The sequence below is a fragment of the Rattus norvegicus genome, chromosome 18, assembly GCF_021556685.1.
Source record: "Rattus norvegicus strain SHRSP/BbbUtx chromosome 18, alternate assembly SHRSP_T2T, whole genome shotgun sequence".
Lineage (NCBI taxonomy): Eukaryota > Metazoa > Chordata > Mammalia > Rodentia > Muridae > Rattus > Rattus norvegicus.
In genome coordinates this window covers 69867731-69989626 of record NC_141551.1, presented here as the reverse complement: position 1 = coordinate 69989626, position 121896 = coordinate 69867731, and the positions used below count along the sequence as shown (strand labels likewise).

General features: G+C 44.8%; 2 protein-coding genes and 1 pseudogene across 23 annotated transcripts; 1 reads left to right on the top strand and 2 right to left on the bottom strand.

Annotated features, from left to right (window-relative positions):
* Positions 1-14947: 14947 nt before the first annotated feature.
* Cfap53 (cilia and flagella associated protein 53) lies at positions 14948-82305 on the bottom strand. Of its 2 annotated transcripts, NM_001432462.1 has the most exon segments (8): positions 14948-15402; positions 38442-38544; positions 65409-65625; positions 66622-66840; positions 67323-67626; positions 71306-71479; positions 72061-72290; positions 82158-82305. In NM_001432462.1, coding segments are annotated over 8 exon segments (1545 nt in total). In that variant the 5' UTR covers positions 82227-82305; the 3' UTR covers positions 14948-15173.
* A 357-nt stretch (positions 82306-82662) lies between these two features.
* Mbd1 (methyl-CpG binding domain protein 1) lies at positions 82663-97212 on the bottom strand. Of its 21 annotated transcripts, none has more exons than XR_015642136.1 (17): positions 97050-97212; positions 95847-95971; positions 92089-92203; positions 91779-91999; positions 91618-91700; positions 91395-91435; positions 90914-91060; positions 90691-90819; positions 90210-90320; positions 90060-90128; positions 89393-89560; positions 88762-89061; positions 88538-88675; positions 88075-88206; positions 87926-87987; positions 84823-86667; positions 82663-83492 (listed from the first exon to the last, which is right to left on the bottom strand). XR_015642136.1 is itself a non-coding variant. In NM_001437371.1 (16 exon segments), coding segments are annotated over 15 exon segments (1899 nt in total). In that variant the 5' UTR covers positions 95957-95971; positions 97050-97195; the 3' UTR covers positions 82663-83419.
* A 16669-nt stretch (positions 97213-113881) lies between these two features.
* LOC147999871 (small ribosomal subunit protein eS17 pseudogene) lies at positions 113882-114281 on the top strand (annotated as a pseudogene).
* The last annotated feature ends 7615 nt before the right edge of the window (positions 114282-121896 follow it).

Genomic DNA, 121896 nt, shown 5'->3' with positions numbered 1-121896 from the left:
GTGAGCCTCGTGTGTTTGTGGGGTGTCGTCGTCCTCAGGATTGGAGCGATAGCCTCCTCCCTCTGAGGGTCTTTCAAAACCTTCTTGATGCAACAGGTTAGGAAAGTGTCACCTGAGTCGAGGGGCTAAGGGTTTATATAGGGAAAAAAATTGCAAGCAGGGGCTTCCAAGCCTTAGTGTTCCATGATTGGGTATGTGGGTGAAGGAATGTTGACCTTTTACACTGGTGCATAGCATCTGTTCATACCACAAGAAGAGACCACACATCTAAAAGAGCATCTTGACCTGGGAACAACTCATGTTTTCTTAACACATCCTGCTATTGTGACCAACTTTTCCTGTTATTGAGAGCTGGCCACAACTGATCTATTTTCGATGGCTGGGAACACTTTGTGGTCTTTTCCTCAGAGTCCAAGGGTGGGGGCCCTGTCACTCCTAGGACAAGTAACTCAAAATGGAGTTTGAAAGGCAAAATGGTGTTTATCCTGCTACTTTGATCCTTCCCATTCATATGCTGATTTCTGTACCCAGAGATCTGGTTGCAGTCCAGACCTCTGTATGAATCCGTATTTTGTAAAGCATCATACTCTATCAGCTATTGAATAGGCTATAGCTTGGCAGGAGAAGAAAAGGTGAGACTTCTGTGCCCCGAGAAGGAAGGTCTCAGGTGGAAGGACAGGAGTTGCCATCAACCCACAAAGGAAGGAGGCCAGAACAAGTCTAAGATGGCAGGTAATGGGCCACGTGGCTGGAAAGGAGAATGTTGGGTTAGAATAGCTTAGAATCTGTCCAGGTATAGTGCTGGGAGGTATTAATATATATAAGGGTCTCCATTGATTATTCAGAGTTAAGCCTGGCATAAGAATGTCCTAGACTTTTACAGTTCCTACAAAGGTTAGGCCGATTCCACGACAATCTCTGTTTCCAAGAACTGGGCAATTCCAGGCAAGTCCAAGCCTCAGAAGCTGCGCTTCTCAGAGAGCTAGTATTTTTCCACCAGCCTCGGACAGCCCCTCCCATTCAGGAGGGAGTGCACCAATCTTGTCTGGCAGGGTTCCTGGAATGCCCAGACACCAGGGAGTCTGGTCCTCACAGCAGGACTATCTCAACCTTATCTAAAAGAATGCATTTCAAGGACCATCATGCTGCCCTGGTTTGTAGCAACCTAAAAAAAGGTCGATTGAGCTCACCAATGACCCACCCCACCCCGTATGCCCAATCTCCACCGCTGTAACCCACCCACTACGGTATGTAAAGAGAGATGGCGTCTTAAGGCAGATAAGAAAATTAAAAATTCCAGGGCATCTGGTACTGACTCACTCACCCGCCTTCCGAACGTGAGTAAACGAGTAACGGGCCCTACCCCTGTGATGTTTATCCAAGTCCTTATTGTATACTGCTCTAGTCATTGTGTCCTACAGTTAGAGTTCCGGGGAGCCTGAGCAAAGCCTATCCAGATGTTTATCAGGTGCAGGAGCATCATTAACTCTAACAAACACTTACCCCAAAAGGACAAAGAAGAGGCCTGCTTTGGGAACAATGAGGATGACCTGACCTTCCTCCGGTTTTAGTAATAGCTCTGTTCCAGGAACCAGGGGGCCATAAAACCTTTTGGCATCCCCTTATCTCCTAGAGCCATAAAACAATCCTATAACTTGCGGTGCATTCCCCTTTGACATCCCCCCATCCCCTGGTGCTCACAGCTGCCTTTAAATACTCTTTCTCCCAGCCTCTCGGGGTCGAACTCTACTGCCCCTGTGTGGGATATGAGTCTCGACCCCAGTGCACTGGTTCCTATCAATAAACCTCATGTGATTACAGCAAGGATGGTCTTGTGTGAGTTCTTGGGGGGGGGGTCGCGTCATCCCGAGACTTGAGTGAGGGTCTCCCCGCTCGGGGGATCTTTCAGTATAAAACTGTACTTGTAAGACTCTCAGAGAGAATCTTCCCTCAGGAGGGAGATCCTCAAGCCCAATGACCAGTCCGAGTCCACAGGCTGCAATCTGCAAGAGGATTTTTATTGATCAGGAAGCACAGGTATCTGTGGGCGTCCCAGTCAATTCGGCAGAACCAGGGACGGGTTTTTATAGGGTATTGGGGAGCAGAAGCAGGCTTACAGAAGCAGATGCATGGTTACAGGGATGTGATTGGTGGAGTAAATGAGGCATACGTGTATGTTACCTATTTTGGCTATAATCATAACAGTGAGTTAGCAAAAAGTACATGGTGGTCAGGGCTTCCGGGGGGTCAGGGACTTTTTCTTTTTCCTGCCAGGTGGCTCATGGAGCAATGCCCATAATTTAGTCTGGTTTCTACATTTTGTTTTCTTTTCTGGGTTATTTTGTCTAAATGTTGGGTCAGCTTGTCCCACAAGTCTTGGGACACATTTGAACTTCTTGAACTTTCCCACAAGGCTTATTTTAGTTCTAAGCCTGTGTATTTAAAACTTATTTTTCATTTTTATGTTTGAGGGCCTGGGGCTTGTACAATTCCCTTTCTGGGAGGGGGTCTTTCATTCCCCCACTTTCTTTTTTTGTCCTTGAGTGGAATCTTTTGCTCATTTATTTATCTACTTGGTTAAAGTACCTCAGTCGGTTGTTGTTCTACTAGTTGATACTGCTGTCTTAGCACGAAAGTTTGAATGACTGAAAGCCTATCTTTTATGAATTGTACTAATCTATTTAGGATGCAGGGTCCAAATAGGAGAATCAGGAGAAGGATTATTAAGGGTCCCATCAAAGTTGATAACAGAGTAGCAAACCATGGGGATCGATTAAACCACCCTTCAAACCATCCCTGTTGGGACTCAAACAGCTTTTGTCTATGGGCCAAGCGCTCACGGAGCTTGGCCATGTTGTCTTTTACTATTCCAGTATGGTCTGCATAAAAGCAACATTCTACTTTTAGAGCAGCGCATACCCCCCCCCCTCTCGGAGAAACATCATATCAAGCCCCCTTCTGTTTTGGAGGACCACCTCTGATAGAGATGTCAAAGACTTTTCTAAAGCACTTATAGATTCTTCGATTGCTTTCAAATCTGCATTCATAGCTGCTTGTAATTGACGGAAGTGGCCTGTTTCCATGAGGGCGGTAGTTCCTGTCCCTATACCTGCAGATACTCCTCCAAAAGTAATTCCCCCTAACAAAGCTAGAGTCAGAGTGAGGGGCTCTCTCTTGATCCGTGGTTGTCCCTCAAAATAGGAATACACATACTCAGGCTCATGATAGATTACTTTGGGCCAAATCTCTGTCAATACACAGTAATCAGATGTTTGGTTTAAGATAATGGCCGAAATGCACGAGGTTAGACCAGTATTGCAGGCCCAATAAGTGCCTGGTGGGGCAGCTAAATAATATTTTCCAGTGGGAGCTTTTCTTGTGACATTGCAGAGTGCCTGACGAGTGGGTGGCACAGTTCCTATACAGAGCCCCTGTCCTGTGACCTCGGGAAGTGTCAATCTATGGTTAAGACTAGCAGAACAGCTCTCCGGGACTGTAGTTTGGTTGGTGTAATTTCCTAAAACCGCTACTCCTTCATAATAAGGCGGGCTGGAGACTAGACATAGCCAGCATTCTTGAGTTCTAAATGGGTCTGAATAATTGAGAGTTAGATATGCACCCTTCACTAGATTGAGTAGCCGATCTCCTGTGCCTGGTGTGTGAGTGGTCGGAGCGGCGGAATCCCTACTTGTGAAGGAATGGGTCACTAGAGAGGTTTGAGTGAATCTAGGCAAATGGGCTGGAGCAGGGAACAAGGGGGTCTTTGATCCTTTAGGACTAGGTTAGGTCCTACTGCCGGGGCAATCCGATCTCGAACCAATTGGAGAGAAAACAACAGGCCCGGATGGGTCTGCCCAGGGGTATTGAGGTGGAGACCCCACCGTACCCCAGATTTCCAATCATGTTTCTTTCCTGCCTCAGTAAACCTCATTTGGATGTTAGATTCCCCAGCTGAGCCAGTAAAAGTCACGAGATCTCCCCCCTTGGCTTTCCAGGGCCCATTAGTATGAGTCTCGAATCCCCATTTAGCACAGTAAAAGGTTTCTGGCCCCCCACATTGGGCGGTTCTCTTTCCTCCCGGACAGACATACCAGCTAGAATGCCGGCAAGGGGGATAGGAATTGTGGGGAGATTTCTCGGTACGCCCCCATGAATCTTTAGCCAGCTGACATAAATCAAAGGTTAGAGTAGGCCACCAGGTGCCTAGGGAGTGAGCACCGTTGGCTAACACCTGTGTCCACCCTGTCTCCAAGTTGCCTATAACCCAGGAGAGGTTGACAACTTGGTGAGAGCTTGGTTGTCCACCAACCCCCTCCTCCCAGCACATACTCAGAGTGATTAGTGTCAGGAGTGTACGCGTGTGTATCACAGCTTTAGGGGGTTCTGGGTGTGTTGGGCCCTCCATGTCTGCGGTGCGGTGGCTTCCTCTGGTTGGGCTGCCTTGATGTGAGAAGAGTGGATCCACGCAGCGATTCCGTCCACCTTCAGGGCGGTTGGTGTCGTCAGGAGGACAGTGTAGGGTCCTTTCCACCGGGGCTCAAGATTCTTAGTCTGGTGTCTGCGTACCCATACGAGGTCCCCCACCTGGAACGGGTGTGGCACAGTCGGCTGGTCGAGCCTGTCCCGGTAGGCAGCAGCCAGGGGTCTCCAGATGTCTCTCTGCACGAGTTGCAAAGCTTGTAGATGGGTTTCTAGGGAAGGGCTATTAGCAAAATTAGCAATATTGGAATTAAAGAAATCAATAAATGGGGGTGGTGCCCCATATACTATCTCAAAGGGAGTCAACCCATGAGGGCCCGGCGTGTTCCGGGCCCTGTAAAGAACCAAGGGGAGGAGGGAAACCCAATCCTTTGAGCCAGTTGCAAGCGTAAGTTTGGATAAAGTCTCCTTAATTGTTCTATTCATACACTCTACCTGTCCTGAACTCTGGGGTCTGTATGCACAATGTAGTTTCCAATCAATCCCCAGTAATTTGGCCACCAACTGATTTACCCGGGAAATGAAAGCGGGCCCGTTGTCCGACCCCAGCACTTGAGGCATACCATACCTGGGAAAAATTTCTTCAAGGAGTTTCTTGGTGACTATCTTTGCAGTTTCATGTTTGGTGGGAAAGGCCTCGACCCATCCTGAAAATGTATCCACAAACACCAGCAGATACCTGTATCCGTACATACCTGGTCTGATTTCAGTAAAATCAATCTCCCAGTGGATGCCAGGACGATGTCCCCTGGGACGAGTCCCGATACCATTTTTCACTTTTCCTGGGTTAACTTGGGCACAAGCTTTACAGTTTTCAGTCACTTCTCGTAGGGCCTGACCCTGTCCCAGAAGGTGGAGACCTATTTCTTCTCGTTCCAGGAGAGTTCTCATCTTTTTGATTCCCAGGTGGGTTAACTTATGTAAGTGAGATATTAATTCAAAAGTCATTTTTGCAGGCATGACAATCGTTTCATTATAGACCCATCGTTTCAGTTGAGGAGAGTATACGGCCCCCATTTTCTTTAGGAGGTCTATGTCCTCTAAATCATACGGCCATGGGGAGACTTGCTCATGGTTATCTGCGCTGACAAAGTCAGGATCTGTACTTTCTCTGTGGCCTTTCAAGTCGAGATATCTGCCAACCGGTTTCCCCGAGCTTCTGGGCTCTGTCCCTTCTGGTGTCCTGGACAATGTATGATACTCAGTCCTTTTGGTAGAAATAGTGCCCTTAAGAGAGCTAAGACCTCAGCCTTATTTTTGATTTCTTTTCCTTCTGATGTAAGTAATCCCCGTCTTCGATAGATTTCACCATGAACATGTGCAGTAGCAAATGCATAACGGCTGTCAGTATATACATTTAGTCTCTTACCTTCTGCCATCTTGAGAGCCTGTGTCAGGGCGATGAGCTCGGCTCGTTGTGCCTGCAGGTAGGGCACTTGCCCAGATTACCTCATCTTTGGTGGTGATCGCAGCTCCGGCCTTCCGCTCCCCATCTGCCACATAACTGCAGCCATCTGTATACCAAGTGTGGTCAGCATTCGGGAGAGGCTGATCTGTTAGGTCTGGTCTGGTTCCATGTGTTTCTGCTAAAATCTGGAGGCAGTCATGTGGTTCGGCTTCTTCTGGTAAGGGGAGTAGGGTGGCCGGATTCAGAGCCACCACTGGGCCAAACTGGACCTTCTCTGTGTTTAGCAACAAGGCTTGGTAATGAGTCATGCAAGAATTAGAGAGCCAGCGGTCAGGAGGTTGTTTTATCAGGGCCTCTACCGCATGAGGCGCCAAGATAGTCAGAGGCTGTCCTAGGGTCAGCTTATTAGCATCCCTAGTCAGGAGAGCAATTGCTGCTACCATTCTCAGGCAAGGTGGCCATCCTGAGGCAACGGGGTCTAACTTCTTTGATAAATAGGCCACTGGTCGTTTCCAGGGCCCCAGTTTTTGTGTAAGAACCCCCTTTGCATAACCTTGCTTTTCATCTACAAATAGCTCAAAGGGCTTGGTAACATCTGGGAGGCCAAGGGCAGGGGAGGACAACAAGGCATGCTTGATGTTGTCAAAGGCCTCTTGTTGTTTCGATCCCCACTGAAAAAGCGTCCCTTGTTTAGTGAGTGGGTATAGGGGAGCAGCCATTTTGGCGTAACCCGGGATCCAGAGGCAACAAAATCCTGCCGTGCCTAAAAACTCTCTCAATTGACGGGGGCTCTTTGGAACCGGAATGCCAGCCACAGTTTGTTTTCGAGCTGAGGTCAACCACCTTTGCCCATCTTTCAGCTGATACCCCAAATAAGTGACTTGAGTTTGACATATTTGGGCCTTTTTCGCTGAGGCCCGATAGCCTAGGCGCCCCAGAGTCTGTAGGAGAGATTCTGTCCCCAAACGGCAGGCCCTTTCAGTGGCACCTGCCAAAAGCAGGTCATCAATGTATTGCAGGAATATAAGAGAGGGGTACTGGACTCGAAAATCAGCCAAATCCCGATGTAAAGCTTCATCAAACAGAGTGGGACTATTCTTAAATCCCTGTGGCAATCTAGTCCAGGTTAATTGACCCGAAAGTCCCAAATCCGGATCTTTCCATTCAAAAGCGAATAAAGGTTGACTTTCCGGGCTGAGCCGGAGACAGAAGAAAGCATCTTTCAGGTCCAAAACCGTGTACCAAGTATGTGTGGGGGGCAGAGTACTGAGTAAGTTGTAAGGGTTTGGGACAGTCAGATGGATGTCTTCTACCCTTTTATTGACCTCTCTTAAATCTTGTACTGGCCTGTAATCTCCAGTTCCCGGCTTTTTAACAGGTAGCAGGGGCGTATTCCATGGCAACCGGCAAGGGACTAGAATGCCCTGGTCCAGAAGCCTCCTGAAATGTGGTCTTATGCCCTGGTAGGCTTCCTATGACATGGGATACTGCTTTATAGAAACTGAAACTGCAGTGGCCTTTAGTTGAATAATTAGAGGGGGCTGCTGAAGCACTAGTCCCATTCCACCAGTCTCTGCCCAGGCTAGTGGGAACTTCGTGACCCAAAAGTCTATTTCTGTAGTTTGTGGTTTGTCATGCCCCAGTTCATATAGTCTATATTCGTCCTCTAATTGAAGGGTCAGAATTTGGAGAGGGGTCCCATGAGGGCCAGTTATCCGGGCCCCTCCTTCTTCAAAATGAATTTGTGCTTTTAGTTTGGTAAGCAAGTCATGGCCCAGCAGAGGATATGGACAATCCGGAACATGTAGGAAGGAATGAGTCACCTTACCAGTAGCCAACTGAACCCGGCGATCTGTAGTCCATCAGTATGTCTTGCCACCAGTGGCTCCTTGCACCCAGGCCATCCGGTCACTGAGCTGTCCATGAGCCCGGGTGAGGACTGAATGTTGAGCTCCAGTGTCTACCAGAAAGGTAACAGGCTGCCCCCCAACTTCAAGAGTTATCCTGGGCTCGGGGGGGGGGGCTCCTGGCCCTGACCTCCCTAGTCTTCATCTAGGGTCAAAAGGGAGGTCTTTAACTTCTTCCGGGGTCCACGGGAGTTTTTAGGGTTCTTAGGGCAATCCCTGGCCCAATGTCCTTTTTCCTTGCAGTAGGCACACTGATCTTTGTCCAGCTTCAGCCCCTTTCGAATTCCCTTTCTATCTCCCTTCCTTCCCTGACTCTGAACTACGGCGGCCAAAATCCGATTCAGCTCCTTGCTCCTTTTCCTCTCCCTCTCATCTTTCTCTCTACGTACTCTTTCCTCCTTCTCTTCCTGTGTCTCTCTCTTATTAAAAATCCTTTCTGCTTCCTTAAGCAAGTCCTTCAGTGTGTAACCCTGTAGGTTCTCCAATCTCTGTAACTTAGCCCTAATATCTGGCGCAGCCTGCCAGATGAAGGACATAGAGACACTCGTCATCTGCCCTGGGTCATCTGGATCATAGGTGTATACATGTGGTAGGCCTCTTTTAGTCTCTCTAAAAAAGCTGAGGGGGTCTCATCGGCCCCCTGTAATACCTGCTTCACCTGAGCCAAATTGGTAGGGCGCCGGGCAGCCCCTCAGAGACCCACTAAGAGCAACTGGCGTAGGTGTCCCCTACTGTCAACCGTATTGAAGTCCCAGTTCGGCCTTGTAAGTGGGAACGCATCATCAATTGCATCAGGCAGCTGAGTAGGACGCCCATCATCCCCCAGGATGTGCTTCCTGGCTTCCAGAAACACCCTTTGTTTTTCTTCCGAAGTCAAGAGAGCCTGTAAGAGCTGCTGACAATCATCCCAAGTGGGCTGATGTGTGAGTAAAACAGATTCTATTAGTTCAGTAAGGGCCACTGGGTCCTTGGAAAAAGGGGGGTTGTGCTGCTTCCAGTTATAGATGTCGGCCGCGGAGAAGGGCCAATACTGGGTCTGCCCTCCCGCTCCCTGTCTAAGGGGAAAGGCCTGAGAGGTTGAATCCGGTGCTGCTTCCCACTTATGGCGCAGTCTCCCTGCTATTGGGGAAAATGCTGCCTCAGACTGTGATTCAGCCTCTGGGGGGGCAGGCGGTCTTGCTTCTGCCTCCTGAGCCGAACTTGTAGAAACAGGATATGGAGGAGGTGCCTCAGATAGGAGATCTATAAGGGGAGAGTTAGAATCTTCCGGAAGCACCAGCTTGGGTTTGGATGTAGTTTTGGGAGATTCCTTCTTGGTAAGGAAAGGATAGAGAGAGGAAGGGGTTGAAAGAGGAACAAGTGGGGTCTTTCATACTAACGAATTGTTCGGGGTCTCCTCTCCTTGAGAAGTAGGCAGACTCCAGCTTGCTGGAATAATAATAATCCTCTTGCTATTGTTTCGATCTCAGGTCTCACGTCTCATTTTCGAGATTGTCCTGGTAATTTCAGGTCAACTGTTACTCTGACACCTGGCCTGAGGCAAGGACAATGAGTCAGCAGCAATTTCCAGACATCCTCAGTAACAGTCTCCAGACCTCCCAAGGAAGTTTCCAGCCCCTACCCCAGTATTGGAATGTCTGTAGAGATGGATCCAACAGATTAACATAGAGGTCACCTACCCGGGAATTCCCTAATGGGCTTTAAATCAGGCCTGCAAGCTCACTTGGTTGTCTATCTTGGTAATGGGAGACCCCAGCATGCAGGACTTCTGCAGAATAAAACACCCTTTATGTTTAGATACTATTTGAGTCTGAGGTATCATTCTTTGGTGAACCATGGACTCTTAACATTCCCTTTGTACATTGCTTGAATAGCTTCCTGCGAATTTTGTCCCTGTGTTGCTTAACAAACTTGTGCAATCCATCAGCTCATGCAGACTTCTTGATCCCAACTTCCAGTCTTCTTTTTTTCAGCCTTCCTAGTCTCCAACCTCTGACAGCTTACTGTTTCCCGATCCCTTTTACTGTGGGTTTTAAGGGTCAAAAGAAGTAGATACAGTGGGTGAGTCAGAAAAACTGGGTACGCCACCAACTGAATCAGTGGTTTTGAAAGGTAGAAGTTTTAAGGTTGCCTCCCTCCCCTAGACAAAGGTTCAGAGTAGAAGAAAAAAAAAACGGTTAGGCCCTGGGATTGTATGTTCCAGGAAGCTTCTCCTAGGACCATAGAATGGGTAATTACATCGGCTGGTTCGACAACTCCCAGGAACTAGCTGACCATAAAGTTAGATTAAAATCTTAGAGAACAATCTTGAGAAGCAGGAAGCTTCTCCCAGGAACTAGCGGACCATGAAGTTAAACAATCTTGAGAAGCAGGAAGCTTCTCCTTGTGATTCACTGGTATTCTCGACATTTTCCAATGACGCCCTCGCTACCCCCTTGGGTTGTGGTTTCTTCCTTTAAATTCCCCTTCTCTTAGCTACTGGTTGTCGAACTCCACTGCCCCTTCGTGGGATACGAATCTCAACCCCAGTGCATTGGTACCTATCGATAAACCTCATGTGATTATACCAAGGACTGTCTTGTGTGAATTCTTGGGGGGGTCGCGTCATCCCAAGACTTGAGTGAGGGTCTCCCCACACTGGGGGTCTTTCAGTTTAACCTGTTGATCTGTTGTGCTGGGAAAAAGGGAGACTAAGAACATAGAAAACTTATTTAGGTGAATCTAGGCAGATCTTTGTCAAGCCTAGTCTACAAAGCTAGTTCCAGACACCCAGAGAGAGAGAGAGAGAAAACCTGCCTCAAAACAAAAAACAAAGTATCAGACAAAAATTGTTACAAACCCCTTTTATTTTTTACTTTGGTTTTATTTTGAGACAAGGTCTTATTATGTAGCCCTGGCTGGCCCTAAACTCTCAATGTAGACAAGGCTATCCTAGAACTCACAGAAATCTACTTTCTTTTTCCTTCTGAGTGCTGGGATTGCTCATGAAGCATATCAAAAGGGTTTTTCTGGCTGAAGGGCATCTTGGCGGTCGGGAGGCCAGGAATATCACGAAGTCATAGCATGCAACAAATCTCACCTCACGCAAAAGATTTTTTGGGAGAAAAACAGAATGGTATCTGCCTCTGACTGGAGACAGCAGAGAGCTAGGTTAAGGGGAAGCCTTTTTATAGGGTTTTTTTAGAACATGTACAGAGAGCTAGTGGAAAAGTACAGAAAAGCCTGAGAATTGCTGGCCATGAACTATCTTTGGTCATGAATCCTGAGTCATGGGGGTGGCGATTTCCAAATCTAGAAGATCAAAGTCAGGCCAGGAGCAGGGTATTCTTGGTCTTTTTGCCTACATACACCCTGCCTGCTTTACTTATTACTAGTGTATGTGGAATTGAAATAAACCGACAAAGAACAGCGCAGACAACCATACTGATTAAGCCAATTGAAAGCATGTGAGTCCTTCATTAGCTGGTGATGATGCTTCCATGTCTCTTGGTGCCAAAACTCAGGGGTTCAGCCTACAAGGCAAAAATTACAAAGGTCATACGGTAAGGCCCAGACCCCCTTGATCAGTGGTATTTATTTTGAGATACCCCCGAGTGAGACACCAAGACTCAGACTGATGCAAAAGCAAGAGGTTTATTTTCCATCACGACAAGATCCACCCTCAAGTAGTCCTTCAAGGTGAGTGACTAGAAGGAGATCCCAAATGACTATAACAAGCAGTTTTTATACTTTTTAGGGGTATAGGTTACATCAGCTGGGTTACAGTTTAAACTTATTGGCTAAGCATATTGATCTTTAAGTCTATTGGCTAGCAAGCATGTGTAGATTATGACATGCATTGGAATTCTACCTGGGACCAGAGGGTCAGGCAACTATCAGTCAATACATTCTGTGGTTTTTTTTTTTTAAAGAATGTTCTTGCTCCTCTGGAGAATTGTGGGTGGAGAACGGAACTTGGCCTAGCCTTGACCAGAGGCAGGTGGGTGTAAGGCTGGCGAAAACCCCTAGGGTCCTTCAATACCTCACAGCAAAGTTAGATGAGAGTCAGAATAGCCTTGAAATGTTTGTTTCTGGAAGAACAAAGTAATTGTTTCAGAAATAACGTGACAGTTACGTTTGACTCATACGTTTTCCAGTTATCTTCATTTATGTTAAGTTTGTGGAAACATTGATTATTCTGATTAGCACATCTGGACCATGGTCAAGGTCAGGAAAACCTCAAGTGTGTTGCAGCACATGTGACTGTTTGGGGAGAGGGTTGATTCTAGAGCACCGAGGGGTCAATGTAAACAAATGGACTCAGGAAATGATGGCATTCCTCAGTCACACCAGCCAGTGTTGGAGTGTGTTTGGATACATGAAGGCTTTTAAGTATCTGTAACCTCCTTCCATCTTGAACTACAGGGGTCAAACAGGTCAGCAGGCTTTCAAAACCATCTTTCTTGATCCTTTAAATCTTTTTCCCAAATAAGCATTCTAACAAATGATAATCATTGTAGGCAAATGTAGAACCATAGTGGCTGACAGCTATAAGTCATTACTCCTCATTTGATGTTATAAGCCCAACTCCTGGCCCTCAGGATCCTACAGCCACTGAGTATGTAGATGAAGTGTCTTCCAACACCCCGCCCTGGCCAATTGTACACAACCACAAGGACCTTTTCCCAGAGACCCTGGCCACCTTCCTATCTAATAAATAAGCCAGTTCTCTGTAGCTGCTCCTGGGTGTTTCTTTTTTGTTTACTGCCCATGAACTCACTGCCAAATGAGATCCTACTGTGCCCTCTGCCTGTACCTGGCTTCCACAGACAGAAATACAGTTATCATATTCTGAGAGAGAGGGATCGAGGGAAAGTTGAACCCCTGATGGAGAGTGGAATCTTTTTATAGTGAAGATAGATTACTTTAACTTTTTATTTTGAGACAATGTCTCACTATGTAACCCTGGCTAGCCAGGAACTCCCTATATAGGGTAGGCTAGACTTGTGTCCAAGGCCATTTGGAGTTGTTTGAATAGAAAATAGGTGTGAAGCTCCCTACTTTGTTATGCAGTAAATTTTATAACCCCATTTGCCCTTCCTCAGACGGGGAAATGAGGTGAGGGGCCGGAAGTCATCAAAGAGTTGGCTTTATTTTATCATGAGCCACTGGGTCAGGCTCCAAAAAGTTAGGAGTGCGATTGTTTAAAAGATTGGGGGGCAGAGTTGGAGAGATGGCTCAGTGGTTAAGAGCATTGACTGCTCTTCGAGAGGTCCTGAGTTCAAATCCCAGCAACCACCTTCTGTAATGAGATCTGATGCTCTTGTCTGCTGTGTATGAAGATAACTACAGTGTACTTATATATAATAAGCCAAAAAAAAAAAAGATTGGGGGAATTTGCTCTTATTTTTAGGACATTTGCTTTGAGACTTCATCTCTCTAAATTATGTGTTTAATATTTGCATCCACTATTGGGAGGTGGTACAACCACGGAAGGGAACATCTTGTCAGAGGAAGTGACTCATGGCGTTGGGGCAGCATTCCTTTAAAGTGCATGCCTTGTCCCTGGTCCCTTCCTATTACTTGTTTTCTGTCAGAAGCTTCCATTCGCATAACTGTCTTGTCATAGACACAGGGACAGTGCTGGAGACAGTACAACAGAGACCTTAAAGAATCAAGTTGTGATCTAGCCTAGTGGCCAAGACTTTAATTTTGTCTACTCTGGAGGCTGAGGTAAGATCACATGTTCATGGTCAGCCTGGATAACTAAGACAACAGCTCAATATTTATATTTATTTATTTATTTATTCATTTATTTATTTCTATGTTTATGTATTTATTTATAAGAGGACTGGGGACCTGGCCAAGTGGTAGAGCCTTTGCCCAGCATTTTCAAGGTCTTTAGGGGTCAAACAACAAGAAATTAAATTTTCCAAGGAAATTTCATCTGTGGGTAAGAGAATCCTGAAGCAAACTGCCAGAGAAGGGCAGAAAAGGATTCTGATAACTTATTTCAAAGCTAAGGCTACATACCTGCACGTCCTGTCTTTTTTGCTTTGTCTTGTCAATCTACTGTAATAATGACATAGGAGAATGAAAGATCTCAGGTGTGGGTTCAAGAAGGACACTGAGATGGACTGTTCACCATAAGATTATTAGAAAAATTATTAATGCTATGGACAAATAGACAACAGCATGGCAGGGGCTCTAAAGAGAGGACTTAGGCACACATGGTAGATTTCTGATATGCAAGTGGTCTTAGCCTGAACTTGTAGCTAGGCTCTCACAGTCTCAGGTAGGAAGACAGGGAAGAAGTGCGGAACAGAACTGTGCTCCACTCCCACCCAACGTTTCCTTTACTGTAAATACACTTTCCAAGATAAGAAATTTGGGCACCTGGTAGTCTGTTAGCTGAAGAGTCACAGACTCCTGTCAGAGCTACTACAGGGGCTCTAGCTGGAATAGAAATCTGGTCTGGATTGTAGCCTTTCATTCCTAAAGATAGAAACTGATGGGATTGGGGATTTAGCTCAGTGGTAGAGCGCTTGCCTAGGAAGCGCAAGGTCCTGGGTTCAGTCCCCAGCTCCGAAAAAAAGAACCAAAAAAAAAAAAAAAAGATAGAAACTGACAAAAACAAAACAGAAACAGCAGCAGCAGCAGCAGAAACAACAACAGCAGCATCCAATTCTGGTCTGTCCTGGTTGGCCTCGTTACCTAGAAACAGCTTAGAGAAGAAACCTCTACCCAGAGATTGCCTAGATCAGATTGACCTGTGGCCATGTCTGTGGGGGATTGTCTGGATAACAAGTTGATGCAGGAGTGCCCACTGTGGGCAGCACTTTCCTAGGCTGTATGAGAAGCTAAGGCTAATCATAAGCTTGTGATTGAGCAAGAAAGTGCTCCAGCAAAGTGTTCCTCGAAGGTTTCTTCTTCAAGTTCCTGCTTGTCTTGAGCCTGATTGATGTGAATGATGTGGTTTGAAAATGTAAGAAAAACACATTCTTCCCCTGGTTACGTTTAGTCAGTGGTTTATCACAGCAGGGGAACCAGAACATGGCCCAAATTATAGACAACCCCCTTTTTCTTTACTAATTCCTGTCTCCAGGGTTTTGGTAAAGCACCAGACAAGTTTCACAGCCTGTAAAACCACACAAACTGCGCAGCAACCCCTCTGTTACTGGAAGCTAAAATAAATCTTTATTCTTTTTAAGCTGACAATGTTGGGTAGTTTGCTATAGCAATATAGAGTTAACTAGTATCCAAAGAACAAATTTATCTGAAGAAAGAAAATTATGTCTAATAAAGTATACAACCTCAGAGAATACGAGTTTATCCATTAGTTAAAAGGTGTAGTTAAAAATAGTGAAAGACCCAGAAAACACGCACTGATTTGCATAAAACTATAGAGCAGGCTTGTCGAGGTAAGCCCTGCGCATGGGATGAACATTCTGGGACAGAACTTGATGCTCAGCGAGGATCTTCTGTATTTTGTCCGCGTAGACTTGGTTCGCGGCCAGCCCTGCTTCAAATTCTTGGCGTTCCTCTTCCTTTTCTGCTTCTCGGGCCTGCTGCTGGTAGGCAATTTGCATCCGAAGTTGATTCCTATACTCCTCAGCCAAAGCGCAGCGCCTAATGTTTCAAAGATAACAAAGTATAACATTAAAGATTAACATTTGGTTTTATTTATACCATTATCATGAAGTATACTGTGTCTACTTAGCGTTTCCATTAATATGGGCATGTAACTATCGCTTTGAGACCGAGAACTGGGATTGTTAGGGCCTGTGACAGTTCTGTCTTTTAATATTTTAAGGAACTTCGGTGCTGGAGAGATGGCTCAGAGGTCAAGAGCACTGACTACTCTTTTGGAGTCTCCAAGTTCAGTCCCCAGCACCCAAGTTATAGGTTACAGCCATCTGTAGCTCCAGTTCCAAGGGTTCCAATATCCTCTTCTGGCTTGAGGTCACCAGGTGCATGTGTGGTACTGGCAAAAAAATATGCATATAGAATAAAGATAAATACTTTTAATAATAAATAAAAAAGGCAACTCCAGTTAGTTGTTCCATACTGGTACTGATAGAATGATTGTGGCACTATCTTAAACCAAAACCCTGATCCGAAGAGCATGCATAGACAACTCTTTAAGACACTCTTAACGGTCTCATTCACAGCTCTGTAGCAGAACGCCTGCTGTGGTCTCCCCTTGTTCTCTGACCCCCATCTCTAATGGATCATGTAGACTTTCTCCTCCAGTCTCCCTTCCTCCCATTCATCCCATAATCCCAGCCCCACCCACAAGCAGCCACTCCCTAGGAACATGCTGTCAGACCAGCCAGGGAAGCAGGTTGGCTAACCGCAGACTTCTACATCCCCCTCCGCTCCTTCAAATCCAAGCCCCTGGTCTCATCACCAGCTATGTCGCAGAACACCTGCTGCAACCCTACTCCTCAGCCCCCATCTCCATTGGCCCACACAGATCTCAAATTATAATCTTCCCAAACCCAGATGCATAAACACACAAGAGCCAAGAAAATATGTCCCCGCCAGAACTCAAGAGCTACTACAGTTGGCCTGGAGAAATGCAGCATGGCTGCAAACCCAAGACAAGGGCCTTAACATCACCCTTTTGAATAAGATAGAGCTCCTTAAAGAAGAAATGAATAAATCCTTTCAAGAAATCCAGGAAAACACAGACAAACAACAAAAGAAAACGAACAAACCAGGTCAAGACCTCAAAGTGGAAGTAGTATTAATAAAGAAATCCAAACTGAAGGAAGTCTGGAAATGAAAACCATAGGAACTTGAATGGGATGAGGAAGCAAGCCTCATTAAAAGAATATGTGGAAGAACAAAAACCCTCAGGTATTGAAAACATGATAGGAGAAATGGATACTTCAGTCAAAGAAATATTATATCTATAAAACTCTCTCCTGGCACAAAACACCCAGGAAATCTGGGACCAAATGTAAGAATAATAGAAATAGAGAAAGGAGGAGAAACTCAGGTCAAAGGCATAAAAAATATTTTCGACAAAATCATAGAAGAATTTTCCTAATCTAAAGAAAGAGCTGCCTATCAAGGTAAAAGAGGCATACAGGGGGTTGGGTATTTAGCTCAGTGGTAGAGCGCTTGCCTAGCAAGCGCAAGGCCCTGGGTTTGGTCCCCAGCTCTGGGGTGGGAGGGGGGGGAAGCATACAGAACACCAACTAGGCTGGATCAGAAAAGAAATTCTTGTGGTGCATAATAAACAAAACTGTAAATACACAGAATACAGAAAGAACATTAAAAGCTGCAACAGAAAAAGACCTAAAAGCAGACCTATTAGAAAAATCCCTGACTTATGAACAGAGTCTCTAGAAACCAGAAGGACCTGGAAAAATTTCCTACAGACTCTAGGAAACCACAGATGACAGTCCAGATTATTATACCCCAAAAATCAATCATAATAGATGGGGCAAAAGACATTTCATGACAAAATAAAATCTAAGCAATATATGCCTTCAAATCCAGCACTACAGAAGGCATTAAAAGGAAAATTCCAACCTAAGAGGTTTACCATACCCAAGAAAACACAGATAGTAAATAATCCCAGACCAGCAAATCAAAACAGTGGAAACATACATACACAACAACAACAACAACAACAACAACAACAAAATAATGGGAACCAACAAACACTGTTAGTTGATCACTATCAATACCTGGGGTCATGATTCCTCAATAAAAAGACACAGACTAACAGAATAGATGTGAAAACAGGTTCCATTCTACTTCTGTATGCAAGAAACACACTTTAACATCGAAGATAGTACTTTAGGGTAAAAAGATAGAAAAAGATATCCCAAGCAAATGGACCTAAGAAACAAGTTGGTGTAACCACTTTAATATCTAACAAAATACTCATTAAATTAAAACTAATCATAAGAGAAAGAGAAGGATACTATGTACTCCCAAAGGAAAATTCCACCAAGAGGACATTGCAATTCTTAATGTATATGTACCAAACACAAGGCCACCAAAGTTCATTAACAACAAAACAAAACAAAACAAAAAAATACAAAAACAAACAAACAACCTACAGCTTGAATCACATATTGACCCTCACCAATTGATAGAGACTTTCATACCCCACTCTTGACAATAGACAGGCTATCCAGACAAAAATGAGGCAGAAATGCTGGAGCTAACTGACATTATAAACCAAATGTACCTAAAAGATTTTTACAGAACATTTCTCCCAATCACAAAGAAACATACATTCTTCTCAGCTCTTCATGGCACTTTTCCCAAAACTGGCCACATATTCAGTCACAAAGCAAGTCTTGAAAACAAAAACAAAAATCAAAACCATTGAAGTAATGCCCTGCATCCTTGTCTGACCATCATGGATTAAAAAGACATGAACAGGGGTTGGGGATTTGGCTCAGTGGTAGAGCGCTTGCCTAGCAAGCGCAAGGCCCTGGGTTCAGTCCCCAGCTCCGAAAAAAAAAAAAAAGACATGAACAACAGAAATACCAACTTACAAACTCATGGAAACTGAACAGGTCTCTACTGAATGAAAAATGGGTCAAGAAAAAAAAATTTAAAGACTTTCTAGAATTGAATGAAGGTAAATTCTTTACATGCACAAATGAATGGGACTCAAGGCAGTTCTTTTTTTTTTTTTTTATCAGTTACTACTGTACTTTATTGTGTTCAACCAAATCACCATGTTACAAAAATAGCAAGCTGCCATAATAAAAAATAAGGCTCCTCTATCCAGCACCAGATAGCATCATTTTACTTTCAAGCCTAGAAATTGCACACTTGTATATAAACCAACCGAAGATGAGGATTGAGAGTTCATCTTGGTGGATTTTTCCTTTGATGAATATGAAGTGTCCTTCCTTATCTTTTTTGATGACTTTTAATTGAAAATTGATTTTATTTGATATTAGAATGGCTACTCCAGCTTGCTTCTTCTGACCATTTGCTTGGAAAGTTGTTTTCCAGCCTTTCACTCTGAGGTAGTGTCTGTCTTTGTCTCTGAGGTGTGTTTCCTGTAGGCAGCAGAATGCAGGGTCCTCATTGCGTATCCAGTTTGTTAATCTATGTCTTTTTATTGGGGAGTTGAGGCCATTGATGTTGAGAGATATTAAGAAATAGTGATTATTGCTTCCTGTTATATTCATATTTGGATGTGAGGTTATGTTTGTGTGCTTTTCTTCTCTTTGTTTTGTTGCCAAGACGATTAGTTTCTTGCTTCTTCTAGGGTATAGCTTGCCTCCTTATGTTGGGCTTTACCCTTTATTATCCTTTGTAGTGCTGGATTTGTAGAAAGATATTGTGTAAATTTGGTTTTGTCATGGAATATCTTGGTTTCTCCATCTATGGTAATTGAGAGTTTTGCAGGATACAGTAACCTGGGCTGGCATTTGTGTTCTCTTAGGGTCTGTATGACATCAGTCCAGGATCTTCTGGCCTTCATAGTTTCTGGCGAAAAGTCTGGTGTGATTCTGATAGGTCTGCCTTTATATGTTACTTGACCTTTTTCCCTTACTGCTTTTAATATTCTTTCTTTATTTTGTGCATCTGGTGTTTTGACAATTATGTGACGGGAGGTGTTTCTTTTCTGGTCCAATCTATTTGGAGTTCTGTAGGCTTCTTGTATGCCTATGGGTATCTCTTTTGTTAGGTTAGGGAAGTTTTCTTCTATGATTTTGTTGAAGATATTTACTGGTCCTTTGAGCTGGGAGTCTTCACTCTCTTCTCTACCTATTATCCTTAGGTTTGATCTTCTCATTGAGTCCTGGATTTCCTGTATGTTTTGGACTAGTAGCTTTTTCTGCTTTACATTATCTTTGACAGTTGAGTCAATGATTTCTATGGAATCTTCTGCTCCCGAGATTCTCTCTTCCATCTCTTGTATTCTGTTGGTGAAGCTTGTATCTACTGCTCCTTGTCTTTTCTTCTGATTTTCTATGTCCAGGGTTGTTTCCATGTGTTCTTTCTTGATTGCTTCTATTTCCATTTTTAATTCCTTCAACTGTTTGATTGTGTTTTCCTGGAATTCTTTCAGGGATTTTTGCGATTCCTCTCTGTAGGCTTCTACTTGTTCTCTAAGGGAGTTCTTTATGTCTTTCTTGAAGTCCTCCAGCATCATTATCAAATATGATTTTGAAACTAGATCTTGCTTTTCTGGTGTGTTTGGATATTCCGTGTTTGTTTTGGAGGGAGAATTGGGCTCCGATGATGCCATGTAGTCTTGGTTTTTGTTGCTTGGGTTCCTGCGCTTGCCTCTCGCCATCAGATTATCTCTAGTGTTACTTTGTTCTGCTATTTCTGACCGTGGCTAGACTGTCCTATAAGCCTGTGTGTCAGGAGTGCTGTAGACCTGTTTTCCTGTTTTCTTTCAGCCAGTTATGGGGACAGAGTGTTCTGCTTTCGGGCGTGTAGTTTTTCCTCTCTACAGGTCTTCAGCTGTTCCTGTGGGCCTGTGTCTTGAGTTCACCAGGCAGGTTTCCTTCAGGGGAAAAGTTGGTCCCACCTGTGGTTCCAAGGCTCAAGTTTGCTCGTGGGGTACTGCCTAAGTCCTCTCCGCTGTGGCAGCAACCGGGAAGATCTGCGCCGCTCTTTCCGGGAGCCTCCGCACACCAGGGCTCCAGATGACGCCTGGTGTTCTCCTCTGGCGTCTGGACGTGCACAGAGTGCAGCCTCCACTGGTCTCCCAGGCATGTCTGCCTCTCTGAAGGTTCAGCTCTCCCTCCCACGGGATCTGGGTACAGAAACTGTTTATCCGGTCTGTTTCCTTCAGGTTCTGGCGGTGCCTCAGGCGCAGGGGTCGTGCCGCTCCTGGGCCCTCCCCCACGGGAACCCAGAGGCCTTATACAGTTTCCTCTTGGGCCAGGGATGTGGGCAGAGGTGGGCAGTGTTGGTGGTCTCCTCCGCTCTGCAGCCTCAGGAGTGCCCACCTGATCAGGTGGTGAGGTCTCTCTCCCACGGGGTTTGGGAGCAGAGAGCTGCTGCGGGCCGGGATCCGCGGGTCTCAAGGCAGTTCTAAAAAGAAAGTTAATAGCACTAAGGACCTACATTTAAATAAAAAATGGAGGCCCAAATCCCGTAGGGGAGAGAGCCCTTGGTCTTGCCAAGGTTGGACCCCCAGTGCAGGGAATATGGGGGAGGCAATAAGGGGGATGTATAAGGGGGAATACCGGTATGGGGGAGGGGGAGGGGAGGGAATAGGGGCTTATGGACAGGAAACCAGGAAGGGGAATAACCTTTGAAATGTAAGTAAAGAAATATATAAGAAGCAGGGGAAGAGGGAGGAGGCATGGAAGAGGGGTGAAAGGGGAAAGCATTTGAAATGTAAATACATAAAATATCCAAGAAAAATAAAATAAAAAAATAAAACAAAGATGGAGAAATCGCATACTAGTAACTTAACAGCATACCTAAGAGCTCTAGAACAAAAAGAAAAAAAAATCAACCCAAAAGGAGTAGCAGGCAAGAAATAATGAAACTAAGGGCTGAAGGCAATAATCTAGAAATAAACAATGATAACAAAACAAAACAACAACAACACAATACAAATAATCGAGGAAACAAAAAGTTGGTTCTTTGAAAATAATAGATAAGATTAATAAAGGGTTATCCAAATTGACTAAAAGGCAGAGAAAGGGTATCCAAATTGACAAAATTAAAGATAAAAGGAGGCCCATTAAGAGACACCAAAGAAATGCAGAGAATGGATAATGAAACACCTGTACTTGAGAAAATTGGAAAATCTAAAAGAAATAATTTTTTTGATAAATACCACTTCCCAAAGTTAAATCAAGATTAGATAAACAATTTTAAACAGACCTATAATCCTCAGTGAAATAGAAGCAATAATTAAAAGTTAAAAAAAAAAAAAAAAAAAAAACAAAGCACCCAGGGCCAAATAGTTTCAGCACAGAATTTTACCAGACTTTCAAAGAGTTGATACCACCACCCCTAAAATTATTCCAACAAATAGACATTGAAGCAACACTGCCCAGTTCATTTTACTAAGCGTGGTAACCCTAATACTCAAGTCACATAAAGATCCAACAAAGAAAGAATTACAGACAATTTCCCTCATGAACGTTTGCAATACTTGTAAACAGAATCCAAGAACTCACCCAAGAAATCATCCACTGTGATCAAGTGGGCTTCATCCCAGAGATGCAGGATGGTTAAATATACATAAATCAATAATTGCAGTCCACTATATAAACTAAAAGACGAAAACCACATGATCATCTTCTTAGATGCAGAAAATGCCTTTGAGAAAAATCCAGCACCCCTTCATGATGAAAGTCATAGAGAGATTAGGGATATAAGGGAAATTATCTCAGCATAATAAAGGCAGTTTACAGCAAACCCAGAGCAACAATTTAAATGGAAACTGGAAACAATTCCATTAGTTTCAAGAACAAGACAGGGTTATCTACTCTCTCTATACCTATTCAATATAATACTTGAAGTTTTAGCTAGAACAATGAGATAACTGGAGGAGACTAAAGGGATATGAATTGCAAAGGAAAAAAGTCAAACTACCCCTATTTGCAGATGATACAACAGAATACCAAAGAAACTCCTATGGCTGATAAATACTTTCAGCAAAATATCTTGATACACAATTAACTCACAAAATTAAGTTCCTTTCCTATATACGAATGGCAAATTGAGAAAGAAACCAGGGAAATATCACCTTTTACAATAGTCTTAAAAATATAAACTATCTTGTGGTAACACTAACTAAACAAGCAAAAGATTTGTATGATCAAACTTTAAGACTTTAAAGAAAGAAGTTGAAGATATCACAGAAGATGAAAAAATGCTTATGAATCTGTAGGTTTGGTATAGTAAAAATGATCGTGCTATCAAAATCCATCTATAGATTCAATGCAATTCCCATCAAAATTCTACCGCAACCCTTCATAGACCTTGAAAGGACAATTTCCCCTTCATCTGGAAACACAAAAACCCAGGGAAGACAAAGCAAAACTGTATAATAAAAAAACTCCTAGAGGTATACTATCCCTAGTCTCAAATTGTACCACAGAGCTATAGTACTAACACAAAAACAAATATGGTATTTGCACTGATTAATGGAAATGCCTACACAACCTATGAACACTTGATTTTTTTAAATAAACAAACCAGAAATACACATTGCAATGATGGCCAGTGTAAGTGTGTGGAGGCCAGCTGTGGTTTCCCATCCTCTGGAACAGGCGAGATCTGCAGGATCCTAGTCCTGCCATAAGTGAGTATGGATGGAGGGCTGGGTTGGCAAAGGCCTTCCACGAGGATTTTAGTGTTATAGCTCTTTTAGACAATATCCAATGAAACAGCTCTCTTAGATAATTTTCAATGAAACAGCGTGTGTGCATATACTTCATTCACGGAGAACAAAGGCTATATATGAACCTTGGAGAGAGGAAGCGGTTCTTCTCAGGGTGAAGTTTCATTGGTTGGAGTTTACAGTTCTGTGAATGCCTCATTCATATGGAGAGGCATTCTAGGAATCCCAGGCACCTGCTGGGCAGATTCTTATAGGAAAAGAGGAAGTTGAACTTGTAGGTTTGCCACAGAGTATGTGATATTCCTCAGGTAGAAGATTTGGGGCTGGGCTCCCCAGATCAGGCAGAAAAAAGGAAGCCCTACTAAGAAAAGGGAGTCCCCCATTTTGTGCTGGGCTCAGAGCAGCTATCTGGGCACGGTAAGCTACAACCTTAGTAGTGAAGTAAAACGGGCCAGCATCTTCAACAAATGGTACTGGTGAAACTGGGTGTCTGAATGTAGAATCCAAATAGATCCATACTTACAACTCTGCATAAAACTCAACTCTAAATGGATCAAAGACCTCAATGTAGGGAGTGGTTCTGATGCTAAAGTCTGATTCAATTGATCAGAGGACAGAGTTCACCATGTGTTGGAGAGATGAGAACCTGACAACCATGTGAGATCTCAAAATGGAGTGGCCACACAGGCTGCTTCTACAGGTAGGTGGTCAGAGGGGTTTAGCGACTGAGGTTTAGGGCAGGTGGAGAAATTGGCAAGGGCAAGCTTTTCTAGGCTGGAGACAGTAGTACCCAGCAATTGTGCCAGAAGGCAAATTGAAATTGAAAAACTGTGTGTGTGTGTGTGTGTGTGTGTGTGTGTGTGTGTGTGTGTGTGTGTCTTTTATCCGAGGACTTAAGGGAAGCTGGGAGGGGGCTGGTAGCTCAGTCATTTCCCAGAGCAAAGGCAGGCAGGTAGAGCATAAAACTACACACAACACCTCAACATAAAACCAAACACACTGAACCAGATATAAGAGAATGTGAAGATTAGCTTTCAACTCATCAGCACAGGAAAAGACTTTCTGAACAGAACACTATTAGCACAAGCACCAAGATCAACAATTAATAAATAGTGCCAAGTTCTGCGTGGCTGTGGAGGGGATGGTGTGACACAGTTCCCACCCCTGGAGTACAGACATCAGGGTGTGGGCCTCCGAGAGTGTTCAGGGTTGCTGGGCATAAGGCTTGTTTATATAATAATGTATATAATTTCATGTTCTTCCTCTAGGAAGGCCCTCCCTGTTAAGGTTAATGATAATTAGAAATAGCATGAACCTGGGAGGGGAAAATGTGTTCCTCAGGAAAATGGTAAATTCTTTGATCTTCATAACAGTTCTTAAGGCTGTGGGAAAGAACTCTGAAAATATGAGTACACGAGTATATAATTTCTCAACTACGTAAAATATAAAAATGCAATATAAATTGTATGAGGGACTTCATTGACTTAAAAGCACAGAGACATCTATACTAATGAGCCAGATGGTCAGAAAGATATTAAGGAAGGAGATGAAGAGATTTGGGGAGTAGTGGTTGTAGGGCAAGGTCCCACCTAGCAAAATTTATTGTTTATACTTACGTAAGCAGGCTGATTTCTGAGTTCAAGATCAGCCTGGGACAGAGCAAGTTCAGGCTCAGGCATGGTAAGAGTGGTGATCTCAGAGCCGGACCCCACCCAGCTAGCTTATTGTCTGTGCTTACAAAGGCAGGCAGATCTCATTTTCTATGTTTCTGTTTTTTGGGTTTTTTTGGGGGGGGAAGGGGTTGGAGGTTTTATTTGTTTTTGCTGTTGTTTTTTTAAATGTACTCGCTGTCTTTTCTCAATCAGGGAATAAGGACACACCATGTTGATTCATGGGATAATCAAAAAGGAATCTGGGGTAATGACTGAATTGGTATGCAAATAAAAGACTAGCCTTTGGTGTACAAGAGCTGACCTATCCAGATGCCTGTTGGGCGAGCCATCTTGAACAGAAGATATAGCTGTCAGCTTGTACCCATAATTGATTTTTAGTTGTTCTTTTCACTGATCCAAAACACCCTTTCCTCAGGAAAATATTAACCAAAACTGATGGTGCAGCATATCATGACAGGGACTGCCTACAGCAGGCTGGAATAGAAACATCTCAGAAGCCTGCAGCAGCTCCTTATTAAAAAAAAAAAAAAAAAAAAGGATGGTGTCTGGGACCCTGAGAAGCAGGAGACATATCCCTTCCAGGGGACCTGCCCTCAGAAATAAGGGACTTTCTGCAGTAGGCTGGAATGGAGACATTTCATTAGCCCTCGGCAGCTCTTTGTAAAAATAAAAAAAAATAAAAAAATAAAAAGGTTGTCCCCATTTCTCCTAATCTTACCCTTGGACAATGGTACATCAGACTTCATTTTGGCTTTGGTGTGCACAATTACTCTATTATATCTGACTTTCCTACTCTCTTCTTCTGCTCTGGTAAATTCTGTAAAACTAGATGTTCCTTGATGCAATGATTCTTAGACAATTAAAATTGAGGCAGAGGGGTACAGCACAGCACAGTCCTAATGGCCCAGGGGCATGCTTGCCTTCTCATCTTGGAAACAATGTAATAACTGCACAATAGCAGATTAATGTTTGGCTTGCAAAGTAAGTTTGAAGAAATGATGTTTAGAAATAGTAGAAAATGAAACAGAGCCATGTACTGCTAGAGTCATACAGGGTCCATTACCAGAAAGTGAAGGAATTTTCTAGAATTATGAAAAAGCATTTGTACAAGAGATACAATCATGGAATAACGGAACACAAATATGGAATACTTTAATTAGGAAAGGGAAAAACTATGAAAGTTATGAGTTTTGTACAACATTTGAGAGTAGTTCCTGGGGTTGGGGATTTAGCTCAGTGGTAGAGCGCTTGCCTAGCAAGCGCAAGGCCCTGGGTTCGATCCCCAGCTCCGAAAAAAAAAAAAAAAAAGAGTAGTTCCTGGTTTCCCTTTTATATGTATGGAAAAGAAAGTATAGAACACATAAAATTATATACTAGCAAAACTAAGTCAAAACACTGGGACTCCAAGGAGAGTCATTGTGTGCAATGTGCAGAAGCAGAAAGCTAGCAGAACCACTGAGTTAAGGGTTAACTTGATTCTTTCTGGCCACTGCCATGGCCTTGCCCATGTCATTTATCATTAGAGCTTCACAGGAAAATGCATGTAGCTGACCTTGGGGCTCTGAGCTCTGAAGTATAATAAGTCAAAAATTAAAGTTTAAATAATGATAAGTTTGCAATTATTATTATTTTGGCCACAGGCCTGGGAATAGGAGAAGCTTGAAACTTTGAGGAACAATTGCAATTCTTAATTATGGGATGTGGTTATTCTTTTGAATTTAATTTGGCAGTGGTTATACAATGTCTTCTTCTTCTTTTTTTTTTTTTTTTTTTACCTGCTTTTGGAGTAACAATAAAAGACTGGAGCAAGTTAAAGGAGAGGGGGAGTGTATGTGAGGAGAGTGTGTGTGGTGTGTGTATGTGTGGAAAAAGAACACACAGAGTGAGTGTGTGTGAGAGAGAGGAAGTGAACGAGAGAGCACAACCTCCATTGAGGAGGGAGCAAAACTGTGTGCAGCTTCAAGCCGAGAGAGAGAGAGAGAGAGAGAGAGAGAGAGAGAGAGAGAGAGAGAGAGAGAGAGACTTTAAGCCTTGAAAAATTACCTGTCAGCTTGTACCAAATAGCCATCTGTGTTCATATATTATGCACCTTCCAGCTATCCCTGCTTCCAGTTGAGAACCCAGATCCTATGTCGAGGCTGGACCCTGACACAAAACTACTTTGTGATTCCATCTTCTACCCATCAGAATGGCTAGGATCAATAAAACAAGTGACATCTCATCCTGCTAAGGATGTGGAGTAAGGGGAACCACCTTGCCCATCGCTGTTGGAACTGTAAACTTTTACAGTCACTTCTGGAAATCAGTGTGGCATTTCCCCAGGAAACTGGGAATCCATCTACCTCACGATCCAGCTATACCACTCTTGGGCATAGATCCAAGCAAGATACAATCCATAGGACCACGGAGGTTAGGTATAGAGGAAGGGACCCTCTCATCCCTTTCTTGATTGGCACCTCCGCAGTGGTCCCATTTAACCCTCGCATCCCTTTCATTGGACCTCCACAGTGGTTCTGACTCAAAACTGTTCCTTTTTCCCAGTGGCCCTAACTACTACCTCCTTGCTTATCCCAGAAACTCTAAAACTTACTTCTCCTCAAGCTCTCCCGGTAGCTCATGCCAACAGTTACACAACACACTTACCCACCACACCCACCCTACCCTTCGCGTCTGTCTTCAGACTACTCTTCATATCTCCAGTCCCTGCACTCAGCCCCGCGTCTGCCGTCTCTATCTCTGTATCCTTGCCCCTCATCTAAACGGGGATACATTACTGCCAATGAACACCTCTCCCACAGCTCTCCTTCACGCCTATTCCCAAGTTATGGACTACTCTCTCCTAGTATTCTACTACTTTACTAGCGCGTCCCTGTCCCAGAGGCTTTATAGGTGCTTCATTGATGGCAGCGCTTTAAAAAAAAAAATGACTGCCTCGTTGTCATCCAGGAACAGCCCAGTCACTCCCTACTCGCTCTCAGGTCTTGGAGGCTAGACCCCTCCTCCCCAAGCCCACCTTTCGTCAGGCAAAACTCACTGCTCTCCTACGGCACTGATCCTAGCCATCAACGCACATTCTTAGTCCATGTACTAGCGCTGTGCAGAGACGCTATGACCACAGCCAGCTCTTAGAAAGGCAAGAATTTCATTGGGGCTTGCTTACAGCTTCAGAGGCTTGGTGTATTTTACTCAGGGCGTGGAGCACGGATGCACACAGGCAGACAGGGCAACTGAGAGCTCTATATCTGGATCCAAGGGCAGCACGAAGGCATTGTGCAATCCACTGGGCCTGCGCTTAGGCTACTGAAACTACAAAGCCCACCCCCAGTGACACGCCTCCTCCAACAAGGCCACACCCACACCAACCAGGTCATACCCCCTAATCTCGCTCAAGCAGCGCCGCTCCCTAATTGACCAAGCATTCAAATATCTGGGACTACAGAGGCCTTTTCTACTCAAACCACCATAACAAATATCAGTATCAGGCTTGGGGGTATACCTACTGACCCATTCATTTTGGGTACCTTTTATTTCCTTTTATTGAAACAGTTTGTTGTGTATCCTAAACTGATCTTGAACGCACTATGTAGCCAAGGATACATTGAACTCCTAATCTTTGTTTACATCTCCCCAGTGCCGGGACTGAGGGTCTGCACTAGCACTCCTAGCTTGCACAAGTACAGTTTTGTTTTGTTTTGTTTTTCCTGGAGCTGGGGACCGAACCCAGGGCCTTGCGCTCGCTAGGCAAGCGCTCTACCGCTGAGCTAAATCCCCAACCACAAGTACAGTTTTTAAATACGAGCTGTAGAATAATGAGAATTCCTTGCCTTGTCCTCCAGTAGGAAAACAGGGTTACAGCATTCTAAAACCCTTGATGGAATAAGAATGTCTTCTTTCAGTCACTAAATCAAGACTGTTTATGCGAAAGAGGTTGGTCCCTAGGTAATTCCAAGGCAGTTCTCTGGCAGCCCAGGTAGGCACTGAACCCACTATGTAGCTGAGGATGGTCCTGAACTCCTAATCCTTTTGCCTCTATCACCTGAGTGCTGGGATTATGGGTGTATGCTACCCTATCTGGTTTAGATGGTTTCGTTTCGTTTCGTTTTGTTTTTCTTAATCTTGAATTTAGGGTTAGGGGAATGGCTCAGTGGGCACAGTAGCCTGCATCTTGAATCCCAGCATTCCTGTGGTAAAATCCCTATTCTTATTTCCTTAGTTACCAGACAACCAGAAGACCAGAGGAGTTAGAGTTTGACCATGACGGAATGGCTTGTTTAAAAAAAAAAAAAAACAAAAAAAAAAACAGGAAAAACCAGATTCCTATGAGATCACAGCTGCCCTTGGCTGAGACATCCTGTTTCCCAAAATAGTCTGACTTGCTTGAACAAACAGTTCCAGGGAGAAGAGATCCTTGTAACCTCCCAAGGTACTTCCGAGTCCTTACCCCGAAGCGAATCACAGCAGCTGCCCCTATGAACCCAGGCCCCTCCCACCTCTCCTGGGCAGACCCTCCACTCCCGTGGGAGAGAAGCTGTCCCTAGACGACGAGTATGCTAATAAACCCAGTCATTTGTCAGACTCTGGTCTCTTTCCTGCTTTTGTCTCTTTGCTCTGCAGTCTGAAATCTAACAGCTGAGGACTATCCTCCTGGCCGAAGCTCTGGGGACAGTGGATGAGAAATATGTCTCCTGGCGGAAGACACGTCAGGAGGACTTTCGGGAGAGACTTTGCCGCTTTACTAATTTTTTCTTACGTTTCCTCCGTTCCTTTCCTTTCACCTCACACTGGATAGGAGAGAAAAAGGATGTGAGGCAAGTGAGTTGTGTGCGACCAAGGGTACATGCAAGCCTGGTAAGGTCAAGACCTGCCCGAATCGCCAAAGACTTTCATCTTGAGACTGGCTGGAGTAAGAATCGCTCCCTCCCAGTTCTGGACCTGTGTGCCACTGTGAACTTGGCCTTGCAAATCCTACTTTCACCACCGTTGAGGTAGTCACTTAGCCCGGGGACAAAAATGACAGGTTTAACTTCCTCTCTCCCTATAAGGAAGTGCCCAGCAAGCCCCTGGAACTCCTCTTCATGCAAATGAAACATTCCTAGCATCTTGGTAGGAACCAAAAATGTACCTACGCTCACCATGAAAACTCTCCACCCCACTTCCCAAGGTTTATATAGCGTGTATTACCCTGAATAGAGAGAGCAGTTCCACAGAACACATTCCTGGAGAAGGCAACTTCTCCCCAGCTCTCAAGCCTAGAGTTCCCAATGATCAGGCTTCGTTCCTTTCATCCTGGCCCAGTGCGCGACGGTGCTGGACTACTCCAAAGGCGGAAACAAACTGGATGGCAGCTGGCCCCGGTGCAGATTCAACAGAACCTCCAGTTTGAGCAGGGAAGGGTGAATTCTCCAGGCATCAGTCCAAAGAGCCTAGGCCTCTACACACTCTGAGGGCCGGCCATCTAACTGTTCCTACATCATTTTCAGGATAATAAAGGGTATCGCGTGGATTCAGATGTTGACAGGATAACCGACACCTAGCCAGAGCACTCTCTGGTATTGGCAGAAGATCTCGGAACCTCTGTCTGGAACCCACCGGACCATGGAGGTGAGGAGGGTGTTGGAAGGGTTGGGGGATGGCTAAAAATCTATCATTTTTTTTTCTCCTTGAAACAAAAATTAAGAACCAGTTACACAGTGATCAATAAGGGCCGCTTAGGGTAGTTTCTGGAATTCTTAAAACCTGGGGACAGGATGACATTTTCTGCTCTCTGCAAAATTCCCTGATTGCCATTAAGGCCAGGCGGCAGAAACGTTCCCATCGGACCAGGCATTTTCTTTTCTTTTCTATCATGGGAAACAACTCCTTTTTTTTTTTTTTTTAATCCTTAGATTAGGGAAATAAGTGCTCTTTTAAAATCTCATGAACTAAGACTCACTAAAATACAAGCCTCCTTGTTTTTGGAAGATGTCCTTTAGATAATACCGTGTATAGTCCTGACTCGACTGACCCCAATTGCTTCTCTCACATGACAGCTGAAAGGAAAACCTTCATCCCCTGATTTTCTGCCTATATTTTATGCAGCAATGCATGGGACCACTTGGAACAAGGCCCACCATGAACGCTCCATTCCCTCAGTCAGGCAAGCCCGAGAATCAGCGCCTTAAAGTCTGCTCTATTCCATATCTCCCAGCCCTTAAATTGGAAATCAAAACCATATACCTACTCCTACCCCCTTTCTACCCCTTGGAGGGACAAGCCCTCAGCCCCAGCCACCCTTCCTCCCCTCTGCCAACCAAGCCTAGAGCCCACAGGACACCATTACAAAGGCAGGCAGGGAAGTCACCCTTGAGACTCTTCCTACTACACCTCCCTCCCCCAAAGCAGAGAGAGCACTCCCTGCTTCTTCTTCCTCAAGCCCACAAAGCTACTCCAAACACAGAGAGAGAGAGAGAGAGAGAGAGAGAGAGAGAGAGAGAGAGAGAGAGAGAAAGAGAGAGAGAGAGAGAGAAAGAGAGAGAGAGAGAGAGAAGAGGGGAGGGGAGGGGAGGGGAGGGGAGGGGAGGAGAGGAGAGGAGAGGAGAGGAGAGGAGAGGAGAGGAGAGGAGAGGAGAGGAGAGGAGAGGAGAGGAGAGAGAACTTCAAGCACCAAGAAGGTCATGATCATCGGGAAATATGGGACCCACTATGGTGCCTCCCTCTGGAAAATGGTGAAGAAAACTGTAATCAGCCAGCCCATCAAGTACACTTGCTCCTTCTGTAGCAAGACCAAGATGAAGAGACGAGCTGTTGGCATCTGGCACTGTGGTTCCTGCATGAAAACAGTGGCTGGCAGGGCCTGGATCTACAACACCACTACTGCAGTCACAGTGAAGTTTGCCGTCAGAAGATGGAAAGGACTGAAAGACCAGTAGAAGCCCTACCATCTGAGACTCGCCTGGCCTCCAATGAACGGGTTAATTTACAGGAAAAACAAACAAACAAACAAACAAACAAACAAACTTAAAACGGGCAACCCTCAGCCCCGACAGTAAGAGGGAAAATAGCTTCCATTGAGGACTTACGGCTATCCAGCATCTCAGAGGGCCGCTACCCAAAAATAACCATAAAATAGATAACAAGCAGTTTAAATGCCTTATTGATACTTGGGAATACGAGACAGTTTTGAGACAAGAGATCCCTCAGGATTGGTAGCTAATCCCTGGACCTCAACTTCTAGGCATAGGGGGCTGCTCTCAAGCAGTCATCACCAAACACATCTACAGATGGGAAAACCCTGATGGAGTTTCCGGTCTGATACGCCCTCTAACAGTTGATATAGCCACCAGTCTTCTAGGGAGAGATATTTTAGAAGCCCTAGAAGTGGTGATTGGCACGGAATCAGAAAGGAATTGCATCAGGATCAATGATCGTGCCTTTAATGAAAATGATACCCTAAAAAGTCTTACCCTCCACGTCACCACCAATTCTAAGGGCAACTATTAATTTTAATATTCCCAGATGAAGTCATCTGGGTTGAATGGTACCCTCTCTCAAGGGAGAAACTTGAAGCCCTCATACAAGCAGTAAAAGAGCAGCTTTTACTACTACAACACATCCGCCCCTTCTGCAGTCTATGGAACACCCCAGTGTTTGTTATAACAAAAGCCTCAGGGAGATGGAGACTATTACAAGACTTAAGGGCTTCTCCCTGAAGGTTCTCCCTGAAGGTTCTGGGGTTCTACCCGAAGGAGGCTGCCCCTTGTCCCAGCATCCCTGTCAATGTCCTTCTATTGGTACTAGATATCAAAGACTGCTTTTCCTCCTGTCCCTCTCCACCCTTGAGACTATGAACACCTTGGGTTTTCAATAACCCCCATTAATAACTCTGAGATGGCTTCAAGATATGAATGAACAGTTCTTTCTCAGGGGATGGCCAACAGCCCCACTGTCTGACAGGAGGCTGTGGTCACTGCATCAAAACCTTATTTAAACAAAGTACTCAATATCGACCATTACATGGGTGACATCCTGGTGTGGGGATATTCTTCCACTTATCCCTCCCTTCCTTCCCTGTCCTCCCGGGGATTTAAAATAGCCCCTCATAAGATACCTTAGATACAGCTTATTCTGATCATCACATTCTTAGGAATAGAAATCTCCCTGACCTCAACATGCCCTCTTAGCCCCTCTCCTTCTTCCCCAAGAACATAATTCTCTCCTCTCTTCCCTCAGGAGCCTTTTGGGTAACCTTAACTGGCTTTACCCTGGTTCCTCCTTCCCACAAGCATTCTCTAGCCCCTCTTTGACCTCTTAAAAGGAAATAAAAGCCCCTCCCCGCCACAAACACTTTTTCCTGAGGCAATCCAAACTCCGAATGTGGCCCTAAATGACATAGTGCTTGCTAGATAAAACCCAACAATGCCTGTACAGCTTCTTATCTTTCACTCCTCCCCTACACTTGTGGGAGACCAATCGGCCCCTGAGGAAGGCTCCACACATCTGTGGGTGGTACACCCAGAAGTTATGATTAAAAGTGGCAGAGATAGAGCCCTACAAACCTCAGGGAAAGAACCTGATATTCTTGTCACCCCTTTTTTTCATCTCTCTGTAAGGAGCCATATTGGATTTAGGCCTGGCCGCTTTGTGACTGTATAGCTCGAAGTGGCTACGTGACTCTGGGCTGTATGGCCACCGTTACTCAGCCCTAAGATGACTGCCATAAAGTCTTGAGATTGTTGGATAAAAGCCTCTCCCATGAATTTACAGCACAGGAAGATAGCAATCCCGGAATGCTTCGACCAGAGCAAATACCAGATGTCTCCTGAGCAAACACCCGGTGTCTCCACCATGACCTCTTCACCTCCTACTATCAGAGTACCCTCGTCCCTCCTTCCTTTGTGTTTCACAAAGGTCACTCCCCCTACCTGAAAGCCTTATAAGCTGTAACGCTCACCCCAATAATCGAGACCTTGACAACAGAACCTTGCTTGGTCTCCTTCCTTTCTCCCCGCCTTGACACTCAGGTAGAGCCCCTTCGGGACCCTGAATAACTGGACCTGCTGGACGGGTCATCTCTCTGATATTCAATGGCTACCCCCGCTTTGGTATTAGCTTAAGAGAATCCTCGAGACAAACTGATAACCACTACCCTACCCCCCCAAAAAGGGCTTCTGTTTTCCCTCTGTTGTGGCTGCCCTCCCCCAGTTCTTTACAAAGAAGCTCATCCCTGGGGTCCCCTGATAGGTACTAATAGAGAAAAGAGAGGAGCCACAGAAATACTATGTCTACTACTCCCCTGAGGATGAGCCCTGTTATCTGATTCAAAGAATTGCCCCACCACTCCCCCAGTATAAGGAACTATATATACTATCTATTTAGCCCTAAAAGAGATCAATAAACCCTTTCATCTTTTTTCAGGCAGTGTATATAATATATGCTGTAATTTGCTCTCCCGGTTATTAAGGCCCTTTGTTAAATTAGAGCCAATCCACTCTCCCCTCTACTCACACAGATCTTCACCCTCTTACTGAGGAGAGCCAGCCCCCTCTCCATCCTGCACGTTGGGTCTGATATATGAGAGGAATGCCCTCACGGATGGGACCACCTCTACAGGAGCGTTCCATCCAGCAAGCAGGTCAATTCCACTCACACACAGATATAAAGCGGCTTCCCGCCCACTTCCTCCGCATCCCCCTTGCTCAGCTTCAGAAGATATAAAAACGTGCTCCTTTTGCGCATCCCTCATTACTACCCCAGCTTTACAAACCATGGGCACCGACCCCCGAGGTCTCAAACCCAATGCCCTCTGGAAAACTGTCACCTACGTGCCCTAATTTAGCCATCAAACATATATCTGTTACTCACGGTTTCTATGGGCTACAGGGCATGGGAGAGAAAACTCAGAAAGGTTAATTCACCACAACGCTCTCCACCTTTGCCTCCAAGGGCACTCCCAACAGATAAAAACCGACCATGGTCCTGCCTTTACCAGTCTGTATTATCTATGAGTAATGTCATGATTTAAATGAACTGTTGGACAGTCATTAGTGGCAGTTAAAATAGCTACCAACTTTTACAAGAAAGAGTGGTTTAGATATCCCTCTGTGGGAGATTCTGGACCATTTTCTTTCTTTTTCTTTCTTTTTTTTTTTTTTTTTTTTTTTTTTTTGGTTCTTTTTTTCGGAGCTGGGGACCGAACCCAGGGCCTTGTGCTTCCTAGGTAAGTGCTCTACCACTGAGCTAAATCCCCAACCCCAAGACCATTTTCTTAGACAGGCCCGAACCCTACCTCCCCTTCTGAAATGCCTTTCAGCCTTGAGAGCCATTGACCCTCTAACCAGAAGTGGAACTTCTTTCTCCATCACTTTGAATCTGCACAAATTCTATACATGCCAGTGTGACCCATGGAATGCGGCAAAGGTGGTCCTCTGCTGACCCTATCCTTAGCCTAGGCCTGGCAGTTTCTCTTAGACTACTTGCTATGAGAATATTCTCCCTCAGAACAAGTTACCTGACCCCACATCTCAAGCCAGAGAGATGCTCCAGCTGTTAACACAGGTGAGATCCCCCACCACAGTGAGACACACTGCCAGTGATATAAGTGGGTGTTTTTTAGTGTTTACCCAGCCAAGCCTCCAGTTGGATTCAGCCTCATTCATATCTGACTTCAAGCACATGTGCTAGCTTAAGCAAGGACCACTGAGTGGAGCCTTGCCAACTGGCAGAATAAGAGGAAGTAAGCTGTTTTAAACCATGAATTTCCAATGTTTCCAGGTAGCAATAGGGATCTATGGCGCTCCCGGGCCATATGCTGCTCCCGGGCTCCCTCAGTGTTTGCCCCCCTGCTGAGCCTTGCTGACTAATGTGGGAACTTTTGTTTTTAAGAGAAGAACATCTTGGCCTTTGCTGTTTGGCCAATGGGCAGTAACACCATTGAGTCAGTTCTGTTTTTATCCTGAGAACGTAAACTTGTTTTTCCACTGTGCTTCCGAGGTTTTTTCCCACCAAGGGCTAAGACTGTATATATTGTGTGAACCTCAGTAAAGCTTTGGCATTTTCGTAGCACGAATGACCTGAGTCTGTGTCTTCGGTTAAATCCTCCAGGCCTACGCCCGGTTCTTGGCTCTGTGGCAGCGCAGGAGACAGTCTTTTCTCACATCCCAGTTGAGTGTATATTGGGTGGGAAGAGGTAGTACTTACAAAGACCCTTTCAAATCTCCAGCAATGAGCTTTTCAAAGCCGGGGAGGAGGGGCTCTCAAGATGGCTCAGCAGTTAAAGGAGCTTGCCACCTAACCTGATGATTTGAGTTTGTCCCCTAGGAGCCATATGGTAGAAGGTGAAAACTGACTCCTACAGTTTCTCCTCTGATTTCCGATGTGTGCCATGACAAACTCACACACATATACATACATGAGTTATGTGTCTCTCTCTCTCTCTCTCTCTCTCTCTCTCTCTCTCTGTGTGTGTGTGTGTGTGTGTGTGTGTGTGTGTGTGTGTGTGTGTGTGTGTGTGTGTTAATAAGGCAGGCCTCTGGAGCAGAAACAGTCAGGAGGGTAGGCTACATACTATTTTTTATCAGACCACCAAAAGGCTAAAATACAAAATCAAACTCTTCTAGGAAAAAAAAAATAACTTATTTCTATGCACCAAGTATCGTGGAATGAGCAGAAAGGCCCCCTCCCCAGGGCAGAGAGGATGACTGGATTAGAGGAGTCGGGCCCTCTACCTCTGCTGCATCCTGGGAAGGTAGTGAGGAAAGGCTGCAGGAGTTGGTGGTCTGCTTTTTCACCTGAGCCTGACTGGGTAATCCTAAGGAAACTCGTAGATCCCAGAGAAGGTAGTCACGGGAGGACAGCGGTGTTTCCAAAAGCAATAAAACATGTTAGCGTTTTAGTCTTGAGGACAGGCAGAGTCCTGTGCGTGTAAGCCATTCCTGCTAATCTAGATATCTGGCTGGCTACTCAGACGAATGCTGGGTGTCTCTGACCTACACCAAGTGTCTTCCTCAATTACTCTCCATCTCCCCATGTTATGTATTGAGGCAGGATCACTTGTTGAACTCAGGACTCACCAATCTCTCGAATGTAGCTAGTTAGCTGGCCTTAGAGATCATCTATCTTTTGGGTCCGTGCTGTCAGCTTTTATGTGGATCCTTATGGTTTGGTCCAGGCCTCAGGCTTCTACAGAAAGCACCTTATCATCCACTGAGCCACCCACCCTGCACCCCAGCCCAGTAGTAGACACTTTTAAATAGAACCTTCTTGGAAGCCCTGTGATCACTGGACCCTGGCGGCAATATTGGATTTCAGTCCCTCCCTCTTCCCGTCTCCTGCATTCCAGCCATGAGGCGATTAGCTGTGTACACTACCTCACTGACAGTCTGAAGCTGCGAGGGGAAAGAACCTCTTTAAAAAGAAAAAAGGGGGGCTGGGGATTTAGCTCAGTGGTAGAGCGCTTGCCTAGGAAGCGCAAGGCCCTGGGTTCGGTCCCCAGCTCCGAAAAAAAGAACCAAAAAAAAAAAAAAAAAAAAAAAAAAAAAAAAAGAAAAGAAAAAGAAAAAGGGGCTTCACGATAGAGGATAGAACTGTGAAGACGGGATAAGGTCAGCTGTCTGCAAACCCTGCCATAACTTCCAAAATGGAAGAAAATCAGCATCTCTCTGCGTGTAGGAAACATGGAGGTCCTTGTGCTCAGAGATAAGTACTAGAAGAACCAGGAATGCTAAATACACAGGGTTGGTTCTTCAAAGGGAGAGATGTATGACTTCTTTTCTGCCCAGAAAAGGGGGAGCAGATATGGTTAACAGCCTTTGTGCTATCTGTGTGGCTGAGACTTCTGGATCCTCCTCCAGACTCTTATTATGAGCTTGGTCTTTTTCCCAGTCAATCTATAGAACCCATGTCTATGAACTATGTCACATGTGCTTTACGAAGAGTTTTGATGTAGCCGTGTCTTAAGCTTTGTTGTGTACGTGGAATAGAGTTAACTCTCACCGGGAAATTTTTCACCAAATTGTGCTGTGCTTGAGTGTGTACCTAAAATAATCAGAGTCTCAAAGTGTGATCCTGCCTTCTTACCTCCCCTGGATCATTACCCTGCAAGCCATTGGCGAGCGCAGACCCCCCTGCCCCTGAATCCTTGTAAGTTCTTTACTTCAAGTATTTGTTTAGAAATAATAGAAAATGTTACTTATTTTTTTCTTAACATTTTTTGCTAAGTCTTTCTTTTTTTAAAGAACTATTTATTTCTTTAATGTATATGAATACACTGCAGCGATCTTCAGACACACCAGAAGAGGGCACCAGATCCCATTATAGATGGTTGCGAGCCACCAAGTGGTTGCTGGAAATTGAACTCAGGACCTCTGGAAGAGCAGTCAGTGCTCTTAACCTCTGAGCCATCTCTCCAGCCCCCTACTTAACTTTTTTTTTTTTAATTCTTGCAAATTTTATGTTGTTATTTAAGATGCTCATCTGGCTTAAAAACCAATGTGTATGTTCAGACCCACTATGATAGTGAAATTTAATTTTACCAATACAGTTTGTGCCTATTTCTGTGTGAAATCTTATGATTGCTCTGAAGCTCTAGAAGGACCAGCGTGGCACTGACACAAAATAGCATTGGTAATGTGTAGATTAATGGTGCTTCGCCCTCTATGCTACCGATACGTTCTTCTCCATAACAAAGGATGATAGAGAGAACGCCCTCGTACCTGGCAAAATCTTTCATGTCTTCCTCGTGAAGCACCTTCAGGCTTTCGTTTATGCGCTGTTCATGCAGAGCAAGTTCTTCTTGTTCTTTGAGTTTTCGCTGCACTGAGAAAAGCGAGAAACGTTACTTGACAGATGATTTTTCTCCTTCCTAACAAGACTTGCTGCTGATCGCTTTCTGGGCGCTGAAGCCACGTTCTCTTTAGAATTGCTGGGGGAGGATCTTGGATCAAGAATGGAGAAGAAGTAGGACCAGTGAGATGGCTTAGGGGAGAGAGGCTGCTAGTTCGATCCCTGGGGTGGAAACATGGCGGAAGAACAAAACCGACTCCAGCAAGTTGTCCTCTGACCTCCACGTGTGCCATGGTGTGTGTGTGCTTGCACACCCCCCCATTGCCAACCCCCAACATGCATACACTCCCAGACAAAGAAATAAATTAATATAATGAAATATTTTTTTAATGAAGAAGAGAGAAATACAAACCAGGCATAAAGCTGTTAGAAGAGTATTTGAGCCTAGGGAACTGGGGCAAGCCTAAGTAACATAGTAAAATCCTATCTCAAAAATAAATAAATAAATAAATAAATAAATAAATAAATAAATAAGGAGACATACTTCTCTCCAGGAAAAAAAGTTCCTTATACACTGTGATCCACACAGATTCATTTTCATTCCCATTGTTTTCTGAAAATCTGTGAGTGGCCTTTTCATACCAGATTGAAATGTATCTTAGCTACACCTGCTCGTCAGGGACCAGGGATGCTCCCTTCATCCCCAATGCCTATGGTCCCTCCCTGCCCTTGGAACCGTGCTCTGACCTACTAGCCACAAGGAGTCCAGCATAAGGAGGACTTGAGAAAAACAGCCACTCTTCCCCATCCACTCCTCCCCTCCACTCTCCTCCCAAGGTTTGGTAAACTTTGACACTATTAATGATACTCTGTTATGCTTACAGACAGGAGACTAGTATGGCTGTCCTCTGAGAGGCTCTGACTCAGACAGATGCAGAGACCTACAGCCAAACACTGGATGGAGCTTGGGCCCTCTTATCAAAGAGCTGGGAGAAGGATTGAGGGATCTGAAATGGATAGGAATGCCACAGGAAGACCAACTAAGTCAACTAACATCCTTGGGGGCTCTCAGCGACTAAACCACCAACCAAAGAGCATACACGGCTGGACTTAGACCCCACACACATGTGTAGCAGATGTGCAGCTAGGTCTTCATGTGGGTCCCAAACAAGTGGAGTGGGGGTTATCCCTAAAACTATTTCCTGTCTGTAGAATCTGTTGCCCTTACTCAGCTGTCTTGTCTGGCCTCACTGGGAGAAGGTCCTAGCCTGGCAGAAACTTGATGTGGCAGGATTAGGGGAAACCTGGGGATGGGGATGGGGGTTCTACTTTCAGAGGAGAAGGGGAGAGGGGATGAGAGAAGGGACTGTGGGAAGGAGGAAGGGAGGAGGTAACCAAGAGGGGAAGAGCAATCAGGGTGCAAAGTAAAAAAATATATAGCAAAAGTCACAACTAACCAGATACCTAGGACTTGTTGGGACAATATACTTAATACAAAAAATAAAAAATATAACACACCCCACCCACGTACCAGTAATGGTTCCAAAGGTGAACTAATTAGATGAGATAGGAAACACCAGATTAAAAAGAACAATTATAAACAAATTCAAAGAGCTCCACTCATTTAAAGAGGACACAAAACCCTAGGCGACCTGAGAGGACAGAAATAAACTGATTGAAATCTGAGAAAATGAAAACAACTGATAGACATAAGGAATCCAACTCAGGGCATGAAGATAGAATTCATCAAAGGGAGACATTCTGAAGAAAACTCCAAGGGGAATGAAACTGGCAATGGAAAATTCAGTTCCCAAGAAGCTCTGTGGCAAGCCTTCCGGCAGAAGAAGAAGCACACCATTGAGTCTCGGAGACAAAGTGGAAGAACAGGATCACACACACAGAAAATGAACTGAACACTCAGGATCTCAGACACCACAGAGAGATCAAACCTATGAACTGTGCGCCCAGAATAAGGAGAATAGTAGGTCAATGGCACAGAAATAATTTTCAATAAAATTATGAAAGAAAAAGTTCCAACCTGAGATGCCCTTACAGGTGCTAGAGGTCAACAGAATACCAAATAGATGGGACCAGAAAAGGAACTCCCCGTTACATATTAGAGCAAAATGATTAAAAGTTCAGAATCAAAAAAGGGTATTGAAAACTTCGAGGGAGAAATGCCAAGCCATAAATAATGACAGCCCATTAGAATAGCAGCTAATCACGTTACAAAAACTTTTAAAATGACATGAATGTGTGTACGCGCGCGCGCGTGCGCGCGCGCGCGCGCGTGTGTGTGTGTGTGTGTGTGTGTGTGCGCGCGTGCATGTGTTAACAATCCGTAGGTTTCTGTTCTATCCTTCTACTATTTGGGTTCTGAGGATCAAACACTAAGAGCCCTACTTAGAGCTTCCCACCAGGCCTTAGGGAAGGTCCCTGAGTCTCCCCATCCCTGCCCAGCCAATTAATGTAAAGGTCACCAGGACCACCAATCACTATGTGCTGAGTTGCTGTTGCTATAATCTGGCCTCAAAAATTGTATAGAAAGCTTATGAAAGAGAGAGAAGGAGTCACCTCTCCTCTGGGTGCAGGATGGCCTCAGAGCACTGGAACAATAAACCTCTTGCTTTTGTAATGAACTTGGGTCTCCCAGTAGCTAAGGCTCGATTTGAGTCTTACAACACAGGTCATCAGACTTGGAAGCAAGCCTCTTCAGCCCATAAGCCATTTTAATTGCTCTCAATAGACACATTTAAAGTTAGGAAAGCTTGGAAAGAGATGCTCAAAGATCTGGAAAACAAAATGGCCAGCCCAGATTATTATACCCAGCAACACTATCTGTTAGGAGCAAAGGGGAAGGAAAACCTTTCCACGATAAAAACAAACTAGAGAGATTTGTGACCCTTAAGCCAGCTACACAAATGATACTTGAAGGAATATTTTAGACCAAAAAGAAGGACTGACACACAGAAGAGGCCACAGGGAAAAATAAACAAAGTCAGAGCAGTCAGTCGAAGCATATATTAAAAAAAATCACAAAAATCATAAAATTGACAGCGATTTAAAACACACCTTTCAGTATTAACTGAGGGTTGAACTCCCCAATAAAAAGGCACAGACTAACAAACTGGATTGGTAAATAGGATACAGGGGTCGGAGATGTGACTCGGCAGTTAAGAGCATTTGCGACTTTTCTGGAGGACCACTGTTAGGCGCCCAGCACCTGTTTAGGCAGCTTACAACACCTATAACTCCAGCTCCAGGGGGCACTCAATGCCTCTAAGGGTACCCATGCTCACACCATAAAGCCCCAGAGGGTCTTTACCTACCATGAGACCCCGAGTGAGACAATGAGACTCAGATCAATGCAAAAGCAAGGGGTTTATTTTTCCGGTGCATCAGAATGGACCTTCAGCAGTCTCTAAATAAGAGACTGGTGGTGACCCCGATTCTGACTTACAAGCACCTTTTATACATTTTTTAGAGGGAAGATTACAGTAACAGCAACTAGACACTTGGTAACAGGGTAGTTAAGTTGACCTTTTGGCTGTTTGGCTGGGCCGATATCGGATCATCCTGGGAGAGTACCTCCATTCCCCAGAGGGCCCAGTACATTTTGTGGTTTTTTTGAGAAATGTTTTGTTAGAATTGTCCCGGGGCCAGGAACATGAAACTAGTCCCTTGGGACCTCAAGTCCTTTCCTGGAGTCATCAGCTGCTGAATCTTACCAACACGCACATGTCCACATCCAAACACACAAGCCTGCACACGATTTTTTTTTTCTTTTAAAGATTTATTTATTTATTATACGCTGTAGCTATCTTCAGACACACCAGAATAGGGCATCTGATTACAGATGTCTGTGAGACACCATGTGGTTGCTGAGATTTGAACTCAGGACTTCTGGAAGAGCAGTCAGTGCTCTTCACCACTGAGCCATCGCTCCAGCCCCTACACACGATTTTTAAACAGTTTTTTTTTAAATTAAAAAAATAAAGTTCAAAGGATCCGCCTTTTCGTTGCCTCTAAGGAACAAGCCTTATCATTAAGGATAAATACTACCTTAGAATTTACAGATAAAGATATTCCAAGCAAATGGGCATATCTATGCTAATACCTGACAACTTAGACTTCAAACCAAAACTTCTCAGAAGAGATAAAGAGGACCTCTTCATACCCACTAAGGTAACCATCCTCCAAGAGGATATCACAATATTAAACAAACATATCCATGCCAAGCACAGGTACCCCCAAGTGCATAAAACAAACTCTACAAGATATAAAGTCACAGGCTGAATCCAACAGCATAGTCCTGCGTGGTTTCGATGCCCCGTATTCGTCGGTAAGGTCATTCCGCACATGAATAGGTACATGACCTCATAAATCAATAGACCTAATAGATATCTACAGAATATTACACCGAGACATCAAAAAATGCACATTTGTCTCAGCCACATAGAATGCTCTCCAAGTGGGCGACAGTTCAGGACATGAAACAAGCCATAGCAAACACAGGGAGTTGGAATGATAGTCTGTACTTTGTCTGACCGTCATAGAGTCAAGTGAGATAGCAGTCGTAGTAAGGGCATCACAAACCACGCACACACATGGATATTCGATGACATTTTAGTGAACAATGATTGGATCACCGAAGACACCAAGAAGGAGATTTAAAGCATTCTAGAAATGAGAGAAAACAAAACCACAATGTTCTAAAGTCCACGGGACGCAATGAAGACACCTCTAAGAGGGAAAGAATCATGTAGTCTACAAAAATAGGTTATGTTGACTTCTCTGTTTATATCCCTTTATTTCTTCCTCTTATCTTACTGCCCTAGCTAAAACTTCACTCCAAACCTCCCTTAGAACTGATAAACACCTATAAAGCAGATGGCAGAATACAAAATGAATATGCAGAAATTAGTCGGCATCCAATAGAACAATGGCCAATATGCTGAGAAGGAAACCAATGAGATCATTCCATCCGCTACGCCCACCCAAAAATAAAAGACCCAAGAGTAAACCTAACAAAGAAAATTAAAGACCCTGACAATGGAAAATTTAAGACTCTGAAAGAAATTAAGGAAGTCACGAGAAGACATAAAAAGCTCCCATGTTCATGGATCAGAGGAACCCAGAGGAACCAATATGGTAAAAATGTTGGTCCCATAGAATACTAACAGGTTGAAATTATAGATCCAGAGCAATTGGATCAAGATACCAAAGAGATTCTTCAGAGATATAGGAAAAATACAATCTTAAAATGTCTATGGAAGCTCAAATGACTCGGGATAGCCAAAGCTTCCCAGAGCAAAAGGAACACTGTGGGAGACACCCCCATACCTGATTTCAAGCTGTACTGCAGAGCCATAATATTGACACAAAAATAGAGATGTAGATCAGTGGGATTGGCAACCCAGATACAAGGCCATGCAACTGCAGCTACCTGGCTGCTGACAAACAAGTAGAAAGGATACACCAGAGAAGAAACAACATTTTCAATAAATGGTGTGAGACAAGCTAGGCAAAGAAAAATAAAATAAAACAAAACTATATCCTTACATTTTACCCTGCACAAAATTCAACTCCAAATGGGTCGAAGACCTCAACATAAGGCTTGGTGCCTTAAAACAGCCAAAGGAATGATAAATAGGGGGCATGCTCTCACATATAGGTATGGGTGAAGGCTTTCTGAACAGGACCCTGTTAGTGTATGAAATAACACTGACAAATAACTTCATATATAATGCCAAATGATGACTGACAACTTCAAACAATGCACAGTGGCAGAATGTAAAATTAACACACAAAAGCAACCTTCCTCTTACCAGTGGCAGATATACTGAGACCGATGGCACATGTGGATATCTCGTGAAACTTAAAAGCTCCTGTATAGCAAACACCAACTACCAGGCACTTCTTGGCTTCTGTAGTTCTGCTTCTGGCCAACTGTTCTTGTTAAGTGGAAGTATGTCAACCATGAGACTTGCTTCCCTGGCGTGGCTGCAGTCATTTTGTTTCGTACCTGCCAGCCATTTCATATTGTTGCGGAAATACTGTCACAGGAAATTCTTTCTGCAGAGCCAAGTTGACCACATATTCTGTTATGTCCTGAGCTTTGTTATTCTTGGAAATATCATAACCACAGGCTCTATTTAGGGTCAGTCAGAGTAAAGGTCAGTTAGAACCGCTTTGTCTAGCCAGCCAAAATAGCTTGAGTCAGAGCCAGCCATCCCTCCAGACTTCCTGTACATGTGCATGAGCTGACTCTGGTTTTTGCCTTTATAAGCTGGCCCTGGGAAACATTTGATGCTGCAGTCTTAGCTCCCGAGTCTAGGCTGCACCCCTGATCAATCGGTCTTGGGGTGCGTGCTCAAGAACCTTTCTTATTTAACTGAGACCAGAGTCTTCGTGGGTAGGGTGGTGATTCCTGGACCTCTACACAGGATATGTTTTTTATGTGTGTGTGTTTAAAGGCTCACCCTGTGAAAGGTTCGGGGCTACACTGGGATCCTAAACACTAGTGTAGTCGCCGACTTTCTATTGGTTTAAACGCCACAACATTTCTGGAGGTCCCACCAAAATCCCAGAGACAAGACTTTGAGACACTGGGGAAGGGCATGTCTCAGAATCCCTGAGGGCGGGAAAAGTTTGGTGGTCAAGGGGACTCCTAGGGCTCACAACCTTAGTTGTTTCAAGTCCCCGGGACTCTCTTTGATCAACCCCTGCCTAAAGTTTTGGAAGAGTTTGACACTTCCACCCCACAAAGAAACAGAGTAGAAAGTCACCTGCTCCATCTCCCCTGGAGGTAATGTGAGAGCTAAAGTTATATCTTAAGTCTAAATTACTATGCTTAAGAGACATACAAACTAAAAGTGCCTCAAGCCTGTAAGACCTACCTGTCCCCAAAACAGAGGACTCCCTGGAATGCTGGGGATGTTGCTCATTTAAGTTAATAAACCACATGCTCTCACGTCTATAAACAAGCTTGGTTGCCCCAACTGCATGGGTTATGTCTAATGACATGCGGCCAGGAAGTATGTCAGGATCCATTCCTGCCTCCTACTGGACAAGGGCCAGAAGTGCTTAACCTATGGAGTTCGCCTTCATAAATCTCTGATGAATACAATGTGGTGCCTGCAATTCTTTGAGAGCCCTGATTAAGGAACTGGCCAGTGTCCATCATCCTGGCTAGTATTCGATAAGGCTTGCTTCAAATCTGGCTCAAAAATTGTGGCAGCGGTCTTCTTCTCCCCTGGCGGGATTTTAACAGTAAGTCTGGTTATGGTACCTTTGTTTGGATACAGGGGACGTCAGACACAAGCACTGATCCAGTGTCTAGAATGGGTGTGGCACATCACCAGATTCTCCTGTTTTAAATGTGTGGTGGTCACCCCTGGTTGTTCTCCCTCTCCTCTCCCCTCCCCTCCCCTCCCCTCCCCCCCCTTCTGTGGACTTGGGTGGACTTGGTGCATATATTGTGTGAACCTCAGCTCTTCTGGGACTTGGTTGACATTCTTACACTCCAAAACTGAGCCCCAATGTCAGCAGGAAGTAGTCATGATGTTTATAGCATCCCTTATTCACTTAAAATCTACAAAAGGCTGGGATGTTTGGTTCTTGGACCTGGGACAATGGACTGAGGGGCAGATTTTACATAGCAAAAAGGGAGACCTGGCCTTCAGGTTCTCCCAACATTTCTCAAGTTCTTACTTGACATACCCTGCCCCCAACCCTGAATTCTCCAGCCTTCCCCCAGAGGCTCCTCCCCATATAATCCAGATATTTTGCATTTTGATCTCTCTCTCCCTCTGTTCCTCTGTCCCTCTGTCCTTCTCCCCTCTCCCTCTCTGTCTGAGTGCAAGTCCCTTTCTTTCTTTCTCACCCCTTTTTTCTCTCTCTGTGTATGTCCCCTTCTCTCTTCCTCTCTCCCTACCCTACCCCCATTTTCCTCATGGTGGCTTTACAGGCCCCAGAGGCCAGTGAAGTCGCCCACTTGAGTGTAGCTTGCCAATAAACCTGCCTTTGATATAATCTAATCTGGCTTGAATTGCCTCATTTCACCAATGGTAGAGAAATAACCTATCACTGGCCAAGAAGACTTTAAACAAATTTTGCTAGATCCTTTTTAGAAAGATTGAAGACAGCCGCTGCAAGACTTCCTTTGTCACCTAGTTGGCCCCAGATATTAGCAAAAAGTTATAAAAGTTAAAAAAAAAAGATAAAGATATAAATAGGTCGCGGTTGTTGGAGGTATCTCAAATGGTGTTAACAGACAAGAACTGATGGAGGCTGCCATTCTTTGGAGGACAATTCCAAAGAGATGAGTTTGAAAGTTGAAAGTGTGGCTAGGTATCCCTGCCTCCAGATTCTAGAGTTTGCAGAAATAGCAAGGCCTTTATACACCAGCACAAAGAGGGGCACTGAGTTCCAAATCTGGAGTGAGTAAAAAAAAAAAAATTCGAGGCTTTAAAAACAGGTCTATGTTGCCAGATATTTGAACACACTGTGAAACACCCCCACCCCCACCCCACTGCTACCGAAACTGTGCTGTTTACTGGAAAAGAAAAAAAAAAAAGTGTTCCTATATGTGGTGTGGCTGAGCCCTAGCACATACTTTTAATCCAAGGGCTTTCTGTTTATTATAAACAGGATTAAATAAAGTCAACCATAAGTCAAGAGGCAGAGCAAGGAACCAGTTGACAGAGAATGAACATAGAAAGCCATAGAGAGTAAGAGGAAGTGGGGGTGATGGACAGAGAGATGCACAGGAAGCAGAAGGGATGGACACTGAGTTTGAAACAGCACAGAAAAGGAGAACTTCCTTTTGGAACATGGGCTGAAGAGGAGGGTCAGCTAGGTGCTTTCTCTGCCTTTTTGGGCAGGCGGGCTTTCATCCCAGCATCTACCTCCTGAGTCTTTATTGGCAAAATTGAACAATTGGGATTTTGTTAAAAACAACAGCTCTGACTTTAGTTCCAGCCCTAGCGCATCCAGATGTCTCAAAACCTTGTCATCTGTTTGTCCATGAAACAAAAGACATTACAAAAGAGGTTTCAACCCAAACTTTGGGGCCATGGAAACTCCTTTTGACATACCTGTCAGAACGACTGGACCCTATCCAATAGCCGCAGGATGACCTACTTGTCTATCCAAGCTACCACTGGTCTGAAAAAAGTAGTTAATTCTGGTCAGGGTCTTATACTCATAGCACCTCACACCTCCTCTAAGGGACACCAGAATACTGGCTAATGCCGACGTTCCCCAGTGCTGGGCCCTACTCCTAGACTGCCCTTAAATTCACACTGAGAAACCTGCTGCCTTCAATCCTGCTAACCTCTCATCACGTGAAAACCTGCAACTGCTCATCCTATCATGACCGTCAAGAGATGAAAGGTGAAACGAGGTATGTGGGAGCTGTGTAGTTATCTTCACTGAAATGATTTGGATCCAAGGCAGGTACTGTAAAAGGAACTTTTATTCATGTGAAATAATTGCTATCTCCAAGGACTACTGTCTCCCCCTGCTAACCTAGGCCTAGTCCTGGAAGCTTCTAGCCTCCGTACAATCTTATCTAGGCCTGGAGTGTTTTCAGCCTCTGAGACTTGCTGCTGAACAAGCTCGCCATTTCTAGCTCTTTCTGAACTCTGCTTGGCTGGTCAGCTCAGCAATTCTGGCTCAAATTTCCTCTCCATAATGATTGATTCAAACTGGGTTCTCTCTTGGCTTCTGACTGAATTGCTCTGCTTGGCCTCATACTAACTTTGGCAACCTGTTCTAACCTTCTGGTTCTTTCTCCTTCTCTGGCTCACTCCATCTTTACCTGTGTCTAGCTTGTTCTCTCTCCAACCAGTCTCTGTAAAACTTTCCCAGTAAAATTGCTTCCTCCTCCCCCTCTCACTGGACTGCTCACTCTTAAGTAGCTTCCCTCTCCTCTTTCTTTTTGTGAGAGTTGGGCATCCAGAGTGATGAAAGGTGTGTGCTAAGGGCCGAGCCACCCCACAACTAGAAAGAGGTTCTTTTAGTAAACAACACAATCTCAGGGTTCATGGTGTGATCAAATATCCTGCAATAAGGTACCTCAGCCCGCAGAACAGAAGTAATAAATCTGATCAGGCTCTTAGATGAAGAAAAGAAAGGTCCACCACCATATTTATGGACCATCAATATACCTTTACCACTGTGGGTGTCCATGGTATGATCAATAACGAAGGAGAGCTTCTCACCACTGGGAGAAAGGACATTAGATCTTGGCCCTCTCAGAACCTATTTGGCAGACCCTAAAAACTGTTATCCTCTGCTGCTCCACTCCAAGGATATCAAAAAGAAGACTCCCCTGAGGCAAGAGATAGCCAGGTTGCTTACCTAGCTACTTGATAAATGGCCCTGAGACCCATGGAGCCTATTGTTAATCTGAGGATATACCCTGACTGGATGTTCCTTGAGACTCCACAGTATAACCAAGAAGAAATAGAAGATGCAAAAAGAACAGATAGTCAGCTCAAGCCTACAGGTTGGTGGAAGACACCAGAGGGAAAGATCACTCTCCAAGAAACAACTGGCAGGACTCAGGTAGCTAACTTTCATGAAGCTATTCATCTGGGGTTCACAAAATTTTCTGAGTTGCTCAAATCATGATATGTATACTTAGACTGGACAGCCTAGTGTAAGATGTTTCAGTAGATGCATCTGTAAATGCACAGGCAAATTCAAAACAGAAATCCCTTAACCGGGAAGGAATCTAAATGACCAAAGACCAACAGCCCAGTGAACTGGGGGAAACTGACATCACAGAGATCTGGCCTGGCATGGGAGGATAGTTTTTATGGATACGTTTTCTGAACAGGTAGCAAATAGTAGCTTAAAAACTCCTCCAAAAACCAGTCCCCTGATTTGGCCTTCCCCTAGCGATGGGGCCTGACAATGGCCCAGCTTTCATAGCCAAAACCTCTCAGTTAACAGTAAAATCTTTAAGGATAGATAGGACACTTCATTGTGAATATAGAACTCATTGTTCCGGGCAGGTAAAAAGAATACACAGGACATTAAAAGAAACGCTAACAGAACTCCCATTAGAGTCCAGTAAAGAAAGGATGGATAGATAGGTCTCCTTTTGCTTTGCTTTGGGCCCACTCAACCCCACTTAATTAGGGATTTACTCCCTATGAGATTTTGTTTAAATGACCTGCCCTCGCTGCTTTCCAGGTTCAGAGACCAGCAGTTAGCAGACCGCTCTAACCATTTCTTTCTCAAGTTACTACAGGACCTCCAGTCCTCCATAAAGTCTACTAATCAAACTATCTGAGAAACGGAACCAACCTCCAATGTCCCACCACCATGTTCTCTTGGCAGCTTCTCTCCTGTCTCTCTCCAGTCTCCTAATCTTCCCTCAAACTTTTCTCCCGCCTATCCTTCCTTCTCGTTCAATGACAGGCCTCATTCTATCTTGTCCCTGCCTACACCCTCTTGATGACATCATTCCACAGAATAGTTTGGGCACAACAAAGAGGGGAACTGGAAGCATGATAGTATTAAAAATAACCTGATGTGAATAGACTGTCTGCATTACTACCTGAGGCTACGGTGATGCTCTAGTCCATGCAGCTGCCGAGGGCCAAGGCAGCTTGAGAGATGGGCAGTGCTGGTGAAAGATCCCCGCTTGACATCAATACAGCCATTTCTTAAGAGTAAAAATTTTCTAGGTCAGCCTCTGCTTCGCTAGTCATTAGACAATAGACCAAGAAGCACAGAAAACACATTCCCATTTGCTCTCCAGGAAGTTATGGCCTTGTCCTGGGAACTCAGACTCCAAGAGGGAAAACATCTGCCAAGTTAGATATCCTTAGTCCGGGACAAGAAAACATTTGTCAAGTCAGACGTCCTTGGTACTGAAATGGCTGCGCTGATAGGGTTGCGACCTTGTCCCAGGAACTTCAGGATGAGAAACATCTGCCTAGTCAGATATCCGTGGCACTGAAATAGCTGAGCTAATGAAACTGTGTGGCCTTGAAATGACTATATAAACGATACATTTCTACTGTCCGAGGCTCTTCACATCCCTCCTGCGTGAGGACCGTGTTGAGCCCCAGTGCACTGGTATCCCGAGTAAACCTCTTGTTTTTACATCAAGACTGAGTCCCGTGTGTTCGTGGGGTGGTGGGTGTCCTCAGGATTGGAGCGAGAGTCTCCTCTGTCTGAGGGTCTTTCACTGGAGACTTAGCCCTGATAACAAGGACAGAGGAGAGCTGCCAGGCTGAACAACTCAGCCCCAGATCCAGGGCATTGAGCTGGCCCACCCTGGAGCACATGAAAGGGCCAGTCCTACAGAACCAAAGCTGCGAGATCGCCATGACACAGGGAAACAACAGGATACCCAAAAGGGGTCCCAATGAGGATCCAGTACTGATGGAGCAGAAGCCAGGGGCATAATCTAACCAATGACTCCTTACAACGAATATTTGCAAGTAAAGCTAGTGGGGCAAAAGAGTGTGATACACTGTGACACTCTGCAGTTTCTACAGCAATAGTTGTCTTTGTTTTATATATTTTTTTGTTTTCTTTGACGGCGTTGCAAGGGCAGATATAGAGGGATGGGGGATAAGTGGTGTTGGGGTACATGTTGTAAAATTCACAATGAATCGATAAAAAGCTAAAAATTAATTAATTAATTAATTAATTAATTCTGGCCTGTGTGAAACATGGAGAACTTGGGGAATCAACTTGACACCTACCAAGGCCCTGATCAACTCTTCCCTCTAAAGTTCTTCATACACACACACACACACACACACACACACACACACACACACACACACACAGGACAGGAGTTCTCCGATACCCTTGTCCAGGAATCTGGGGGATCCCCATCCCTGCTCTTGACGAGGTTCATCACCTTGTTCATTGTTCCCATCTAGAAATCAGTCAGGATTTCTGGCTATGCTTAGACCCCAGCCCCTATACCACACAGAGGTAGGAACTCACCAGACCATCAATCCATTGCCTGGAAAACTCACTCTGACTATGGGCAGCACAAATTAATTTTAGAGAGTTTACAAAAGGCTGAAACTTGTCTAATATCCAAACTCTTTAATCTAGGCACTTCCCCCTTCTTCTGATGCCTACTATTCTGCCTTACATCTTAATTCATCTGGGCAAGGGCTGTATTACTGAGCCTGGGAGACTACTTGGTGGGTTATACTAATGGTTTGAATAAATATGCCTCTAGTAGTGTTTTCCAAACTAAGAAATCCCTTTAATGTATATGGTACACATTCTGGTCCAGGTACACCTATATAATGGGGAAGAAGAAAAAATACATTTTAATATGGACCCTGAACTATAGATAGATAGATAGATAGACAGACAGACAGACAGACAGACAGACAGATGGATAGACAGACTGATGATAGATAGATAGACAGACAGATAGATGGATAGACAGATGATAGATAGATAGACAGACAGATAGATGGATAGATGGATAGACAGATGATAGATAAATACATACATACATACATACAGACAGACAGACACACAGTTAGATAGGGTTATTCATGTGCTCATCCCATTCCTGATCCTATTGTGGTCTGCTCCTTTTAACATAACTGGTCAGTCTCCATTTTCTTCATAAGGTGAAATTGAGTTCAGGTTCTCAGAATTCACTTCCCAGAAGTAATTACCCATGGCTGACACTGAAGAATTCCCTTAAAGTTCTTAACGGTGCGGTTGTATTACTCGTGCTCTGTTATCTCAATGCTCTGAAACTCACCCGCTCACTGCTTGCCCACCATCCCTCTTACCTTTGGACAAATCGGCTTACAGGTTAGTTGATAATGAAAGGAAAATTATACAGATTTAAGGTTTAATAGAGTAAGTTTCAAAATTCACAGACTCAGGGCTAAACACTGTAAAAAACAAGCCCAGGCAAGTCCAGGCAGGACGGGGCCCGCCCTGCCGCCAGGACTAGCAGGCCATAAAGATAAAGAAAAGGAATGCAGGAACCAGCGCAGGCTATCAGGACTGACTCATAAACCATCTGGCAAGAGGGCGTCTCCCCCAGCTTACTCAGAGTCACACTTTAACCAGATGTCCTCCAGACCCTGATACGCCCCTGACTTCTAGCATGTACTCTTCTGCTGTGTTCTCACTGCTATGTTTGAATGAGCCAATTGTGTGTAACCACGCCAAAACCCCCTAGCTTTCCCTATATAAACCCCTGACTTTTGAGTTTCGGGGTCGACTCCTCTGTCTCCTGCGTGAGACACGTGTCGGACCGGAGCTCCGTTATTATTAAACTGCCTCTTGCTTTTACATCAAGACCGGTCTCTCGTGTTTCCTGGGGCGCGCCATCCTGAGACTTGAGCTAGGTTCTTTCAATAACACTTTGTCTAGTTAACCAAAAGGCAATACTGCCTCCACCCTGGCCTTCTGAACTTCCAAACTTGGTTTTTCCTATACCAAGCCTGCCCTAAGAGCAGACTGGTACTATAATTAGGCTCCCGAGTTCCTGTCTGTGATCCTGATCCATCAGTGTATTCAATAAATGATTCTTGCTTAACTAAAGTCAGAGTTCATATGGTTTGTGTGGCGATTCCTGAACCTCCACAAACCAAGCAGAGATAGCTGGCTTGACAGCCACAGCACATAAACCTTTATAATGGGAGATAAATAGTTTAAGAAACTAAGTAGACAGGTCAAGCAGGACCTAGAGGTATTAAACGTGTCTATTTCTAAATTAAAACAACTTAGATTCCCTCACAGAATTGGTCCTTGAAAATTGGAGAGGTTTAGACTTACTGATCAAGACATAAGGAGACTATGTATTGCTTTGGGAAAAATCCATTGTTTCTATGCCAATTGATCAGGAGCAACTAGAAAAAGTCTTGCCATTGTTGGAGAAAAACTCATAAAGAAAGAGAGACAAAGATATCTGTTGTGGGATATTCGATCACACTGTGAACCCTGAGATTGTGTTATTTACTGGAATAAAAACCTTTTTTCTAGCTGTGTGGCTCAGTTTTATCACACACCTGTAATCTCTCTGCCTGGAATAAAGACTTACCCTTAACTACTCACCTTAAAAACAAACAACAAAGCTAATGTTAGTTTGTAGAAGGTAGCACCCATGTTTGAATGTGATGTCTAATTGAGGGGCAGACAAAGTGAAAAGGCAGAGAAAGATTTGACAGAATAGGATATGCCTAACTCTCACAAGAAGACAGAAAGGAAAGGGAAGCTACTTAAGAGAGCAGAGCAGGGGAGAAAAAAAGGAGACCGTTTTACCAGGACAGTTGTACAGAGACAGGTTAAATTGAGAACAAGCTAGACACGGGTGAAGACAGAACAAGTGAGTGAATGAGAAGGAAACAGTGTTGGTATTTTGTCTAAGCTCCACCCCCACAGCTCCGACCCACAGTTGCCTAGCAACATCCAGCAGTGCCTGACTATGTAAAGGACTGCTTGCTTGCTTCTCCTTCTTCTCTGTTCTTGCTCCCTTCTCCGTGGAGAGGTTTAATGAGAGAAGAAGAGGAGAGGAGAGGAAAGGAGGCCAGCCATAGGCACGTGGTGGGAAGGGGGAAGGGGGGCAAGAACAGAGAAGAACAAAGAGCAAGAGGGAGAGGAGGCGGCAAGCAGCCACTGATATGGTGTCAGGCACAGCTGGCTGTTGCTAGGCAATTGTGGGGCGGAGCATACCTGGCTATTCCCAGTAGCTGTCGGGGTGGAGCTTAGACAGAATACCAACAAACAGAAGAACAGAACATACCACTAAAGTTAGTATGAGGCCAAGCGGAGCAATTCAGGAGACGCCTAGAGTAGCTAGATTGAAACAGTCAGCTTGGAGAGGAGTTTGAGTCAGAACAGCTGAGTTGATTAGCCAGCCAGAGGGGTCAGAAAGAACAAGAAAGGGTGAGCTTTTTTCAATAGTAAGTCTCAGAGGCTGAAAACATTTTAGGCCTAAATAAGATTGTACGGAGTCTAGAAGCTTCCAGGGCTAGGCCTGGGTTAACAGAAGGAGGCCATGAGCCTCTGAGACAACACTTTCTACCGGAGAATAAAAGATACTTTTACAGACAAGAATCGGGCAATTGGTCCCCTTAACGAATTACTCTGCTATCGGCACTGGCTGGTCCTTTAATTCTCATTCTGATTTGATTAATGGCGGAGCCCTTTATCTTAAACTATATAGCCAATTATGTATTGATTCAGTAAAATTAATGGTCCTTGGGACCAAATACACCTCTTTGGAGCAGGGTGGGTCCACAGTTTGACTCAGTCACTAGGCAGTGGGGAATGTAACAGGTCCCCACACCTTACCCCAGACATAGCACAACTGATTCCATGAAGGAGGTACCATTCAGGTCATAAAACTCGGTGCATAGACAGCACCTCCAGTCAACATGAAAACAAAGACCTAATGGCTCAAAGTCCATAGTTTTGGAAAAGTCTCTAAATGAATTAACCTCACATTTTGGCTTCTGTGGCTCTGCTTCTGGCTTAACTGTTCTTGTTAATCAAGGTAGGACAAACCAGGATATTGTTTTTGTCTCTAAAAGCTCACCCTGAGAAAAGAACTGTGGCCACACTGGGATCCCAAACACAATATAGTCGCCAGCTGGCTAATGAAGACGTTCTATTGGCTTAAACCCATGTCTGAGCAGTCTCCTCTGGCGTACACCCCACAACACTATACATCTGGCAGAAGCTTAGTAACTGAAGCACACAGAGAGCATGATACAGAAATAGCATGATTAAAAAGATGAACTGTGGGCTGGGGAGATGGCTCAGCGGTTAAGAGCACTGGCTGCTCTTCCAGAGGTCCTGAGTTCAATTCCCAGCAACCACATGGTGGTTCACCACCATCTGTAACGAGACCCGATGCCCTCTTCTGGTGTGTCTGAAGACAGCTACAGTGTACTTATATATAATAGATAAATAAATCTTAAAAGGAAAAGAGGAGCTGTGGAACTAAGAATTCTCAGAAGAAAAATATACAGATTATTAGGAAATGCTTGGAAAATGTTCAACACCGTTAGCCATTAGGCAATTCAGCTTGAAATTACATTGATAATTCCATCTCACCCTAGTTTGAATAGCCCTGATTAAGGATACAAACAATAGCAAATGATGGCAGGGAGGTTGCTGGTAGAAGTGTAAACTACTCTAGCGAGAGGTAGAGACCGTATGACTTTTCCATATTAAAACTGGGCACAAGAACCTGCAGAGGTATTTGCACACCCATGTTCACTGTAGTTCAATTCATACTGGCTTAGGAACTGGAATCAGCCTTAATGGATAAATAGATGATGCAAATTTGACACATATACTCGGTGGAATATTATTCAGTGATAAGGAAACATGAGATTTACAGGTAAATGGATGGAACTGAAAAAAAATCAGGCCAAGTGAGATGTCTCAGTGGGGGTTTCTATTCCCACACACATATCATGACCAAGAAGCAAGTTGGGGAGGAAAGGGTTTATTCAGCTTACACTTCCACATGGCTGTTCATCACCAAAGGAAGTCAGGATGGGAACTCACACGTGATAAGAACTTGGAGGCAAGAGCTGGAGGAGAGGCCATGGAGCAAGCAGCTTACTGGCTTGCTTACCATGGTTTGTTCAGCTTTCTCTCTTGTAGAACACAGGACCCAGGGATGGCACCTCCCACAATGGGCTGGGCCCTCCCTCCTTGATCACTGATTGAGAAAATGCCTTACAGCTGGGTCTCATGGAGGCATTTCCTCAAGGAGGCTCCTTTCTCTGATAACTTCAGCTTGTGTCAAGTTGACACACAAATCCCTTGTCAACTTGACATATAACCATATCACTATTAAGCCACAACAATACCTTTCTTATTTATCCCCAAGATCTAAATAACTTTAAAAGTCCCACAGTCTTTATAAACTCTTATGTATTAAATTTTCAATACCATTAAAATATCCAATCTCTTGAAATTCGAAGTCTTTTTACAGTTCAAAATCTCTTAACTGTGGGCTCTGCTAAAATACTTTCTTCCTTCAAGAGGGAAAAATATCAGGGCACAATCACAATCAAAAGCGAAATCACACCCTAACCATCCAGTGTCTGGGATCCACTCATGATCTTCTGGGCTCCTCCAAGGGCTTGAGTCACTTCTCCAGCTCTGTCCTTTGTAGCACACACCTTGTCTTCTAGGCTCCAGCTGCCTGTTCTCCATCGCTACTGTTGTTCATCTCATGGTACTGGCATCTCCAAAACACTGTCTTCTGCTGCAACTGGACTGCACTTTCACAAATATCCTCTCACAGGCTCTTTTCATGATGCTAAGCCTCAACTTCTCTGCATGACCCCTTCAGTCCTGGGCCTTCAACTTCCACTGAGGCTGCACCAATGGCCTCTCCTGGCCTCTCACAGTGCCCAGCCTCAGCTGTTACCCCCTTCATGTTTCAAAACCAGTACCACCTGGGTGACTCACATTACCAAGTCTGGCTGCCCACATGAGATACAACCGTAGCTGTCTCTGGAATACAGCTTCTCTGTGCTCTCAGGAAATATTTCCTAGAAGATTTCACCTTAGTGATGCTGGTCTCATCTTAATCACTGTTAATTGCTTAGCTCCAGCTCACCAGCATCAATAGTCCCACAGTGCAAAGGTTTCACTTTAGCAGTTCTGGCATCTTGTTAATCACAGCAGCCCCAGCTAACCAAAACCACAGAATCTTCACAATCAAAATAACAAAGGCCATGATAAGAGTCTTTAATGTTCTCAATATTATCTCCCAAGCTCCTACAAAACATCCCATAGAACTCTTTACATCCCAATGGCTCTTCTAGCTCAAAGTTCCAAAGTCCTTCCACAGTCCTCCCCAAAACATGGTCAGGCTGTCACAGGAATACCCCACTCCCAGTACCAATTTGCATCTTATAGGATTCTTGAAGGGCATATCTTCTAGGCCTTCCCATTGTGGAGGATTAGGTTTTACACAACATATTCACTCTAGCATTGCAATTTCCCTGAGCCTTAAAATTCCTTCATCAACACTAAGCCAAGGGATATCAGGCATCTCCAACTCCTTTTCAGTAGGTCATCTTTTGATAAACGATTCAGCCAACCATTCAAACAAACTTCTCACACCTTTTTGAACTGTGCGAGCTTCCATATTAAACTAGAATCTCCACTCAGAGGGCCCATGCCAATAAACTCAATCTGATCTAGTTTTAAGTTCTTTCCACCATTATCCCATACCCTTAAAATCATATTCCCCAGACTTCTGCTTGAATTCATTAGCAAACTCATTAAGCTCTTTAGTAATGTAGCACATTTCCTCATGGACTACACTTCCTACCTCCCCTCTAGGGCCCTGCTTTGCCTTGAGTCTGGTTATAGGTCTAGAAGAAACTATTGTTGGACCTTGAGGAACATCAGTATTGTCTTGCCCGGCATTTTCTTCAGAGAAAGTCACTGGTGGTTTATCAGACTCTGAGAGATTAATTTCCTCACATGAGTCATTATTTTAAGGGGTGGGGCTGAAGGTAATACTTCCTCAGATGAGGTAAGCCCTTGAGAATCTGAAGATTCAAAGTTCTCAGCTTCAACAAGATCTTCCCATACAAGTGAGATAACCCAGGCAAGTGAGATAACCTAGATCCAGAAAGATAAATATTGCACACTCCCTCTTATGTAGATCTCGGCTTCGAATCTTTCAATCTGTATATACAGCCTGAAGTAACTTTAGAAGATAGGCAACTAGTAAGGAACTTTTGGTCAAAGGTGGAAGACACTAAGAAAAGTGGGACAATAGGACACAGATTTTAGGAAGGAGGAAAGAATAATGGGGGGGAGAGGCTCTATTGAAATTGGGGGATGGGGAAACAAGACAAAGAAAAGAGTGGTTAGGAGAAATAACTAGCCCCAGGGAGATACTGAAAGATCCCTGAAGAGAGACCCTTACTCAAGTCTTGGGAAATCGAGGATCCCAGACACAGAGAGACCATTTTGGATGTAATAAGCAAAGGCGAGGTTTATTACGGAGACCTATTATGGAGATCTCCAGGCTGACACGTATCCCACGCAGGAGATAGAGGTGTGAACCCCAACTCTTAGAAGCAAGGGGTTTTTATAGGGTGAGGAACAGGGGGATGGGGAGAGTTGGCACGGCTATAAGTGATTGGCTCATTCAAACATAGCAGTGAGATTACAACAAAGCAGAAGAGTACGTGCTGACTGGGGCGTTCGGGATTTTAGAAGCCAGGGGCTTATCAGGGTTTGGAGGACATCTGGTTAAGGTGTGACTCTGAGTAAGCTGGGGGAGAAACCCTCCTGCCAGATGGTTTATGAGTCAGTACTGATAACTCGGGCTGGTTCCTGCATTCCTTTTCTTTATCTTTATGGTCTGTTAATCTTAGCGGCAGGGCCCCATCAGGCCTGGACTTGCCTGGACTTGTTTTTCACAGTGTTTAGCCCTGAGTCTGTGAATTTTGAAACTTAAACCTTAAATCTGTATAATTTTCCTTTCAATACATAATGAAACAATCATCTGGAAACCTACTATAGGTACATTGCTTTTGTTTGTTTGAGACTGGGTCCACTGTGTAGCTCTGACTTGCCAGGAGCTTGCCTTGTACACCTGACAAGTCTCGAATTTAAAGGTCTGCCAGTCTCTGTCTTCTGAGTACTGGAATTAAAGGCCTGTACTAGCAATCCTGGCAGAAACCTGTTATTTTGTTATGTATCAGTTGAATTGGGGGAGGGGGGGCCTGAAATTGAGGTTGAGATTAAATGGAGTTAGTTTTCTGCTACAGAGGAGTTCATGCAAACACAAGCCATATATTGTCAAACAAAAGATCCCATGGGTAGTTATGGAATAACTCCTTTTGAAGTGTTGGTCAGGAGGCTTTCAAAGACACCCTCCCAACAAGATGGGTCCATGTAACTGTTCTTAAAACCAGTTGCTAGATACGGCAAATACTTTGGTTACAAGACAGGGAAAAACAATCTGGTACCAACCTAGAAACTTCTTCCCTGATAGTTAGCTTTCATAGTACCAGAAGGTGCCATGTAGGCTGCAGGGGAAGAAATGTCATCAAAAGCCTTATTCGGATTCTTAGTCAGTGAGCTAACATAGCAATAGCCAGATAAGGCATGTCCATTGGTGCAACAGTGGTAGAAACATTATGAGATAAACCAACTGCTTTCTGATTGGATTTAAAGCCTGCTCCAGAGGGAGCCTGGGACTGCAAATCTGATCAAGAACCCATGGTCAGGGAGCTCATAGGTACTGGGGAAATTTTCATTTGCTAAATTTACATAGTATGGAACTGCCTTATAAACACTTCTCTCTACAGTCATAGATTAGACCAGCTTTCAGTCCCCATCAGAGAAGCTTCTCTTTGCAGTAGATGATTAACAGAGACTTGCCATTTGTCAAAGATCAGTGAACAAATGTCTGTGGCGTGCTCAGCTACAAATAGGATAACTATCTCACTTCCTCTCTCAAGACAGGAAAGATCATGAAGGGGCGGGGAAAGGGGTAAGATTGTAAGAGCTAGAGGTCAGGGAGGACTTCTGCAAAGGTAGGACCATTGGATGAATTAATAGTAGCTGTGGTTGCTGACAGAAGACCTGCACAAGATCAAGTCAGTCGATAGTCCAGCATGGAGAGGAGGGGAGTCATTTGAAGTCACTCCTGGATGAAAAGCTACTGGTAGATATTGGTGGCTTCTGGGAAAGGAAGAGTCAGTTTTCTCCAGGGCTATGACCCTAGGTAGACTATTTCCCAATGATGGATTTATATACACGGTCTTTTAAGTAGCACTAACTTTTAACTCATGGGCCTTTTTTTTTTTTTAAAGAATTTGAAGTTGAGAAGAGGATATTGAGGGGGATCCTGGAAGAATTAGAGGATAGACATTGGATGGCTAGGACCAAAATACATTGTATATGAAAGTCTCAAAGAAGATTTTTTTAAAAGATTTATTTATTAAGTGTAAGTACCCTGTAGCTGTCTTCAGACACACCAAAAAAGGGCATCAGATCTCATTACAGATGGTTGTGAGCCACCATGTGGTTGCTGGGATTTGAACTCAGGACCTCTGGAAGAGCAGTCAGTGCTCTTAACCATTGAGCCATCTCTCCAGCCCTAAAAGAAGTTTCTTAAAAAGCATATCTCAAATGAATCAGGCAAGGCTATACATGAATTTAATCTCAGCATGCAAGAGAGAGAGGCAGGAGATTCAAAATGTGAAGTTAGCCTGGACTACATAGCAAGACTGGTATCAGACAAAACAAAACAAAACAAAACAAAACAAAACAAAAGACTAGTAATCTAGCTCAGGGTTAGAGCCTGGCTTTGTTCGTTTTAAATTCTTGTGATAAGATACAATAAGGTCAACTAACAGGGACCCTGGCTATGGGGAATTGGCATTTGGTCAGTGTAGGGAGCCGTATTGGATTTGGGCCTGGCCGCTTTGTGACTATGGCTCAAAGTGGCTATGTGACTCTTGGCTGCATGGCCACAGAGATTCAACCTTGAAATGACTGCCACAAAGTCTTGAGATTGTTGGACAAAAGCCTCTCCCCTGAATTTAGGGCACAGAAAGATAGCATTCACAGGGTGTTTCAGCCTGAGCAAACACCAGACTCCCGCGTCTCCATCGCATGACCTCTTCACCTCTCCTATCGCTGCTGGAATGCCCTCCTCCCTTCATCATTTGTGTTTCACTAAGGACACTCCCCCTACCTGAAAGCCTTAAAACCTGTAACGCTTGCCCCATTAAATGAGACCTTGACAACAGAACTTTTGCTTGGTCTCCTTCTTCTCTTCACCCCCACTGATACACAGGCAGAAGGCCTCTTCGGGACCCTGAATAACTGGGTCCCCGCTGGCGGGGGCAGGTCAGATGAGGGAATGCTCTTAGGACAAGCTTGAAAATTAAGGAGGAGCTCATTTCTGTGTAGTGGGTGTCAATTATGGGACAGCAGAATCGAGAGACAGGCAGTTAGTTATATGTTCAGATTTTGAAGGAGGTTTGGAGGAACCATGGAAATAGAAGTGTTGGGGTTCCATCGGTTCTTAGACTATGTTCAGGAGACATGCCCTTGGCTTCCAGAAAGAACACACAATTTGCCATCTTGAAACAAATAGGAGGAAGGGGTAGAGGTAGACACAGAGCGGAAGGACCCCAGTGCATTCCCATTTGCACTTTTGGTTTCTGGAATCTTATATGGGATTCTATAGATCACCAGCCGTTCCCTCGCAAAATGGCAGGCTCTGTCATATAGGATCCCAGACAGTGTCTGGCCACATGGGCTTTGCCCCTCTGGTTCCCCAGAGACAGTCTTAGATGTTACAGGGCAGACCACGACTGCAGCTCCAACAGAGCCCTGGACCCTGGGGAAACAGAGAGGCAAATTCAATTCACATGCCATGCTGGCCCTGACCCATCTGACGCCTTGGTCTCTGATGCTGAGGACATGACCGTGGACGCAGTCGCCCAACCCATGGCAAAATGGCACCTTGGGTCTAGGCTGCCAAATTCGTGAGGAAATAAACTCACTCCTTTAGTGCAAAACCTCATGTGGGGAGAGAGATTTGGGTGAAAACATGAATGGTTTTAAATACTTTCCTATGTTTGAATGACCTGATCCACAGAATCCAGCCTTTAAAGATCAAATAAGCTTTTCCAGACAATGGCACCATATAATTTGGAGTATCCTCAGGCAAAAGGCCTGCCTCCTTCTGATTGGGCACCCATGGGAAAATCTGGCCTCAACCCAGGGTATTACCTGTTATTCTAAAACAGGTTGATAGAATTATGCCAGGGTCAGGTGCTGCTATAACCACAGATATGCTCCACGGTATGGAGCCTTAACAAGGGGCTGGCGGCCAACCATACTACCGTTTTCGGGCTGACTAAGAAATTAATGTTGCTGCCGTAAGGGCACTGAGAGAATTGTCGTCCAGAGGGGAAAAACACCTGGTCACTCACTGAGATTTGTCAAGGCCAGCGGAACTGTACCCAGACTTTGTGACCTGGCTCCTGTGTGAAGTGTGCTGCAGTGGACAGGAAGTCCTTACTGGCTTTCCAGTTTTTCCAGTCTTTGAGCAGAATGACTGGGATAACCAGGGCTGGGGGCCAAGGTGTTTTGTTTTTCTTCTCAGTCAACTTCCAGAGGCTTTGTATGCAGGACCTAGAAGTCAGGCCACAGCGGTGCCATTTAAGAGAGAATCGGATTGTCCTGAGTTGAGTGTGAATTGTCAGCATAAGCATGGCCAAGTCATAGATCCCAGTGCCTCAATGCCTCGGACTTGGACTCAGGGGAACTGCCAGGCCCAAGTGATGTTGAGAAATGTTTGACCTCTAGCTAAAACCGGGGTGTGCATAAATTATCAACTGCACCCTAGAATGCTTCCCTCCAGAGTCCCTCTACTCGGCTTAGCTAACACAACTAATTAACGTGCTGAAGTTGTTTGCAGGATGCTATTAATGCATCTCCATGAGAGTGCAGGACTCGGTGTATGTGTCTATCACCTCTTCCTCCCCCATTGCCTCAGTGACGATTAGTCCCTAAACTGTACAGGTCATAGCAAGAAACGAAGGCTTTAGTGTTTTCTTACTAACACTCCTCAGTATGTATCTGATTTTGAATGGTGTTGTGTTAGAAGGTTTGATTATTGGTTAATGTATTGTTGTTGTTGATGTTTGAATTGCTGACTTGAGTTTCATTTAAAAATATCAGTAAACAGATTTTTCACTTGTGATTAGGGCACAATCTCCAACACTTTCTGAAATGGTCTTCCACATAATTCTGCCATTTTGAACTAACTGTGTATCTATGTGAAGTGGTGTTCGCACATAATCTCGATGGTTATGAAATAAAAGCATCAGTCAACTCTGAAAACACTGAAACTTCTATCAGTCCTTCATTATCAAATATTCACCCAAGATTTCATTCTTCATGTAAAATAACCAGATTTACTTTGATATGTTACCAGTTCATGTTGGATCTGTGTACCTATTTTATATAATCATATATGTGGGGTCATTTAACAATTTCCTGAGAGAAAGGAAACTGTCGTGAGTGGGAAACTTTAAGAAGCTACAGTCTTGGGGCTGGAGCGATGGCTCAGTGGTTAAGAGCACTGACTGCTCTTCCAGAGGTCCTGAGTTCAATTCCCAGCAACCACATGGTGACTCACAACCATCTGTAATGGGATCTGATGCCCTCTTCTGGTGTGTGTGATGAGAGCAACAGTGTATTCACATACACTTTTATTAAAAAAATGCTTTAATCTTGATAAACTTTAAGATTGATGGTCTTTTCTTTTTTTTTTTTTTTTTTTTTTTTTTGGTTCTTTTTTTCGGAGCTGGGGACCAAACCCAGGGCCTTGCGCTTCCTAGGTAAGCGCTCTACCACTGAGCTAAATCCCCAGCCCCTTGATGGTCTTTTCTTGAGACCCTTTGAACATCTAACTGAAAGGCTCTGCATTCAGAGAACAAGAGAGGCGTTAAGGTGGATTATCCTTTTGGGTAAGAGATTTTTCAGATGAAATATTAATTTTCATAAGGACAGGAAGAGAACAGCATGGCAGGAACTCTGAGGGAAAGCTCAGAGCCATGTAGAGGTCCCCTATGGGCTTCAGTAATCCACAGTGTACTCGTTTAGTCAGACTCTCTGATTCCCAGGTGATGGGGGAGGAATATATTGAGGGTATGGCATGAGTAAAGAGGAGAGACCCTCTAGTTTATGAGTGTCTGTCATACAGTTCGGAGTGTGTCAATCTAGGGTCAGTACACAGAAGCAGCTAGAGGGAGGGGAAGGCACTACAGATAGGCATGGTCTGAGCAGTGTCTGATCTGGGTTCTAACAGAGAGACAGTATAATAAAATCCACCAGTTCATAGTATGGGGCAGCCTGGTCCAGCAAGATCCATGAGATGGAGGAGGGGTAACTCAGTTCACCTGTACTTGCACAAGTCTTAAACTAAAGCTCAGCTTCATAAGAATAACTGGACCTTCTTGATGAAATTCCTGGGAACCGATATAGTCTGAGTGCAGATAGAAAAGTGGGGAAGACCTCCTCACAGTCTGAAAATGGTCTCTGAATGGAGACTCTTCTGGTCCCTCGGTCATTTGAAAGGTCATAAGTCATAGTGAGAACCTTGTAGGGAGGAGACACTTTGAATGGGGAAACACAAAGAGCCTCAAGGGAATGAGACGTTTAAGTGACTGCAATAGATACCTAGGATCGCTCAAGGTTCAGCATATCACAGGCTGTTAAAAAAGGACCTCGGCGGGGTTGGAGATTTAGCTCAGTGGTAGAGCGCTTGCCTAGCAAGCACAAGGCCCTGGGTTCGGTCCCCAGCTCCAAAAAAAAAAAAAAAAAAAAAAAAAAAAAAAAGGACCTCGGCAAAGTTACCGAATGCCTTCAAAAAGAAAAGAATGAGAGATGAGAAGGAGGAGAGAGAGGTTCAGATCTCTGTACCCCACCATTTTGTATCTTTTATAATTATCAAGGTAAATGGTACTCAAAGCACACACTGCTCTTAGACCTTGAGGATACCTCCCCCCAGAACTGTGCAGTGTCCGCTAGGATATGATGCTTCTCACTCATTTATGTCCTGTGTTCTAGTTAGATAAGACTTGCAAAAGCAGGAGTCTCGATATGTCAACACTTCATGGAATTTCACAGATACACTCTTAAATAGTTTGGTTGTTAAAGGAAGAGCATGGGGGTGGGGGGGTGGGGGGAGACAGGAGGACTGTGGCGAGGAGGGGGTAAATGAAAGCACAGAGTAATAATATAGATTATTAAAATGTCCCAGTGAAACCCGCCATTTCGAACTGAATGCCAACGGAACACTTGGGTTTTAAGAAGTAAAAACAGAAGGGTAAGAAAGAGAGAATCTGGTTCCTTACATTTTTCTTGAACTTGGAGTTTTCTTGTGCACATGACTTCATTCAGGAGTTGCCTCCTTGCCTCCTTTTCGAGTGCCAGCTCCTGATCCTTCTCAGCCTGCTTCTTTGCCTTTATGTCCTCTAGTAGTCTGTCCAGTTCTTGCTCCTGGGCTTTTTCTTCCTTTCGTCGCTGCACTAGATAGTCATTGTAGATCTTCTGTTCTCTTCCCATGTCTTCCTACAGAGCACAGAATTTAAGTCATGTTATCAGAACACATCAGGGAGTAAGAACAAGTATATTTTTTAAATGACATGGTAATTCATTTATTTGGTGTGTGAGTGTTGTGATGTGTGTGGGTGGACACGCGTGCACCATGGTGTATGTGTGTGTATCAAAGGAAAACTTTCAAGAATAGGCTCTTTCTTTCTCCCTGGGGATAGAACTCAAATCAACAGACTTGATGGTGGTCTCTATCTGCTGACCCCATGGTGGTCTCTATCTTGTCAACCCCATGGCCAGCCTTAAAAGCGGTCGTCCTAAGAGGTACAATCCTAATCTGGTGGTGCTATTCACTGATATACTACTGTGTCTCCAATTTATTTCAAAGGACTCAGAGTGGTTGTCGGTATAGACAAAAAAAAAAAAAAAATGGACTTTAGTTGAAGGTTACAAAAGCTTGTTAAGGACATAAGGCTTAACCGCTGGAGCCATCTCTCCAGCCCCTCAAAGAGTTTCTTAAAGCAGATGCTAGCACGCTCTCAATGGAAAACTACTACCCTGCAATCCGAGCATCGACGAGACATTTCACCTAAGAGACTCTACAGAGGACAAATAAGAACATGGAGAACATCGTTCTGCATCACTAACTGCAAATTAAAATGATATGAGATATTAGTCAACATGCGCCATAATAAAGCTAAAGAGAACGTGGAGAAAGTAGAGAGCTCATGAATTGTCGGAGGGGCTAAAGCTATCTTTTAACAGCTTCCCTTCCTCCCTCCCTCCTTCCCTCCCTCCCTCCCTCCTTCCTTCCCTCCCTCCCTCATTCCCTCCCTTCCTCCTTCCCTCCCTCCCTCCCTCCCTCTCTCTCTTCCTCTGGCCTCTTCCTTCCTATTATTAGAGACTGAGCTCAGGGCTTTGCACAATAAAACACACTGAAAGTAAAAGCCCACAATAAGACAGACAACAGACAGTCCCGCCTGCATTTAGTAAGCGCTAAATAAGCCGTCTTACTCTCTTCTGCTTCTTCTTATCTGCCTCATCTTGTAAGTCTTGAAGAGCCCTTCCCACGAGCTTCATGTTCAAGTCCAGGTCTTCTCTGTACTCCTGCTGCATAGACTCCATCTTCTCCTGCACAGCCTTTTTCAAGCTGTTCCTCGTTTCCTGTCTTGTCTTCTGTTTCTGAAGCTTCTCTTGTTCATCCTCTCGTTTAACCTGTGCTTTGTACTGCTCCTAAGAGGAGTAATGAAGACGAATCAGCGTGGTTAAGCAACTCGAGTAAGACCACGCTTTTTTGCAGGAAGGGATGAGCCTAAGAGATTTCTTGGAAATACACACACGCACACAACTCCATTCAGAGGGGCTACAGCGGGGCTTGCTTTTTAATACAGCTGAGTCAGCAATAAGGCTTCGTAGAAATTGCTGTACGTGTGGTTGTAAAGTGAGGGTTGAGTAGGTGTGTAGTCCAAAAACGACCCCTCAGAAACGTGTAAAAGGAAACGATCTTTGATCCCAGTGCTTAACATTCGTCGCCATGATGAACGAGCTTGCCCTTCTATGCACTTCTGTGTGTCTATTACCAAGCAGCAGTGAGACTTCAAACGTGAAAATGAGCTTAATAGACCAGCCCCACACTCCAAGCAAACTCTCTTAACAAGCGGGAAAACTACTGCACCCGTGAACCCGGTCACTACAGGGCGTTTGAAAGGGCTCACCAGGACGCGGGCCTCCTCTTCCTTCATCCTTCGCGCAGCCTCCCTTTGCGCCTGGATGCTGGTAACCTGAGCATCCAGCCCCAGGCGTGTATTTTCTACCAGTTCTCTCTGTCTCTTCTCATCTTGGGCTTCTCGCCTTTCCTTCGCTAATCTGTCTTCCTCCCAAAGCTTGGCGAACAACTGCTCTTCCACCAGCTTTTGCCTCTTCAGCTCCTTGTTGAATTCTACCTGCACGTTCCGTTCCTCAATCACCTTTTTCTCGTGGATGCTAACCAGTTGAGTACGGAGCTCCTCACAGCGTTCCCTGAAAGGGAAAATTTAAAAGAGCAAACCCCGGCATTTTGAGAGGATCTGCTGTATGTAGGCACGTGTCTTCGCAGGACCAAAATAACCCGAATGTGGGCCATCCAGCAAAAAAAAAAAAAAAAAAAAAAAAAAAAGTGAGTAAACAGCAGGGAGGGAAGCAGGTCGACCGGGACATCACGAGATGCAAGCAGTGCCCTCAGGCAAAACAAGCTTTGAATGCTTATGACTTTGGATCAAAAATTTAACTTAGCTAGCTAGGTGTGGTGGTGCATACCTTTAGTTCCGGCACTGGGCGGGCAGAGGCAGGCAGAGTACTTTGAGTTTGAGGCCAGCCTAGTCTAAATAGTGAATTCTGGGACAGCCAGAGCTACATCATGAGAGCCTGTCTCAAAAGGAAAATAAAATAAACAAACAAAACAGAATGAACTTGCCCCGGCCAGCTGTCTCATCTTTAAAACACCTAACCAGAAATCTGTTCCCTCTGGGTTCCTAGTTCTGAATGCACTCTTACCAGCGGTGCCCCAACCTGTGCTAGTGCTCATAGCAGTGGAGTCCAGCCCCGAGCCTCTCTAGGCAGGAGCTTATATAGGGAAAGCCAGGGGTTTCGCGGGGATACACTTAATTGGCTAATACAAAGGGTGCACAGTTACTTTTGGCGCGGAATTGCATTAACAAAGCATTCGTGCAATCTAGCATCTCAGCAATATGGGCAAGGTGGCTTATCTCGCTCAGCAGAGGGATGACTCATATTAGGGAGTGAAGGAACGGAAAGGAAGGGAAGGGGGTAGCTCCAGATGGCCGGTGTCCTTGGGGCCCTATCTCAAATTCTTTCAGGCATGGCCAGACTTTGTTCATGACTAACTTTTAGAAATTTTAACCCTTCAGCAGCACCTTTCTTTCCTACTTAGCCTCTGCTAGGAGAGATCAGGGCAGTTTGTATTGTTAGTGGGAACTCTACAGACCCATTTTGAGTGGTAGACATTTCATGGTTCTCTGACCACATCTCACACCTGCTAGCCTTTGAATTTCTGACCTCCTTGAATTGTAAATGTCATGAAAACAAACTCTTGTATTCCCTTTCTGTTCTGCCATTTAAGTGAGAACTTTCATGGCCATATGTTCCTAAATGCAGCTCAAGAAGGCATACCCTTTGTCCACTCCGACTCAGTGACGTGGGAACCTAATTCATCTCTCTTGAGTCAAGGGAACTACTATTCTATCAGAGAGTTTGACATAAATCTCAACATTTGTTGAAGCCAGGAATGGTGGCACTCCCAGTACTTTGGAGGCTAAAATAAGAATGTCTTTAATTCAGGGCCAGCCTGGGCTACGTACACCGTGAGTTTCAAGCTAGCCTAGATTACAATGTTAGACCTTATCTCAAAAATTATCCATTTGGGCTGGAGAGATGGCTCATCAGTTAAAAGCTGCTCTCACAGAGAACCCTAGTTTGACTCTTAACACCCACATAGCAGCTCACAGATGTCTGTGACTCCAGTTCCAAGGCCTTCCTGGGCACCAGGCACACATGTGGTGCCCTTATATCCATATGGGCAAAAATGCTCAAAAATATAGAAATATAAAATCATAAATGAACAAATGTATTTATTAAATGAATTTTAAAAAGACAATGACTATGTTTTAAACACTCCCAGGAAATACTGAACTTTTCAAATCCTTTCTGAGGATTAAAAATCTTAAAATTAAGAGACATATGAAACTGATATTCATATCAAGTAACAATCACTATATCGAAGGAGTTGAATACAAAAAGAAAGCAAAATGAAGAAACCAACCTGAGACTATAATAACAATTTTAAAGTTTGTTTTTATTGTTTTCTTTAAATCAATATCTCTCTCTCTCTCTCTCTCTCTCTCTCTCTCTCTCTCTCTCTCTGTGTGTGTGTGTGTGTGTTTCTGACTACATGTGGGTATGTGCACATGAGCACAGGTACCAATGGAATCTAGAAGATCCTCTGGAACTGGTCTTATAGATGGCTGTATTGTGAGCTGCTGGATCTGTGTGCTGCAAACAGAACTTGAGGCTTCTGTTAAGAGCAGTATACAGGGGGCTGGAGAGATGGCTCAGCAGTTAAGAGCACCCGACTGCTCTTTCAGAGGTCATGAGTTCAATTCCCAGCAACCACATGGTGGCTCACAACCATCTGTAAAGAGATCCGATGCCCCCTTCTGGTGTATCTGAAGACAGCTACAGTGTACTTATATATATAATAGATAAATAAATCTTTAAAAAAAAAAAAAAAGAGCAGTATACAGCTTTTAACCCTATGACATCAACTCCTAATGTCCATCTCCGTAAGAGTCCAAGGATCTGAGATGATGGGTCTTTGTAGTTTGTGTCAGGAAGTGGATCAGAAAGATCCTGGGACCAGCAATAACCAGACAATAATAAACAGGGACCCACCACATACTTGGCAGATGGGGACATGGCGGCAACAGGGGGACAGACCAATTTTACTAAACACTTCCTGGGACAGGGTTTCGAAGAACTTGTCTCCAACAGCAATGCCACAGTTGATAAGTAATGTCTTATTCGGCACTTGGCATTTCCATGCTTGGGAGGCAAGCACACAGTGGGACAGCAGGATTTTAAGACAAACAGAGCCCTTGTATTTTAAGTGACTTAAGATATGATCATGTTGGGAGCTATGCCCTTAAAACCCTCCATTATTGATGTTAATATTATAGTTAGAGTTAAGTAAGATAAAATGGAGAAATGATAAAATGAGAATATGATGACTGGGTTCATTAAGAGGTCAGGACGATGAAAAATCCCCAGCCAGCTGCAGAAGGCTAATACAAATCTGACGTCAGGTTGCCTAATGATATGACAAACTTGTGACCTTTCTGAGAAACCAACATCCTGTTGACATCAGCTGATTTCCTGACCACAAGAGCACTGTGTCCTTGGCTTGTGTAGATGTTTCCTGCTTCCCCCTTCCTCTGTTACCCCTGCTATGGTATAAATTCAGCCTTTGGAAAAAAAATAAAATTTGTCGCCTTGATCAGACTCCTGTCTTGGTGTCCTTCTTCAAGTCTCTTGTCCTCCATTCTCTCCTAGGTGGTTTCCAACCTCTGCTGACTGCCCTGAAGGTTGGGGCATGATCACAAGATTTAACGCACGGTTCCTGAGAACACCTTTGAAGGATATAATTTACTGTAAGTTCGCATTCCTATGTCATTTTTAATATGCCAGTTGGAATGCAGTGGTCACTCTTGAAGAGGACAGATCCCACAGCCTGAAGAGACCAAGCTGTGCTCCCCACAGCTGCCTCCTGTGCACAGAGAATTCAAAAGCCATCTGTGTGCCTGACAGCTCTTAATTTATCCCGACTCTTCTGTGCCCTTTGTTGAACTAAATCACTGATGAAAAGCGTCCACCAGCCTCCCAAAAGTTAGGGAAGTCTCATGTTTCCTATGCTCATGAGGTTGCACTGGGGACTTCCTCTGAAGAGTTTCCTCTGTGCTCAACTCCCACCTGTCCCAGGCACTCCAAGGTCATGGGGCTCTCTCCCTTTAGTTCCTATCCCCCTCCTCTCTCTCTCCTCTCCTCCTCCCTTCCTCTCACCCCTGCCCTTTAAGGCCCTATTTGTACTAATAGTCTACAGAACAAGCCCAGGTTCGCCTACTGCTTATATACTCTTCCAAATGATTACCTGAACTGCTGGTCTAACTTTTCAGCTACAAAATCCTGCCTCTCTTTTTCCTTCTTCTCTCTTAATAACTTGGTTCTCTCTCTCATTTTGTCTTTTTTCTCTTCAATGGTTTCTCCTTTCGATTGCATTTCAGAAAAATACTCATTTTCTTCTGATGCCAAAAGTTCACGTAGCCTGAAACAAACAAACAAATGAAAAAAAACAATTAAATAATTATTAATTAATCAAAATTATCATTCCAACTGAATTTTGTTCTATTGAATTTCTGAGTTAGTGTCTAATCATGTTTTAAGAAATGAAAGGCCACTATGAGACTGAGGAAACAAGTCACTAAAAGGGTCCCTTGCAGACACTGATTTCATCCCCCAGAACCTGCTCTGAAAGAATAGAAAAATAGTCTGGTAGCCTAGGTTTGATCCTGGGAACCACATAGTAGAAGGGGAGAAGCAACTCCCAAAAGTTGTCCTCTGACCTCCACACACACAATGATCCTCCCTCCCTCCACTAAATAGTGTTTTAAAATAATCACTGTGGTTCTCCATAAAATAAAAATATGAAAAACTAAGACATGACCTTTGTTTGACTTGGCCTTTTTATACATGATATTAACCACTGTGGTTTTGTGAGTTCAGAACATAGCAAAACATTAGAGAACTCGTCTAACATAGGAAAAGCCCTGAGGCTGATGCCCGGTAGTCAAGGGGAATACAAAGTTAGTGCTTCAACTCCTGGACTACCAGGTTTGTGAGCCTTACTTATTTCGTCTCTCTTCAGTATTGATGACAAAACCTTGCATGGCATCCTTGACTCTTGCTTTCACGAGAGTGTCAAAGGACTTGCGGTTACTGTGCTGAATCCAGTCACGGTTCAGGCGGTCCTGCTCATTTGATTTGATGGAAGCCAAAGTAGTGTGATACTTGTGGTAGCTGCGCTGGATTCTTTTCAGATGTTGCTCAGCCCTCTGAGCTTTGGGAGGCTTGGCTCTCTGAAAATAAAGAACAGTCATCATTTACAATATGTAAAAAGTAAGAGCCTGACCATCTACAGAAAAAATTATATGTGCGTGTATACATATATATGCATATATATATATATATAGATACACACACATACACATACACACACACACACACACACACACACACACACACGTGTATGCACACACATATCCACTCTGCAGTTACAGCCAAAACCAACTTAAGTATATGACGACTAACTTGTTCGAGTCTCTGAGTTTGATATTCATCAAATCAGACTCAAGTACAGAAAGTGTTTGGGTTTTTTGATGGGATTAACCTAACATTAACAAGAGATAGTGTTAGTAAAGATGTATTTAGTATACATAATCTACCAAACATAAGAGATACTATAGATCATCTATTTAAAAAAAAAAGTCCTTTGACTAAAAGTAGATAAAATTATTAAAGCACCTTTTTGCATCCCTTCTGCATATTTCTACCAGGTCAATATATCACTGAAACCTCATCAGAAGCTTCTATTTGCAGTGAATGGAGATTAACATTGATACCCACAACAAATGGCCAGAGCTGTTGTGCCTACAGCCTGTATCTGGGCAGAAGTGTAGAGGGCAGGGTTTCAGTTCCTGTACTTGGAGTCTGTTTTAGTTAGGGTTTTACTGCTGTGAACAGACACCATGACCAAGGCAAGTCTTATAAAGGACAACATTTAATTGGGGCTGGCTTACAGGTTCAGAGGTTCAGTCCATTATCATCAAGGCAGGAGCATGGCAGCATCCAGGCAGGCATGGTGCAGGAGGAGCTGAGAGTTCTACATCTTCATCTGAAGGCTGCACGTGGAAGAGTGACTTCCAGGCAGCTAGGGTGAAGGTCTTATAGCCCACACCCACAATGACACACCTACTCCAACAAGGCACATCTGTTCTAACCAGGCCTCCAAAGAGTGCTACTCCCTGGGCCAAACATATACAATCCTTCACAAAGTCTGAGGCATAGACCATGAGGGGAGAAGAAGGAAGAGGAAAACAAAAGACGAAGACACCACAAGATAGGTGGACTGTGAGGACATGGTCAGTTGGAGTAGAAGTGGCCCGGGTTGAACATGGCAAGTTATATCTCAGGAAGAACAAGAGACTACAGAATGCTCTACCCAAAAGGAAGGCCAAACATTTTGTTAAAGTGGACACTGGATGTCAGACCTTCCTGGGCTACCTCAGTATTTGCCCTTCTGCTGAGCCTTGTTGATGCATGTGGAAGCTTTTGTTCTTAAGAAAAGAACATCCTGGGGTTGGGGATTTAGCTCAGTGGTAGAGCGCTTGCCTAGGAAGCGCAAGGCCCTGGGTTCGGTCCCCAGCTCCGAAAAAAAGAACCAAAAAAAAAAAAAAAAAAAAAAAAAAAGAACATCCTGGCCTTGCTGTTTGGCCGATGGGTGATGGGTGGTAACAATGTTGGGTCAGTTCTTGTTTTCAGTTCCTGTTTTCCTCCTGAGTATGTAAACTTGTTTTTCCACTGTGCTTCCTGGGTTTTTCCACCTGGTGGACTTGGGTTATATATACTGTGAACCTCAATAAAGCTTTGGCATTCTTGTAGCACGAATGACCTGAGTTTGTCTTCTGTTAAATCCCCCAGGCCTACGCCCGGTTCTCGGTGCCATGGCAGCGCGGGCGCCATCAACGGGTAAGAGGCTAAGGCAGACTCATGAAGGGATGTTTCATTGAAGTAGACATTGGGGAGAGGATGTTTTGCCTAAGCAAACACATGAAAGGACATGTGATAAAAGTTTCTTTGCTAAAGTCATACATGTATTAGTCTGCCTTACATTGTAATTGAGCTGTATTTATCAGGACTCCGTAGAGAGAAATAAATCACACAAAAATCTTCTAGTGGAGTACTGCAGTTTGTTGCCGCTTCCAAGGACTCAGGCTGATGGATGCACGTGCTGAGGCAAGACCAGTGCTGAGGTAAGACTCATGCTGAGGCAAGGCATACGGAGGACACGTGATTTTAGAGGGTATAACTAGGACTTGACAGAGTGATGGAGTGATGGAGGCAGAGCTTGGCTTGCTGGTACAGTTAGCTGTACAACGCTTGTGGGTCTTGCAACTTCACTGATCTTTACTTCCCTGAGAGCAGCACAACTGAGAAGTTCTCCTGGTGTTTTTGCTGATCCCTCCTGCTGACCTCATCCAAGGCTGAAGCCTGGCTGTCTCTGCTAGGTCGTGTCACTGCTGCTGCTAACTCAGCTCTACTGAACTATACTGTTGGTGTATTGGTGAGGTGTTTGCAAGTGAATTGAGCTGCCGCTGCCTGCTAATCTGTGAACTGAACTGCTGATTTTCAGACAAAACAGACGGGAGCTGCTCCAAAGAACCTTTCTAAACAGGTCCACTTCCCCTATATCCTTTCTTTTCCACAACCTCTGGTGGGTGGTGGGCTAAAAGGAAGGTTAAAGCATTTCAGAACCATCATTAAAAATAAGGTTTGAAAAAATTAAAGTTACACTCACCCTTTCTTGTTCTTTCTGAACTCTGGCTGGCTGGTTCAACTTAGCTGTTCGGGCTCAAACTGCTCTTCAGACTGACTGATTCAATCTGACTTCTCTCCCAACCTCTGACTGAATTGCTCTGCTCAGCCCCATACTAAATTTGGCCATCTGTGCTAATATTTTGGCCCTCATTCTCTGGTTCATTCTGTCTTTACCTGTGTCTAGCTTGTTCTCTCCCTGCGACCTGTATCTATTAACTGTCTCAGTGAAACTGCCTCCCTTTATCTGCATTGCTCTCTCTTACCTAGCTTTCCTTTCCTCTCTCTTCTTATGAGAGCTGGACAGATCCTATTCTGTCAGATCTTTCTCTGATTCACCACTTTGTCTTCTACTTCATTAGAAGTCACTTTCAAACATGAGTGCTTTTTTTAAAAAAAATTTTTTTACAACCTAACTTTACCTTTGTTGTTTAAAACTGAGCCAAACCACAGCTAGAAACATTTTTTTTCCTGGTAAATAACACATATGGGGAGCCAACTTGCCTGAGACCCCAACATTGAGCTAGTTAGGACAGACAAAGAACATATCAAAGTTCATCTAAAGGAGAAGCTCAGTGGGAAAAAAAAACCCAGTGTTCTAGCTAAGCTTACAGAAGTGCTGATACAAATCTGGTGGCCATCGTTGCTTAGTAACAGGCTTGCCAAATGGAGGCTCGTGACCTTTGCAAAGAGCTAGCTTCTACAGACCTAGGGCTCGTGACCTTTGCTGGGAGTCCGCTTCCTACAAGACCTAGGCCAACATCCTCCAGGTGTGAGCCAACTTCCTTATAGGATAGTACATCAATGTCTCCCAGCCTCCTGAAGATTTCCTCCTCCCTCAGCCTTGCTATAGTATATAACCAGAGCTTGCAAAAATAAAATTGTCGCCTTGATCAGACTCTTGTTTTGGCGTCCTTCTTCACACCTCTTGTCCCCCATTCTCTTTCAGGTATCCTCTGGACCCTCGTTAGCTGTCCTGCAGGACAGGACAAACACCAAGCGGTGTGATCAAACATCCAATAACAGTGAATACAAGCAAAACAGGAAAGAAACTGGAAACACTCAAAGAACTAATATAAATAAACAAATAAACTTGAAAGGCAGGGTTCTAGAAATGATTTAATTAGAGATGTGAGTGCTATGATCAAAATGTTTCAAAAGGACAGATTGTTATGCCCAGATCTCAAGGTTCCCACAGACCACCAGAGACCACTGGGAGTTCAACTTGTATGCAAAAGCAAAGAGTCTTTATTCAAGCTCGAACTTGGACCTTCCAACCTCTCTAGAACAGTGGAAGGTGTGGAAGGTACTGAGCTGGTACAAGCTTTGCCCGTTTATGATGGTTGCTGCAGCAGGGTGAGGGACTTTCCAACTTGGCAGTCACATGATTGGCTGACATTTGCTTGGCACACTTCTTTTTTTTTTCTTTTCTTTTTTTTCAGAGCTGGGGACCGAACCCAGGGCCTTGCGGTTGCTAGGCAAGCGCTCTACCACTGAGCTAAATCCCCAACCCCTGCTTGGCACACTTCTATTGGCTAGTAATGATTTCAGCTTGGTATGAACAATGGTTACTAGATTAATCAATCTACTTTAAGACATTAGGTACTTTCCCCTTAAGAACTGATTGGTTGTTGCTAGAAGTGGAGTGGCCATTTGCCCAGGAGAATTATGATTGTTGCCAGGGTGACATGGTTCTTGGAACAAGTTGGGGTTTTCCAGTAGCTGAGTAGACTGTAATGTTAAGCTGGGCCCTTCACAGTCCTGGTGAAGCCTGCTCCCCAAGTATAGCTATAGCCATTTTGTTCCATGTTTGCGAGTCATTTTGTACTGCCAGGGAAATGTTAGTGCTCCCCCAAAAACACAGACAGGATCCAATCTGATGTAACACATAGCAGGGTCTTTATTCTATTTGAGCTAGCTTGGCATCCCGCAATACACACCTGTCACACAGGATGGGTTTGGTAGTGGAGCCCCAAATGTCTATGGGGCAAGACTTTCTAGTAAGCGGCAAGCAGAGAGTCCATGTGCAAGCATCTAATTGGAAAGCTACTTTGGCCTTTAACATAATTGGCTGCTGCTGGGAGTCAATCATAAACTTAATTTCTGCTCCCCTCTGCATTGGTGGTCGTTAAGCAAGGGGTGGCTTGTAACCTGGGGGTGCAGGCTTGTCGGGGGAATAACCTGGAGATGCTGGTCTTGTTGAGGGTGTAATCTGGAGATGCTGGTCTTGTTGGAGATTAGCCTAGAGACCAGAACTAGGCTTGGGGTATTTTGGGGGGGTGGGGGAGGTAACTTGAAAACTAATGCTAGACACCAGTCTGTTAGTTTACCTGAATTCAAACTTAGGTCAGGTTCTCTACAATGAAGTCTGAATTTAAAAGATTTAGCCCCTTAGTTTTATATTGTTATTGATTCAGAGCAGGGCCATGCTGACCACATACTTCATTATGTTCTGTATGTTCTGAGGTTTACTAATCTTAAGAAATTCCACAACCATAAGCTCCACTTAGGACCAATCAGAATAGAGGTCAGTTAGAACTATCCCATCTAGCTAGCCAACACAGCTTGAGTCAGAGTTGACTTCTGGGCAGTGTGCTTCCTGTACCTACCCGTGAGCTCACTGTGGGTTTTGCCTTTATAAAGTGGCCCTGAGAAACATTCGGGAATGAGGTCTAGTTCCTGAGTCTATGCTGTCTCCCGGATTGACCAGTCTTGGCATGTGCATTCGATAAACCAGCACCGTTTGACTGAGCCTGGTCTCCCAGTGGTTTGTGCAGTGATACCAGGACCTCAACAGTCTCGGTTTCTTTAAATGTATTGTTGGCACAATGGTCACTCAAAAAATAAAAGTTTCGAAGAGCCCAGCCTAACGTGCGAACTCCATTTTACATTCAGACTCCATCTTATGTTAAGCTAGACTTAGTGTGGACTCAGTTATAAGAGCTTGTTCCAGGAAACAAGACACCCCTAGCGACCACCGCAACTCTTTTGGCAAACAGCCCCTCCACTACTAGGAACAGCCAATCAGCTCTTTGGAGGAAAGTACCTAATATTCCAGGTGTCTCAAAATAGATTGCCTAAGCAAGCCACTATTGTTCATGCCAAGTTGAAATCATTACTAGCCAATAGAAATGCACCACGCTGTAACTTTGAAATGTCAACCAATCGTGTAACTGCCAAGCTGGGAAGCCCCTCGCCCTGCTGAAACTGTGATAAATAGGCAGGGCTTTACTAGCTCTGGGATTTCCATGCCCATCCACTGCACTGGGGAGGTTAAGGGAGGTTTGAGCTCCAGTTTGAATAAAGACTTGTTGCTTTTGTATACGAGTTGAACTCCTGGTGGTCTCTGGTGATCTGAGGGGCCTGGGCATAACAGTTGGGACAGTATGCATGGAGATTTTGAAAATATATCAACACACTAAATGAAGGGTAATTGACTGTATCTTTACCATTTCTGTATTCCTATCATTGAGCCTCCTCCTCCCACAGTTAGCCTCTCACTATGAAGGAGTGGACAAGTATTTCTGGGTAGTCTTGACGACTTACTGTGCCTCCTGATGCCGCCACAAAACCAGTAGTCTTGAGCTTCTGGTTTTCACCAGTGGGTTTTATCCAGTCATCCTTGGTTAAGTTGTGGCATGTTGGTGCTAATTCATAGAAACAAGTCCTTAAGGCACAAGGCCGATTCATTCTGATGGATTACATTTGCAACGTTGGTGTCAGAATTACCAGATACAGGGGTGTCTGGTAGCCACTGGCTATCTCTAGTAATCATTAAGGGGGGAAGGAGGGGGAGACAGCGTGCAAAGATAAACGGATGGAGGGTTTCAGGGCTTGGTGTACATAAAGAGGCACCTAGCCAACAGGATGAAATGGAAGGCAGACCCAAGATGAGAGCGGGATGTGTATCATGAGACACAAATCCACATCAAAATCATTTTGAGTCTAGAGTCATTTAATTAAACTACCATCGTCTGACATTCCTGGGATTTAATGAGTGCAGATTCTGTGACAGTGAAGCAGAGTAGGGGTCCCTCGGGCAGGGGACACAGCGACAACTTGGGGTTCTGGTAGACATAAGGGCTGGGAACAGGAAGTACACAGGCCAGCTAGACACAACTGTCACCAGTTGTGAGGACAGGAATTAGGATCCGAGGATACTCTGCCTAAAAAGAGGAAGGAACAAGGGCGAATGTCGGTGACAAACAGCACCAGTGGTAGCTAGACCTGGGAGCCCTATAAGGCTTGTGGTACTGAGATATGATGTCATGTAGCTCAGGCTGGCTTCAAACTCTGACTGAGCGTTCGCCTCTGTCTCCCTGTGAGAGGATCTACGGTCACACTGTGAACGCTGAGATTGTGTTGTCCACTGGAAAAGCCCGTTTCTAGCTGTGGTGTGGCTCAGACCTTAGCACGCACCTCCAATCCCTCTGGCTGGAACACAGACACACCCTCAGTACGACGAAGACAAAGTCTGTTTGTAGAAGGAGCATCTCAGTTTGAAAGTGATGTCTATTGGAGTGGTGGCAAAGTGACAACTCAGAGAAAGAAGAGGACAGAGACAAAATAGGATATGCCCAACTCGCCTGAGGAGAGGAAAGGAAACCTACTTAAGAGCGAGCCGTTCAGTGAGAGAGGAGGAGGAGGTAGTTTTACTGGAAGAGTTTCCCAGAGACGGGTTGCAGGGAGAGAACGAGCTGGACGCAGGTGAAGACAGATTGAGGAGAAGAGAGAATGAGAAGGAACCAGAAAATTAGAACATTTTGCCAAAGCTAGTATGAAGTCAAGCAGAACAGTTCAGGAGAAGCCTAGAGAAGCCAGACTGATTCAGTCAGCTTGGAGGGGAGTTTGAGCTGGAGAGATGATCAGCCAGCAAGAGTAGAGTTAGAGCTAGAAAGGGTGAGCTTATTCAGCAGCAAATCACAGTAAAAAGAGAACCAGGCTTGTCGTTCACCAAAATTCACACTGTTCAATAGACATATAATACAAAAGAGATACATTACTAAAGTTTTTCTAGTAACTGCGTTAGTTAAGTGAAAATAAGAAATTAGTTTTGATAATACACATTTTATCCAATATATCCAGAATATTCTTTTTAATATGTGACTCCAAGCAATTTCAACACATATCCAGAGGTCAAAGGCAGGTATGGCAGGCAACTAGAAAAATGGACACAGATGCTGGGATTTGCGAAGATCAGGAAAGGACTCTGCTATTGCAACATATCAGGCTTCTATTTTAAAGAACAATGACTTCATCCAGGTCTGACTCTGGCCTATACTCCTTTATCACCGTATTGAACAAGTTACCTAATCTCCAAGTCTAGGGTTTCTCATCTGCCAAATGAGAAAAGGAAACGTGCTGGTGGCCGCTCACATCGCTGTTTGTATTGCTTTCTCCTAGGGGAGTTCTGCTCTCTGACACTTAGACACCTAAGGAGAACCACGTATAGCTTCTTTCACCTCCTGCTTTTGCTGTGAGCACAGTGTTCAGTAGGCCTGCTTCAGCTGTAGCATTGTGTCTTTTTTCCTGTTTGTTACTGGTTATGAACATAAATAATAAATCACCAACAAGTGGCCTGGATCCTGAGCACTGCATGAACATACATGACCCTAAAGTGTTGTTTCTGTTCCTCATGAAGCCATCCTGTGACCTCACAGCCCATAGCAGCTTCTAGACTACCTTTTTCCAGGTCCAGATTCTATAGTTCTTAGACCTAAAGAGGGAGGTCTGTAAGTGAAAAGTTCTCAGGGAGAACTTTCCCTCGGGATGGAGACCCTCCAACTCAATGACCAGACCGAGACCACAGGATGCAATCAGCAAGAGGATTTGGTTTATTGTCGGGATACACAGGCACCTGTGGGCGCTTCAGTCACTCGGGGGACTGGCGCGCCCCACGGAACCAAGGATGGGCTTTTTATAGGATTCTGGGGAGCAGAAGCAAGCATACAGAAGCAGATGCATGGTTACAGGGATATAATTGGTGGATTCTAATGTGGCAAGGGTTCAGCCCGGGGGCAAGTTTCCTAGCCACCTTCCTGGAACATAACGACTGACTTGGCCCCCCACCAGGGTGTGGGACCTCTCCCGGGGCTTTTCTCATTGTCAGGTGCTCAACCGCAGTCATCCTGTTGCCAGGCCTTCAACCATACACATCCTGCTTGGCAGCCGCTGTGTACTCAGTGTTCTAACCTTTCCCTGAACCAGTCATCTTAAGTACAGCCTTGCAAAATGGCGTTACTGCTGCTAAGCTGGGGTCTTTCATAGCAGACTGAAATGTGGTATGTGTACTACGAACTGCAATACAAGTGTGTTCTGAATGAGCCCAAATCTCTCTTCCTCCAGTTGCCAACACACTATTATCTCCCTTTAACAGTTTACTTAGGAGGAAATGAGCAGCACGCGGATGGCATTTTGAGTGAAGGGGGAAACTCCCAGGACCCTTGCATTTACTCCCGTATACTCTTTAGGGCTATACGTCCAGTAGTGTTCCTGCTGTAACTCTGATTACACATGTAGAGTTTCTGGCGTGTAGAAACCAGGTTCTGCAGAAATAAAGGAACCCATATGCATGGAGAAGTGGTGCCTGGATTGTTGGCAAAATGCATCAAATTACTTTCTTTTTTTTTTTTAAAGATTTATTCATTTATTATATATAAGTCCACTGTAATTGTCTTCAGATACACACGAGGTACAGACAAGGGCATCAGATCTCTTTACAGATGGTTATGAGCCACCATGTGGTTGCTGGGAATTGAACTCAGGACCTCTGGAAGAGCAGACAGTGCTCTTAACCACTGAGCCATCTCTCCAGCCCATCAAATTACTTTCTTATGGGCTAATTATCAGGCCGTCCTAGGAGGCAACTACCTGGCTTATTTCCGGTCTGAAGGGGGACTGCTGTTCAACGCCAGTTACTCATTTAGCCAGCAAAGGAGCGTAATTATCACACACAGCATTCAAAGCCCAACTCTGTTTTCACAGACTATTTTCCTGGGGTTACACGACCAATTCAATGTCATACTGTTGAACCATAAGCAGTACAGATACGGAAACTGCCTCCTGGCCTAGTGTCCTTCCAAAATACTTCCACACCCACAGCACGGAGTCAGATCTCATTTGAGGAATGTTGAAGAAAAAACAAAAACACCAAGGTCCCAAGTGGTGATTGTAGCTGGGGGTTGGGGGAAAGGGTTTGGATATAATGATAGATAGGTGAGCAACAACCTTATCTTCCTCAAAACTCGCTGCATCCCAGATGTGTCCCAGGTGAAGGAACCCAGCCAGGTCGGGCTCCATCAGGAGATTGAAAAAGTCCTAAGTTTCCCTGCGCAAAGATCCCCTGTACTTACTATGATCACCGCTTTGGGAGTAGGGCCCTTAAATTCCCTTGGAACAGTGCCAAACCGCTGGCTGTACATCTTCAGATCTCTTTGGGATGGTGGCGAGAGGAAACTAGAAAGCCCGGTGGAGTTTACTTCCCTGACGCAGAGGCCGGTTGCCATGGTGCGGCAACCCCGCCCCCGCGTGCCGCTGGAGTGAAGGTGGGCGGGCCAAGTGGAAGCAGTCTCACTGGCCCATAAGAGCAATCTGCTGCCCTCAACCCACCCATCCACTGCCCAGCAGGGGAACACCTCCTTCCTCTCTTTCTCCAGGGCTCACCAGAAAGACAGATGGGATGGGGAGGGGACCTAAAAAACCTTTTAACTCTAAGGGTCAAAACATAACTCAGTGTATTTCACTAGTATTGCATGTACCAGACCTAAACGCATGGGAAAAGTTAGCGGAGCTTTGAGGTTAAATTTTTACTACCTTGAAATTAATCTTGATGGCAATAATAATCACATGGCAACCTTATATTGTTTCTCTCTCTTTTTTTTTTTTTTTTTTTTTTTTTTACAATTTGCAAAGTATTTCCAGAAACAACCTTTGAGGTTGACAAAATTCTTACAGGGTTGAAGGAACTGAGGGTATTGGCTTTAGTTTGCAGTGAAGTCAACTAAGGCTCAGGAAGCCAAAGTGCCTTGTCGAGCTACACAACCAGTAAGATCTGTGAACAAAATCTTCCTACTGCACTGAACAGAAAATGGGGCCCACACTTTGGGCTAACACAGGAAGAGGGCAGATCAGAAATACTAGCAGGGCAGTTGTCTGACTGGAGGAATGAGCTTCGGATCAGAAGTTCAGATACTCAATTCTTGAGAATCGGGATCCCAGGCAAAACTGGCAATGCAGTCCAGGAAACTAGACGGTCTTCAGCATACATGGAAACCAGAGTTGTAGCTCCTAGTAACCATAAAATGGAGTTACACTGCTTAAGAGCAAACTGACTGCTACTGTGGTGCCCCTGTTAAGAGGGATGGGGGAACAAGAAGAGGAAGGGGGAGGACAGTAATAAGGCCAGTCACTGACAGATACTAAGTGCAATCCATGTGTACACATGTTTAAGGATGGTTTTCTTCAAATTAGTGTGCTTAATTATTTGTAACCCACCCACTTCAGATTTTCTACATGGTACATCTCTAGATTTAGATTCCATTTCCTGAATTCCAGGTTCAGCTTTTCAGCCACAAAAGAATGTCTTTCTTCTCTTAATAATAATTGCTTTTCTCTCCTACAATATTTCTTCTTTCAACTGCAGCTCAGTAAAATACTCATTTTCATTTACTGCTAACAGTTTATGTAGCCTGAAACAAAAAAAGAAAAAAAATTAAGAGGCTGTCTGGGTTTCCAGACCATGTCCAGAGGCAGCTCCCTCAACTGAGTGCTCAGTGGTGGCCTTCAGGTGGGTGTCCCCCTCACCCCCAGCACACCCTCTACAGAGGGAACAGATCCCTTCAGCAGGGTTTGTGAACCCCAGAGACCAGGGTTTGGGTCGCCACAGAGGTCTTGTTGGTGAGTCTGGGAAGGCCCAGGGAAGCTGACCCTTAGAGGCAGCCAGTGCTTGCAGACATCATAGGACCATCTTGAGCTCACACAGAAGAGCAGTTAGCCCATGAGCCTGGCCACACTAGCTCTCGTTTAGACCGTTTCACCACTCTCTCAAGAGTAAAACCAGCTTTTCCAAACATCAAGGGGCTTTGCAGGCAGAGGCTCTGCCCCACGGCAGCTGGCACCAGCTTTAAAAGCTACCCAATGGCATTCTCAAGCAGCCTAGGCCCGGAGGAGCCTGACTGGCTGCATGGTGGGATGAGCAACAAGTGCAGTCAGGCCTCAGCCTGCAGCCACCCCACGGAAGCCAGGGGAAATAACACAACTGACCATAATCCTGACACCCACTATCCCAATTTCCCACAGCAGTCAACACTGTTACCACCACCAAACATCCCCACAAAGAAACACTAACAGAAAAAACAAGTAATAGAACAGGAGAATTTGTTTTAAAATAACTTTACAATAGAACACCTTAGAAATAGAAATGATTAAGTTGTTTCCAACTACTATACTACTTTGAAAAAAAAAACTCAAAAAAGGACTGGCTTCTCCACAGTATACTCAATTCTATATTTCAGCATCGAAGTCCATAGTAAACCGGAGCTATTTTATCACTTGTAATATATATTGATGCATTTTATAAAACTGCACTTCTGAATCTCAGTATTATGTACAGTGAGCTAAGCTTTCAAGACTTGGATGAATAACACAAATACAGCTGAGATCAGCAAGACTGTTCTGGATCAGCGGGACATGATTTCTTTACTTGCTGGGACCATCACGAAATCCATGGTCTCCAGCTTTACCTTTTCAGCAATGTAGTTTTGTTACGTTATCCTCAGGTGAGTGGTGAGACCTCATGGAGCTGAGTCATGGTAAGGTGGCTTTCTAACATGTCACCTTGACTAGACTATGCTTCCTGGGATCCTTCCCCATACATTCCAGTTAAGAACATCCACAGAAAGGCTGTGGCTAGTAGAAGTGAAGCAGCAGCAGCAGGCTGTTCTTAACACTTGGAAGGTTGGTGCAGGGACAGCAAGCATGTTGCAGTTCATACAAGCTGTCATTAGTCTGCTGTCTCACCTTGGTACGGGGAAACAGCAAGTCCTACAGCCAGGCCTTCAGCGGCTACAATTTCCCTGGGTCTTCCTTTAGCTTCTCTAGTCCTAGGCCAGATGCTCCTAAGGACACTAGCTTCTTCTGCAGGATACAAACATCATTGAAGCTGGAGGCGGTGAGACACTGCACGGGTTCCAGGCCATCTTCTTGAATTCCAACTCTTGTTCAAGGTTTCCATGTCCTTCCACCTTCCCTTCCTGACTCCCCGTCCTGAATACTTTAAGTCCTAGTATTATATACAAATGACAGCCCTAGAGGCTAAGCCATCTCCGCAAATTACATAACATAAAACATCCTTAACATGCACACATCAGCCTTTGTTGTAGTGGTTCTGATCTTTTGATTGTCCCCTAGTCAAACACATATAGTAATCAGAATCTTCATTCACAAGTCAAATGCCAACCAAAGACAAGTTAATACACCACTGTCCGAACTACCAGGATACTAGGGACAAGTGGTGAGCTCTAGGGTTGAAGAGCAGAATGATCCAGTACACAACTAGCAAAGCAGGGCAAAGGCAGAAAACAAGGTGGCAGACCTCTGTCTTGTGGACTGGAAACAGAGTGACCCATATCTGCATTACTAAAGCAGCAGAGCTGGGACAAAGCTAACACACGGGGTGCACAGAACACACATATGACGAGGTGCCCAGTCCTCGCCCGTAAAGCTGGCTAAGTAACAAACTTCACACTTTTTGGCATTTAAGGATGGAAAATGAGGTACGGCTGAGTCGAGACTGGTCTCTGGGCAGGACTCAGTGCATAAATCCACTCAGTCTTCTAACAAACGTTTGGGCTGGGGGCAGGAAACAAGCACAGAGGTCATCAGAGAGAAGCTGTCAGGAAAAGAGGGGTCAGGCTGACAGCTTTAGTGCCATGCACTGCTCTGCCTGAAGTGAGAGCGTCTGGGCATAGCAAACTGTGGGCCAGCGGTGGGGAGCACACTCAGAACAAAGGGAACGGATGCAGCATCCAGGGCCTAACGAGAAGGTGACCCGTTCACCCACAGCCTGGGCATCTCCTAGACCACAGAGGCCAAGTGGAACGGGTATCTTACAGTGCTCAGAGTGCCCCACTGCTGTTTCAAAGTCACTGAAACTGTTATTGTAACGTACATTATTGCACAGAAGACTGCAGTTAACAATTTAGTGGCTTAAAGAACAAAGCTTTTATAGCCTAGGCATGTTTCTAGAATGTAGCAACACTAGCTGTGTAACACCGGGAAAGTTCGTCTCTTCTGAATCTATTTCCTGCCTGCAAAAGTGCATAACGTCAGTGTGTTCCTAAGGACTACTGTGAGGGCTAGAGTCGCTTGGCTCCACAGGAGCTCAGCAAACAACAACTCCTTTCTCCCTTTATTCACATAGCATTGCAACTGCTGTTTCCCTGAGAAAATGTTCAGACACACTGCCAGGTCATCCAGAAGCCACCAACGGACGCTATGCAGGTGGCTTGTGTGAGCTGTCTGCAGTGGCTTCAGCTACCCTTCCCTACCCTACCATCCAACTTCTCACTGCATCGAGATCCACGGAGGAGCAGACGTTCCACCAGCCTTCTACTCTTTCTCTTCCTCTCCAGCTTGCTTCCTCTAAGGTCCAAGGACTGAGCAGGCCTGCTCCTTGGTTGTGCTTGTAGGTTTTCCTCCTAGAGTTGGTTCCCACACAAGCTCTGCAGCCGGGCCAGGGCCCAGCCCCTTTAGGATCAGGGTTGTTTCCACAAAGCCGGTCTGCAAATACCACCTTCAGCCTACAGTCAGCAGAGGCCTCCAGTCTACTGCATTTTAGCTCCGGGTTTTTTAAGGTCCTTGGACCTAGAGAAGAGGGAGCAGGTCTCTGTGTTGAATGAGGTTTGCTATGTACAAACCACAGCATCACAAACCATTCCTTACTCTTCTGTGTCCTCCATGTCTCCCTTTTCGTCTTACAGCCACTTCTCTGTCTGTGACAGACTAGCAGTGTAAACAGTACAGCACCTGTCCATTAAGGGGAACTAATTCCATCTTCCAGAGAATCATAAGCTCCCTGAGGGCAGGGGTCCCATATCTCCTCCTCAGTGTAGTTACCAGTGAGAGCCCCCAACTGCTCTACACCAGGCAGGACCTTCCATCTCCAGCTGCTATTTACAAGGTACACTACTACCAAGGTTTCCAGCTGTTAAAACTCACAGTGGGAGCAAAGGAGCCAGGTGCTTGGTCCAATCCCTTCTTTAACCTTGGGGGTCATGTGGGATGTCCTCTTCCCACCACCACAATGGCAGCTGTCCTCACTTCTGTCACTAGACTTACAAGGACAGTTCTACACAATAGCTGAACTCAACAGCAGAGGTGTGAGAGGCACAGCCCAGTCTGCCCACAGGCTGCTCTGGGAAGTGGGAATCCACTTGAGATCACATAGCTAACTATAGACTCAGCTTGCACAGCCACATCAAACCCAGTCCCTAACCAACTCCACTGCTTGGCCAAGTCAGTGTCATGCAAGTGATACCCACTCTTCCCATCACCAGGGCAGAGAGAGCTCCTAATAGTGGGCTCCTAGGGACTCCGAAGGCCTTCTAGACCACAAAAAGTGACTGCAGTAGGAATGTATGTCAACTCTAACCCTTCCAGGATTTTCTTAGGGAGGCTGAAACCTGCCTCACTTTATCTGTTTTCTTTCAAATCTTATCATGGAGCACCATCAATCCTGCTCCTTCCCCGAAAGCCGTGAAACCAACAGGCTGGGTCTCAGGAACAATCTTACTAGTGCTGAGTATACACACACACACACACACACACACACACACACACACACACACGTACACACACACACACACACGTACACACACATGCATGCGCACGCACACTCTCGCACACGCACACTCGCACGCACACACACATGCCCACACTCTTTGTGTGTCTCTATCTCTCTGTCTCTTTCCTGTCTGTCTCTCTGTCTCTGTCTCTCTTCCTTACTGGCTGTACACCTTTCTGTCCCTCTGTACCAAATCAAATTGCTAACCCTAGACTCAAAACTCAGGGCATATCCAGGAAGCACCCACCCTATCCCTACACCTAACTGTACGGGGCACACCTTGGCAACCAGGCTTCTGCATCCCGGAGGCGGGTTCCACCCAGGCTGAAAATCTCCGTGATCTGAGGAAGAATTAACATCATAGGTCAGTATAGTGGGAGGAGATAAGGCAAGGTCAGGTAGGGTTGGCGCATCCCCCCAGCACTAACCACTGGGGTGCCAATCCCTCCTATCTCTTCTGCTGGAGCTGATTCAGAGACATCATCTTCTTTGTTCTCTTCTCCATCCTCCTCAGGGCCAGGGGGCTCTCGTTTCACAGGTGGAGGGTCCAGGCCTGACGCCTGGAAAGAGGAGGGGCAGCAATCAGGACAGGGCCGCCTGAGGCAAGTTTCTGTAGCAGCTAGTCCACTGTGCAGACAGACCTTGCTTCTATCAGTAAGAGATGCCGCTTCCCTGCCTGTGAACCTTTCCCACTCTCAACCATCGCCAGTCGCCTGTGAGCTGAGCAACATCGCTTGCCTTTGAAGAGCAAGGCTAGAGATGCTGGGTAATTCACCAGGATGCTCAGAAACCGCACACCCATCGCTCTATCGCAGCACCACGATCACATTACTATCCTCTTGTTTACCAAACACCAGTGTGGCACCAACGGACACCCATGACGGCCCTAACCTTGCTAAGGAAGCCAGGCTGCACCGTGGAAGAAGTCAGGAAGGTTGTGACTGCTGTCCACTCCTCTGGGGCATCCGCCTTCTCTTGCTTCACCTGGGGCAAGGCCACAACCCAACCTGGGGCAGAGCCCTGGGTCTCCTGCATGAGGGAAGATGACAGCAGACTTGGTCTCAGCTCCACGGCACAGGGTAATGGAGCTGGAAAGAGCAAGACCAGAGTCTTACCTGTGCTGGGTTTTCTGTGGAAGCTGCAGCAGGGCCAGGCACCTGCATGAGACTGCTGGTACCCTCTTGTAAATACACAAGGTCTGTGTCAGGTTGGGGCAGTACAAAGCCACTACCTGCTTGCCGCTTCCCTGAATCTTGGACAGGGCCCGGTGGGGTTGTGACCACAGCCAAAGGAGCCTTTAAGGGAGAGCTCAGTTGCAGCTGTCGAGTAGAAGCAGACCTCTTTTGGTGGGTATGATGTGGAAGCAATCTTGCTTCCTCCTCAGACCCTGGCCCAATACTGGGCAGCAGCCGCTTCTGTGAGAATAAGATTGGGTGCTGTGGTCAGCTGGTGCCATCGGACCGCCCATGCCCACCTGCCCTACTCAGTGAGCCTGCTAAGTTCCCATCAGACCAGCACAGTCTGCTGCTTCATGACTTCTCACCCAAGCCTGCCGCTCAGTCTCCTGTTACCAACGGCAGTACCAGATGGACTCATTTACCCCAGCACAATGTCTGTTCATCCTCAACTAGAGTTACTAGACCACCCACCCATCTACTAGGCCTGGCCACCACTCCCAAGTACTGGGGGATGAGGTGGGCCAGGTCCTGCCTAGTCCATGCACCTAACCCCTCCTGCCCCACCCACCATGGCAAACTGCAGGCACTGGCGCCAACGACACTTCTGGCGCTTCTGGTTGCTGCCCCCGAATTTGGGCTTGTCACAGCAGAAGTCGCAGTGGCCACAGTCCATCCGCCGTAGGCAGGCTGCACAGGCCCCACACTTGCGGTTCTGCCGCTGGTTCGTATAGGGCTGCTGGGTGGAGGGAACGATGGTGCCATCACTAAGGGCCATCCTCAACACCCTCGTGGAGGGGCTAGCTACACACCAGGCTCAGTCTAACTCTCCTCAGTGTCTGTGACTCGGGAACGGTCCACTCACTATGCCAGCATTACAGCATCTGCTATGGAGACAGCAAGTACCTCTGGACCTCACTTCCACCAGGACTCTGCTGACTTCCCATCCGTTCTCACTCCTACGCCAGCTGTATTGACTTAAGCTATATGAGTGTTTCTCTGTACCCTTGTGATGGTCACTATTCAGCCTGCTTGTGCTGCACCAGCCATCAATGCCGGCTCATTTGAGAATAAGCACTGTCACTGTGCTGCTAACTCCTAATTCCTTCCCCGATAATTGCTTATCCCACCCTGGTACTCACTATTACCCACTACTAGTTCTAGTACAGCATCTGCTTCCTTGGGGTTAAAGAAGCAGCAGGAGAGCCCAGGCTTATCCAGGGAGCGGGGCCACTCACTAGCTCGTCCTCCTCTACACAGTCATAGACGAACTCAGCAGGTGCTGTGGGCGTTTGGTCGCTGATGTGCTGCAGAGGCAAACAAGCTGGGGTCAGGCAGGTTCTGAGGAGTGCGGGATTGTGCCTTCCCCCTGCCCACCAGGGCATTACCAGTTCTGTGGGCTCTGGATGCTGTGACGCAGCGTGTGGAGGAAGTGGCGGGGCTCGGGAGTGACGTCGAGAAGCTACCCTCGGGCCTCTCTTACTATGATCATATTTACCCTAGAAGCCAAAAGATCAGTTAAGGCCTGGTGGCACCGGTAGACACTGGACCCCAGGGAGCACAGAAAGCACGCACTGAATGGTCACGCAGTGTGCAGTAAGGCACTGACAGTGGGAGGAACCACAACGTGGGGAGGGCGCTGCTGGCATCCTTGAGGGTGGCCTCGGAAGCGATGAGCAAGGTGCTGGCAGAGAAAGGCAGGTGGGCAGAACCAAGGAGACGAACATGGGGCAGAAAAGAAAATAAGACATGAGGCAGGAAAGCCAGACTGGCAGGAAGCAACAGCAGTGCTGGTGAAGAATTTAAAAGCAGAATGAGCTCTGGTCTAGCCTTGGCTCCACCATCACCAGTCCCTTCAGCCTGACTCACCCAAAAACAGCGCCGTTGCAAACACCTCCACTGGCGCTTGAGACCAGGGCGGGGAAAGCGAAGGCAGATGCGGCAATGGCCACAGTCCTCTTGGGTCTGACAACCCCGACACACACCACACCCTCGGTTCTGTGGGGAGGCCGGAGGTATGATGTCTGGAGTAAGGGCTACGAAGGCCAGGGACTGAGGTGAGCCTGCACCCACTCCATGTGACTGGACTCACCTTCTCCACAATCCGCAGGCAGCGTCTCTGCTCACACTTGCAGAAGAGCCCTGAGGCCACATCGTTGGGCAGCTGCAGGCAGCAGATGGAGCACACCCCGCAGTCTTCTTTCACCAGGCAAGCTGTGCACTCCCCACAGCCAACTCGCTGCCGGAGACAGATGGGTAAGCTCAGAAGCCCTGGCTCCAGGACCGCTGCTCTCCAGATGCTCACACCCCTACTATGCCAGTCTCCCACTAGCCTCCTTGCCATAGCTGACCAGCTTGCCAACACCAAGGCCACTACGATGCCTCCTCCACGTGCTCTGTTAAGTGCATCCATGTCTACTGATAGCACATTAATTCCCATTACTGGATCTATGAACAAACCAACAGCCAAATCCCTATCTAAAAAAACAAAAACCAATGCATGGATCCTAAACTCTCTCTTAGCCCTACCACACACTGCTTCCCTGTAGACTACACAGACATAGTGTTCTTACCTTAAACATTCGCTGTTCTCGGTTGAAGGCAATTCTCTGTGCTGGTGGAAGAAGAAGGGAGAGAAACGGAAACCAGGCCATTAGATATGTGGCTTCAGCTACTACCTTCACCCCAACTTTTACCATTTTACCTATAGCAAGAGTGGGGCTCACAGGCTGACTCCAGATATACTGTAAGCCTCTACCATATAGCCTCCAGCGTGGCCTGTCTAATTCCCTTTACCTCGGCAGTCTTTGCACAATGTCCTGCGTCTCTCCCTTTTGATACCATCCCATGACAGGTGGATTCCACAATTCTCACAGCACCTAAAGTGAAAGAGCAGGGATCAGCACCTCCCATCCCACCTTGGCCTTGCCCACCTGGCCACTGTAGCCAACACTCACAAAGGTGCAGGTGCAGGCGCAGGTGCAGACACAGGCACAGGCACAGGTGCAGGCGCAGACGCAGTCACAGGTAATAAAGCTGTGGCAGGAGCGACCTTATTTCCTTCCCGTGGAGTCTCTTTCCTGACCTCACTTCTCTGTGGCCCAACCTGCTGTTTCTTAGCCTTGGCTGGTTTAGAAGTCTTCTTTTTCTTCTTGCTGGGGACAGCCAAGGGATGGGTCTGAAGATGAAGGCAAGAAGCATGCAGATTAATGCCAGGGTGTCATGTGACACAACTGCCCTGGTATGGGCACCAACCTTGTCAAGTACCTTGGGAACTGGGTGGCATAAGATGCCTTGTCTGAAGTCAAACAGGGTAAGATCGCATGCAGGGCCCAGGTATCGAGTCAGCTCAATTTTGCTTCGGATCTTTTCTCCTGTGGGGCTGAGAATGAACCAGAATGACTTGGCACCAAGATGGGGCCAATGACAATGACAAGCCACTCACACATCCTCACCCATCCGGTGAGGTGCAGGAAGCAGCCTGCAGTCTGACTGTGTGCCCCACACAAGGCCTACCCCACTGTAAGTAACAGGAACTCAAAATGTGAATGTAAATACCAGCATGCATACAAATGTTAATAAATAATATAACTGTGAACCCCCTTTTGATCTATAACATCACATATTCACGGTAATTCCATAAAATCATAATACAGTGGAAAGTTCTATTTTCTGGCAATACTTTAAGCATTTTCATGTCATAACAACAAGCATTATTTAGGCATCTGCAATGGTGTTGCTGTAAACAAGTCTAATTAATGCAGTGCCTACAGCAAAATGACATACAGGACGTCAGGTAGGAGTCAACACAGGAACAGTACGCCACAGCCTACACATACAGCTATATGGTTCTCAATGTTGCTTCCATCACTAACTACATATGGTCTTGCAAGATTATGTTGTCTGATGATACTACCATGTCCTAGTTTTCTTCACATGACAGCCCATTAAATAACATGTTTCTCAGAATGTATCAGTAGTAGTAAGCAATGTACAACTACATGAATATAGCTTAGATGTATAGTATAGCAGTGAATGGTATCACCTGGGTTTGTGTAACTGTAGTCACTGTATACTTCTCAGATTGTACTACTACTGCTAACTGTATATAGACACAATACATAGGCTAGACACAGTGTTGCATGCCTTCAATTCCAGCACTTGGGAGGCAGAGGCAGGGGGATGGATTTCTCTGAGTTCAAGACCAGCCTGGTCTACCTAGTGAACTCCAGGGCTCTGTAGCGATCCTGTCTCAGAAATAAATACTAAAAACAAAGAAACATAAATATACTTACAACATGTAACACTAGTGTTAAAAAATTATACAAGTAAAAATCAATACAAGATACAGAAATATTAAGTAACATGTAGAGGTTGGAGAGATGGCTCAGAGGTTAAGAGCACTGACTGTTTTCCCAGAGGTCCTGAGTTTAATTCCCAGCAACCACATGGTGGCTCACAACCATCTGTAATGAGATCCTATGCCCTCTTCTGACCTGCAGGCATACATGTAAGTAATAAATAAATCTTTAAAAAAAAAAAGAAAAGTAACACATAAATATGTATTGTTTTGCTTTAAGGTGGAGGTCTCATAAAGAAACATGACCCAGAACTTCTAATCCTCCCGTCTCTACCCACCCCTACCCCCTAGTGCTAGGATTTCATTAGTATACCAACCGCCATGCTTAGTTTATGGAGTGGTGACAAACTCGAGGCTCTATGAACATTACTAACACTCTCAGGACTTAAATATGTTGTAATGCATGCAAAAATGAGTAATCAAAAAAGTTTGTAACAGAAATATCTTTAAAACACGAAAATGAAACTATATGCAAAACACGGTGTAAGCATCATTAATGCTGAAAGACGGTGCTCCAGGTCTTTTCACCTCTGAGCTGTGAGAGGCAGTCACTGTCTCTCGAAACAAACTATCTACTCCTTGTTTGTAAAAACAAGTCACTTTAGAAAAGGCACTTACTGAACTGATACTTGGTTATACAAGTTCAAACAGACAGGGGGCCTTTCCTAGGCATAGTACAGCACAGAGACTACTGAGCCCTCTTCATATCATCCTATGGGAATTGGGATTCAGAGAAATGTCAAAAGCATGGCATTATGGATTCTGATCCTACTGTGAGAAACTTTGTTATTGCTGGCCCAGAAGTAACACATTTCCTACCTGGGTCCACAAAAGTAACAAACTCATTTACTAACCTGATGCATGTACATATGTACATGCACAATTACTTAGAAGGTTTTTAATTTTTATACAAGCTCATGTGAAAAAAAATAAGAAATTTTATTACATTCTTCTAGGGAATGGCAACTTAAATATACAGGAAGAGTGTAAAACTTTTAATAGTTGCATCAGTAATACCATGCTTATAAACTATAATGTTGACATGTTTAGAGTCAATTCTCATCATATATGATAATTATATATTATTTAGTTGCTACAAATCCTGAATTCTTACAACAAGGAACACTCTGCCTACGGGAGAAACGGGGTTGGTTCCAGCAAGCCTGACACATTTTCAAGCAACTGACCAATAGTCCTGTTTTATGTGTCTTTGCTTAAAAACACTGTAACATTTGTTTCTTACGAATGACTCCAGGACTGTTAAAGAGTAAGAGCCACTGGCTTTAGAGGATGTTTTATCTAGGTTTGCCTGCTGATATTTTGTTTTTCTAAAGATACCTGCCGTACAGAACCTGTACTATAAGTACCATGTTTTTACATCATATCACCTTCTGAAACATGCAAGCCAGCCAGCATCAGCTGAGATGTTTATGTTTCTCTGGTTTTTTTTTTTTTTTTTTTTTTTTTTTTTTGGTTCTTTTTTTCGGAGCTGGGGACCGAACCCAGGGCCTTGCGCTTCCTAGGCAAGCGCTCTACCACTGAGCTAAATCCCCAACCCCCGATGTTTATGTTTCTCTAGTGCCCACTGACAAGTCTTTGGCTTTCCTTAGAACAATGCAGGTCACCAGGCTTTACTGCCCATTGGTTCACCGTTTCACAAATTTTGCTGTTTACTGTTGTTCCTAATTTTGTGGTGTTTAAACAAAATCTCAGGCATTCGATTTTACCACAGAAGACTTGGGAGCCAGATGCTGGGGTGAGAGCATGACAGCTCAGAGAGGCAGAGAGAGCACCCAGCAGACCTTCCTCCTCAGCTGACAGCCCAAGCAGTCCCTACTCATGCAAAATCCCTTCCTCAAACTGAATGTCCTCCCTTCTACTGTGGATCCCTCTGTCCACCCTTCTGACTACCTCTTACTCTCCATAATTCTTTAATAATCTTATGCTCACTTCCTGTCAACTGGCTGCTTGTTCTGCCTCTTGACCTAAGGTTCAGCCACACCACAGCTAACCCCAGGTTTCCACCCCCCCAGTAAATACAACTAATCCCAGGGTTCACAGTGTGATTAAATACCCTACAACAGTATCTGCTCTTTCCAGAACAGCCTCACACACATCTGAACATGCTTCCTCTTCTCTTTCCGGATGGACCATTTCTGATTTTGAACGCTGTAACTCAACCGGATAGCATTGCAATTCATGCGTGTAAGAAGCCTATCTGGCAAGGAGAAAAGGCAGTATCCTTGCTCTCGGAGCACTAGAAAATACTTCAGCAATTGATTTGGGAATCATTTTAAACAACAAATTTGCCAACAACAAAAATATGGCTCTAAATAGACGGTGGACCAGTTTATAGAACCAGAAAGAATGAGAGAGAGAGAGAATATATAAGAGTTCTTATTCAACTTTGATTCCAAATACATGCACTAGGCAATTCAAATTCTTTAGCTATCCCATGTGTGTCTGTGAATAATCACAAATGTACTGTGAGTATCGACTTTGATCAAATAAACTTTATTAAGAATAGGTGATTAAGAAAACACAAAACTTTTAACAAGGACTATGTGCACAACTTTAACCACATCCATAGATTTAAACACACCACCCCCTTTAATTACTAACGATGTCCAACTCCACTGAACGCTGTCCAACGCCCACCCGTTACCTCCGATAATAGATGTCTGAGCGTCCACACGAGGCCCCTGACTTTCGAAAGGCCTCTCGGCGTTTCCAGCCAGGGCCCAGGGCTGGGCAGTCCTGCCAGGCCTCAGCCATAGATGCTTCAGAAGCCTGCAAGATTGGAAGAAGGTAAAGTATGGGGAAAAGTGGCCAATTATTTCCAGGCCACAAAAGCCATATGTTTCCTTTAATACTTAACCCCAGATTAGCACAAGTATGTCCTTGGTGCAGGAAATACTCCCAGTCTTTGACTTAACAGTCCCATCCCTCCTTTTTGTTCTCCTCCAAACATGCATATTACCCCTCCTCAGTCTGAGAAGACTTGTTCCTCCTACTCTGGGTAAGAGGCCCCCAATTCTTTCCTTCTCAGGATACTACACCAGTGTTCTAACCACACATTTAAACTTTCCTTCACCTGAATTTCCAATGTCTTGCAGTGCTCTAGCTGCATCTCTGTGTCTGAGTCCTGGATTCCTCCATACACTGGATCAAACATTCTTGCCATTTCTCAGGCTGGAAGCCTCTCATGTGTTCTGTTCCCCTTACGTTCAAGAGCTCTCCCCAAAGTTTATTTTTCCCTCACTTATTCCGATCCATAACTCCTCTCCAGTCTCAGTCTCAAATGACTCTATTGCTCACCCCTATGGCCAGTGTTAGCTACTCTTTCTCTTAACTGTACGTATCATTCTCCATTTCTCTTATCATCTTGTGAAACTTCCTTGTTCCTCCACAGTGACCTGCCTCTCTTATTTCTTAGCCTGTGTTCCAGGACAACGCCATAGCCTCCCAACCATCAGACATTCTACTTCCTTTTTGTTCGCCACGAGTCTCCAGTCCGTCCCTCATTATTCTAACCCTACTATTTCTACTGTCTCGAGGCCCTATCCTTGCATTATCAGCTTTGGGACCCCATTTCTATCCTGTTAACACGAAGGCCCAATGACTCTCTGAACGTTCTCTCTCTTCTTCTCCTGGCCATCCTGGTCCTATAATCTCAACATCACTGTCAATGTCCTGAGCCACATCTTTTCCTTTTCTGTCTTCTTATCCAGTCCCCCCAGTCCTCTCTTTCAATATCCGGAAGTAGCCATTCCTTCCCCTGACGTGAGGGCCCTTCGCGTCTCCCCGCTAGCGTTCGGCGCCTCCACAGACTCCTCCTGAGCTCTCGCCACTCCCACCGCTATCTCACCAGCTTGACACCAGGCTCGCAGCTTCCTCGGCTCTAGGCCGGTGGACCCATGGGAAGGATCCCGCTTGCGCGACCCGCCGGTTCTACTCTTCTTCTTCCTCTTCTTCCACCGCAGCCTCTTCCAAAACAGTAGTTGTCGCCTCTGCGGCGGTTGGTTAGTCCCGGAACCGGAAACCCAATGCTTGCCTTTGGGGCTCCGACTAGGACCAGCACCTGTGTGTGCAGCCTTGTCACGCGTGCCCTCAATGGGGAGGCTCCGCGCCTGCGTATTGCGGTTTCAGGGGCGCGCGGTTTGTCGGGAACCTGCAGCGCCTGCGCACTGACAACACCCGCAGCCCGCCGGGTCTCTCTTGACTGTGCGCCTGCGCACCGAGGATGGTGCCCAGTCAATGCAATCTTCCCTGCTGCTGGTCTCCAAAGTGGCTCCAGACACAAGGGGGCGTGAATTGCCTCGCTGGCTCGGCCCACTCTTAATTTACGTCTCCACAAAAACCACCAGCAACGAAGTTAAGCCTGTCCACTTCCTTTTCCCGGAGACACAGCTCCTTTGTTCCTGTGATTACCTTCTTCAGGACTGGTACCCACTTCGTGAATAGGATCACAGCACCCTGGCCAGGGTCCCTTCTTGGGAAACAAGGAGGAGGCGTGGTGTGCAAGCAAATATAATGAGGGCGCCAAGGGAGAGATTGCCATTCCTCAGAGGCCCAATAGGAGAGAATGGTGAACTGACCAAGGTAATTTATTTTGCTTTAAGACGACTCCGTTTTGGGGTTGGGGATTTAGCTCAGCGGTAGAGAGCTTGCCTAGCGAGCGCAAGGCCCTGGGTTCGGTCCCCAGCTCTGGAAAAAAAAAAAAAAAAAAAAAGACGACTCCGTTTTGCGTGCTTCACACACCTGCTCCTCGGCACTGCTGTGTTATGTGTGTTACAGAATTGGAGAGTTCCAGACGACTGGGAAAGATCACTCGATGAAATCCAATTAGCTGAATTTTATTAAGCTGGCCAGCTAACTGCACCCACCAGATCTAGATAAGAGACTGAAACCCAGGCTAAAAGGGAAGGGGGAGTTTTAAAGGCAAAACCACAATTGGTTCATTTATGAGGAATTTGTAGCTATGTGAGGAAATGCTTTTCTTCCACCTTGCATACAACCATAAGCATGTTTAAAGAAGTCAGAGCTAGCAGTTAATCACTGCACAGTAATTACACATTTTGGGGACATGGATAAAGAGACTTTGAGGATTCCCTGGAGTTGTTTCCAGGTTCTGCTGATAGACTGAAGCCCTGAGGTAAAGTAAAGCACACCTGAGGAAAGTGTCTTGATTTGGGCCACACTACATTCTCCACTGGTTCTGAATCATGTGGATCAAATCACTGATTCATATTCATGTTGGGCTAAATGGTACTATTTTGCCCGTAGGAACTCAGAAGTCACAAGTTTTGGTTCCTTAGGGCTAACATGAAGCTCCTAAGTCTGTTGATCCAGCCATTCCTGTCCTTGTAAGGAGAAGAATGAGAATAGCGGAGCCCACCCTCTTGTTTCTACTGACAACTCTGGCAGTCAAAAGGTGTTTTCTACCTTCAGCCCCATTGTGTGTAACACACACACACACACACACACACACACAACTTTTGTTTACTATTGATAAACAATCAGGGGCCCAGAAAGGGCAATGTTATCATTTGACTACCTGCTGAATGGGGGCATCAAAATCCTTGGGGAGAAGAACTTAACCTTCACCATCAGGGTATATAATTGAGAGTCTCCTGGCCCCATAGGTAAGGTAAATCCTGTAATAGACACTGTTTACAGAGTCTGGTTAGAAATCTTTTGGATTTATTGTTGAAGAAACCTAGACAAGAAGTTTATAAAGGAAGATCCTAGAAGGCCTTAGGAGGAGGAGGGTTAAGAAGGGTAGTATGCAGTTCCATACTAGACAGTCGATGATCCACTGGCCAGAGACACTGAGTCATTTCTTACTTTTTTTTTTTTTGGAGATCTTTCTGGAGTTGTCAGATCTTGTCTTTTTACCGTAACCAACTGGTTGACGTAGAAGCGTCATTCTTCTCTGAGAAAGACCCAAAGACACCTTTCTCTGCTGGTAGTAAATCCTACCCTCACCGATTTTGTAGCAATATGGTGGCCAGTGAGTCTCTTTGGCCCTACAGGGTAAGGGTGGTCTGAGTTACCTGTTAAGAACTCTGGATGCACTTAGATGAAAACTGGTGATAAATATCTAGGAAAGTAGTCCCTCCACTCCAGTGGAAATGCCAGTGATTATACCTAGGACTTCGAGAAAGGGTAGGACCTGACCTCTCATTTGTCGTACCATGTTGCTATAAACCCTCTGATTGGGATCGTCAAGGGTTCTCTACTAGGTACCATTCCTAATTTCGGGGGAAAACCACCAAGGCACAAGTCCCAGACCACAGGGTAGGCAGTGGTAAACCCAAGTGCTAGGTGGTAAACACCAAGCGAGGTGTTGGGAATGTTCGGACATAAGGGAGGGGTGATAGTGCACAGAGTCAAAGTATTAACGTGGTCTGAGGGAATCCACTGTGCCCTGAGGAGTTAAAAAGCAATCTTCAATACCTTAAAGATATGAGAGAGATAGGGGTGGTGGCAGTATTTGGCTCAGAGCAATTAATGAGAAGTGAGGTGAGAGAGTGTAGTAGTCCAATGGTGGTTGTGAGTTTGACCTGTAAGGGACAGACACGACCAGCACTCTCCAGAGTGCCCAGGCAGAGTATGATTCCTTAGCAGATATACAATTAGTATGGCCCAGATTTGTCCCGTGGTATTTGCAGGATCAATATGGGTAACCATTTTAAGTTTCTGACCACTTTTTGCAGTCATCTTCTTTTGGGTCATAGAGAGAACAGGCATAAGCGGTGAAGCCCTGAGGAAGAAGAAATAGAGAAGGGAGTTATAGGGGACTGATCTGGCCTTTGAATTTCCAAACCCTATTAGGATGGGCTGTTGGTTAGAGGTAGAGGTCATTTGATGTTCAAGTAAGTAAGAGCTACACCAGACAGGTGGGTCTCCCAAACGTCATCAGGACTGAAAACATGGCCCCACTGTCCAGAAGAAAAGAGATGGATTGCCCTGATACTAAGATAACTACCCAAGCCTACCTGTTGGAGACAGCAGTGGTTGGACCAATAGAGCATAGGCCCCATCAGTTGCCCATGACCAGACCTAGTAGGCTGGAGGGTGATCTTGGCTTGATGCCTTCATCCCTTGAAGGACATCAGAACAGTCAGGGCCCATTGTCCTTCTTGCTGGCACCATGGGCACGATAGGAATGGTTTGTGAGGGTTTGGACAGACCCAAACCCGATTACCCTCCTGACCGTCCTGGAAGTACTTGGGCTCTGCCAGCTTAGGCAGCTGCTATGGCCACCTGAAAGGCTTCAGGCATTTTTGTTGGGGGCTTTTTCATCTCTCCTATGATACATGTTGAAGGCCACAGCTCAGACTACTTCCTGTGAAGTCAGAAGTTCTTTCTCTAGAGATTTAAGTTTGGCTCTAAGGTCAGGGAAACTCTGGGAGAAGTGGGTCACAAGGAGTTGTTTTCTTTCTGAGACTAGAGATCCAGGAAGGTATAGTTTAAGAGGGCGTTGGCCCTGGGATTCAGATGTCCCTCTCACCACCCCTGTGTTTTTCTTTGAGGTATTATAATGCTAAATTCTGTACATAAAGGTCTAGGCCTATGAGTGAATTCTGACATTTACAACCCTTTGTTGTGCAGACTATTGGTTAAATAAAAATGGCTACAGCTAACTAATGGAAGGATTAGAGGGAAGCAGGTTTTTGAGTTGCATGGTTGTGATGGTTTGAATATGGTTGGCCCAGAAAATAGCACTATTTGGAGATGTGGCCTTGTTCGAGTAGGTGTAGCCTTGTTGGAGTAAGTGTGGCCTTATTGGAGGAGTGTGTCATTTTGGACGTAAGCTTTAAGACCCTCATCCTTGTTGCCTGGAAGTGAGTCTCCTCAAAGCAGCCTTGATGATAATGAACCAAACCTCTGACCCTGTAAGCAAACCCCAATTAAATGTTGTCCTTATAAGAGTTGTCTTGGTCATGGTGTCTGTTCACAGCAGTAAAACCCCAGCTAAGACACTGGTTGAGCAGGGTGGAAGGAGCCAGGTCCAGCATGGCCACGAAAGTGACAGTGTGATACAGTTCCCACCCTTGGAGCCGAGACAGCAGGGTCTTCTCCAGTACAGACGATTACTATAGGCATAAGGCTTGTTTATATAATAATGTATATATTTTACTTTATGTTGCTCCTTCAGAGAGTGTTCTCCCTGCTAAGGTTCATGTCTCCATGATAGTCAGGAACAACACAGTTCCCGGAAGTGAGAATGTGTCTAGTGTATCTCAGCAATCTGGTAATGCTTTGAAATTCAGGACAGCCCTTAAGGCTGTGGGAAAGAAATATGAAAACATGAGGTTAAGAATACATAAACCACGGTTACAACTGTTCTTTATAGGATTTCTCAAATATGCAAAATATAAGGGATATATATTGAATATATATGAGGGGTTTCATGGAACTGAAAGAACAGAGGCAGCTTCACTGAGCCACCTTTGCCAGAAATATATTAAGGAAGGAGATACAGAGATTTAGGGAGTGGTGATCTCAGAGCAAGAACTCATCCAGCTAAGCATACTGTTTGTGTTTGCAGTTGAAAAAGAAATAGTTTGGACTTTTAATCTGGAATGAACTACAGTCCAGAAATGGAGGGGGGCACACTTGCAATCCAGATCTTGAAGCTGAAGACACAGGCTTTTGATCTGGATCCTGAGGAATAGCGTTCATGAAAAGCTTAGGCCCAGGTATGGTGGTACATTACCTTTAATCCCAAGAGACAAAGGCAAGCAGATTTCTAAATCCAAGGCCAGCCTGGGATAGAGTAAGTTCTAAGTGAAGAAAAGCTTAGGTCCAGGCCTGGTGGTACATGCCCTTTATCTCAGCATTCAGGAGACAACCATGCAGATCTCTGAGTTCATGGTCTGTCTACAGATCAAGTTCTAGGACAGGAAAGCTTAGGAAGTGAAGGAGTTGGAAAACAGAAAGCTGGTAATAGAACTAGGGGGTCATGTTCCAACTCCAGCAAGCAGCAGAATGGCCATGTGGCTCTCTTTATAGAGTTAAGAATCTAAGGTCATAAAATGCTAATTTGTGGAATAATCAAAAGGGAACCTGGGGTAAATGATCGAACTGATATGCAATCCCAAAGGAAGTAGCTTATGCAAGATAAAAGACTGACTGAACTTTGGTCTTCAAGAACAAACTATAGGCATAATTTTTTTTCACAACGTGCTTTAATAAGTGTTCAACCCTTCCTCTACTTTACTACCCACTAGAAATAGTGGAAAAGAAAGGTTATTAGGAGATGGGGAAGTGGACCTGTTTAGAAATAGTTCTTTGGGAGGCAATTCCAATCTTTGTTGTTCTCAGTCCAGTCCAATAGGAAACACTGAAATGCTGTTCAAAAACTCATCCCTGTCGCCCACCCACTCAAGGCCTGAACCTGGCTTTCAGCCTGTACAAATTAAGTCTGACATGACTCATGTACCGGTAAGTTTGTGTTCCAGGAACTCGGAGGCGTCATGAGATTAGATAGCTGTACTCCAAGGGTGTAAACGACCTCCTCCACCCTGTACCCAGAGTCCCGAGAAAAGCCACAAAGAACATCTGTGGGACCCCAGATATCCCTTTTGCCCGCTCAAAACTTGCTTAAGTTTGAATAAGCGCGAGGACCAATCATGTATCGCCCCACCATCCTCCCCCTACCCCCAGCTCCTTCTCCAAAACCCTATATAAACTCTGTGCTTTTGTGGTTCGGGGCCGATCCCTCTGCCTCCTGAGGGAGGTACGTATTGCTCCAGAGCTCTGCCCGAATACAGCTTGTTGCTTTTGCATCGAACTCGGTCTCCTGTCGTTCTTGGGCGCCGCTCCTTCCCAAATCAAGCAAGTCTGAGGAAGTCGACCTTAACAACACCAAACACAAATCAACAGCTGCAGTCCAGTCCACAGCAGGTAAGACACATGAACTAGCAGTTTCAGTCCAGTCCACTCGGCAGACACCACACACAAATCAGCAAGGGCAGCTCAATCCAGAAGAAACAGCAAGGCTCGCCAACCCACTCAAGTTGAAGGAAGCAGCAAGAAGCTACAGGAATCTAACAAAAAGTTCTTCCATGAGTTTCTCTCTATGAAGTCATCATAAGCAAAGCTCAGCAACACAATGTAAGGCGAACCAATACATACATGTCATCAGCGAAGAATAGCAAGGTAAGCAAAGTGAGCCAGTGCTCTAGCTCCTACTGCCTGTGGGGTCATATTTACATTCTTTCTAAACATCACAAATCCTTTCTTGTGTCTACTATAGTAAATTGTCCTTCACTCATGTCTGCTTCAGCAAAACATTCTTTTACTTGTGTGCCCCAGGAAAACATCATTTGACATAACTTACTTTCCAAATGTCTTAGTTAGGGTTTTACTGCTGTGAATAGACACCATGACCAAGTCAACTCTTATAAGGACAACGTTTCATCGGGGCTGGCTTACAGGTTCAGAGGTTCGGTCCATTATCATCAAGGCGGTAACATGGCAGCATCCAGGCAGGCATGGTGCGGGCAGAGCTGAGAGTTCCACTTCTTTGTCTGAAGGCTGCTAGCAGAATACTTGCTCCCAAGCAGCTACAGTAAGGGTATTAAAGCTCACACCAACAAGGCCACACCTACTCCAACAAGACCACACCCTCTAGTTGTGCCACTCCCTGGGCTGAGCATACACAAACCATCTCACCAAAGAAACCAGAAGTTTCCACTTCAAATCCCCCTGTTTAAGAATTGTCCTTTTCTTTAACATAAATGACCTACATACACACCATTTATAATTATACACATACACATTATTTATAATTATAAATAATGATAAGAACCATCACGTTTTAAATAAATAGCTTATGTACAATATAGTCATACAATATTTTAACAAAACCTTGAATTTTCATCAATATACAATAAACAAAAAACCTTAAATTTCTATTAATATACAATAATTCAACAGAAACCTTACATTTCTGTTAATATACAATAATTCAAACCATACAACTTTAAAGTTTTATTAAGTCCTGATTATAACCAGTAACAGCCTTTCACCCTAGATGATAATAACCTTAACCCATCAAATGACCAAAACCATCCACCCTAACTTAAGGCACAGGTATAGGCATAAATTTTTTGCAACCTACTCTATTAAATTTAACCTCTCTTCTTACCGATTAGGGCTAGCCCTTTTGAAGTTGATTTGCGTGCATATTTTGGAGAAATCAGTGAGACAATCTGGGAATCACCTGGGCTATTTGCTTTGTGAAGACATTCAAGTCTCAGCTGATAAGAGGCTTCCCCTGGTCAGATCTAATCTTTATAATTCTTTTTAGTAACCATCTTAAAACTAGTGCTAGTTTCCATTCTAATGTCAACACATCCTTATAGTGAAGTGACCAAAAATATCAGGATAAGCTCCATTTTGCCTTTCAAATTCCACTTTTGAGTTACTTGTCCTCAGAGTGACACAGCGCCCAGCCATGGGCTCTGAGAAAGAGACCACAAAATGTTCGTAGCAGTTGAAAATAGACGTAACAGCTGTGGCCAGCTCTCAATAACAGGATTAAGTTGGTCACAACAACAGGATGGCCTAAGAAAACATGAGTTGTTCCCAAGTCAAGATGCCCCTTTTAGATGTGTGATCTCTCCATGTGGTTTGAACACACATGCACCCATTAGTTTAAAGGCCAACATTCCTTTACCCACATAACAATCGTGTAACACCAAGGCTTGGAAGCCCCTGCTTGTAATTTTTCCCTATATAAACCCTAAGCCCCTAGACCCAGGGGTCACTTTCCTAACCTGTTAGATCAGGAAGTCTTATGAACTGAGTTCAAAGTTGAATAAAGACTCTCATGTGCTTACATCAGAGTTATGGGTTTTGGTGGTCACTTAGGGTCTTGCAATCTGGGTATAACATTGTAGAGGCTTATCCCGGATCTCCCAGATTGCTAGGACCCTGACCCAGAGGGTCTGGTGCTGGCCGGTTAGTGTTTAGTGTTTCTGTGTATTGTTTGTTTCTGTTCTTACTTTCATTTTTTGAGAATGGGCTTGCAGTATTGGCATAAATGGTGAGGAGTGACTGAGAGCAGACATGTTGGAGAGTCACAGCACCCCAACTCAAAACCCACCCAATATTGATTATGGACTTATCCTCAGGAGACCTGATTGGTACTACAATACAACTAAAGGTAAGGAGCAAGGTGAGGAGCACCTCTGGGTCTACTGCCAGGCTGTAATGACTGGTGTTAAGGCAGCCAATAGGCAGCCCACCAATTTGGCCAAGATTCATGATGTTGTGCAGAAAATTGATGAGATCCCAGCAGCATTTCTTAAACAGGTCATGGAGGCTTTTCACCAATATACACACATAGAGCCTGAATAAGCAGATAACTCTGGTACAGTAGACCTGACTTTCATCAATTAGTGCAGGACATTAGAAGGAAGTTTCAGAGGCAGGAAAGTTTAGGAGAAAAGTCATTGAGGATTTAGTGGAAGTTGCAGAGAAGGTATACAGTAGCAGAGAAAGTGAAAATGAAAAGCAGATTAAGATAGGAAAGGTATTGAATAGAGATTTGGCCAAGTTCCTTCTAGCTAACAATATTCCAGACTCATGATGAAGGAAACACCAGCTCCGATGGATTGTTAAAGAAAAAGAGTCAAAGGAAGCCAACATCCAGCACTAGGTAAGAACCAATGCACCTACTATAAGGAGGAAGGACAGTAGGCTAGAGAATGCCCAAAGAAGAAGCCACAGGCTAAGGCCATGATCACGGAAGAAGATCAAGAGAGTTAGGGTTTGGACCCCTCCATGAACCGAGGGTAACCCTTAGAGTGGAAGGGAAGCCTCTAAACTTCCTGGTAGATACTGGAGCTCAACATTCAGAGCTCTTAAAGGCCAAAGGGCCAATGTCTTCCAAAAGGTCCTGGATCCAAGGGGCTACAGGTACTAAACAATATTCATGGACCACCCGAAATCAGTAGACTTGGGAATGGGACGGGTAACCCATTCGTTTATGGTCATTTCTGAGTGCCCCAGTTCCTTGCTGGGGAGAGATCTCTTAGTAAAGATGAGTGATCTTTATTTTAAACCTGGAGTGGTCCAATTATTGAATCAGAAGGCAATCTGATCCAGGTGTTGACTCTTAACCTGGCCCCTGAGACTAAGTACAGACTATACAAGTCACCAACTACTCCCAAACAAGACTCGGATATTTGGTTGAGAAAGTTTCCCCAAGCATGGGCAGAAACTGGAAGCATGGGCCTCCTGTCTTTGTTGAGCTTAAACCAAGGGCTTACCCAGCTCAAGTCTGCCAGTATCCCATGTCCTAGGAAGCATGAAAGAGGATCACCCCACATATCCATAAATTGCTGGCCATGAGAGTCCTCAGGCCATGACATTCAGCCTGGAATACCCCCACTGCTACCCATGAAGAAGCCAAATTCTAACCACTACTGTCCTGTCCAAAACCTATGGGAAGTTAACTGCAGAGTGATGGATATACACCCTATGATGCTAACTCTTAAACCTTGTTGAACTCATTGCCACAAGACTAAAATGGTATTGGGAATTGATGAAAAGGATGCCTTTTGTAGCCTACTCCTAGTCTCCAAGAGTCAGGAATGCTTTGCCTTTTAATGGTATGATCTCAAAAGAGCCATTGACAGACAACTCACCTGGACCTGCCCACCCCAAGGCTATAAGAATTCACCCCCCATCTTTGATGAAGCTATGCATGAGGACTTGGGTGACTACCAGGCTAAGAACCAGGACACAACCCTTCTGGAGTATGTAAGCGATCTCCTGATTGTGGCAGAGTCTAAGGAGAGTTGCTAAGAAGGCAGTCAGAAACTCCTACAGGCTCTAGGAGACATGGAGCATCCACTAAAAAGGCACAGCTTTGCAAGGCCAAGGTCACCTATCTTGGTTATATTCTAAAGAAGGCTACTGATGGTTTTCAGCAGCAAGTAAAGACTGTCATCAATATCCCTGCCCCCTGGAGTTCATGGGGACACCACCTGGAGCAGTGGTGACTACAGTTCTTGGGGTCCTCAGGCTTCCTTAGGCTACTGATTCCAGGCTTTGCCGAAATGGCTAAGTCTCCATCTGAAGCTACCAAGGAAACTAAGGACTCTTATCTGGCCCAAAAACAACAGAGGGCCTTTGACAAAGTAAAACAGGCCCTGTTGTCACCCCCAGATATCACTAAGTCATTTCATCTGTATGTTAATGAGCATAAAGAGGTCTTGACCCAAAATCTAGGTCCACAGAAATGACCAGGGGCTTGTTTGTCAAAGAAATTGGACCCAATGGCAGCAGGATGTCCACCTTACCCGCATGTTATTGTAGCCATTGCATGGTTAGAGGGTGTGGCTCATTGGAGTAGGTGTGTCACTGTGGGTGGGCTATAAGAACCTCACCCTAGCTGCCTGGAAGCCAGTATTCTGCTAGCAGCCTTCAGATGAAGATGTAGAACTCTCAGCTCCTCCTGCACCATATCAGCCTGGACACTGCCATGCTCCTGCCTTGATGATACTGGGCTGAACCTCTGAACCTGTAAGCCAGCCCCAATTAAATATCTTTATAAGAATTGCCTTGGTCATGGTGTATGTTCACAGCAGTAAAACCCTAAGATAGCTGGTATGCATTTGCAACTGCTCATGTACATGGAGCCGTTTATCAGAAAAGAGGGTTCTTAACAACAAAAGGAAAAACTATCAAGAACAAAGATGAGTTTTTACAGCTACTTAAAGCCCTCCAGCTACCTAGGAAGCTGGCAATCATACATTGTTTGATACACCAAAAAAGAAGAACACCAGTGGCTAGGGGTAACAACCTGGCTGACAAGGCTGCTAAAGAGGTAGCCTTAGAAGAAACAGCCACGTCTGTCTGTGTTGGCCACTGTCCTACCTGAACCACCCAACCCCAACCTGCTAGAACAACCACAGTCTAGACAGAAGATATCAAATGGGCTAAAATCCAACCCAGGAGTCAATGTTTGGAAGACTGGTGGCAGTCAGCTGAAGGTAAGCTAATATTACCCACCTCCTTAGCAAGGACCATTCTCAGGAAAATCCAGAGTCATGCACATGAAGTGAGACAAACAGTAGATGTGGTGAGACAATCTAAGGTGACACTCAAGGATGTGTAAGACACATTTGAGGATAGAGTGACAACTGTAAAGTTTGCCAGCTAACCAATACTCAGAGCAATCCCAAACATCCAGGTTCCCAGCTGCAAGTTAAGAGATGAGAGGCTATTGGGAAGTGCATTTTACAGAAATCAAGCCAGGGAGGTAGGGCTACCAATATTTGCTGGTATTTGTGGACACTTTCTCCAGATGGATGGAGGCATTCCCGAGTAAGGCTGAGACTGCAAATGTAGTGACCAAGAAGTTGCTGGACAAGAAGCCCTTGGTTCTACCAAGGCACTATGCCCAGTGAAGGGGAATGTAAGGGTGGGGAGGTGGGAAGGGGTGGGTAGGAGAGCACCCTCATAAAAGCAGGGAGAGGGGGGATGGGATAGGAGGTTTATGGACAGGAAACCGGGAAAGGGGATAATATTTGAAATGTAAATTTAAAAATATCCAATAAAAATATTAAAATACAATATTAAAAACATTCTAGAAATGAGAGCCATGGGTCCCTCCGTGTGTACTCTTTTGTTAGTGGTTTAGTCCCTGGGAGAACACACTTGTTATACACTCACTAATAAGTAGATATTAGCCCAAAATCTCGGAATACCCAAGATACAATTTACAGACCACATGAAGCTCAAGAAGAAGGAAGACCAAAGCTTCAGTCCTTAGAAGGGGGAACAAAATGTACAGGGGAGGAAATACTGAGACAAAGTGTGCAGCAGAGACTGAAGGAAAGGCCATCCAGAGACTGCCCCACCTGGGGATCCCTCCCATATACAGACACTATTGTGGATGCCAAGATATAGCTGTCTCCTGAGAGGCTCTGCCACCTGACAAATACAAAGGTGGATGCTCACAGCCGACCACTGGACTGAGCACAGGGTCTCCAACCATTGGACTCAGCACAGGGTCCCCACTGGAGGAGTTATAGAAAGGACTGAAGGAGCTGAAGGGGTTTGAAACTCATAGGGAGAACAACAATATCAACCAACCAACCTCCACCTGCCCCCCGGAAGTCAACCACCACCGGCAGTAGGCCCAAATCGGGTCTTAACAAACCCTTAAGTAGTATTAACTATTAGCCCCATCCTCTAGACCAACAACTACCTTACCTCTGGTCACCCAATTGCAGAGACCCTTCTGCCTTAAACAATCAGAATTAGTGGGTCCCTCTGGTCAATGATGTTAAAAACCTTCCAAATACCAAATGTTTCCAAGACGGAACTTACCCCTCTTGTTGGCTATGTTATAATGACAAACCCCCCTTTTATGAAGGTATTGGGTTAATAGCTGAGTATGTTTCTGAGACTCTGAATGTAGATGGTCAGAGGAAGGTCCAGTCTCTCACCATCCATTCCCTCCAAAAATCATGTGCCCTCCAAGGATCTTGCTCAGCATTTGCCTTGCCTCAGCACATGAGTCTGTATCAGCTGACATCATTCTGCCAATTTGCCCAAGTCCACAGAAGCAGCAAGAAGCTACAGAAACCTCTCTGGAAGTTTTTTGATACATTTCTCTCTATGGAGTCACAACAAATGGAGCTCAACAACACATGCAAAGTGAACTGATACATGTATGCCATCAGAGAAGCATCCTTCACATGCGTCCCTTCACGTGATTGCTTTAGCAGAACATCTTTTAACCTGTGTCCACTTCAGCAAAACATTCCTTCATGTGTCTGTCTGCCTTAGTCAAACACAATCTGACACAACTGACTTTCCAAAGAACCCTTAAGTTTCCACTTCACCAGTCTGGAGCAGTCACTGAAGCTGTGTTGTGGAGAAGGAAAAGAGGAAAGGGCTAGAGCACATTTTCCCAAAAATTGGACATAGGAAGTTCAGACCAATTTGTATAAACTCTGCAGCAGACATCTATGAGGGATCTGGAGATTGTAAAACTCGAAGTGAGTCTTAACTATCAGGAGACTCCACCCCCACCCCCCACCCCAAATGAGACACAAGAATGGAGTTCGATGCAAATGAAAGAGGTTTATTTTCTGGGCGCATGCATTGGGGCTGACCCTCAATCAGCCCCTCGTGGCCAGTGACTAGAAGGTGACCCCAAATGGCTATAACAAGCGGTTTTTATACTTTTTACGGGTACAGGTTACATTAGCAAGGATACAGTTACAAACTTATTGACTAAGCCTATTGACCTTTGAATCTATTGACTAGCAAGCATATGACATGTGTTTGAACTCTATCTGGGACCAGAGGGTCAGTCAAGTGACTATCAGTCAGTACATTCTGTGGTTTTTCAAGAATGTTCCTGCTCCTCCCATGAACTGTGGGTAGAGAATGGAACTGAGATGGGAAGCTGGAACCTGGCCTAGCCTTGACCCAAGGCAGGTGGGTGTAGGGCTGGTGAAAGCCCCTTGGGTCCTTCAAGATCAATTTTAGACCCAGCAGTTGAAAGATCCCCGTTTGATATTAGTACAGCCATTTCTTAAGAATGAGACTCTTTTAAGCTGGCCGTTGCTTAGCCCCTAGACGTTAGACAATAGACCAGAAAGTACAGAAAGTACACAGTCCAATGGGGTTAGCTCAATGAAATGGCACCTTTTGCTGGATGGTAAATTCTATGCTACAATCAGCACATACTGCATAATGTCCCCATGTTCAATCAGTAAGCAAGGACTTAGCACCCAGGCGGTTCCAGGCCAAAACAGAATAAAGGGATTACCTTTTCCTGCCATACAATTTTCAGAAGGGCTTTCTTAAGGGGAATGTCTTTATACCCGTGGCAGAAGGACTGCTTCACAACTCCAGAAACCACAGTGGTATTCATTGGCCTCTCTATGTTACAGTCTAAGAATAGGTGAAAGCAGACCCGAGATTCAAATAGTATCCAAAGATAAAGAGTAATATTCTTCAGAAACAAGCAGGATGAGAGGGTCAACCATTCATCAAAAATAGTGACCCGGGCGGAGCTTTTAGGCCCCTTTCATGCAAGGGTAGGGGAACTTTGCAGAAGGATTAGATAATCTCTAATATGATTGATATGAACCAAAGTGGTGACATAAGTACAATTTTGATTGGCTGCTATGTTCTTCTATATTTAGTGAGACCTTAGATTACATAATCTAAAATTTCATTGGTGGGTGTTGGGGGGAGGGGTTGCATGGGTTGACTTCTGATTGGCTTGTGCCAGGTGAGCGGTCTGCATTCCTATGTCATGAGCATTTAACCACAGGATGAGATACCCAAACCATATGAGGCTTCCCAGCACAGATAGCCCATCCTGAACTAAGACAGCTCCCCGTGCTTGTGGTTATCCCCAGGTTGTTCTTCAGATGGGGATTTTATGGCTTTGTTCCTGAGACTGATGGCTTTCCTTTTGAAATCAGGCCTGGTCCTGAAATAGAGTTTACGTTGTCTTCTCAATTAAAATGACTATACATAGTCTGGGCACGCATAGAACTTCAAAGTCCGTAACAATTGTTCACTCACAGGACCCCACAACTAGGGTGGTTTCCCAGTCAACATAAAGGTGACTCCAGGGAAGCTTCATGCAGCCATAGCCTGGAGGAAACGGCTTTCTGGCCTTTGCTTCATAGGCCTCTCTTGTGTTTCCATTTACTCTTTTACTGAGACTCATTGTCTTAATCAGGGTTTCTATTCCTGCACAAACATCAGGACCAAGAAGCAAGTTGGGGAGGAAAGGGTTTATTCAGCTTACACTTCCACATTGCTGTTCATCGCCAAAGGAAGTCAGGACTGGAACTCAAGCAGGTCAGGAAGCAGGAGCTGATGCAGAGGCCATGGAGGGATGTTACTTACTGACTTGCTTCCCCTGGCTTGCTTAGCTTGCTCTCTTATAGAACCCAAGACCACCAGCCCAGGGATGGCACCACCCACAGTGGCCTGAGCCCCCTCCCCCTTGATCACTAAATGAGACCCTTACAGCTGGGTCTCACGGAGGCATTTCCTCAAGGGAGGCTCCTTTCTCTGTGATAACTCCAGCTTGTGTCAAGTTGACACACAAAACCAGCCAGTACAATTGACCCCTTGTCAACTTGATACACAAACACATCACTATTAAGCCCCAACCCTTACTGTCTTATTCATCCCCAAGATCTGAATAACTTTAAGAGTCCCACAGTCTTTATGTATTAAAAGTTCAATCCCTTGAAAATATCCAATATCTTTTGAAATTCAAAGTATTTTTAAAATTCAAAGTCTCTTAAATGTGGACTCTACTAAAATACTTTCTTCCTTCAACAGGGAAAAATATCAGGGCACAGTCATAAACAAAAGCAAAAATCAAACTTTAACTGTCCAATATCTGGGATCCACTCACGACCATCTGGGCTTCTCCAAGGGTTTGGGTCCCTTCTTCAGCTCTGCCCTTCGCAGCACACACCTTGTCTTCTAGGCTCCAGCTGCCTGTACTCCACTGCTGCTGCTGTTCTTAGTGGTTATCTCATGGTACTGACGTCTTCAAAACACTGCTGACTTCCACTGCAACTAGGCTTCACCAATAGCCTCTCCTAGGCTCTCTTCATGGTGCCAAGCCTCAAATCCTTTGCCTGACCCCTTCAGTCCTGGGCCATCAATTGCAACTGAGGGTGCACTTTCATCATGTGCCTTCCATGTCCTCTCACAGTGCCCAGACTCAGCTGCTCTTCATGACTCCTTCATGCCTTCAAACCAGTACCACCTGGGTGACTCTTACCCACTAGCCACAGCACGAAGTACAACATTGGCTTTCTCTGGAACACAGCTTCTTTGTGCTCTTAGAAAACACTTCCCAGAAGATTTCACTTCAGTGCCTGTCTCTTCTTAATTACCACTAATTTCTTAGCTCCAGCTGACCAGCATCAATAGTACCAATAATGCAAAGGTTTGCTTTAGTAGTTCTGGTATCTTGTTAATCAGAGCTGATTCTTCAGCCCCAGCTAACCAAAACTACCAAATCATCACAATCAAAATAGCAATAGTCTTGACAATAGTCTTTAATCTTCCCTCTGAAATTTCACAAGCCAAACCTCCATCTTCTGCACTGTTCTCAACATCATCTTACAAGCTCCTACAGAGCATCCCGCAGAGCTCTTAACATCCCAATGGCTCTTCTAGCTCAATATTCCAAAGTCCTTCCACAGTCTTCCCCAAAATTTGGTCAGGTTGTCAAAGGAATACCCCACTCCTGGTACCAATTTATATTAGTCAGAGTTTCTATTCCTGCACAAACATCAGGACCAAGAAGCAAGTTGGGGAGGAAAGGGTTTATTTAGCTTATATCTTCATGTTGCTGTTCATCACCATTGGAAGTCAGTATTGAAACTCAAGAAAGTCAGGAAGCAGGAGCTGATGCAGAGGCCATGGAAGGATGTTATTTACTGGCTTGCTTCTCCTGGTTTGCTCAACTTGCTCTCCTATAGAACCCAAGACTACCAGCTCAGGAACAGCCCCTCCCACAATGGACTGGGTCCTCACCACTTGATCACTAATTGAGAAAATGCCTTACAGCTGGGTCTCATGAAGGCATTTCCTCAACTGAGGCTCCTTTCTCTGTGATAACTCCAGCTTGTGTCAAGTTGACACACAAAGCCAGCCAATACACCCATCAACATGGGTCACATCATTCGCACCTACACTGTGAAGAAGGCAGCCTGGGTCATCATGTAGAAGTACTACATGCGCCTGAGTAATGATTTCCACACTAATAAGCACCTGTGGGAAGAGATCACCATCATTCCCAGCAAAAATCTTCAAAACAAGATAGCCGGCTATTTCACACATCTGATAAAGCAGATTCAGAGAGCTCCTGTGAGAGGTATCTCTATCAAGTTGCAAGAAGAAGCGAGGAAAAGAAAAGATAATTATGTTCTCAGCTCTAGATCAGATCATTGAGGTAGATCCTGACACCAAGGAAATGCCGAAATTTCTGGACTTTGGCAGTATCTCTAACCTCCAGGTCACTCAGCCTATGATTGGGATGAATTCCAAAACACCACATGGAGCTGATTAATCTGTTGTACCATATTTTTAATAAACCTGAATACAAAGAAACAAACAAACAACAACAACAACAAAAAAAGTAAAGGTGACACCATCCTAGACTCCATAATGGTGGCCCTAAAGAAATCATCTAAAGTCTAGTCTAAATGTAGGTTGCATAGTGCCATTTTTGAAACATGTTCAATACATTTTGTTCAAGACAGTGCCCAGTCCCAGGTTTCAAAGTTCGTGCTCTCAATGGACCGTGCATAGGAATTACCTATCACAAGTCCCAATGACAATATCATTGTGATAGGTAATTCCTATGTCAAGCTGATGTTGGGGTAAAGGGTACTTTAAGGGCCTTCTGATTACCACTCTTGTCTTGGCCACTGGAGTTGCTTTTAAGTGAGAATGATGAATCTATGCAGCAGCCACTGCCACCTTAATGCCAGTAGGCATGGGCAGGGTAATAGGCTCTGACCCTTTCTCAGAAGTTTCTGTGTTCTACTGGGCAAACAGTGGATCCACATCAAGTCTCGGGGTTGGAACCTGTGTGCTGTCTTGGTGAGAACTGGCAGAGGTGGTGGCAGTAAAAGACAGATGTCTCTGGGCACCCACTGTAGGGCCTGCAGTGATGTAAGGAAGGAATAATTAGACATTTCAAAGCTCATGGGCTTCCCTTTGCATGAGTTAGTGGAGGCAAGCAGCTGCATATTATCTCAAATGGGGTTTGCTTGTCTCTACCAGGGGAGCATCTGATTATTAAAAGGACAGTAGGAATCAACCCAGTCTACCCCTCAAGTTTCTGTGCCGAGTTTAGTCAATGTTTGTATATTGATGTCATTATGCAGGTGAAGGCAGGTACAGGCTAGAACAAAGTCTGATTCGACAAGAAGGAAGGATGGGCAGGAGAAAAGTTTTAGGGAGGCTGGATCGAAGAGGAGAGAGTTGAGAGAACATGGCAGGGGATGTTAAGATTCCTCTCTGCACATATTACAGGTTGTTATGACTATTCTTAACGAATGGATGTGTACAGGATTTTGTGTTGTCTAGATGGGCAAATCATATCTTATCAATTGGATTGGGGGATACTGTGTGATGTGTCCTTTCATGTGTTGACTTAATTGAGTTCAAGAGAGTGTATGGTGGCAGGCTGTACCAGGCCTGCCATGGAATTGGGATGTGTATATCTAACGTGGTGGAAACTAGCCAAGAGAGCTGTGAGTGAGAGCGGGTGGCCTGACAGGGTGCAGGGTTGGAATGGCTCATGGACATCAGTTTAGAAAGTAGATGAGGGCAGCACAGAGCCACTGAGATAAATTAGCATTATTTCCAATGGCCCACTGGAGACAGAACTATCGAAAGAGTGTGACCACCAGGGTATGCATGGGAACCAATTCCTCCTGCTTTTTTATTTCTACTGAAAGAAATGTTTCCTTTATAGTTGTGTTAGCTCTTTCATTTGTTCTAAACTTTGGGGTCTATAGGCACAATGGAGTTTCCAATGTGTTCTTAGAGTTTTAGCCACCTGTTGTGACACCTTGAGCATGAAATCCAGGCCATTGTCAGACCCCAAGGAGGAAGGGACATGCATGAGTCATGAGGTAATCTCCATGAAAAATTTCTTAGTGACACATTAGCTGTTTCTGACTAGTAGGAAAAGCCTCTACCCTTCCTGAACAAATTCCATCTACAAATTCCAATAAATACCAGTAGCCAAACCTTGCTGGATTAGCCTTAACAAAGTCTGTCCCAGGGCTCCTGAGGGCCAAGTCCTCTTTCTCGGATGCCCATGAGTGTCAATCTTACTGCCTTTTGGGTTTACCTGAATGCAGATGACACATTAGTGATTAATCTATCCCATCATCTCATCTTAATGAAGCAGAAAAACCCTCTCCCTAATTATTCCTTTTAGCTTAGTTGATTCCAGATGGGTACTTTGTTGGATTTGAGAGAGAAGAGATGACTTTAGGGCTTTGGTAGGATGGGGTACCCTTTGGGCAAACTCCATCAATCTTCTACCCTGGTGGTTTCTTGCTGGCGGGTCCATTTCTCCTCTTTGCTAGTGTTTTCAGGATGTTCTAATTGGTCTGGCTTGGGCAGGAGGGCAAGGGTCTTGGGAGGCTCTAGCACCTGGCATGGCCCCACTTCTTTGGCAGCTCTTTTGACCATGGCATCTCTAAGCCTATTGCCTCAAGCTTCAGCTGAGATCCTTTTCTGATGTCCAGGACAATGGATAAAAGCAAGCTTTTCAGAAAGCCAAATGACTGCCAGGAGGGCAGACATTTCTTCTTTGTTCTTAATCTCTTTTCCAGCTGAGGTAACTGGCCAAGCTAGCTCAATCAGTCAACAGGGTCTTGAGGGAGAGAGTGAGGATTAAAGAAAAAAATAATATAATTAGACAATACCGTAGTGTGACTTCAGCAAGTGCTGAAGTGGGTTAAATTTTTTTTCCAGTCTGTTTTTATATCATTCTAGATACATGCAAAGAATATGGCCAGTTCTAAAGCATAAATAAAGTAGTCAAGGAATGAACAAGGCATAAACAAAGTCCCCTGGTCACTGTTTCTAGGGACCAATTGAGATGGTCAAGATACAAGGAATACATTCCTTGGTTGTAGTTTTCTTGAGCTTACTTTCTTGTCCTAGCCCAATGTCGAATAGTCTTGCCAGTTTCCTAGAAGTGGCACCAAAAGCTCTCCACATGTAAGTAGGTCACTCCTGATACAAAGCACTATGGAAGTGTGCAATGGTGAGGGCATGCCAGCTATCCGTATGAACATTGATTGCACAACCCTCTCCTGTAGACAGACTCTCTCATGAGCAACACCTGTCAATAAAAATGTCTATGACCAATGAGCTGAGGCAGGAAAGAGGAGGTGGAACACTGGCAGGAAGAGATAGGATTCTGGGAAAAAGGAAGAGGTACAAAGATTTGCCCCAGAACATAGAGGAGGTCAAAAGCATAGAAACTAAGCAGAGGTCATCAACCACATATAGGAACTCAGAATAGAATGAAGAGGAGATTCATGTAGGAATTTTGATGTAAGTCAGCAGGTAGTTGAACTTAGGATAGAATTAGGAGGAGATTCGCCCCAGACTTGGATGCATGAAGCTGAGGATGCATAAAGCTGCAGTTACTAACCATATGAAAGACATAGAATATTTCAAATGAGTCAAATAAGTTGTGAGATAGTTGAGGAATGAGCCAAAGCTTGTAGCCTAAGCATTTATTAATAGTTATTATTAATTAAATTATCAGTTATTGATTTATTTATTAACAATTTAGTAATTTATTAAAATCATTAAATACTATATTTATTATTACTTACTAATTATAAATAGTCTTGGATTCATCATTCTGGGAGCAGGGGCTGGGCCCCAATTACCTCACTATCAACATAGCCACTCCACACTCCCTGAACCTATCTTGTATGTAGCTGCTCCTATCTGTATACAAGATTGCATCTGCCTTGCTGGGGGGCTGGCTTTGAAGGCCAGACCATCCTTATTGCAGGTGGCCAATGACCTGTGTGTAGCGATGAGTTGGCTGCTCCTCGGGTTCAGGAAGGAAGAATGCTGAGTTCAACATGGCAGAGGGTAAGAACTTTATTCTGGGTGCATGTAGAAGGAGAGCCTGATAGTGATGTTAGTATTTGACAGTCAAGGATTGGGGGCTTCTTGTCTGGAGGAGGACCTCTACCTCATGTGGAGCAGTCAGGCTAAGGTCCTGATCCATTGTCATTTTGTCAGCCTCCTTGACAAAGAACATGGTGGTCACTACTATTGAGTTCAGTCTCTCAGAAAAGTAGATGTAGGTTGATGTCAAGGTGATACATGATTGGACAATAGAGATTGGGGTGTGGACAAAGTTTTTGTAAGGCAGGAGGGAGGAGGAAGGTGGGAGATCAAAATGGGGTCTATGGAGGATGATGGTTCAGAGTTAGGTGAACTACATCGATTTTATCTCGTCTAGGTGGGCGGTTTATATCTTTATCAATTGGCAGTGAATTTATTGTATGGATGAATTGTGGACTGAGAATTTAACATGTAAATCGAATTGCTAAATTACAAGTTTCTGGAACTTTAATTTACCAGGCTAAAGAGGACAATGTGTGAAAGAAATGGCTGAGAGGCACTTGGAAGGTATGGATATGGTTCTGCTGTCCAGGGAGTGAGAGCACACAAGGACCCACAGAACGAGGGCTCTGTGTGTGTGTGTGTGTGTGTGTGTGTGTGTGTGTGTGTGTGTGTGTGTGTGCCAGGTGTGGTAATTACCTCCCAGGGGACCACACGGAGAGGGCAGCTAAAAGGGAGACATCTGGGAGAGGGTGGCTTGTGGACTGGGAGGCAGAGTAGCAGCTAGAGTGAGCAGATCTGCTGGAACTGATAGCAAATGATCCTTTTTTAAGTTTTACCACAACAAGTAGACAACAAATTCTCTCTAAGGTTCTAAAATGTGGTTAGAACTGCCTTTGTTATTCTCCAGCCCTTGGTTGTAAACAGATGAAATGGCTTAGTAACATAGGAGAGGGCCAGGGCAGAGACCAGGCCATGCTTTAAGATTTCAAACATCTTTTTTCCTTTTCACCCCATGAAACTATTTCAGCAAAACTTGGTATCCATACTCAACAGTATCTCACCATCCCCAGGAGTTCTCAGATTTTCCTCTTGGCCTTTGGCTGATAAATGTAGGCACAATGTTATTCGCCCTGTATAAAGATTTCTGTGCCCCAGTATCTGGTTGCAACCCTGTTCTGAGAATTTCCTGTCTCAATGTTGTGTAAACATTGCTCCCCAATTATTCCTTGATTGATTATAAAGAAGCTGATTAGCCAGTAACTGAGCAGGGGAGAGAATATTGTTGGATTTCTTCTCATCTAGGAGATGGGGGAGAGTGAGAGAGAGCAAGGATGTGATAATTTGCATCGCAAGAAAACAGCTGGATCAGAGAAAGCCATAAAATGCAAATAACTCTGGGATTTTGGCTGTGAGGTAGCAAGATTAGAGGACTAAAATAAATTAATACTGCTCAGTTGTTGTACTTTAAAGCTATTTTTAAAAAAGAAATTAGTCTTGCCTCAATTATTTAGGACATAGCTGGGTTAAGAGAAAACTGTAATATTTACAGAATCACCACTAAAGGATGGATGTGTAGAATTTTCTCAGTGCTCATCCCAAACAGGGTGCATTTTCCTCTTTCTAAACTATAACCGGGGTAGGTGGCTCTCGTACAACATAATTGGGTTTTCTTAGCAGAGACATGATAACTGCAATCTTGAAACTCCATCAACAGTCCTTTTATGGCATGTCTACAGTTGGTCTCAGTGTTAGTAGCCAATAGTAGATCATCTGTATATTGTAAGTATGTAACCATTGGATGATTCTGCCTAAAGGCAAGAAGGTCTGCACTGAGAACCTCTTTAAATATGGTGGGTTTCTTTTTAAATCCTTATGGCAATCTAATCCAAGCAAGTTGTCTATTTGTGGTTTGAATATGCTTGGCCCTATAGTACTACCTGAGGACCCAGCTATACCACTCCTGGGCATATACTCAAAAGATTCTCAACATATAACAAGGACACATGCTCCACTATGTTCATAGCAGCCTTATTTATTATAGCCAGAATCCGGAAAGAACCTAGATATCCTTCAACAGAGGAATGGATACAGAAAATGTGGTACATTTACACAATGGTGTACTACTCAACTATTAAAAAAATGACCATGAAATTCATAGGCAAATAGATGGAACCAGAAAATATCATCCTGAGTGAGGTAACCCAATCACAAAAGTACACACATGATATGTACTCACTGATAAGTGAATATTAGCCCAAAAGTTCAGACTACCCAATAAACAATTTATAGACCACAGGAAGCTCAAGAAGAAGAAAAACAAAAGTATGGATGCTTTAGTACTCTTAGAAGGGGGAACAAAATATTCACAGGAGGAAATATGGAGACAAAGTTTCGAATAGAGACTGAAGGAAAGGCCATCCAGAGACTGCCACACATGGAGATCCATCCCACATGCAATCACCAAACCCAATCACAATTGGGGATGCCAAGAGATACATGCTGACGGGAGCCTGATATAGCTGTCTCCTGAGAGGCTCTGCCAGAGCCTGACAAATACAGAGGTGGATGCTTGCAGCCAACCATTGGACTGAGAACAGAGGCCCCAGTGGAAGAGTTAGAGAAAGGACTGAGGTAACTGAGGGGGTTTGCAACCCCATAGGAAGAACAACAATATTAACCAACCAGACCCCCCCAGAGCTCCCAGGGACTATATCACCAACCAAAGAGTACACATGGAGTGACTCATGGCTCCAGCCACATATGTAGCAGAGGATGGACCTTGTTGGGGATTAATGGGAGGCAAGGCCCTTGGTCCTGTGAAGGCTTAATGCCCCAGTGTAGGGGAATGCCAGGACAGGGAGGCAGGAGGGAGTGGGTGGATTGGTGGGGGAGCACCCTCTTGGAGGCCGGGGTTGGGAGGATGGGATGGGGGTTTCTGGATGGGAAACCTGGAAAAAGGATAACATTTGAAATGTAAATAAAGAAAATATCCAAAAAAGAAAAGAAAAAGGAAAAGGAAAAGAATATGCTTAGCCCATGGGAAGTGGCACTATTAGGAGGTGTGGCCTTGATAAAGGAAGTTTGTCACTGTGTAGGCAGGTGCTGAGGCCTCCTAGTACTCAAGCTTTGCCCAGGATTGGAAGAGAGATCAATATGTAGAACTCTCAACTTCTCCAGCACTATGTTTGCCTTCCATGTTCCTGCTGCAATGATAATGGACTGAACTCCAGCACCAATTAAATATTTGCCTTTGTAAGAGTTGCCTTGGTCATGGTGTCTCTTCACTGCAATAAAACCCTAACCAGACACCATTAAATCTCTTTTCTGGATCTGTCCATTGGAAATTAAAAATAGGTTGCCTTACCTTTGCCAGCAACAGTCTGAAGAAAGCACCTTTCAGGTCCAGAGCAGCATAAACTTATTTTCCAAGGGGCACAAAACTGAAACAGATAAATGGATTTGGAACTGTGGGATGAATAATTTCTACCCATGAATTTACTTCCATTAAGTCTTGGACAGGCCTAATAATCATTAGGGCTGGGTTATTAGTTGAGAGAAGAGGTGTTCCAAGGTGACTGACAGGGACTAAAATGTTAGCCTCCCTGAGTCTCTGGATGTGAATTGCAATTCCTTTCTGCTTCCATTCTCTTGGGATATTATTTCACTCCTATTGGGGTCACAGTAGCAGTCACCTGAACTACTGTTGGGGCTCAATGTCTTGCTCGTCCCAATGGATTTGTTTCTGCCCACACCCCTGGGATCTTTGCTTTTAATTCAGCCAAAGATGGGGTAGCTCCCAGCTGGACCAGGGATGGATCAGACAGTATCTGGTGTTCTTCCACAACTGGACAGTAACTAGGATTGTAATTGGGAGTTTGTAGATGAATTCTGTCTTGTCTTCCTTAAAGGTGATAGTGGCCTGTAGTTTCTAGAATAGGTCTTGGCCAAGTAGGGGATAGGTATAGTCTGGCATAACCAGGAATATATGTACCCCTTCCAATGCAACCTGATCAGCTGTCCAGGAGTAAGCACCAGACCTCACTGTACCTTAAACTTTATTT

Excerpts from the sequence above, each read along its gene's own strand:
- Mbd1 (XM_087592307.1), bottom strand. The coding sequence starts at position 95,956 with ATGGCTGAGGCCTGGCAGGACTGCCCAGCCCTGGGCCCTGGCTGGAAA. Across the intron at positions 91,436-91,617 it reads ATTGTGCAAAGACTGCCGAG|CACAGAGAATTGCCTTCAAC; the intron begins GTAAAGGGAATT and ends TTCTTCCACCAG. Across the intron at positions 90,820-90,913 it reads GCCTGCGGATTGTGGAGAAG|AACCGAGGGTGTGGTGTGTG; the intron begins GTGAGTCCAGTC and ends GCCTCCCCACAG.